This window comes from Adiantum capillus-veneris, chromosome 11, assembly GCF_014529385.1.
Source record: "Adiantum capillus-veneris isolate H3 chromosome 11, ASM1452938v2, whole genome shotgun sequence".
NCBI classification, from domain to species: domain Eukaryota; kingdom Viridiplantae; phylum Streptophyta; class Polypodiopsida; order Polypodiales; family Pteridaceae; genus Adiantum; species Adiantum capillus-veneris.
The window spans coordinates 158,753,682-158,897,860 of NC_140941.1; the positions used below are offsets into that span (position 1 = coordinate 158,753,682).

General features: G+C 41.9%; 1 protein-coding gene across 1 annotated transcript; it reads right to left on the reverse strand.

Moving 5' to 3' along the window:
- Window positions 1-19,636: 19,636 nt before the first annotated feature.
- Window positions 19,637-72,875, reverse strand: LOC147448302 (phosphatidate phosphatase PAH1-like). Its single transcript, XM_086524154.1, has 10 exons — window positions 70,639-72,875; window positions 70,477-70,550; window positions 66,981-67,065; window positions 59,569-59,655; window positions 59,418-59,490; window positions 59,052-59,095; window positions 58,847-58,975; window positions 58,661-58,759; window positions 20,141-20,217; window positions 19,637-20,052 (listed from the first exon to the last, which is right to left on the reverse strand). The coding sequence occupies exons 1-10, from the start codon at window positions 72,304-72,306 to the stop codon at window positions 20,016-20,018; spliced, it is 2,373 nt and encodes a 790-aa protein (XP_086380280.1). The 5' UTR covers window positions 72,307-72,875; the 3' UTR covers window positions 19,637-20,015.
- Between the last annotated feature and the right edge of the window lie 71,304 nt (window positions 72,876-144,179).

Consider the following 144,179-nt stretch of genomic DNA (forward strand, 5'->3'; position numbering starts at 1 on the left):
CCTAGGTATGAAAGCATTGACTGAGATTGTACATCGGTATCATCTTTTCATCCAAACATAGTCTCCAAGTTGCCAATATTGTTGGCCGTAGAAGTCCTATCAAAATTCCTAGGTGTTGTCTACCACTCAAGATCCTCAAGATGCACCTCCTTTGTAGACCCTACGTGATGCAAAGTACTTGGTACACTTTGTCCATTGGCCTTGACCTATTCCCCCTAAATGAAAGAAAAGGTGACATACTCTTAGCATGGCACACTTAAATGTACTAAAGAACGCCATGATTTCTTCTTCCAAGGGGTAAAAATTTAGCAAACCTCAACACAAGGAATTAGGAGGCATGAAGAGACTTTTGACTTAAAACTACATGGGTGTCAAACCATGTCTTTACTTATTTGGTTTTCATAGCAATACCGTTTGCACTTGCAATGATAACTACATTTTCCACGTCAAGAAAAAGTCCATGATTCACAACACCTTTAAGTTACCAAATGACCTTGGTTGTTACTTGAGCATCCTTTAAGGGTGACTATCCAAACACATCCAGACCTATGAGACGCAAAGAGGTTAGCTCATTATTTAAACGTGAAGGCTTCAAAGATCAAACCTTCAAGCAAAAATCAAGAATGTATTTTGATATGCTAGTAACATAGGGCTTTTACCCATCTATCCTTAATGTACCATGTAAGATTACAAATGTTAAGAGTGACATTCTAAAAATGAATGAAAAAAGGTGACTGAAGAACAACTTCTCACCTCATAGCTAGCACCCTCTAATAGATTCTTTAGTCTCTCAACATGGCCAACTAAGTGTGCCCTAGATCATCTATGAGCTAAAATCACAAGGGTAGGTTTTCACTATCAAGATGCCACATTATAAATAAATATACATTATGATATTATCGTTTTCCCATCCCTAATTATGATGAACTTTGCTGATGTTGCTTCAGCTATTTGTTTAGCGGCGGAAATCCTTTAATCAAAATAAAAACTATTGAAATGGATGTAAATATGATCAGTTGATGTCATGCATGATGCCAGATGAGATGCCTACACTAGCTCGATATAATAGGCCTCTTTGTATACACTTTTGCCTAATTAATCAATCAATCAAGTTTGTGTTTAGACTCTACTCCATATCATTTGTGTACTCAAGTGCTATTTACTATTCCCCCACTATGAATGTCTCTCTAATTGTGCGCGTTTATCGCACATGTCAAAGCAAGGGACTTGCCATACACTGTGTGTGAGCCACAAATGGTTGCAAGCACACAACCAGACTAGCAAGCTCAAGAGAGCAAGGATGTGTCACTCACCGCCCTATGCTTGCCTTCGTGGAGGATTCCTCGTCGCGAAGAAGAGGGAGCTACCGCCGTGCCGCGCTCAACCCGCCTTGTCGCCGTCGTGCCGTCAGAATGCTCAATCACACTCTCTCTCTCTCTCTCTCTCTCTCTCTCTCTCTCTCTCTCTCTCTCTCACGCATACACACACACACACACACACAAGGAGATGAAGATGGAGATGGAGCAAGAGCACTCTTCAATTGCAAAAATGAGAGAATGAGTGATTTTTAAGTTTAGGTGACTTTTATATGAGCTCGCCCATTCACATTTGGGCGCCCATGCCTAGCCAACTAACCCTTGAATGTTCTAGTTAGAGTGCGCCACTCATCGGCAATCACTCTTAACCTTTTCCTATTGGATCGACAAGCCCGGCCCATGACTACTAGAAGTGGACGCCGATGGTTAACATGCCCCCGTTCTTGATGTAGATTCCGCCCTCTGAATATAACAGTGCTGCATCGGGATCCACGATAGGAGTACTTGTGTCAGAAGAAATAAAACATTGTGAAAGCTCAAAGGCAGCATGTGCAGGCGTGCAATAAGTGAGATGTATACATGATATTCTAGGAAATGCAAAAAAAAAAATCATGAATTGTAACATTGCCAACTAGAACAAGCGTAGTACAGGAATAAAATGCAATTGAGTTAAGGTCTATTAGGTCTCCCCAATCTCAGAAAAATAAAAATTCTCCTAAATCATATTAAGTGCATAAGTGAAGGGTGAGTTTAGGAAATGAAAAGATAGATGAAAGTGGAAAGTCAAAAGACGCATGAAGATAGAAAGTAAAAAGACCTTCGGTGTCCATATAAATAGGTGTTTCTCTTCTCCTTTATTTTCCCTTTAACGTTTTCTTCTCTTCAAAGTGTCCTCTCTCTCTCTCTCTCTCTCTCTCTCTCTCTCTCTCTCTCTCTCAATGTTGCATACGTCTTTTATAGCTAACACTATTGCAGATCTACGTGCTTTGTCGTTGCTCGTGGCTACGGGCTGTAGACTAGCGCAAAATGAATGCTACTTTCAAGATGAAATACTTGGGGCGTTCTCATCATTACTTGGACTTATAGTTTCAGTATTGTGATGGAGCTATTGTTTTGTGTCAAGCAAGATACATATAGAGATATTACTACGTAAGTTTGGACTTGAGGACTGCAAACTTATTGCTACTCCAATGAAAACTACAAGCTACAACTAATTAACTGAAATTACATTATGTCAAGGTTTTTAAAGGGATTTACAATATTGGGCTAAAAAATGGACTGCTCTATTTGGCTAAAAATGGACCATTGTGTTAGCTTGCTGCTAGCATTCCCCCCTCTCCCACTATGGGTCATTCACGACACAACATCATATTGTAAGGTAGTGCTTTGGCTTGGGGGATGCGTGTTATTTCTTGAGGGCTTCATAGTAATTTATCTTGAGCTTTTTGTCACTTTCTATAAGGAACTACATGTCTATTGGCATCTTGAGCTCCATGGTTGAGGATCCAACAAATCTTACTCGTAGATTTTTGATGATGATGCCAAAGATATTTGTTTGGAATATAAAGAAGCCGATGTAGAAAGCTTCTTCAAAGGTCTACATATAATAAGATGAAAAAAATAACACCCTTGTATAGATCTTGTAGAGAATTTCATCTATTGGATGATTTGAGAGGTCATAGCAAGGCCCTTGGTTTCCTTTTAGGAACGACATCCATGGTGCATCTATTTGCTCAACTTGATTTAATGTCTACATTCTTGTAAGAATCATCATGGCTATCTGGATGAACATTATGCATGCCAAGTCTGGGATTCTCTTGAAGACTTTGATTTCATCGTCAATGTCTACAATGGGTAGTCTTCAATCGCCTTCCCTTTAGATGGAGAAAGTCTAGGATAGTCTAGCCAAGTAGGATGTTTATTAGGTGATGGCTACCCCAAATCCTCACTCGAAGCACTATGCAGATGGTGGGATCCTTTTTTATCTCTTGTGGAGCTTGTGTGTATAGTATTATATACCTAGGATGCCTTTTTAACTAATACCTTCTCCAGGCCTAATTTGGCTCTATATTATCTACTGCTTGGTCCTTGAAAAATCTTTCTTTAACTTTGAGGACTACATACTTTACCAAAGTGGATAAGGAAGTGATTGTTGATGCTATGTGATTTCCTAGGAGGTAAGCTGAGAAACATTCTCTAAGTGTGGGACAGGCTCCTACTAGGCCATTGCTCCTTTCCAAATGTCCTCTATCTCTTTTTCAACATTTACCTTTAAAGATTTATCGGCCTCTCCAGTAAAATTGTCTACTCGCCATGTATCTTCCTCCAGCTCTACTGGTGCTATCTCAGGGAGAAAGGTGGTCCCTTCAATCTCCTCCATGCATTGCAAGAATTGCAAGGCTTCAAATTCCTTAGTGATTGGCCCAATGGTGTCTTCTTCTTGACTATTTGTTTTCCCTTTAACTGCAGTTGAACCGTCGGTAGGTCTTCTTGAAGCTTGGAAACCTGTTTTTAATATTATTCTTCCTTGGGCATAAAACTGAGTGACAATTCTCTTCTTTACATTTGCTCAAGCTTTAATTCTATCTCTAGATCTTTGCTTTAATTCTCCATAGCTCGGTAAGCTCGGTCAAACCTTGAAGAGTGAGGACAGTTAGATTTGTCTAAGAGCTCTTTTTGTTCCTTTAGTCTTGCTTCTTCTTGAGTCACCTGGATGTTGGCAGCATCCAACTGCCAACAGTTGGATTTGTCCTTAGCTTGTCTAAGAGATCTTTTTGGTCCTTTAGTCTTGCTTCGTCTTGAGTCACCTGGATGTTGGCAGCATCCAACTGCCAGCATCCACCTGCATTTGTAGCCATAGAGCATGTGCATTAGTGTCTAGGACTATTTTGTTTAACTCTTGGATCTTTTTATTTTGGTCCTCACGTGCTGATGCTAGCTTCTCTACAAGTATGGTCATATCCGTGAGCTCAGTCACCCTTCCGAGTAGGCTTGCTTCACGCTCTGCACTCCCTTCCTGCGACCTTCTCTCTTAGTTGGCATTGTTTGGAACTTTGATCCTTTGGTAGGCAACCCTGTTGTGCTCAAGATCAACTTGATGGCAGCCGGCTACCTTCCTTTTCCTCCTTGTTTCCGGTTGGTTGGCCGCACTAGCTCAATGTGCTAGATCTATCTAGAAAGGCCTAGCAAACCTTCTTGTAAATCTCTTTTGGGATTTTTATAACAACAATTTGTTATGTTGACTCTAAAGGAGGTTGAACAAACAAACTACTAGGGGTACTTGATCCAAGAAATGATCATGGGTATGAGACCTGAAATAGAATAAAACTTGGGACCAATCGAGAGAGCATTTGGAAGTATGGCCAACCAATAGGGTAGTATTGCGCCTGAGGCAGCCACCTCAACGATGAGAATTGGGGGAAACCATTGCTAATCAAAGAAGAACGGGTGACACCAGGATAAAAAGAGATCACACGAGTCACACCTACCAAGAAATTGGTGTGAAGGCTGAGTTGGAGAGACACCGGCCAACAGAGCGTGTGTTCATAGTGAACAAGGCACATATACACATATGAAAAAAGGGCATTCAATCATGGATCAACCTCTCGTAGAGACAAACAATCGTAAAGAGATGCAAATATTATCTAAAAAATGAAAAAGTTCTAAATTGATGACTCGGCCGAACCATTCTATAAAACCAACATTTATGGCAACAAAGATGACTAGAGAAGAGACCAAGGGATAAAACCAAGTACAACACAATGCATCAACACATAAGGATCAACCCAACCTAAATTCCCAATCCCAAGAAGAAGAATGTGGACAACATTTGTAGCATGTAAAGATAAAATTCAAGCAGTTTTGAACTATCCAATGCTGGCAGGCCCTACATCCCATGTACATCCATCAAAAACATATATGCTATAGACTATGAGGGCTACACACATTGTTGAACAATGTTCTAGACTTAGTATATTAGATGCTCAGCAAAATAGTCAAAATGTTGATCACTCCTATTATAATATTCCATGATTTCAAAGCTGTTGGACAAATATTCATAGAAGGAAGCAAGGGACTCTGCTAGGTTCTGAAGAACACTCCCTCAAAGAACATATTAACGGGTTTATACACCAAGCTCATGTTCATACATTCCACTACATACAGACCTTTGAAGAATGTGTCATGACATGCTTCATCGAGATGTAATCTTCAATCTTCAGCCCTCTTATCAAGGATCGTCCTGCTAGACACATGGCATATCAAAATGTTGACATGTATAATCCCTATAATATATTGCCCACATAGCTGAAGGTGGAGCCAAAGCTGCCAAATACAACCAATCAATTCCAAAACTTGACCAATCCAAGTACTACAAATGAACAATGTCAAGAATGACAATCATTTAGGATGGGGGAGATTTTGCAGATGCCATGACAAAAACCCCTTTGAGCCAAAATTTCTCTTGTAGTTACTATATTATGTAAAGATATTGAGCGCTCTTTGACCAAGTTCTAAGTTCTAAATCCTTCACTCATTTTTGTAATTGTACAATACCACGAGAACTAGATTTTGGTGCCATATTTTAGAATCCTTAGGTATAAAGTTACTTTTAATGAGATTAGAGAAGACTTTTGGGTAAGTGTGTACGAGAGAAGCTACAAACACACATAGCTATTTTGTAAACACGACAACTTTTTATTTGGGAATCCAAATCAATTTTTGACAAGTGAATTTTGTTTCTTTCCTCTTGCTTTGTCTAATGAATGTAGTCATTCTTAGTCCAATCAAATTTTGTGTCTATGCTATGTGATCTTAAATTTTCTATTTGATGGTATTTTCAAGAGACCAATTTCTTGATACAAGACTATCCTCAGGCCTTAGGAGATGCTATTTGACCACTTCTGATCGTGTTTAGATGACCTTTTTAGAATAATGAGTTGCGATTCATGTACCTTTAGCATATGAGAATTAATGGTCCGAATAGATTCTATTAGTCCTTGCTTATAGTCTCCTAGAGTTTTGAAGTGTTTTGACATGTCTAGCTAAGAAACCATTAAGCACTTGGTAGAAGCGAGGATTGAGAGTTTACTTGTTGATAGGCTAAGTTAATTTCAAGAGCTAAAACACCCGAGCTAGGAGTAACAAGCTTCAAAACAATCATGTTTAAGAGATTTATATCTCCCTTAGAAATATGTATGTGAAGTGAAAAATGAATTCAAATGAGCCAATAGGTCCTTCCAGCTTTGGAAAAATCAAAATTTCCTTTATTACTTGAGGAGATTCTAAGGCCGCTACGAATTTGAAGTTGTAAATCCAACCAATAGATGTTGAATGGAAATTGTGGGGCATTGGCATCGGGCAAAAACTGTGGATAGTGATCATGTGTTCAAGCTCCATCGAGAGTTGTACATACACAACAAAGTTGTATTACACTGGGACACTAACAAAGGCTATGGTTGATAATGAGGCTAGCCACTATGGTCAAGGAGGATTGTAGTACAAGGTGGTTGCTAATAATGTGCACAAAGGGTTGGTCGGAAGACAAGCACAAGCCCTTCTTCAAAGTAGAGAAAAAAGTGATTGATAAAAATGGTAGTTAAGGAAGCCTTGAATCATTGGGATTTTTGGCTTGAAGGATGAGGCATGTGGTTGCGTCAAAGAATTTTCATATCTAGTAGTGTGTAAAGTGATGTCTCTAGTCACTTTTGAATTTCATTTGTGTGCATAGCTCTTCAAAATTTCCTTTATTACTTGAGTCTGCGCTTAACAAGATAGAGAATCTTCAAACAAATTAGCAATTAGGATGTGAGCAACAAGGCTTTTTCATGATAGAGGCTATGGGTATCGTTGTGTAGGTTGTGAGCAAAGACTATGGGAAACTTTGAAGCATTTTATTTTATTTAAAGCCTTTAAGCATACCATCTTATTTGTGAAGCAATATTTCTATTATGCACAATGTAGTGAATATGTAAATGTAAACAAATCCATTTTGAATCAAAATATATGTATGCTCAACCACTTGCTACTCTATATTCTTTGACCATACCAAATAAAACTTTTAATTGTGAAGCAATATTTCTATTATGCACAATGTAACGAATATGTAAACAAATCCGGTTTGAATCAAAATATATGTATGCTCAACCATTTGTTACTCTAAATTCTTTGACCAACCAAATAAATTTTTTGCATTTTTTGACCATACCAAATGTAGGTCATAGGTTTTTATGATACACATAAGTTACTATCCAATAACTCATGCCAGATTGTTTGACCATACAATTTAAATGTTCTAAATTATTTGCCCACATCATCTCCATTTTGTGGACTCCTATGACAAGTATAGGCTACTATCTAATCAATCATGCCAAATATAAGAACACACACATAAACTTAGATTGGAAAACATCACCAAAGTGAATAAAACTTTTGACAAGTACAAAATCACAAGTTAGTTGACATAGCAAATAAAATTATTGAGATACCACAATATAGTATGTCAAGTTTTAGCACCAACCATAATGTCTAGCATTGGAAGTAATCCCAAATCAAACCATAATGATAAATACAAAGTCTTAGTTCTTAAAAACTATCATCACTTGTTTTATCATCATTGACTTGCAATGTCATCAACAAATATTGATTCCCGTCTTCTTCTTTGTACCAAAGGCTTGTTAAAATGAGCACCCCTACTACTCATAAACCATGCCACATATTCAACATAACACAATGAAGACCTATTTATAAGGTTGTATCTTAGCTATGTAACAAAGCACTAAAGAAAACATGGAGAGGAGTTGAAATAGCACTTACCAATCTGTGGGAGCCTAAAAGTCAAAAGTCCCAATTTCCTCATCCTCCATTGCTGAATATGAAGAGGAAGCTTCCACCTCAACAAAGTAAGAGGCTATCAACGGACAAAGATGCATATCAACAATAGAATGATCTTGCTCAATTGCAAGACACCACCTCCCTGTATGTAGACAAGCCCTCAAAATTGGCCATGCCCTTGCTCCAAGATCTAGTACTCTACTATTTGTAGCAATAAGGAATTGAACAACATGAGCATAAATCAACGACTCTTTTCAATTCCCCCTCTCCACAACTCCCACTGGATCCTACCTATTTGGAGCATTGTGATGAAGAAAATGTTTGAGGATGTAAGAGTCCAAATAAAGCTGAAGCTCTTTCCCTATGGCATTGCCATCTTCAAGATGGAGCATTGGTTTACAGCTGCCTTGAAGATTGGCGTCGAGGTTAAGTAGCATCCTTGTTTTCCCTAAATACAGTTCATGCTTTAGCAATGGCAATGGAAACATATCATGGCCAAAATTCTTTACTTACTCTTTTGGTTTGATGATTTGAATGGTTTGATGATTTGAATGGTTTGATGATTTGAAGGGCCACTAAAGCAAAGGTCTTCAATTCCCACTTCATCTACATTTTAGCTAAACCTTTGAGCATCTCTTCAATCCTTTTTTCCATCTCTTGCTTGGAGTTTACAAGTGTACCCTAAAATTCAGGCTTTAAAGGTGGCTCCATTCCAAAAGTATTGGGCAAATTATGTGCTACTTCTAGTTGTGTAGCTTGTAGCTCTAATGGTTAAGGAGTTGATCGATAATAATTGTTGTGGTAGTGTTTCTAGGGAATACCTATTCTTTTCTTCTCTTTAGATCTCAAGGATTCACCTTTTGTTGGCAGCTTTAGGGCCTCTGCTACTATGTCCTTTGTGATGCTGACCTCTATAACTTGGCCAATGGAGTCAGTAATCCATACTGTGCCATCCTCTTGGATTGAGTTGAGTAGCTCATATGCTCTTTGTAGGTCCACGCCACAAGGTTCCATTTGATAGAATGGTAGTAGGCCCCACTTTGTGTGTGATTCTCTAACTTTTTGAGTCTAAGCTATGTCATAAATTTCTTTTGGAAGTAGTTGTAGTTCCATTGTGTGGTTGTTTGCACTTCTTAATATGCCATGAAATATGACCACATTGTGCTTTTCCAAGTGTGCTTCTTCATCATATGTCTTTTTGGCTACCCTTATGGATTTTTCTTTCGGTTGATAGGGCAAAAGTTCCTGTAGTTTTTCCTTCATGGTCTTTTTCTTTGCCGTGGTTGACAAGCTTTGCATTGACCTTGGAGCGAACACACAAGATCTAGCAAATTAGGTACATTTCAGAGTGGAAATATTTGTGCAGCTTCATACCTGAAATTGCCAATTTTTGTTATGATGCTTAAAGAATATAACCAAAGCCATGGAAACATGATGCAACCAAAAAAATGATGTAAACATGATGCGACTCAAAAAATGTCAATTTGGACAAAAAAATTATAAGCATGATAATAAGTGTGCTTATTATCTAGGACTAGATTATCTACTTTAGCTATTGTCGACATAGTAACTAGATCCTTTGATCATCTACTAGGAATCATCTCAAATGAGAACATATATACATCTGGCAAATCATCAACACCCTTGGGAAGTTCCCCCGAGGTGATCCTCGATAAGTGGCTTGCTCCCTAATGTGTGGTGCCCTTTTCAAAAACCCTCATAGAGTCAAACTCCAGTAAGATGATGAACCATCTTACAATTATTCTCGTATTACATGGTTTGTTGACAAGATAAAGTAGTGCTTGGTGGTCTACAAAGGAGACAAACTTATTTGTCAATAAATAATGCCTAAATTTCTTGACAGCATAAACCATTCCAGGTCCTTCTCTTTTTGTCATGGTGCTATTATTTTTTGACGTCTTCAATTGCATACTAGCATATGAGATGGGAAAATCCATGGTTTCCTCTCTTGGTTTTGCTAATATGCTACCAATAGTAAAATTTGAAGCATCAACATGCACATGAAAATTTTATTTCAATATGGAGTCTTCAAGATAGGTGATGAAGACAAAGCTTGCTTGAGCTTTTGAAATGAGTCTTCGCACTTGCGAGTCCATACAAATTGAGTGATGAGGCCATAAATGGGTTTAGCAATTACAACATACATGTAGATAAATCTTTGATAATATCCCATAATGTCCGATGAATGATTGAACTTCCCTAATATTAATCGGTTTAGGCATTTTAGGCATCACTTCCACCTTTTCCATATCTGTAGGATTTCAATTTTTGAAAACAATAGGTCCAAGAATTTTGCCTTGTCTAACCACGAATACACATTTCTCAGGATTTAAATATGTCACACTCTTGTCCTCCCAACAGTAGACTCTTAGTCTCGAGTTATCAGTCGGTATAAACTTAGAGGTTTGACATCAACCTGATAGTGATGGTCCCTCTTTGGTGGTCATGTCTGGAATCAAGGTATCAACTTCTAGTCCCCATTTGTCCACGGTGCCTGGATTTATGAGCTTTAAGTATTTCACTCCATTTTGGTCCATGTAGAATGTTTTCTGCTTGTTGGCTCTAATTCCCTTTTTGAATTCAATAGTATGGTCGTCAACTCTAACCACATACTCCTCATTAGGATTTAGATAAATCTGAGTCCCATGCTTGTTGGTCTTAATATATGCTTGAACCTAAGCGAGTTTTGAATACCCAAATGATTGGAAAAGGAAGAAATATATGAAATAGAGTCTAAGTAAGTGTTTGCTTTAACTATGGTCTCTAGCACTCTCCTCTGTTGACACTTCCCTCTTGGTTTCTCTATTTAAACCCTGATTTGCTAGTACACGACGTGATCTAAGGTACATAAAGACCAATAATGCCCAATAAACTTGAATGCTTGGCCTTTAAAATCAATATCAACCTATTTCAATTGTCGCTTTTCCAAACTAGCTCTCAACTCAAGCTTGATCTCGATCAATCTTGTAAAGTCAACAATATACAAGTCAATCTATTAGTTGCAAGTATGTACAATGACTTCTGGAGAAAATTTTCATTATCAAATTTACAAAAGTAGCCAAAGGACCAATCTGCAACCTTCAATTCCTAAAAAATTAGTTTTAAGTAGCAAACAATGTCCCAACAACTCCAAACTTTTCAAGCTATTTGTATTACAGATCTTCTACCCTTGGCAATTAAAAAATATCAAAATTAAGCTATGTGGCTAGCAGGAGATAATAAGAACAATGATTATATGGTGGCTAAGAAAAGCATCACTTTTCACTCTTGTGGATTTCCACTGGTTAAGGGTGTGTTCATTAAGCTTTGATTTAATTTTTACATATCCATGTCAAAGCTTTTCCAAATCACTTGAATTTTGACACATGCACTCTGTTACTACCCTAGGTCAAAGGTCAAATCACCTCTAAATTTATTTCAAAAAGTTGAATTTTCAGGGCAACAAATAATAAGTGTGCTTATAATCTCTTAGCTTAAACTGAAGGAATTTTTTCACTTTTTTGACTTGCATTGGATGTTCACACTAAAAACAAGCTACTTGGTAAGTTTCATGGAGTTTGCTTTTGTTTTTAAGTTTCAAAGTCCAATATAGTACCTGTTATTGGTCTTCAGTGAAATCTACGCCTAAGTGATACTTCACAGCTCGAATTGACTTCAAACCTAAATGAGAGGCTCAGTATACTATGTTCTAGCCTATGGTATTGCCAAATGATAAAAATTTTGCATTTTTAGGTCAGAAGATAATAAGTAAACGCGCTTATTGTCTCGGTACTTAGATTTGAAAGTTTTTCAACTTTTTGCAACTTACACAGCTAGTAAAAGGTATTTTAACATTTATCAAGAGACTTCGTCCAATTTGGAACAATTTTGGGTATATTTACCTTCCCAGACTTGTTGATCAAAGGTGAAAGTAGATTCAGCTTGAATTTCTCACACGAGTGAACTCAAAACTCCCATAGCCTTTACAAAAGTGTTTACACTTCACCTAAACAAGATGTTCTTGAGCTAAAAGCCCAATATCAAACCTCACCAAAAAAAAAAGTATTATTATCTACAGACCTGGAGTTGCACTTTTTTGGAATTTTGATACCATTCAGGTCTTGTACGGGAGATTGCAAGTACTTTTGACCATAAAAATTCAAATTTGCATGCATTTATCACATATTTATCACAAAAGAGATAATAATCTCTTTTTTTTCCAAACTTTAAAACTTTTCTCAAACATTGGTTTTGACTTATCAATGAGTTTTCATAAATTTTCCAATACCTATCCTTGATCAAAAATGTTGTTTTGTGTTCTTTTGAGCTTACCTTAGAATCCAGATTGTGAAAACTTTGAAATTTCCAAGTCACATGGTGAGATAAAGCGAAAATCCACCTTGGTTTCTACTTAACCTACTTCCGTCAAATCAATAAGAAGGTAGCAAAAAGTATTCACAAACACTAGTTTTTATTGGTTTTTCTTATGAAATGACTGTCGACTTTTGGACTCTGACATAACCTAATTTTTCAACCAATCAAAAACAACCTAACCTATGTCTGAAAGATCCTCGGCAAGTACGACTGCTCCTAAGACACCTCTACCCAATTAAAGTCGACACACCTCAATCATGCAGTCTCTAAAAAATGACATTTTATTCTAGGTGAACCTAAACTAAGTGTTGGACAATAATATCTGAGTGTTAAGGTTTTCTCTACTTTAGGTCACCTCGTTCCCGGCAATGGTGCCAAATGTAAGTTTTGGGGATGCTAAGCCTCACTCTATCTTATTGTAAAAATAGCGAGAACCACAAATATAAATATCGTACGATGGGACGGAGTTGACACGACTAGTGCATGGTAGTTAGAAGAGGTTTCCAGGCTCTTGGAAAACACACTCAATTCTTATATGCTCAATGCTACACTCAACTGTATGTCAAACAACAAAAACTAGTCGTAACATCTGCAAGAAAATCGTAACGATTCACCAAGCAAACGATGTCCAGATGTTACCAAACTTATAGGCCGTGTAGAAAAAGCCTAAACACACATTCCTAAGGTCTCAAATCCACATTTCAACCACTTTAGAAAACACTTATTATCTACATCGTTGTTTTGACCTGGTCCATTTTGGCTCTCAATGCACTCTATAGCTTAACAATGCTTCCCTAATACCTCTCTTGTGCATAAAATGCCATTTGACTACTTAAAAGTTGAGTTATAATCAAATCGAGAAGAGGATTAGCTACAAAAAAAAAACTTTAGAATCATCGCAAGAAACTTACAATGTCGTGTAGAGCTTTCACCTGTGAACACAATGGAACAAACGTCGCTCCAAACAGACAATCCGCGAGGGAGTTATGAGCAAAAGAAGATTGCAAGAGAGTACATAGAACTTAGAGACTGTACGTGCTTATTATCCAAAAACTTGTGTTTTTTACAGAGGTTTGCTTTTATATTTTAGCCAAGGTTTTAAAGTGTCAAAATAGACTCAATTCTGGGTACGAAGGGACTCGAGATAACATACGGGTGATTACAAGTTGGAAGCTCACATAAATAATGAAGAGAATTACAATATAGAGTTCAAAAATGGACTTTTGTGTGTAATGCATCCTCGTGAAAGAACAAGAAAACAAAGTGTGAAAATTCAAGAAAGCTTTATATGGATTGAAACAGTCTCCTTGTGCTTGGTATGAGAAAGCTCACACTCATTCGGTTAAGAAATTTTTTTGTAATAGTCCAACTAAATGCACTTTGTGTGTCAATCATGGGGGTGATTTATACCTCATCATCGTTTTGTATGTAGATGAGTTACCGATTACTCGTCTGAATAAGACAGACATTGCTGAATTGAAGGCCAAATTGAATGTTGATTTCAAGATGAAATACTTAGGGCTTTTTCATCCTTACTGTCATAAAATCTAATATCTACCTATTCCAAAAAGACTTTCTCATATTGAATTGATCATTTAATATTGGGGAGATGAATGGGAGCAAGAGGTAGAATATAGACATGTGCATATAATGGAGCTTAGAAGACCTTCGAGTTAGCTTCATTAAAGAACTCCAAAGGTTAGTATTAAAAGTCCTTAGACCTAGGACCTTAAGCAAGCTGGGACTGACCTTGAGGTGGGAACCCTACCCAAGCTTGAGGTGCTTGCTGACTAAGGTGCTTAAGGTGTTTATGGGAACCTTGCCCAAGCTTGAGGTGCTTGTCACGCTTAGATGACTAAGGTGCTTGAAGTGTTTAATTCAAACATGATCTTTTAAGAAGCATAAAAGACACATGTCAAGACCCTTCCCATTTTTCCCTCATGATGTGCTTGAATCCTATTATATAGGATTTAAAGGGATTCAATGAGAATTTAGATGCATTTAAATAAATAATTAAGCTCTTTCTCTCAAAGAGGACACGTGTCCAAATGCTATAATTAAATAATACAAAAGAGAGAGGGGTGGACCAAGCATGAAAGGGGGGCAGATTTGGACATCCTTATTCTCATTGACACACGCGCGCGCACACACACACACACACACACACACACTTTGATAGTTTGAAGCAAATAACTCCATCTCCTTCTCCCAGCTTGAGAAGTTGAGAGCTTACACCAACAACTCTTGGCTATGGAATGCAAATCCAACCAAGAGCCAAGCTTCAATGGCATACTCATCTTCTCTACCATCTATACTACTATGCTAAGCTAAGCTACAAGAGCAATCTATGGTGAGGAAGGTACTTCTTTCTCGTATATTACTTCTTCTTCCTCTTCCCTACCCTCATTCTTTGCTAGCTCTCTCCAACTTTGAAGGTGTTTGAGGCCTTGGGACTGAAATCGGGGACAAGTTAATGCTTTCATTAAGTTGATTAAGGGCATAATTTTGATGCATGAATCTTTCCATCTTCATTGCATTGATTAGATCTTAAGGAATACAAAGCTTGTATTGTACCAAGTCTCTCATTATGGGAGAATCTATAATACAAAAGCCTTTCGGAAGGGGGACCGGCTCCAAGTAAATCTGATCCTCAAATGTTGTCTTCTCTAATTCTCTCTCTTGCAAAGTATTGTTCATGCCAAGCTAATTAGGTATAATGAATATGTTGCTATCTATCATCAAGTCTTCTGCTCTTGAAGAATTCTCTTGAAAATGATTATTGTAGTTATTTTAATTCCGCTACTTTCCATGTTACAAGTCCAATTCCGTTACACTTATTTGGACTTACAATTTAAGTAGTGTGATTACTCGACATTGTTGAATTGGAGGCCGAATTGAATGCTACTTTCAAGATAAAATACTTAGGGATTTTCATCCTTACTGGACATACAATTTAAGCATTTGATGGAGGTATTGTTTTGTGTGAAGTAAGATACATAGAGATATTACTATGTAAGTTTGGACTTGAGGACTACAAACTTATTGCTACTCCAATGGAAACATGTTTGAAATTGAATCTTCAAGATGCTGGATCTCTTTATCAAAATACTATTGAATGCCTTATTTATATATGCAATATTAGCCCAGATATGTAGTTTACAGTCTCACAAGAGGTCAATAGATTTATATAAGCATAGCCCAAGTTGTAAGCATTAACATGCTATTAAAAGGATCTCTCACTAGTTGAGTGGCACTTAACATCTTGGGGGTTTTTTTTTCAAGGGGAGATCATTGCCACCAAATTTGCATGCTTTTTCGAACTCAAATTGGTATGGTTGTTATGATGCACGCGTGTCAAGAAGTGGTTTCTTTTTCATGCTCGACTCTTCTTGTATATCATGGTTGAGTAAGAAGCAACCTACTATAGCAACTTCTAGTTGTGAGGCTGAGGCAATCTTCATAGCTATATTTGAATGTGTATGGCTCAAACACCTTATGGCTGATTAGGGTGTTGGATAGGACATTGTCAACATCATCTACACGAATAGTTAGAGCAAATTGGCAGTTGCGAGGAACTCAATTTTTCATGCTCGCACAAAGCACATTGAGTTTGATTATCAATATGTCAAGGAAAGACTCTTAGCTAGAGAGATCAACGTGGCTCATGTACCAACATAGGACAACCTTGCAAATTTGTTCACAAAGGCATTGGCTCATGAGAAGTTCGAAGCTTTGGGCTTGCTTCTCGTTGTGGATTGATCACCATGTCACTTCTCTACACACAGTGCCAGCTCTTGTTCACCGCATCACTCCCACAGGGGATTTGTTACCATACATGTGGTAGCAATGTGTGAGAACACTCTTAGGACCGTCGGGGCACTTCTTTTCTCACCAAGAGGTTTTTTTCTCCAGTGCATTGTATATACGCCCATTACTCTAGGTCTATCTTATCTTTCTATTCGTGCATTGAGCATTATATTCTCAGTTGTGTCTCTTGAGACTTTTTATCTTCTGCAAGCTGTGTGTACATCCCTCCAACCCTATTTCCAACATCGCTAAGTTGATTCCATTATGGAGAACTTAGCCTCCACAATCCTATGTATACTCAAGCTTCTCTTTGTTGCAAAGAACTCTAAGAGAATGAATAATGAAAAGCCTTTCAAGGGAGAGTCAGCCTTATAAAATCCGCTCTTCATCTCATGTTAATAATTTTCTTCTTAATTACTGCTATTTTGAATATGCTTGTGGAAATGGTACTTGGTTATGCACCAAAAAAATGTAGCATATGCTAAAGTGAGTTTATGCCTAAAGCAAGCTAAAGTTAATTAAGGTTTCACATTGTACTTTCCTAAGATATGAGCAATATGAAAATGATTTTGAGTAACAAAATTAGCCGCAACATTTGTTTGTAGGTTTAGTGTATTGAACATTTGGAGGTCAATAAGTGATTCTTCCAAGCTATATAAATAATAATAATTGTAAAAACTAATGTCTCTAGTGTTCTTTCTTTGAGATATACACAGTTGCTTTCATAAAGAATAGCATGTCCTCCTTCTAAAGGACCATTCCACACACATCATGATGGACCTCAAATGGTTTGGAGCATTATTATACATTGAAGAAAATTGTCTACCTGCATATATTATGCCATCAAGTTTAATTTTCATATAATATCATATTCATTATATATGAAAAACCAGTATTCATATAAAAACAATGGCTCTCACCAGCAAAGGTTATAAAGGATTTTGATATTGAAAAGAACCGGAAACAGCGATTGATAGTCCTCAAAATGCACATATTGTGAAATAAAGCAAGTGGAGAAGAGGTCGGGAAGAGAAGAAAAGCAACGACTGGCATTACTATTTTTGGAGCACATAGAATCTCTCTAGAACCCTCTTCACCTCCATAAAAAACTCTCAACATCTTTTCGCTCATTGGTTCATTGTAGATATACAACAAGCCTTCTGATGAGGCCACAAGTGCTAATTTTATCTTCATGGATACGCAACTATGCTATCTACCTTGGAATTAATTATACAAAGCACTTTGCCATGCTCCGACAATTAGTTGCACCAAGAGTAATAGCAAGACCTACCACAAACTTCTTTCCAAAAAATTCTAGAACCTCAAAGTAGGATGTGCCCCGACAATTCTGGGAAATTCCAAATCCATCAATTTCTGTAGAAGGTTTAGCATTAGAAATCCATAAACCTCACACAAACATGTTTCCACTAAAGATTTCTTGCCTCTATAGATGAGGCAATGTCACTAAGTCTCTCAAAGAGCTCTTTGACTGCTACATCGGATTTAGAGAGTCCCTAATGCGTTAGGGGGGGAAATTCTCTCTCTCTCTCTCTCTCTCTCTCTCTCTCTCTCTCTCTCTCTCTCTCTCTCTCTCTCTGCACACATACATGGACAATACTCTGTCTTCCTAGCTCTCACACACACACTCACCGAAATCTTCAATCAATCTCTCACCCTCCTGTTTGCAAGAATACTGCAACGCTCCCCTTCTCTCTCTTTTGCACTACAATAGAATTCTCTCTCCCTCACTGCTGCTCATATAAACATAGATACATTCACTAGCATACACACACACAGAAAATGGAGCAAACAAGTAGGAAACACACACAAACATGCTCGCCCTCTGCAATCGACAAGATCTCTGTTCCAGTGCTTGCAGCTTCATGTATAACTTATTTCTATCATCACTAATGTGTTTGGTGACCATTAGTATTCATCATATAATTTGTTTGCAAATAGTGGTTGGCTTTCTCCTCTTTTTTTCTCGATTTTGAAACAAATAAAAAGAATCAATTTTTCTTTTTTGTCCATTTCCTTCTGCACCTTGCTGGTCTGTGTTTGTGAACCCCTCTCATAATTGCAAGCTGAAACTTTTCTAACCTTAAGAAGGTATATACAACGGAACACTCTTCACCCTCTTCAATGTTATCATACATGACCAATTTTCCAAACATGGTTAGTGCTAAAGGTCCACAAGTCTGTTTTTTTTGTTATCGCTGTAGCTTTCCAAGAAAGAAAATTCATGAAATAGTTACCCAACCCTGACTAACTTGTGATGCACGCATACGTAAAATCCAATTTTGTAACCATTGATAGGTATGCCAAATGGTGAGCAGATTTCTTATTTTTTGTTTTGGTGTTATATCATCATCAAATATGCTCAAATTGCACATGTATCTTTTTCATTCTAAGAGTAGGCAATTAGAAGAGCACAAAGTGCTCACATGCAATACAAGGTATAACATAATGTACACTATCGTGTCATTACAGTTGAACCAACCAAGGGTCGAGCCCATAACCTTGAGATAAGTATATCCCCTCTTGTACCCACTTGGACAAACCCTAGATGGCTTGTGCATACATGCCCCAACTATAGCCTCGAACTAAAGTCAAAACTAAAGTCAAATCTTACCCACCATTGTAGAAATCAAATTGACATAACAATCTAAAAAAGCCAATTCCCACCAGAGAGAATAATTGTCCAAAACACACGACATTAAAGCAGAACACGGACATTTGTCCTAACAAGCCCAAATCTCTCAAAGCTTACTCTCTCTCTCTCTCTCTCTCTCTCTCTCTCTCTCTCTCTCTCTCTCTCTCACACACACACACACACACACACACACACGCACACACACGCTCGCGCACGCGCACACAAACCAAACGTGGTCAAACTTCACCAATCGACTTAATAACTCAAGGAACAAGTGTACAAACTATAAATGAAAACAGGTTTGGTGTACATGGATCATGATCCATCGTTTTTGGATCAATTAACTTTTGAAAGTTAGGTTTGACTCAACATGCTTAGTAGACTACTCGGCCATGATCCTTTTTGAGTGTGGACCCCTAGTTTGGATTACAAGTGAGATTTTCTAAATCTCAAAGCTTTAAGTCAAGATTTGACTTTGGCTGGGGTTTTAGCTTCCAAACATGACACTCTAGATCATAAATTCTGTGGTCACATTTAGCGAAGGCTTAGGAACATGAATCACAATCCATCATTAGTCGAGAGAGAGAGAGAGAGAGAGAGAGAGAGAGAGAGAGAGAGAGAGAGAGAGTTTTATTGTCGCAGGAACAATCCCAAGAGAACTCAAAGACCTATCCTATTATTATACAATAACTGTCCTTTTGACTTCCCAAGGACAAGAGCTATCGAATGATGATAGCTATCAAATGACATGCTCAGCATAGCATTACAAGCCAGCCCCTCTCGTCTTAACATTTTCTTTCCCAAAGAGGCCCACCAAAACCTCTTCAAGTATATATATTCACAAAGTGTACAATTCATCTCTCAATTCTTTACAAAATGGACCCAACCCCTTGGGGGCAGGCAAAAAATGGCCATTCTAATGATTAGGCTAGAAATCAAGTAGCACAAGGGTGATTATTCCTGCCTGCCAGTTACAAGCAATGCTTCCTCTCCCTCTTCAATTAAGTCTTCAAAGGAAAATCTCATACTGTACACTACTTTTTAGAACTAGTGCTCTTTTTGACCTTTGTGCTGCACATTAGAGAAGGAATCCAGAGAAATAAGTTGCGATTCTCGTCAAACGCTTGTCAATCTTAAACTGTACCAACTATATATATACCTTTTAGTATTTGAGCTGATCTCATCACCTATATCAGGAAGGGGAAGCTTCCAGAAATTCCAGGAATTGAAATCCTCCTGCCATATCACAATGCAATAAGTGTTTCTTATTAGGACCCTCACACTGTGTAATTGCCCATGAACTTCAAATCTCAGTCAGCATCTTTCGCACAATAAAAATCTGTTATAGTACCTTTGACATAAATAGCCATCGAGCATACCAACCTTTAATTAAGGGTTTAGACAGAATCTAACCATCACCACAACAGTGAGATAAGAGCAGCAGAAAGTTCCTACTCTTAGGCACCCCTCTAATCTTAAGGATTCCATAAGACCGGATACACATTTGGTGTTGTTTATGTGCAATGATCTACTCTGATTATTACTTGAAGACTGCCAGATATGGCTTTCATGGGACAAGTCGCCAATGCAGGCATGCCCTTCAAAAGCATATTTTTACCTCCAATAGAACGAGTGTGCCTGAAAAATTTTGAAAATATGTTTTTTACTGCCGACTTGCTCAACATGTAACCCTCTGTCGCTGAGATGGAGACAGCATTCTACCAAATGTCACCCATGAAAGAGTGCATAATACAAGTTTCTCACCCGCCATAAAAAGCGGAAGTTCAAGAAGGCCTAGGAGCTAAAGTTGTTCCACCTAGTCATGAGTCATGATTCACCTCTGGTATGCCCCCAATTACGAAGCCTCGCCCATCCATGCCCATTGAGGTATAGTCACAAGGAACAGGAAAGGGGAATGGCGAACGGGAACGGGGGATGGCATGAATTGCCATTGCCTGTGACTATATAGTCACATGGAATGAGGATTGGAACGGGAATTGTGAATGGGGAACGGGTACAGCAGACCCAAAAATGGCCATTCCCTGTGACTATGCATTGAGGACCCAGTGCCCACACAGATGGCATGACTATGCACAGAGATTCTGTAAGGTACCTGCGCAGTCAACAATACCAGAGCCTTCCGATCCACGTCCAACCACATCTACCTTCTTCATAGAAACGATGGTGGGGAGAGCTATTCACCACATGCCACATGGCTGTGCCATGGACCATACAGGCATGCAGCACTAATCCTAATCTACACTATGACTAGGCTACCAATCTTGAGTCTATCTTGCTCCAACATGGCCAATTAATACATCTATGGATTGATTAGAGCATTTGGACGGACTTTAGTCCAGTAACATTGTGGTGTCAATTTTCACTTTCTTTGCATTATCTCCATCCTCTAGCTAATGGTCATCTATAACCGGCATGTACATCGTAGAGGGCAGTACTAATTCAATTACCTGTTAACTTTACACAGAGCTGTCACAAATTGCTGACGTGTCAAGCCACTGAAGAACGGAGCCGACTTGCAGATCTCGGCCGAGGGGCCTAAACCCTAAGAAGAAGAAGAAGTCCTACCAACTTATGGGACCCCGTCCGATGGGGCCCAAGTGACAAAGGCAATAGAAATTAAGCAAGCCCACACACACACACAAACGCGCTAACAACTGTTGACGTGGCAGCAGTCTGTACGGATTTCCACAATCTGCGTTGACATGCTGATGTGGCAGTATGTACAAAATTCCGCGTTTCCCAATGACTGCTGACGTGGCAGCCTATATGGATTTCCGCAAAACGCGCTGGCAGCTTTTTGGGTGTAGCGCTTTTGGACTAGATGCTTTTGAGTTTACTGTTTTTCATGTAACTGCTTTTGAGGCCAAGGGCCTTTAAATATGTGAAGAGGGCTCATTCTCTGGCATGCTTTAGTGTGAAGGTGCAGGGATTGGAGTATCAGCATTGTACTTAGTTGAAGCAATATAAAGAAATACCGAAAGGGGCGCCAACGTTTGGGGTCAATACTCTCTTGGTGGCATTCCGCCACACCGTGTCGAGTGTGCTCTCTCTTTCAGTTTCGGTTGTTATTGAAGTGCTAAAAGTGTGTTAAGTCTGTTCTTTTCTATTGGCATATAGTGCCCGTCTTGTGACGGTGGTAAGAGCATCAGGCGTGTTCTTTTCTGAAAGCATACCGGTCCTACAAAAGGGCAGACAAAAACCGGCGCTTCCAAAGGCTACTGCAATTTTACTTGAAGAATCTTCGTGCTCCAACCCCGGACTTATTAGCCTAGTAGCCACTCCCACCCTTACTTCATCACGCATCAGGCGCGCTTCCGTCTTCACCGCTGTCTTGCAGGGGCATAAGCCATAAAGAACCCAAGACATGGCGTTCATGGATTCGGCAAAATATTTGCAGTTTCTTCTTGACCAGCTTCAAGACATTCTTTCGCGGCATCCTCAGCAGAATCTTTTGATGCTGCAAAGCTTTCAACAATTTTTGAATTACATGTTACCCCCTCTGATGCCCCGGGTGCCATCCGTTCCGATCGGGGGTCTTTCAGGAATATGGTGCAGCCATCTGACCTAATCCAGTGCAACCGCCTTTGCCACCGTCGTTGCCCCCACCTACCCCACCAGGTTACAATGATTGGAGCCCATATGGATACCCTTATTATCCGTACCCGGGATACGTGCCTAACCAACCCAAAGATTTCAAGGATGGCGGCACGACAGTCAAATTTTTCACTTTTTCTGGGGTGAAAGATCGGAAGAAAGCATTGCAGTTCCTACAGCAATTTGACAACATTTATGCTTTGGGGAGCTATACAGAAGAATCCAAGATTTCTCGAGCAGCGGGATTTCTTAAAGATAACGCTATGCAGTGGTGAAGTTCAATCGCGACACCACCGCATGCTCCAAGGACCTCGCAAGCTTTCAAGGCAATTTTTGCACGCAGTTACACGACTTCTCTCTTTGAAGTTCGGATTTTCGCAGAGGGGGCCAACTTGAAAATGCTTGCCATCGAAACCATGGATGACTATAACCAAAGGTTTCTCGACGTGTACCTTCCGGTGTCCTTCTTTAGGTTCATTCCCTTGGAGGCCCAATGCGAGCGATACACCATTGGACTACCATCACCATTGCAAGAATATTGTCTCTCCAAGCAAGTCTCCACCATGCAAGAGCTTATGGACCATGCCACGGTCGGCTACAAACTGATGAAGGGAAAGTTGGAGTTTACCACAAAAGAACCTCAGTCCACTAACCACAACTCTCGACAACAACGAACAAATTCTCGGGAGTCTCGTGACACCCAACCTCAAAGGCCTCATCCGACACAGTGTCGACGAGAAACCCTTTTACAAGAAATGTTTTCAAACAGGGCATACATTTACTGCATGTCCTGAACGGGCCGCGACCTCTTCAGAGCAACCTTCTGCTCCCACGACAGAACGATCCTCAGGGCCACCTCCAGCCAAGAGAGCTAGACCCGCTATTGGACTAGTCCCTGATATCTATGGCATACACATTGAAAGTACAAATGAATTGTGTCGAGTATATGACAAAGTCAACGACTTGAAAGCCCTTATTTTCTTTGACCCCGGAGCTACAGAGAACTTCATCCATCCAGAAATCTTGAAGCAGATGCACTTTGATTATGATGCAAAGGGTGGAGAAATTGAAGCTTACCTAGCCACGGGGCAAACTTAGAAAGTGGTACCGCTCATTGGTGCTCTTCCAATGACTATCCAAGATTATCATGGAAAAGCCAATTCCACATTATCAAGTTGGGCAATTGCAACGTTCTCTTGGGCATGCCCTAGCACGAAAAGAATGATGCAACTCTCCAGGTTCGGAACCGAACCATCACCATGATGCTGAAGGGCTAGCCAGTCGTCCTCAAAGTTCGGTTGTCCAAAACCCTCTATGAATTCTCTAGTTGTTTTTATAGTTAGATACTTTTGAACACAGTTTGAGAAAGTATTGTTTGAAATGGATGTTATTTGTTTTAAACCTGTCTTGGTGCCGATTTGAAATGTTTGACTCTGGTTTTTAATACTGATTCGGAACCGAACCATCACCATGATGCTGAAGGGCTAGCCAGTCGTCCTCAAAGTTCGGTTGTCCAAAACCCTGAATGAATTCTCTAGTTGTTTTTATAGTTAGATACTTTTGAACACAGTTTGAGAAAGTATTGTTTGAAATGGATGTTATTTGTTTTAAACCTGTCTTGGTGCCGATTTGAAATGTTTGACTCTGGTTTTTAATACTGGTTTCATTGATTGGTGATTTACCCCCGGGAGTAGTAGTGAGAAATGATGTTTTGATATTTGTTTGAACCTCTGAACGACGCAGACGGGATGTCTGGGGAGCATTTGATTGTATACTTGAACCTCCAAGCGACGCATGCTGCGGTCTGGGAGTGTTTGGTTGTACTAGTCCTCTAAACTCATGGCCCGGACCTTTTAGGTTATATGCGGGGGGGGGGGGGGGGGGGGGGTCGTTGGGTAGCTTCATACCGCAGACCGTCTATATCAGGAGAGTGCTCAACGACGTTGTTCCTTGTGTCTTGTAGCATGCATATATGAGCATTTGTGTTGCATTGTGATGTGCCAATCACTGAATATTCCTTATTGGATGAGATACTTTCGGGAAGTCTATGACCCACGATTTTAAGAGTTCCGATCTAGAATGAGACTCCTTATTGGATGAGATTCTTCTGGGAAGCCAACGACCCAGGAAATCAAGAGCTCCGATTTGGAATGAGAAACTGATTGTCCCTCGGATTGTCCCTTGCAATGACTCTCAGAAATTTTTGAGCTAACTTGAGTTCTTTGCAGATATGTTGTAATCACGGACAATTACTTTCTTTTCAAGAAGGGGGGATGTCACAAATTGATGGCGTGTCAAGCCACTGAAGAACGGAGCCGACTTGCAGATCCCAGGCGAGGGGCCTAAACCCTAAGAAGAAGAAGCAGAAGAAGAAGAAGAAGAAGACCTACCAGCTGATGGGACCCCGTCCAATGGGGCCCAAGTGACATAAAGGCACTATTAAGCAAGCCCACACACGCACATACGCGCTATCAATTGATGACATGGCAACAGCTTGTACACATTTCCGCAATCTGCGTTGACATGCTGACGTGGCAATATGTATGGAATTCCACCTTTCTCGCTGACTGCTGACGTGGCAACCTGTACAGATTTCCGCAAAACGCGCTGTCAGCTTTCTAGGTGCAACGCTTTTGGATCAAATGCTTTTGCGTTTACTGCTTTTCATGTGACTGCTTTTGAGGCTAAGGGCCTTTAAATATGTGCAAAGGCTCATTCTCTGGTATGCTTCATTGTGAAAGTGCAGGGATTGGAGTACCAACATTGTACTCAATTAAAGCAATATAAAAAAATACCGAAAGGGGCCCCAACGTTTGGGGCCAATACTCTCTGGGGCGGAATTCCGCCACTCCATGTCGTGTATGCTCTCTCTCTTTCAATTTCAGTTGTTATTGAAGTGCTAAAAGTTTGTTCAATCTGTTCTTTTCTATTGGCACGTGGTGCCCATCTTGTGACACAGAGCACTAAGAAGAAAAGAGAACACAGAGGCATCCAACGACTAGAATGTCATTGCGCATACGAAGACCAATGTAACAGACTTGGACACTCCAAGTCAAGAATCTACCACGACAGCACCAAATAACCACTTCAAAACAGTTCACAGTTCACAATTTATTCGACACTGGCCCGGTGGAGTTCCATGCCTAGAGATATTGGCCCCAAAGACCGGCCCCCCCCTTTCGGTATTTCTTTTTGTATTAATCTGAGTTCAAAGTACAAGAGTGTGGGCAGGCGCTCACACTCAGACTCTACGTCCAGATGCTCTGAGTTGTGAGTGGCCTACCCACTAATTTAAAGAGTACAAGGGATGCCAAAAGCAGAGCCCCAAAAGCTTCCCAAAAACTGAAAATCAAAAGCTTTCATAAATAAAGCAGAGGGAATTTCTCTCTCTCAAGCTCTTATGCTTTAATAAAATAAAGTAACCTTCAAAAAGCTTCAGCCACGAATGTGTAGCCAAAACTGAGATTTACGTAGCCAAAAGCAAACTGCCGCACGCTGTCAGCATTCCGCAATATGCGCCGCAAATTTTGAATATGCCACGTCAACAGTTAGTCCGTACGCAAGCCATGTCAGCATCAAGCCACGTCAACGTTTTGCCAAGCTCTCCGCAGGCTGTTTTTCAGCAGCAGGCAGCCATGTCATCCATTTCTGCATCCTTTGCCAGAGGGTGTGTGTGTACCGAGCAACCACGTCACAGAGTTGTGACATACCCCCCTCTTGAAAGCATTGTAATCACCCTCAATTACGCCTGCAAAACAGACATAAGCCATAAATTGTCTTAGCAGACACTGACTGTTAGTACCAACGCACTAGGAACACACATCTAGCACATGTATCAATCGGCAATCACATCACACGACATCACAAGACATCACATGACATTCAACATTCATTCAGATCTTAGACCATGATTTATCGGCGATGCAGTTAGTAATCGCATCTAGATCCACTCAGGAACCTCATAGATGCCCAGTAGACTAACCCCTATTGCAAACATGTCTATTCGAGATCATTCACACCAGTCATTTCGTCTATCAGTTCCTGCACTTAAAAACAAGTCAAGAACAAATCAGTTTCATATTCAGGAATTCCATTTCATAAAGTCATACAGTAGAATATTGTCAGCTCTCAGTATCCAATGAAGCTCAAAGAGACATCAATGACTCTAGTATTCTAAAAATCAAGGCATCTGTTGACAAAGGAGCGGAGTAACTCCCCTCTTGTGCAACCCACTGCACTAGATCTCCAGCCAAGCTGAATTCGGGGTTCCATTTGGAGTAGACTATGCTAAACCAAAAGCTTCAAGGTAAAGGTTCACAATCTGAGGAGTATCTACTAGGTCCTCCTTCTCCATCCACTTCGCATCCAATGCAGGATAGAACTTGAATTTAACCAAGAACCGCCTTCTTACTTTACCCTTATTCTTTGTGTCCTTATGTGCCAAAATCTGTTCAGGAACAAGGATCTCCTCGTTTTCTTCCACTTTGAATTGCTCATCGGGCTCCCCATCTTCGGGCACATCACCTTAAAAAGGTTTCAAGAGTCACATGAAATGCATTGTGAATCCTCCAAGTCGGAAGGAGACATCATTGATCTTTTCGGAGATCTGGAAAGGTCCGTAGTATCTCATACTAAGCTTTGAAAAAAGCCTCTCCTTTCCCTTCTTCTTTCTCAAGCGTGCCTTCTCAAAACGTAAGAGCGTCCAATCATCCTCCTTCAATTCCAAATCGCGACGATAGCAATCCGCTGCCTTTTTCTATCTTTCCTAAGATTTCTGCAAAGCCTTGCGGACCTTGGCAAAAGCCGTGTCTAAGTCGCGCGTGTACTCGTCGGCTCCAAAAAATTTATCTTTCGTGCTTAAGAAGGGTGGAACCTTCACAGCACCTTTAATAATCTCAAATGGCGGCTTCCCCGTCGAAGAATGTATCGTGTTATTGTAGGCAAATTCCACCAAAGGTAGATACTTTTCCCATTGAGTCTTCTGATCCGAGGTATAAGACTTCAATAAATCTAAAACCACTGAATTGGCAATCTCAGATTGCCCGTCAGTCTGCCGGTGGAAAGACGTCGAGAACTGCAACCGCGTGCCAATGTTCTCCCAAATTGCCTTCCAAAACAAACTCGTAAATCCGGGGTCCTTGTTGGAGACAATTGTCTCGAGCATGCCATGTAATCTGAAGATCTGGGCCACAAACAGTCTCGCTAAGTGATCCGGCTTAACTATTCTCTTCACTGGAATGAAATGAGCCTGCTTGCTAAATCTGTCAATAACAATCCAGATACCATCGTGACCACTCTGTGTCTCGGGAGATCAAAATGAAATCCATTGGAATACTTTCCCAGAGGCGGGTGGGTATGGGCAAAGGCTGTAACAATCCCTAAGCTTTATGCATGTCAAACTTGACCTTCTGCCATACCAAGCAACTGCGCACAAACTCGTCCACATCCTTCTTGAGTCTCGGCCAAAAGAAGTATCTCTCTACCTCTTTCATGGTGGTAGCAATGCCGCGTAAAAGGCGGACAATGGCATTCAGTCATAACCTTTTCCCTCAATGGTTGTGTAACGCACAACATGGTTTTTCTCATTAAGTAGCCATCCCAAATGGAATATCCAGCTACTGTCTCCCCATCCCGTATCCGTGTGAAAACGCCTGCAAAATCCGTATCCGTGGCGTAATGATCGACCATATTTTCAAAGCTCCTATGATGTATCGCGGAAATAGCCAGAACCAACTGCTTCCGAGACAATGCATCTGCCACCAAATTCTTCTGTCCCCGAACATGGACAATCTGGAAGTGAAACTGTGACAAGATGTTCGCCCACTGCAGCTGCTTTTCCAATAGCTGCTTCTGTGACAAGTAGCGTAAACTCTGATGGTCTGTAAAGACAGTAAAAAATCCGCTCCGAGTAGGTAGTGCCACCACTGAGTAAGAGCATGGATAACCGCCAAAAGCTCTCTCTCATAAATCTGTGTTGTCAATTCCTGCCTTGAGAACAATCGGCTCTCGTAAGCGATGACATGGCCTTCTTGCATTAAGACCGCACTCAGACTACGACCACAAGCATCACAATATACTTTGAATGACTTCTGCAAGTCCAGCAAAGTCAAAACTGGTCCCGTAGTCAATTTCTCTTTCAAAGTCTGAAAGGCAGTCACCTCTGTGGGTCTCCACGAGAAAGGGACTCCTTTTTGTGTCCAGATATGCAAAGGGGGGGCAACCTCTGCAAACTTTCGAATAAACCGTCAATAGTATGAACACAATCCCAAGAAGCTTCTAACTTCATGGACATTCTTCAAATCGGGCCAATCATGGATAGTCTCTATCTTGGCCGGATCCATCTGCACTCCTGCCTGCTGCACTCCTGCCTGCTGGCACAATGTGTCTCAAAAAGTGTATCTTTGGTAGGAAAAATTCACTTTTCTTTGCAAAAATCACTAACTTGTGATCTTGTAATGCCAGAAAGACTTGAAGCAGATGGTCTCTATGTTCTGCCTCATCCTTGGAGAAAACAATGATATCATCAAAGAAAGTGCCAACAAATAGCATGTACTCTCGAAAAATCTTGTCCATCATCCGATTAAATGTCGCAGGAGCATTGGTTAAGCCAAAAGGCATCACCAAAAACTGAAATAACCCAAAAGTCGTCCAAAAGGATGTCTTGTAGTCGTCTCCGGCGCGATTCGGATCTGATGATATCCACTCTTCAAATCAATCCTGCTAAAACACGAGGATCCCTGTAATCTGTCGAGTATATCATCGATCCTAGGAATCGAAAATCTGTTCTTCATGGTGATTTTGTTGGGAGCTCTATAATCGATGCACATTCTCCAAGATCCGTCTTTCTTCAAAACCAACAACACTGGAGAGCAATACGGTGAAGTACTAGGCTGGACAAGACCCTTTTCCAAGAGGTCTTTCACTTGGTTCATAATCTCTTCCTTTTGTGCTCGGCTCACGCGGTAAGGTGGCCGGTTCGATGGTGTGCTTCCAGGTATCATATCAATAGTATGATCTTCAGGACGAGCAAGTGGTAACTCGCCTGGCAAGCCCTCTGAGAAGCAATCAGCATGAGAGTGGAGAAAATCTTGGCGTTCTTTATCAAGTTCAAACATATTTATCCTATCCTCATCACTCAACTCTTTCATAAAGATCGAGTAAACAAACAGACTGGATTTCATTAACTTTGAAATGGCCGAAGCCGATACAATAGGGTCAGACTCGCCCTTAAGTTTAATATCGAGTAAAATGCTTCTGCCCTTCTCTGTGGTCAATGTCGCTTTCCTCGCCCAATAGTCGACCACGGCGTTGTTCTTGTGGTATTAGGGAATTCCCAAGAGAACATCACAACCTTCCAAAGGCATTATGTAAAAGTCCTCATGCCCCAAATACCCCTGACAATGCAACCGAAGTTTGCCAATGACAGGTGTAATGGCTACGTCCCTGCCGGGTGCCGCTAGAACTGCCTCCGCAAGTGGTCCCATCCGATCGGGAGTGATCTCGAGCCGCGCCGCCAATTCCGGTAAAATGAAGTTGGCCTTGGCTCCTCCATCAAAGAAGATCAGGGCTTCTTGGTCTTTCACTTTGCCCCAAGCTCGGCAAAGTTCTGTACTCTCGTCCAACGTGCTGGGATCGGTACCCACGCAATCTGGAACCAGTCCTGTTTTCATCTTGCCTTTTCTTCCACGTTCCTCAGCTGCTCTCGAACTCTCAGGCTTTTCGTCGTCCTTGTCATTTTTTTCTTTCTGTGCCTTTTTAGGGCACTTCGCGGAGATATGTCCAGTTCCCCGCATCCAAAGCACTTCCCTTCCTTGATGAAGCGAGCTCTCTCCTGAGGAGTAAGCTTGGGTCGTGCATCCTTGTTTTAGGGATTGCTCTTTCTCTTTCTACTTTCATTTGTCGAAGTTTGTTCGGCTCTTTGTGTCATGATCTCATCGGTGGGGTAGGTTAGACTGCCAGAGTGAATGGCAAAACCCCATTTCGCATGACTCATCGACTCCTGAATAGAAGCTGACTTCTGTTCCAAGCAGAGATCTCGGATCTCTGTAGGAAGACCCAAGGTAAACCGCTCAATTTGTTCCTTGAACGAGATCTTCTTGAATGAAGAGGCGGGTAGAAAAGAGCTCCAGAATCTCTCGCAATAAGCGTCCACTGTATCCTTCTTGGTCATTTGAAGATGGTTCCAAGCAATTCGTATATCACGTTCATACTCTCGAGTCAGCCAAGAAGAAATAAAAAGCCTCTTGAATTTCAGCCATTTAACTGACGCAGTCTTGTTTAATAGAAGCGTGGACCACCAAGTTCGAGCATTCCCCTTATAGTAAGAGGCAGCTCTCTGAGTGCTCTAAGTAACGTCCTCCCGCGGAAGCGATGTCAAACTGCTATACAAAAGACAAAGCCGAAGCATCTCTACAACCAGAAAACGTGTCAAATTTAATTGATTGTCCACCTTCCTTAAACTCTCAAGCTTTCTTGCTTTTGTTTTCCAGAAAGTCATACTAGTTGGCTTTGTATAAATTCTTCTTCTTTGCATAAAAGTTGTTGTTATCGGAGTCCGAACTAGACGAGTCCTCTGTAGAACTATCAACCACGGGGCGAGATTTAGACTTCTTTGCCTTTTTCTTGCCCTTTCTGAAGCGTTGCTTTTTGCTTCGCTTTTTGCCTTTTCTGTCTTTTTTGCTCGAGTCAGATGAGCTAGAAGAACTGTCAGAAGAAGAAGGACAAGAAGAAGAACTGGGTACTCCTTCAAATCGAACACGCTTCTTCTCCTTCTTTGCCTTTTCAAAAGTAGACTGATGACCCAAGTAACCCAGGAAGTCAGTGCTTTTCTTTTGCTTTTTGTCGTGCTTTTTGACTTTGTTTTGCACGTCAAAAAGCTGAGCAATTCGTGCATCAACCTCGTCTAATTCTTCCTCTATATACCTCTTGGGAGTAGGAGGTTTCTTAAGAGCGGGTTTTCGGGGTGGTTTTATGGTTTTCTCCACTACGTGTGCACCTCCTCGAAAGAAGTCTCGCTCATATGTTTTGAAAATTTTGGGTTGCATCGTCGATCAATTGACAACGCTCTATCTCCTGACGCTCCACCTGAGTAGGCCGAGGCGGGCCATACTCCTTGCCTGAATCTTCGTTGTAATCCCTTCCCGCATCTCCGGATGCCGAGGAAGTCAATTGATCTTTGCCTGAAGCCATAGGTGCCGCGGAAAAAAAAATTTGGGATCGGATTTCCCGTAGAAGAGAAATCGGCCGTGCTCTGATACCACTATAACAGACTTGGACACTCCAAGTCAAGAATCTACCGCGACAGAACCAAATAACCACTTCAAAACAGTTCACAGCTCACAATTTATTCGACACTGGCCCGGCGGAGTTCCGTGCCAAGTCATGTCTCTTCACCAAGAGGTGTGTCTTTTCATTTGTGTCTCTTCGTCTCCTATATAAGGAGCCCTTGTATCACACTTTCAATCAATCAAACACAGAGTCTTCTGAGTCTTGTTTCTGAGTTCAATTCAAGTTTTTTAAGTCTTAATCATGAGTTTAAGTACTTAATAAAGGATTAGTACCTAGAATCCTCACAGTGGTATCAGAGCAAAAAAATTTCCCAAGACCCTACGGTTGTGAGCCTCTCACCCTTGACGCTACACTCTACCCCTCTCCCGGTGTTGTATGGAATCCGAAGAATGGTGGCCTACACACACATCTCAACACGAGGTAACTTAACACTAGAATGGTAACAGGACACTTTTATGTCCTTGGACACTTTTGTGTCCTGTTAAGTGACCATTTTGCTTGAATTATTTGAAGAGTATGAAAATGATTTTCTAGGTGCTATATATCCACAAAGTTTCCTTATGAGCTGAAAAAAACTTAGCATTTTTTTTCGAGTATCGATCTCATCGTTAACCTTACTCTTGCACAACATTTTTTAACCTAAACTGTGTGAAAAAACGGGTCCTGTTTTTGGCTTTTTTTCAATTTTTGGCAACTATACCACTCTAAACTTCATGTTTGTGATGTTTAGATGGCTAGAGGTTAGGCCTTCATAGTTCTCAACATGTTTTGATGCTTGTAAGGAGAGCTAAGTGTTAAAATTGAAAGTTATGACCAATTTACAAGAATTGCATAATCCTGTTTTTTTGGCCAAAATTAGCACTTTTATGATTTTTTTGGTGGCTTTCTTGATATCCAAATTCAATTTTGATTGTGTCAGTGTAATGTATAATATAAATCTAATCTTCCTTGAGTTTTGGGGGACCTAATATGCTATATAGCATAGTATATGATGATGGTTGAGTTATTTGATTGCTAAAGAATACGATACATTTTAGAGTAGCAAGTATAACTTTCTCAATATTGCTAGTTTATTAGGCCAATTGTGTGTATTTTGTAGGTAGTAACCATATCTAATCATAGACTCCAAACTTGGCTGGATATTGAGTAGTTTCTATGGGTTTCTAGAGGTCATAATGCTAAACCCAGTTTTTGCATGTTTACTGTATTTAGCACTTTATCATTGCCCCCAAGGTTCCAATTGTAATAGATCCATTATCATTTTGACATGCTCCATGGCTACTTTTGAATCCAAAGGCCCAAAGGGAACTAAGAAAACATGTATATAGTATCTGTATTGAGCGTGACTATAGAAACTTTGATGATAGGTCCGCAAAATGGCAATAATGCAACTTTTTTGTACCTATTTTTTTTGCACAAAAAAAAATTAGTGAGGTAAAAGCAACCATATATTTTGGTCACCAACCCATTGAAGTTAACGGGGCATTTTATCTCATGTCCTACAAAAATCCCCACTCTTATTTATATGCAATCAACCGTAAGAAATTGTTGTTTTGGGGAAAATGCACTGGTCCATCAACTTTGGAGGCTTGTAGTGACCAAGGGATGAGAAAAATTACAAGTTTCTCATTTTTTCCATATGTAGTAGTTATTGAACTATAAGCTCATGAAAGGATTTTTCAAAATGAGTGGATCTACTATGGTTTTGTAATTTTTTCCCAAAACCCTAAAAGGACACTTTTATGTCCTGTTAGGTTACCATTCTAGTGTTAATTTACTTCTATTCTCGTATAATACATACTACAACACACCAGAGACAGTAGCATGGCTATGTGACTCTTCGCTCTACGGGTGCGACTCTTCACCCATCGGTTGCAGCTCTTCGCCGAAAGGATGTGTGTTTACATCTAAAGTCGTGTCTCTTCACCAAGAGATGTGTCTTTTCATTTGTCTCTTCGTCTCCTATATAAGGAGCCCTTGTATCACACTTTCAATCAATCAAACACAGAGTCTTCTGAGTCTTGTTCCTGAATTCAATTCAAGTTTCTTAAGTCTTTATCATAAGTTTAAGTACTTAATAAAGGATTAGTACCTAGAATCCTCACAGTGGTATCCCCGCAAAAATTTTTCACGGGACCCTACGGTTGTGAGCCTCTCACCCTTGACGCTACACTCTATCCCTCTTCGGGCGTTGTATGGAATCCGAAGAACGGTGGACAACGCATACATCTCGACATGAGGTAACTTAATTTACTTATGTTCTTGTATAATACATACTACAACACACCAGAGACATCAGCATGGCTATGTGTACCCGTACAAGTCGTGCTCGTGGTGATGCATGGGTTAATGCGAAACAGTGTGCCCTTTCAACCGCCAGTGTGTACCTCTTCAGTTGAGTACCCCTCCGTGTGAGAAGCGGAAATTTTGAAACGCTGGCTAAGTGCACCCCTTCGCTGGAGCCTTCTCGCGTCACATCCTCTCCCAAGCGCCACATGCTCCAAGCGATAATTCACCAAGCGACAGCTGAACTTTTTACGCAAGGCAATTTTTTACGCTAGGCAAATTTTTACGCTAGCAGCCATTCACTTTTACGTACAAAAAAACGGCCTCAATTTACCTGTTTTAAGTGGCCGCCCAAAGCTCCAATTTTTTAACCCAAGTGTGAAGCCCCTTTTGATTACACCTCTTGGCCTCTTCTAATCATACGTATAATCATACCCAGCGTTCAAAATGCCAATCAGCCAGCGACACATTCAACCAGCGCCACCCTCTACTCTATGTTTATGCGCTAGCTCTGGGGGTATTTTGCGTGCGCGGGATTCTTCACCGTCATGGCCGACGATGCCTTCGACGTTCCAATCCCCTTTCTCTCGTACATAGACGAGATTCTAGACGAAGTCTTGCCAGAACGCGAAGTCATTGTTATTTCCAATACTCCGGAACCCGACATTATTATCATCCTAGATTCGCCGGAGCCAGACCCTGTTCCCGTGAACGCTCCAGTTCCCGAAAGCACTCCCGTTCCAGTAGAGATACTAGCTCCAGTACCCCAGGTTGTACAGGCTCCACAAGAATACTTGCTATACATTACCCACCCCCACTCGACACAGTTCCCAACTTGAGTGGTGTGGCATATTGTTCTGATGTGCGAACCCCGGTATCTTCAGCACTACGAGTACTTCCTTGGTCGAAACCCTCATCTCGCCTACTCACTGACAGAGTGCAGAGTAGACGTGATCGACAATATTATTTCACTCCAACCGCCGGTGCGTGTTCACAGCGAGATTCTCATTCCAGATTATACACCATTGACGCCCGCTCAAGAGGAAACACCTCCAGTGGACGAGATCGAGGATCTCGAGGATTTCGACCTGGATCTAGATTTCATAGCAGAGTTCGGCGAATCTTCGGTAGCGGTTTCTCCTATCTACATGCCCCATACTTCTCCAGCTTCTCCTCGGTATTCTCTCTCAGGCAGAACCATGTCGACATCCCAAGCAGAAGAAGATGGCCAGCAGGCGCAGATGCTTGCTCTTCTCAAGGAACAAATGGAAGCGTTACAACAGACTTTTACAACAAGCCTTGCTTTCCTCAACCCTCGTTTGGAGCAGATGCAACAGACACATGCTTCTTCTCGAGCAAACCCTTCTGCTGCTTCATCCTCTTCTTCAGAAGCTTCAGTGGACGCACACGAAGACGAACCAGATCCTACAACAGAGGTAGACAATAATAAATTACAGCTTCTTTATAAAAAAAAATTAATTCCGCACAGAAAAAGAAGCTCGATGTTAAGCTGTCAGAACCATACAATGGTCGCCGCAACAAGCGCGTGCTAGACCAATGGATATTTACGATGGAGATCTACCTGTCCAATATAGACTTGGTGGAAAGTAAGAAAGTTGCATTGGCCAGTCCATTATTAAAAGATTCACCGTTCCTGTGGTGGCAACGTAGAGTTGCTGACGGTAAACACACCCCTTCATGGGACAAATTCCGGTGCTCCATTCGCAAAGCATTTGAACCTGCGAATGCGGACTTTCATGCCCGGTCTGCTCTCCGCCGCTTGAACCAAACAGGTTCCTTGGCCACATATATCATAGAGTTCCAAAGGCTAACTCTGGAGATAGAGACCCTCAGTTCATCGGATAAACTACACAGTTTTATCGACGGACTAGAACCCAACCTGAAGGATGATGTGCAAAAGTTTAACCCAACTACACTAGATGCTGCCATTGCTTATGTCGAACGGCTTGGAGACAATTGCCGTCCAACACGGACCTCATTTATGGGCAATCAGCCTTCAACCAGTGGCCGCTTTTCTCAACGTGGTCGCACAAGCAACTTTAATCCTAATCGGCGCTCACTACAACAGCCTCAGTCTTTTGGACAACAATTTTCTAGACAGCAGTCTTTTCGGCCTCGGTTCTCTGGCCAAGCAGCAGCTTCATATAACGGTTCCTCTTCCAGCAACAACAATCGGAATCGAGGACAATTTCGGTCCGACCACTGATATAACGGTCGTCATAATGGTTCAATAGAGCAACAAGCCTCTTCCTCGGCTCCCTCCACCTCTCAGCCCAACCGCACAAGATTGTGCACAATTTGTAGTGGTCCACACAGGTGGTATGAATGTTCAAAGCGTCCAAGCCTTCAAATATACGGCAAAATTCAAATATGGAGTCATGTACAGATTCAGAACACTGTCCACCTCCTATAAAGAACAAAGGCAAACAGGCAGTTCGTGCGATTCGAGTATCCAAAGTGGTTAGCGCCTTAATGCTAAATGCCCACAATCGCACCTCAGTTCCTATTGATCTTTCCAACCAGGTTCTCAGTCTTCTTGGTTTCATTGGTCAATATCCAATCAATGTGCCCGTGGATAGTGGATGTTCCACAAATTTTGTCAGCACTTCCTTAGTGAGCAAGCTTCACCTACCAACCCAACAGAGTTTGGAAGCTTTTCAAGTGGAACTTGCAGATGGTTCATTTTTGAACTGCAACAGGAAACTTCAACAGTTACAATTTCAAATTCAGGATTACCAAGATCAGCTAAGCTTTGCAGTAACGCCCTTATCACACTACGACATGATTCTTGGTCAACCTTGATTGTACCAGTATGATCCTGTCATCAGCTTCAGAGATCATTCCATTCGGCTTTATCATGATCATCGAGAAGTGGAACTCCGTGGTCTTTTTAATGCAAAGCCTATCACCTTGGTCTCAGCTTTACAAGTTAAGCGTTTGGTTCACAAGCGTGATTGTGCAACAGCCTTGGTTATGTTGCAAGAAAAAGAAGCAAAAACGGAAGAGACATCAAAATCCTCAACATCACCTCTTACTTGCAATAACCCTTCTTTAAACCATTCATGGACTTATTTTCTGATGAGCTCCCAACTACATTACCTCCTCCTCGTCTTGTGGATCATACCATTGATTTGATTCCCGGTCAACCTCCTCCACTTTAAGCTCCTTATCGCATTACATATTCAGAATCTCAAGAAATTCAGCGACAATTGGAAGATTTATTGGATAAAGGTTATATCCGTCCAAGCAAAAGTCCTTTTGGCGCTCTAGTCTTATTGGTGAAAAAGAAGGATGGCTCCATGCGTCTTTGCATTGATTATCGTGATCTCAATAAGCCGACGATAAAAAACAGATTTCCTTTACCTCGCATCGATGAACTCTTTGATCAACTATTGGGTTCAAGGGTCTATTCCAAGATCGATCTGAAGTCGGGTTATCACCAGATTCGCATTAGGAACAGCTTTTCGGACAAAGTATGGCCATTATGAATTTCTGGTCATTCCTTTTGGGTTAACCAATGCCCCAGCAACCTTTATGACCTTGATGAATAAAATTTTTGGCCCTTATTTGGTTAAATTTGTGATCGTGTACCTCGACGACATCCTTATCTTCAGTAAAACCATGGCAGATCACAAAGAACACTTGCAGATTGTTTTTGAAACATTACGTACAAATGTGTTGTACATCTTTACAAGAAGAAAAGCGAGCAAAGATCACATGGAATACCTTGGACATGTGATTTCTGCTACAAGGATTGATGTGGATCCAAAGAAGCTTAAGGTCATTGTTGACTGGCCTTTACCTCTCACTATTACAGATGTGCGATCTTTCTTGGGTCTTGCTAATTTTTATCACACCAAAGTTCATAAGTTCTCAGATATTGCTTCTCCTCTGACAGAATTGACAAAGAAGGATAAGCTACATTGGACTCTTGAAGCAGATAAGTCTTTCAATGATCTTAAGCATGCTTTGACGACAACTCCTGTCTTAGCAATTGCAGATCCTACTCAACCATTTGATGTGATGATCGATGCTTCTGATCAAGCATCAAGTGGCGTTCTCATGCAAAATGATCGTGTCATTGCTTTTGACAGTCGAAAATTTTCAGCAATTCAAATACGATACCAAGTATATGATAAGGAATTTTTGGCTATCGTACATGCTTATCGCACTTGGAAACATTACCTTCTTGGCGCAGATTCAATGGTTAAAATAGATCATCAGTCTTTGACGTATATTTTACTCAACTAGTGATGAATCCTCGTCAAGGAAGATGGGTTGAATTTTTGGCAAATTTTCACATAGTGATTCAGTATATGCCTGGTCTACAAAATGTGGTAGCATATGCTTTGAGCCGCATACCTCAAGCAACAAATTTTGCCATAACAAATGTGCAGATGGAAATTCTTGCGTGTTTCAAGAATGCGTATTTGACAAATAAAGACTTTGGAGATGTTTTTCGAGCCCTCAAATCTCTAAGTCCCACTCCTTCAGAGATGAATATGTTTGCAGCATATACAATTTGTGGATGAGTTACTCTACTATAAGGATCGTATTTTGTGTTCCACACAAAGGAACTTTGAGGAAGATCTTGATATAGAAACATCATGAAGTACCTTTTGCTGCACATCCTGGACTTAACAACACATATCGGCTTTTGTCAGCAACATATTTTTGGCTGCAGATGTTATCAAGTTTGTGAAAGCTTGTCAGTCATGTCAGATCATGAAAGCTTCTTGACAGTTACCACAAGGTTTACTTCAACCTTTACCCGTGCCTAATGAAAGATAGGAAAGTATCAACATGGTTTTTATTACCACTTTGCCTCGCTCACCTACAGGCAATGCTCAAATTCTTGTGGTAGTTGATCGATTTTCCAAAATGGCGCATTTTATCCCTTGCAAGAAAACAGTTTCTGCTCCGAATGTTGCAACATTGTTCGTACAACATATTTTCAGATTGCATGGATTACCAAAATCCATCATATCCGATAGAGATCCGAAGTTTATAGGACATTTCTGAACCTCTTTATTCAAATCTCTTAGCACCAACCTATTGTTCAGTTCAGCTTACCATCCTCAAATAGATGGGAAAACAGAAAGAATAACCAAATTCTGGAAGAAATGATTCGACATTACAATCAGACTCGATTAGCATCTTGGGAGGATTATTTGCCACTCATGGACTTTGCTTATAATAATTCTCCTCATTCGGTAACTCAAATGACACCATTTCAAGCAGCGTATGACATACTCCTCTTGTGCCTACGAACTTTGTTCTTCAACACAAAGTAGCGTTAGCAGATCAATTGGTTCAAGAAATGCAAGATGTCCTTCTATAGATTCGAGATAAATTGGTTCATGTTCAACAAAGTTATCAGAAGCAGGCAAATAAGCATCGTCGTTATGCAGAATTTAAAGAAGGTGACTTGGTTTTATTGTATGTAGCACCTCATCGCTACAAAGCAGTGAAGTCAATCTTCCCAAAATTGCACCCTCGCTTCTATGGACCTTTCAAGATCATCAATAAGAATTCAGTCAGCTACCTTGAGGCCATCTTTGGCAGTTTGTCTTCTCTCTTCTTTCAAAATTTTCCACCTTGCATCTAGTTGAGAGTCATCAAAATTTGAGGAGGAGGAAACTTGGTGTGCCTCAATGAATTTCTTTTGCTTTTAAACTTATTTGCAAGCCATTTCTCCTAGCCTCTCAGCTTCTTCCATTGATATTTGCACTTGCATCCTTGGAATGTGCTCCTCTTGCTGCAAAATTTTACTGATAAGAGGAATCTCTATTTATTCTTCTTCTTTTGTTGTTTAGTACTCAGAAGGGATATCTTCTTTCCTCTTGGTCTCCTCTTGGAGATCTTGTTCAGACTCCATTGCTTTGCTATTTGTGGTGGGCACTCCTAAACTTGATCCGCATGTCTCTCTCTTTGTTGGTGTTGTTGAAGTACTCCCCATGGATGGGCTTCTCAGATGCTTGGATCACAGGGGTGTCAGCTTTGTACAGACAGGCTCACAGTCAGGTGCTTTTGGCAGGAGGTAGAGGTGAGCGCTTCATGCTCACATGATCGGTCAGACAGGGTTGTCCTCTTGCCCCCTTTCTCTTTCTGTTCTATACGGAGGCGATGAGCAGATTTTTGGTGTCACAGCAGGTTGGTCTGAGGGGCTTAGCACTCCCTATACGGGGAGATGAGCTTCTAGACGCTGAGTTTGCCGACGACTCAGCCTTGTACTTAAGAGGGCCAGGAGGCCAATCTACACAGATGTGAGCAGGCTTTGGAGACCTTCTGCTGTGCATCGGGCGCACTGATCAACTGGAGAAAGACAGTGGCTTTCTCGGTTGGCAGTGCTCCTGTGCCAGATTGGATGCCAGGAGAGGGTTTCAGGTGGATTCCCCCAGGGACTGCAGTTCGGTACTTGGGTTGTCAGGTTGGTTTCGACTTGTCCCCCGAGCAACAGATTACTCCTCTTCTCTTGTCAATCAGGAGAAAGCTGTTACATTGGAGCTCAACACGACTTTCGCTGGCTGGTAGAGTAGCAGTTTCCAACCAGGTGGTGTTGGCGACTATGTGGTACATCACTTCTTGCTGGATCTTCTCGAGTTCGTGTATCAGCCAGGTAGAGAGGCTGATCAGGAACTTCCTTTGGTCAGGTCGTGACATTCAGATTGCTCGAGCCAAGGTGGCTTGGTCGGTCATCACACTTCCTTGTTCTCAGGGAGGGCTTGGGATCATTGATCCAGCACAGCAGAGCAAAGCCCTTCTTGGGAAGTTCGTCGTCAGAGGACTTCTTCCAGGCGAGGAGCCCTGGAAGGAGTTCTTGCTGCAGAGGCTTCGTGCCAGGGTGCCTCAGTCAGGAGGCCCTTGGCAACCTTTGACCAGATGGATCTTTACAGAGTTGCGCCGAGTTGGTTTGAGCAGGAGACTGGAGGACCGCTTCCCTGTGAGTTTGCTTCGATCTTGGGAGCTCTTACGGCGTGGCCTAGAGCAAAGACAGCCGACGTGCACGGAGGAGCGCCTACGACAGCCCCTCGTCTGGAACCCCATGGTTAGCAGTCAGAGAGGACACTTGGTTGGGAGTCGACCTCATGTTTCTTGGGGTCCCATGGCAACAGGTCCAACGCGCTCTCTAGGTGTCTGGCTAGAGTTCACAGGTTTGTCAGAGGAGGCACGGTTTCCAGCTACAAGGCATGAGAGGGGTGCAGAGCATGTGTCAAGACATCTCAGAGTCAGTTCCAGCCGAGTGGCTCACGTCTCTCGAGCCAGTAGCACCCCGGTGGATGGGAGCCTTCACACGACTGGAGGTTCTCATTTCAGACAGGGCCTGCTCAGAGACTGTCCCAGCCTTGTTCTTCGAGCTTCAGGGTGGGGGACGATTACAGCGAGTTGCAGTAGAGGCCCCGCAGGTAGCAGAGTGCTGTTTCCAGAGGATCCGAGTTGTGAGCATCTGTGGGAGAACTTGCGTCATAGACCCTGACCCAGCAGCTCTTGAGACTAGACATTGGAGGCTATGGACTTGGGAGTGTTGTCCACTGGCACGAGTGCAGTGGGATCCTAGTGAGTGGCTATGGAGGGACCCCTTCTCTTCTGCAGACCGCCCAGGAGTCCCCTTCTTTCAGTACATTGTTCGGCTTGGACGTCATATACTTGCAGCACAGAGAGAGGCCTGCCCCGCTGCAGCACGTCATTGGCAGGAGGAGGGCCTCACAGTCGAGTTCTTGGCAGCCTTTTGGCAGAGGCTGTGGGACTCCAGACAGCTGAGGCGCGTCACTTTGTTTCAGTGGCTGGTTGCACACAGAGCCACAGCAGTAGGGAGCTGGCTTGTGCATAGTGGTCTCTCGGCCGCATGTGCAGCCTGTGACCAGTTGGTAGAGAGTCAGTGTCATTGTCTTTGGGACTGTCCCTCGGCCCAGCACGTGTGGCTACGAGTTCTTCGGCTGATGCCTGCCCTCTCCACGGCTTGACAGTACACTTGGGGGGTAGCGGCTTGGTCCACCCTCACGGGCCCGGCACTTCAGTTTGAGCTATCTTCCACCAACAGGATGATAGTGATGCAGGGGGGGCGACCTACACTCCAACCTGCTACAGAGCTTACTCCACAGGAGTGGTGCAGTGAGAGAGAGGAGTGTTGGGAGCTCATCAGCGGCCTGACACTTTGGTTCATCTGGCGGGCCCGTTGTTTCCGCATCTTTGAGGCTCGCCCTGTGCCACCAGCAGAGACTCTTCGTGACTTTTGGCTAGAGCTGATCCATACTCTCAGAGGACAGCTTGAGGGACTACAGGGTAGCTTCGACCGCATGCGGGAGCGCTGCGAGGCTTTCCTTCGACTCTAGCGCCCTAGGCCTTTCTACACCATAGTCCAAGGGGTGCTCAGATGGCACTACTGTCCACCTGTGTGGCTCTTCCCTCCTCCCATCTCTTGATTTAGCCTCATTTTATATATGCTATTTTTTCATTGGGAGAGTCTCCCCATCATGCTTGTTGTAGCCCTTTCTTGCAGAGGTGGATGTAGTCCTATGGGCAGTTTTCATTAACTAATAGAAGGATGTTTTTCTCGGAAAAAAAAAAAGTACTCCCCATGGCTTTTACACTATGCTTTGACTTGTGTAGAAGGTCCAATTGGGACTGTGCTTCTAGAAGGTCATCAATCATTCCCAAAGCCTGATAAGCTATGCGTGTCAACATGGGTCCCCTATTAAGTTTAATGGCCATGTGGCCGACCGCTCATCACTAACTGCTACTAACCTTAAGTGTACAGCTATACACTTGTGTGAGCCACTAACACTAAGTGCAATGTGTATTGTGCCTTAGTGCATAAGATAGATAAGAAAGAAAGGGGGCACACAGTACGTGTTGGCTCTCCCCCTCCAACCTGTGTGTGTGGCTATGGTGGTGAGTGTCAGAGTGTGTGTGTGCGTATTCCTCTTCCACTGTGCTCCCGACTCCTCCCCTTCATCTAATATCAAAGCTATCTCATTCTTTAAATCATTTCTACGCGCGTGCACTTTCAAGAGTGAAAACAAGGTTCCGATTTCGACATCGGCAAATTCAGTTTTTTGAGAGCGTTTCCAGCAAATGTCTGGCAGTTTTACCCCCCTTTTGGAGCCATTGAAGCCATCAAAAACCTCATTTGAGCTACAATTCACGAGCTGAAATTTTAGCCCTCTTTTGGTAGTTTTTGTTGTAGAGCTTCCATAGCCATTATAGGTACCATTGTTGCAGTCTCTTCCATCTACAAGAGTCCACGGCTCATTCGGGAGTGTGTAGCCTCTTTCAAAGTGGCCTCATACACACACATAGAGTGGAAGTTTGACGGCATTGTCTTCTTCAACTACAGGTCCAAATACAGGTACATGTACGCGGCTTGGTTAGCTTTTTTGTGTTTCTCAGCCTCGATTTTGGCTTCGGCTACGGCATTGGCATCGACTTACAGGCTATAGGTTTTAGTGCTTGCAATATCCTGGTTCCAGTGGGAGAAGTATTTTATGCATACATGCATATGTTAGCACTTTTGACAGTGTTTGAGCTCTTTTGAGAGCGGTTTGACTCCCCGCAAGGATATTTCTTTGCATGCACATGCTTTTGGTGCATGTTTGAGAGTCATGACAAACTTGTACATCTTTGTGGATACTGCCATTGTACGCTTTTCTGGAGCCATCTTTTGGCTAGTACGGCAGTCTCACTCATTTCTAAGACTTGGTCCGGATGATAGCCATTTTTGAGACTTGGCTATACGTTTTGCTGCATAACCTACGTTGTTGAGGGTTGATAGCATGAGGTTTTCATTGAGCTGGGGTATTCTCAAATGTGGAGATACCTTCAGTGATACAGGTAGCTAGAGCATCCCTTATGAGGCCTCACCATAGGACATGTATAGAGTGGTATAGGTGCTTTTGACGTCGAGTTTGTGGTCTGAGTGACATTCTTGGTCATTTTGTCTCGTATTTTGGTCGACATAGTCCCAAATACAAAGGAGACTGCCAAAATTTTCCCATAATCTTTTGGTAGTTTTGTCACCATGTCTAATAGTAAAGACCGTGACATTTATGACATAAAGAAGCTTGATGGCACTAATTTTCAGCTTTGGAAGAACCAAATGCATGATGTGCTTGTCCAAAAGAAGTAAAAGTTGCCTATTGCCTATGCGGCTAGATATGAAGATATGCACATGACTTAGTTTCAGTGGGAGGATCTTGATGAGCTATGAAAGTCTATGATTAGACTTCACCTTGGTGAGTTGGTCTACAAGTTGGAACTTCCGCCTTCATGGGAAAAAATTCATCCGACTTTTCACATTTCTTGGCTCAAACAGTATATTCAAGGAGATTCGCCTGTTGCAGACTTATCATCCTATGTGCCAGAAATTGAAGATGAACACGTTATTCTTGTCCCAGAAAAGATTCTCAACGTTTGTCAAAAAGAAACAAGACAAAAAATCATAATTGAGTCTCTTGTTAAGTGGATGGACTTGGATGAGTCAGATTCTACTTTGGCAAACGGATGAAGAAATGCAACAATACCCTCACCTCCTTCAGAATTCTTCGACAAGCAGCAGACTTTCATTTGACACACGGGTTTTATTTAAAGAGGGAGGGAATGTCACATTTGTAACTTAGTTACATTACATACTTACTCATTGATGCAGATATGCGAATTGCCATGTCAAGCAGAACCCCTATGCTTGGATGGTCACACCCCTTCGCCCAAAAGACGTGCCTCTTCACCAAAAGCCACACTCCTTCGACAACTGGTCACACCCATTTGCTCTACGGGTGCGACTCTTCACCCAATGGTTGCAGCTCTTCGCCGAAAGGATGTGTCTTTACATCTAAAGTCATGTCTCTTCACCAAGAGATGTCTCTTTTCATTTGTCTCTGTCTCCTATATAAGGAGCCCTTGTATCACACTTTCAATCAATCAAACACAGAGTCTTCTGAGTCTTGTTTCTGAGTTCAGTTCAAGTTTCTTAAGTCTTAATCATGAGTTTTAAGTACTTAATAAAGGATTAGTACCTAAAATCCTCACACTTTATCTTCTTCCTAACAAGAATGAAATGGGCTTGCTTACTGAACCTACAAATGATAGTCCAAATCCCATCATTGCCTACTTGGGTTCTTGGAAGATCAAAGATAAACTCCATCGCTATGCTCTCTCATGGCCTATCAAGGATCGGTAATGGCTGCAACAATCCCGGTTGCTTTTGCCTATCAAATTAGACTTTTTGGCATACCAAAGATCAAAGATAAACTCCATCGCTATGCTTTCCCATGGCCTATCAGGGGTCGGTAATGGCTGCAACAATCCCGGTTGCTTTTGCCTGTCAAATTTGACTTTTTGGCATACCAAGCATGATCTCACAAATGTGTTAACGTCTTGACGTAAAGCTGGCCGATAGAAGAATGCCTCAACCCCTTTCACTGTGGCATCAATTCCACGAAGCCCAGTATATGGTGAAGCATGACTTTCCAATGTCTTGACGTAAAGCTGGCCGATAGAAGAATGCCTCAACCCCTTTCACTGTGGCATCAATTCCACGAAGCCCAGCATATGGTGAAGCATGACTTTCCATCAAAACCTTTGGGCGTAACTATTTAGTGACGCATAACTTTCCATGCAGCATGAGAAAGTCATTCTTAAGCATATAGTGCTCATGATGTTGCCCATCAACAAGGTGATCATAGATCCTTGCAGAATCTGAATCTTCAACATATTGTGTCTTCATTTCATCTAGTTCACAATGATACGGAATTGACACTGCTGAAACTTGGGGCTTTTGTGACAACGCATCAGCCACCACGTTCTTTTCCCTTCCACATGCAAAATCTCAAAATGGAAATTTGACAAGATGTTTGCCCATCGCAGGTGTTTGTGCGAGAAAGTATCGCAAGGTTTGATGATCTGTTTGGACAACAAAATCAGCCCCTAGCAGATAGTGTTTCCAAAGAGTGAGCGCGTGAATTACTGCCAGAAATTCTTTCTCATAAACTTGCAAGTTCCTTTCGGTCTGCAAAAGAATTCTGCTCTCATATTCGACTACTCAGCCATTCTCCATTAGAACTGCACCAAAGGTGTGGCTACATGCATCATACTGAACCACAAAAGGTTTCGAAAGATCTGGCAAAATGATTACCTGATCTAAAAAAAGCTTTTCTTTCAAGTGTTTGAAGGCTAGAATTTCCTTGGGTGTCCACTTGAAAGTAATTGCTTTCCCTTGTACTGCATGGAGTGGAGAAGCAATCTCAACAAAATTTCGGATGAACCTTTGTAGTAGGAACATAAGCCTAGAAAGCTTTGAATGTCATATACGGATTTATAAGTCTGGCCATGACCTAATTGCTTCCCCTTAGGCAGGATCCATGAGTACCCTATCCTTTGAAACAATGTGCCCAAGGAAGAATTCACTCTTTTTCGCATTAATGAGTAGCTTGTTCCTGCTTAGCTCATTGAAAACTGCGGTCAAGTGATCCCTATGCTCCTCTTCAGACTTAAAGTAGACAATCATGTCATCAAAGCAAGTACCCACGAAGTTTCTACGTGGTCTAAATACATTGTCCATCATTCTATTGAACGTGGCACGTGTCACAAAGTGATGACGTGGCAGACAGCAGAAACCCTAATTTCTGGCTGAAACCCCAAAATTCCTGCAAACCCTAAAATCTGCCAGAAACCCTAATTTACAGCAAACCCTAATTTCAGGCTGAAACCCTAATTCAGCAAACCCTAATTCTGCCGGGGGTACCACGTGGCAGCAGCAGTACGGATTTCCGCGTTTTCCGGCGGAATTTGCGCTGGCAGCTTTTCTTGCTTTTTCTACGCAAATAGCAAGAGAAAGAGAGAGAAGAAGTCTTTTGCTTTTCTTTGGGACTCTCAGAGAGAGAGAGAGAGAGAGAGAGAGAGCAGATGCTTTTGGCTTTCAGAGATTTTGATTTTGAAGCTTTTGGGGCTCTGCTTTTGGGCATCCCTTGTAACCTTTAAATAAGTGGTGAGGGCTTCACTTCTCAGAGCATCTGGACGCAGAGTCTCAGAGCATCTGGACGCAGAGTCTGAGAGTGAAACCCTAGCCGCTCGCTTGTACTTTGATCTGATTAATATAAAAAGAAATACCGAAAGGGGCGCCAATCTTTGGGGCCAATATCTCTAGGCACGGAACTCCGCCGGGCCAGTGCAAATCTATTGTGATCTGTGAATTGTTTTGAAGTGGTTATTTGGTGCTGTCGCGGTTGATTCTTGACTTGGAGTGTCCAAGTCTGTTACAGTGGTATCAGAGCACGGCCGATTTCTCTTCTACAGGAAATCGGATCCCCTTTTTTTTTTTTCCGCGGCACCTATGGCTTCAGGCAATAATGAGTCGACTCCCTCTGCAAAAAGAGATTATCAGTCAGGTCAACGAGCTTTTAGAGAAGGGGCTGATTCAGCCCAGTTCATCCCCTTTTTGTTCGCCTGTACTCTTAGTGCAGAAGAAGGATGGTTCATGGCGTATGTGCATTGACTATCGCGCCTTGAATAAGAATACCATCAAGAACAGGTTCCCCATACCGAGGATAGATGACATTCTTGATCGGCTTGAGGGAGCGTCATTGTTTACAAAAATAGACCTAAAGAGTGGGTACCATCAGATACGCATTAGGCCAGAAGATGTCCATAAGACTGCGTTCACGACAACATTTGGTCTCTATGAGTTTCTTGTCATGCCATTTGGTCTCACAAATGCTCCTGCCACGTTTAATAGAATGATGGACAGAATTTTTAGAACACATAGAAACTTTGTGGATACCTTCTTTGACGACATGATTGTCTATTCGAAGTCTGAAGAGCATAGGGATCACTTGACTGCAGTTTTCAATGAGTTACGTAAGAACAGTCTACTCATTAATGCGAAGAAGAGTGAACTCTTTTTGCAAGAGATTCACTTCCTTGGGCACATTGTTCCAAAGGATGGGGTACGCATGGATCCCGCTAAAGTGGAAGCAATTAGATCATGGCCAAACTTGAAGTCCTTACATGACATCCGAAGCTTTCTAGGCTTATGTTCCTACTACAGGAGGTTCATCCGAAATTTTGTTGAGATTGCTTCTCCACTCCATGCACTACAAGGAAAAGGAGTTACTTTCAAGTGGACAGCCAAGGAAATTTTAGCGTTCAAACACTTGAAAGAGAAGCTGACTTCAAATCCGGTAATCATTTTGCCAGATCTTTCGAAATCTTTTGTGGTTCAGTGTGATGCGTGTGGCCATAGTCTTGGTGCAGTTCTAATGCAGAATGGCCAAGTAGTCGCATATGAGAGCAGAATTCTTTTGAAGACTGAAAGGAACTTGCAAGTCTATGAGAAAGAATTGCTGGCAGTAATTCATGCTCTCACTAGTTGGAAACACTATCTGCTAGGGGCTGATTTTGTTGTCCAAACGGATCATCAAACCTTGCGATATTTTCTCACACAGACGAAGCTGTCTGAGAAGCACATGCGATGGGCAAACATCTTGTCAATGTTCCATTTTCAGATTGTGCATGTGCAAGGGAAAAAGAACGTGGTGGCTGATGCGTTGTCACGAAAACCCCAAATTTCAGCAGTGTCAATTTCGTACCATTGTGAACTAGACGAAATGAAGACACAATATGCTGAAGATTCAGATTTTGCAAGGATCTATGACCAGCTTGTTGATGGGTAACATCATGAGCACTATATGCTTAAGAATGACTTTCTCATGATGCATGGAAAGTTATGCGTTACTAAACAGTTACGGCCAAAGATTTTGATGGAAAGTCATGCTCCACCTTATGCTGGGCATCGTGGAATTGATGCGACGGTGAAAGGGATTAAGGCATTCTTCTATTGGCCAGCTTTGAGTCAAGATGTTGACACATTTGTAAGATCATGCTTAGTATGCCAAAAAGTCAAACTTGACAGACAAAAGCAACCGGGATTCTTGCAGCTATTGCCGATCCCAGATAGGCCATGGGAAAGCATAGCAATGGATTTTATCTTTGATCTTCCAAGGACGCAAACAGGCAATGATGGGATTTGGACTATCATTTGCAGGTTCAGTACGCAGGCCCATTTCATTCTTGTGAGGAAGAAGATAAAGCCAGAACACATGGTCAAGATATTCATGAGCAATATCTTTAAATATCACGGGATGCCTCAGTCAATTGTCAGTGACAGGGATCCACGTATGACGAGTCTTTTTTGGAAGGCATTGTTTGAGAACATGGGCACTACGCTAAAGTTCTCTTCTTCGTTTCATCCGCAAACTGATGGACAGTCAGAAGAGGCAAATTCTACTGTTCTGGACCTGCTCAAATGTTATGTGTCAGAGCACAAGGAAACTTGGGAACACCATCTTCCATATGCTTACAATAACACTGTGCATACGTCAACAGGTAAGGCACCATTTGAGATAGTGGAAGGAGGGAAGAAAATCCCGCCCAGTTTGCAGACTAAGGACAAGATTTTTGAGGCAGACAAGTATGTACAAGATATGGATGAAACATACAGGAAGATAAAGATTGCTCTTGAGAAGACTCAAGCTAAGCAAAAGAAAGCTGATGATCGTCACCGTCGTGAACTTGTATTTTCACTTGGTGATTGGGTGCTTTTGCGCTTTGAAAAGGCCAGGTTAAGGAAAAGGGAAGGCAAGGAACGCTTCTTTCCTAAGCTCAGTATGCGATATTATGGTCCTTTTCAGATTTCAGAAAAGATCAGTGATGTAGCTTACAGGTTAAAGCTACCAGAAGGCTGGAAAATACATAACGCTTTTCATGTCAGCCTTCTAAGACCCTTTGTTGGTAATGTGCCAGAGAATATGCTTGATGAGGAACAACCCGAAGTGGAAGAATTGGATGAGATCCTTGTTCCTGAACAGATATTGGCATGCTTGATATATGTGTCGTAGCCAGGTTGGTGGGATTGTTTAATCGTCCAATGCTACATTTCCAGAAGCATGTATATCTTGGATTCCCATCATAGAATATGTGTGATATCAACAGATACCGCATGTATTATTGGCATGCAAGCGAGGTCGCTTGCAGTATTTCAAGGGTGGGGTGTGTCACCAGGAGGTGTATTTTTCCTGTTGCCTTCCGTAAATAAGTACTAGATATTTTTATTTATTTTTATTTTTACTTGTTTTCCCCGGAACCCTTGAAAAGGTGCAAGTGGACATTGCACGGCCAGTGTGAAACGGCTACGGCCGAATAGGTTTCTCACAGCGGGAGTCTGGGTCGGTCAGTATGGGACTGGTCGGGCCAGTTAGCATGGAATTCTGATGAGTATGGAAGCCTGTGTGCCAAATGAAGTCTAGGCCACTCGGAAAGTCACTTATAACTTTATAAGTCAGTGGGAACTAGGGAATTAACTCAAAAGGGGCAAACTGGACACATGGCGGCTCCTGGTGCAGTTTTCCACTTCCATCAGCAAGAGGGGGCGCCCAATTTGAGAGAGAGAGGCTGATTTGACTCATAAGTGACCTACAATGTGTGTGTGAGTAGTGGGTGCAGGTCTACATCTTTAATGGAAAGCTTGCCTTCTCCTCTGTCTCATGTAGCGCGATGACTTGCTCTCGTGCATCTCTCTCTCCCCTTTGGCACATATGGTAATGCCCCACTAGTTGGGCTACTCAGATGAACATGTACAGTTCTGGGGGTTTATGCGTGTTTGCCAAGGCAAGAGCCTTCTGAACAGGAACCGGATTAGCTAATTGCTAATCCCCCACAGCTATGCACAGTTCCATCGCGAAAGATTGTGATTTTGGAGAGTTTCCTCGCGTGAAAACTCGTCCAATTCATAGGGGAACTCTCCCATTGTATGCGGGAGCCCTTGGGACACGCGTAGGCATGTTCGCTTCGCTAAAAACGATCCGAAACAGCGAATTACTGCCTGCTGTGTTTTTCTGCAGGTTTAGGGTTTTGCACCTAAACTGCAAGGGAACACCGGGGGAGCCTCGTGAGAGCCTTGGGATGCGTGTACAAGCTTTTGGGCACCCGGCAGTGAAAAACAGGGAATTACAGCCCGCTGAATTTCTGTGACAGCTCACCAGAAAGCTTCCAGATAGCGAGGGAATCCGTCCTAGACAGGTGCTTTTGACCTACAGGGGTTTCTGCGCCGTTATGCTGCCAAAATCAGGTCAAAAACCTGCGTTTTCAGCCCTCGCCAGGTTTGGACAGCTTTGTGAAAGCTTGTGCGAAGTGGTCGGATCGTCTACCTTAATTTGAATAAAGAAATACCTTAAGGGGCGCCAGTCTTTGGGGCCTACAGGGTGTCGGTCTCGTGTGCGCAATGACATTCTAGTCGCTGGACACAACTGTGTTCTCTTCCCTTCTCAGTGCTCTGTGTAAAGTTAACAGGTAATTGAAATAGTACCGCCCTCTACGTTGGATAGGCCGGTTATAGTTCACCTTGGGTCTACCTACAGAGATCCGAGATCACTGCTTGGAACAGAAGTCAGCTTCTATTTAGGAGTTGATGAGTCATGCGAAGCGGGGCTTTGCCATTCACTCTGGCAGTCTGACCTACCCCACAGATGAGGCCATCACACAACGAGCCGAACAGACTTCTGGGAATGAAAGTAGAAAGACAAAGAGCAACCCAGAGAAAAAGGATGCAGGACCCAAGCTTACTCCTAAGGAGAGAGCTCGCTTCATCAAAGAGAGGAAGTGCTTTGGATGCGAGGAACATGGACATATCTCCGCGAAGTGCCCTAAAAAGGCACAGAAAGAACAGAATGATAAAGACAACGACAGGCCTGAGAGTTCGAGAGCAACTGAGGAACGTGGTAGAAAAGGCAGATAGAAAAGCAGAACTGGTACCACATGGCGTGGGACCTGCACCGAATCTAATGAATGAAAGTACAAACTTTGCCGCTTTTGGGACAAAGTGAAGGATCAGGAAGCTCTTTTGAAGGAGCCAAGGCCAACTTCTTTTCACTTGGAATTGTCGGCTCGAATTGGAATTACGCCCAACAGACTGACGCCACAGACGGAGGTAGTTCGACTGGCACCCGGATGGGATGTTGCCATTACACCGAGCATTGGCAAACTTCGTTTGCAATGACAGGGGTGTTCAGGGCACGCGAGTGAGGTTCTACTCAGGATCCCTTGGTACCACAAGAACTACGCCGTGGTTGACTACCGGGCCGAGAAAGCGACTTTGACAAATGAAGGGCTTAGAGATTGTACTTGATGAACTTCAGTTTCTTACTCATTCTTTTGGGAGAGAACTGAACGATGGATAAAGGTTGAATATGTTTTGACCTGACCAAAAGAACACCAAGATTTTTCTCCACACTCATGCCGATTGCTTTTTAGAGGGCCTGAAGATCAAACCATTGATCTGATACCTGGAAGCACGCCACCGAACCAGCCACCTTACCGTGTGAGCCGAGTACAGAATGAAAAGATTATGAACCCAGTGAAAGACCTCTTGGAAAAGGGTCTTGTCCAGCATAGTACTTCACCGTATTGCTCTCCACTGTTGTTGGATTTGAAGAAAGACGGATCTTGGAGAATGTGCATCGATTATAGAGCTCTCAACAAAATCACCATCAAGAACAGATTTCCGATTCCTTGGATCGATGATATACTCGACAAGTTACAGGGGATCCTCGTGCTTTAGCACGATTGACTTGAAGAGTGGATATCATCAGATCGGGATAGCATCAAGAGACGTCTACAAGACAGCTTTTCGGACGACTTTTGGGTCATTTGAGTTTTTGGTGATGCCTTTTGGCTTAACCAATGCTCCTGCGACATTTAACCAAATGATGGACAAGATTTTTCGAGAGTACAAGCTATTTGTTGGCACTTTCTTTGACGACATCATTGTTTTCTCCAAGAATGAGGCAGAACACAGAGATCATCTGCTTCAGGTCTTTCAGGCATTACGAGATCACAAGTTGGTGATTAATGCAAAGAAAAGTGATTTTTTCCTACCAGAGATACACTTTCTGGGACACATTGTGTCAACAGCAGGAGTGCAAATGGATCCAGCTAAGATAGAGACTATCCGTGATTGGCCCGACTTGAGGAATGTCCATGAAGTTAGAAGCTTCTTGGGACTGTGTTCGTACTACAGGCGGTTCATACGAAGTTTGCAGAGGTTGCTTCCCCTTTGCATATCTTGACACAGAAAGGAGTACCTTTCTCGTGGGGACCCACAAAGGTGACTGCCTTTCAGACATTGAAACAAAAATTGACTACGGGACCAATTTTGACTTTGCCGGACTTGCAGAAGTCATTTGAAGTATATTGTGATGCTTGTGGTCGTAGTCTGGGTGCGGTCTTGATGCAAGAAGGCCATGTCATAGCTTACAAGAGCCGTATGTTCTCTAGGCCGGAAATGACAGCACAGATCTATGAGAAAGAGCTTTTGGTGGTTATCCATGCTCTTACTCAGTGGCGGCGTTACCTACTCGGAGCGGACTTTACTGTCTTTACAGACCATCAGAGTTTACGCTACTTCTTGTCACAGAAGCAGCTTTCGGAAAAGAAGACGCGGTGGGCGAACATCTTGTCACAGTTTCACTTCCAAATTGTCCACGTGCAATGACAGAAGAATGTGGTGGCAGATGCTTTGTCTCGGAAGCCGTTGGTTCTGGCTATTTCCGCGATACATCAAGGGAGCTTCAAGGATATGGTCGGTCAGTATGCCACAGATACAGATTTTGCAGATATTTTTCACACGGATATGGGATGGGGAGACAGTAGCTGGATACTCCCTTTGGGAAGGCTACTTGATGAAAAAGACTATGTTGTGCATTACACAACCGTTGAAGACAAAGGTTATGACTGAATGCCACTGTCCACCTTTTACGGGTCACCGCGGCATTGCTACCACCATGAAGGGGTAGAGAGATACTTCTTTTGGCCGAGACTCAAAAAGGATGTGGAAGAGTTTGTGCGCAGTATGCCAGTAGGTCAAGTTTGACAGGTATAAGGCACAGGAATTGTTACATCCTTTACCCATACCCACCCGCCCCTGGGAAAATATTGAAATGGATTTCATTTTTGATCTCCCGAGAACACAGAATGACCACGATGATTTTCCGATTACATGGCACATCTGACACGATTGTCTCAGACAGAGACCCCAGATTTATGAGTTTGTTTTGGAAGGCAATTTGGGAGAACATTGGCACGCAGTTGCAGTTCTTGTCATCGTTCCACTTGTAGACTGACGGGCAATCTGAGATTGCCAATTCAGTGGTTTTAGATTTATTGAAGTCTTGTATCTCGGATTAGAGACCCCAGATTTATGAGTTTATTCGGAAGGCAATTTGGGAGAACATTGGTACACAGTTGCAGTTCTCGTCATCGTTCCACTTGCAGACTAACGGGCAATCTGAGATTGCCAATTCAATGGTTTTAGATTTATTGAAGTCTTGTATCTCGGATCAGAAGACTCAATGGGAAAAGAACTTACCTTTGGTGGAATTTGCCTACAATAACACGATACACTCTTCAACGGGGAAGACGCCATTTCAGATTGTTGAAAGTGCTGCGAAGGTTCCATCCTTCCTGAGCACGAAAGATTAGATATTTGAAGCGGATGAATATTCGCGAGATTTGGATACGGCTTTTGCCAAGGTTCGCGAGACTTCGCAGAAGTCTCAAGAACGATTCAGCAGAAACCCTAATTTCTGGCTGAAACCCTAAAAATCCTGCAAACCCTAAAATCTGCCAGAAACCCTAATTTGCAGCAAACCCTAATTTCAGGCTGAAACCCTAATTCTGCCGGGGGTGCCACGTGGCAGCAGCAGCACAGATTTCCGCGTTTTCCGGCGGAATTTGCGTTGGCGGCTTTTCTTGCTTTTTCTACGCAAATAGCAAGAGAAAGAGAGAGAGAAAAAGTCTTTTGCTTTTCTTTGGGACTCTCAAAAAGAGAGAGAAAGAGCAGATGCTTTTGGCTTTCAGAGCTTTTGATTTTGAAGCTTTTGGGGCTCTGGTTTTGGGCATCCCTTGTAACCTTTAAATAAGTGGCGAGGGCTTCACTTCTCAGAGCATCTGGACGCAGAGTCTGAGAGTGAAACCCTAGCCACTCTCTTGTACTTTGATCTGATTAATATAAAAAGAAATACCGAAAGGGCGCTAGTCTTTGGGGCCAATATCTCTATAGGCACGGAACTCCGCCGGGCCAGTGCAAATCTATTGTGATCTGTGAATTGTTTTGACGTGGTTATTTGGTGTTGTCGCGGTTGATTCTTGACTTGGAGTGTCCAAGTCTAGCATGACAAGAAACTCATAGAGACCAAACGTTGTCATGAACGCAGTCTTATCGACATCTTCTAGCCTAATGCGTATCTAGTGGTACCCACTCTTTAGATCTAACCTGGTAAACAGTGACGCTCCCTCAAGCCGATCAAGGATGTCATCTATCCTTGGTATGGGAAACTATTCTTGATGGTATTCTTATTCAAGGCGCGATAGTCAATGCACATGCGCCATGAACCATCCTTCTCCTACACTAGGCGTACAGGCGAACAAAAAGGGGATGAACTGGATTGAATCAGCCCCTTCTCTAAGGGCTCATTGACCTGACTCATAATCTCTTTTTGCTAGGCTGCACTAACCCTGTACAGTGGTCTAATCGATGGACTAGAACTGGCACAAGATCTACGATATGATCCTCAGGTCTCTCAGGAGGTAACTCCCCTGGCAAAGAGTCTGAAAAACAATCATTGAAACCACTCAGAAAAGTTGACCTATCTTTATCTAAGGTAGACAAATTAGATACAGCTTCACGTACGTCTTTTACAAAGATCAAGTACACAGAAAGATGATTTTTTATTGCATATGAAATAGAAAAAGCAGAAACAACTGGAACAAACTCGCCTTTAAGCTTTACATCAAGGACATGAGTCTTTTCTCTATGTACAAGGGTAATCTTTTTGTTGTAAGTACCCACCATAGCATGCAACCTGTAACATCATGGGATACCCAATAACACATCACAACCCTCAAGTGGCATAATATGAAATTCTTCCGCATCCACATAACTCTTGAACGTGCACATAAAGTTTCCCCAAAATGGGAGTAACATGCTCTGAATGACCTCGGCATGCCAAACCCGCTTCACCTGTCATACCCATCTCCTCTCCACGAATGCCCAACTTTGATGCCAATTCTAGTGATATGAAATTTGCAGGGCTCCTAGATCAAAGAAAACCAATATTGTCTAGTCTTTAACTTTGCCCCAAGCTTTGCACAATTCCGTGGCATCTATGTTTAGCTGGTCACCAACCAAATCTAGGACAAGTCTTGCACTCGGCTTTGGCTTCTTTCCTTTATGCTCTGATTTGTCATCCTTATCCTGTGACTATTTGCCATAAAAATGTCTTTTATGTCCTTAGTCCTCGCCCAGAAGAAGATTTAGACTGCTTCTTAGACGTGTCAATTTCATCAGTGGAGGGTTTCTTTGGGGGAGGCACAGAAGGCTTTGCTGTAGCATTGCCTTTGGTTGAAAACTGTTTGCCCTGGGACCCTCTCTTGTTGCTATTAAATCCGTCGGAATCTCCTTTCGTCGACACTCGCATTCTCAGTCACATGACAGTAGTCTTCATGCGGTAGTCCCGCAATTCGCAATAGTACTTCTCAATCTGTTTTGACAATGGCACAAACCTATAAGAGGTTACTAGCAACAGTGCGGCCCAGAACTATTTATTGTACTCTTCAAGATTCGCACAGTGTTTAGCATTCAACTCGTTCCATTCTGTCATCACATCCACTTCAAAAGCATTTGTAAGCCATGCAAATGCAAAAAGCAATTTGGATTGGACCCACGTTGCAGGGGCTTGACCCTGATTCAACAATGCAGTCCACCATTGAAGGGCATTCCCTTTCAAGAAAGTGGTAGCCTTGCGTTCTTCGAAGAATCTGTGAAGTTCCCTCCAGCATAAGCTGCATCAAACTGCTGTGTGAAGGTCAAAGCTTTCAGTTGATCTTCAGTTCCTCTAAAAGTTTCGCACTTTACTCCTTGCCCACCTTCCTTGTAATCCTTGGGCTGATTCAAATGAGTCACAGTATCATAAACGGGTGCCCACAAGAGTGGTGCTCCACGATTGTCCAAATCCAACACTCGCATCATCTGTTTTACCTGTCATCTGCATTTTGGGCATATGGCTGCGAAAACACTGCACCCACTACTCACACACACACTGTCAATGCACAATGAATAAAATCAGCCTCATCTCTCACTTTTGGGCACCCCCAGCTGGGATGGACTTAGTGTTGACCTGCAAATTGCTCTCCTACTGTCAAGTGTCCAGTTTGCCCCTTTGGTTTAATTCCCTAATTCCCATCAACTTATAAAGTTGTAAGTGACTTGCCGAGTGGCCCAAATTCTCTTATGGCGCACACAGCCTTCCATACTCATCAGAGTTCAGTGCTAACTGGCCCGACCAGTCCCAAACTAATCGACCTAGACTCCCGATGTGAGAAACCTGTTCGGTTGCAGACGTTTCACACTGGCCATGCAATGTCCACTTGCACCTTTTCAAGGGTTCCGGGGAAAACAAGTAAAAATAAAATAAATAAAAATATGTACTACATATTTAAAGAAGGCAACAGCAAAAATACACCTCCTAGTGACATCATCCTCTATCAAATAATCATTAGCACACACTAATAGCATGCGCCAAAGCTCTCCTACAATTCAAGTCCCTAAGCACCCCTTTAGGATTCCATTTGGTATTCCAATTATGCTGTAGGGAGTTCAACCCTTTTGAATACTACTTATAGGGTGTGTGCATGGTCAACGGGGCAGTCATGGATAGACTTAAAATCAGTGAGTAAATTGCAGTAAATCAGGTTCCACAAATTTTTTACTCTCACACTGCCCTATGTGATTGCTACCTTGGATTATGCACTCTTCTTCTACAAGGCTTGCACAGCTATATGGGTTTACAGATGCAGATAGAGCAATCTACCAGCCGGTTTATGCTTTGACTTGGGAGTGCTACTATCCCATGGAGCTCAGCACGTGGTTCGCCTGGATGATTCATCATCTGCATTCATCACTGGCACACGCAGATACGAGGATCATCGCCAATGGTGTTACACTCCCATGCATGAGCACTATTCAACAACAGTCTCTGTGCCGAATTTCTGTTACGGCTCCAAAGATGCAAGAAATTCTGACTATCGAAGGATTATTCTAACAATTGTGGCCACTACATTGTAAGGACTAACAATCTACATAGAGATGTGATTGACTCATTCTCGCCCAGCCTTATTACGACTTTGCATTTTGCTCCTGCACTTTCCCTCTTTCTTTCCCAAACTACCTCGTCTCTGGGTCCTCACCGGATAACATCCACTCCTGATTATAATAGCCTTCTTGGAAAGTATTTTTCCACTTTTGGAGCTTCGTGCTAGTCACTTTCTAATTCAACTTTTGGACCTTGAATGATGTATATACTATGAAGTAATCCTCCCCCTTCAAAATGCCATTGTTTAAATGTTGTTTGGTAAGGACAGTGACCTGTTCAGATGAATACACTGGTGGAAACATATCATCAACCAAAGCATGAATGCTTGTATACGACTTCACATCAACATGATGATTCACCATGACTTCTCCCTGCTTGGACAAAGTTAAACACAGAAGCCATAAGCACAAGATCGAGTACTTCAAAGAAAAAATGCTTAAGCATTGAATCAGGCATGCCTTTGGATTGATTATGAAAATTTTTCCCTTTGGAATGCCAACTTTTAAGTAGCTTATTTCATCTGTATCACGATTGCCAAATCCAGCATAAAATGGATTGATGTCATTTGGAAATAGCCTCTTGATCCCCTGACCAAAGACAAGACATCAGACAAACTTGAAGGAAAATATAATACCTATTCAGCAAAAAAGATTAACAGAATACCTCTAAACAAGAAATCTTGAATTCGTGAGGTGCTCTTCTTACAACTGCACAAAAAAATGATGCTGCTTAGCTTGGGATTTGATTTGCCCATTACAATGCACATAGTAATACCATGGTTTCACAAGCTGATATTGTTGCACCATTGTGAAGATGAACAAATGTAAAAACTACCCTGTCTAGTAACTAATATTCATGCAAACAATAGCAATCCCATCAATACGCCAGTCAGTATGACATGATGCATGGGTTCCAAAAACCAAAACAAAAATTGCCCGTCAAAGCACCCAACAACACACAGTTTGCGAAAAACGTGCACATCTCCAGATGTATAAAACGAGCAGATGTTAAAAGTGTCTTTCTTGTTACCTTCCCGGTACAGTGAAGGAATCAAACCATCTGGAGATATAAATACTGGCCCTTCTGGAAGTGTTTCACCATCCTTTAAGGACAAAATCATGGCGTTAATCCCTGAATGATGAGATGTGAAAATACAGTCATATAATGGACATTAAAGTACCTGTTTCAAATTTATGAGAAATTGCCGGGTAAGATATGCTTGAGAAATGGCTCGGGCACTTAGAAACAAAACCTCATAGCCATTTTCCTGAATCAAAAGAAAGATAAGAAGATAAGGGCTTTGCAAATGATAGTGACCAAGACACAAACTGGTGTAATTGAGACTTGATAATACGAATTATTATTTCAAGACTATTAGTACCTTTCTTAAAAGCTGCACGTGCACCACAAACAGTGGATTCCATGGGATTCAGTCAGGGGGCTTCACTAAGGTCTGTCAAACAAGGCAGAGCAAAAACCTCTATCCATATCTGCTGCTCCTGAGCTCTAGAGAGAGAGAAGGGCAAGCAAGCACAAGCATGGTTGTTATCAAAGAGTATCTTGGCTTCTATCTAGTTTATTTAATATAATTTTTGTTTTCTTTCTTTTCCCAAAAAGCTCTTGAAAAGGACAAGTGGACAAGGGCTAGAGGTCCCAGGACAACGCATGGCCAGTGTGACACAAGGGAGCGCCAATGGGCATGAGTATGGACCATGGCTTGTGTTTGAGGCATGCAGCACCACACTCCAAGGTATGTGCATCAGTTTATGAGGCATGGTCAACATTTTGAAATCTGGACAATGTCAATTATAAGGCTATGTGTGAAATGAACAATGAGAGAACATTATTTGTCACGAACATTTAAGGTTCATTGGCTTAGGAGTTAAAGGCCTTATCTAAGTGGAAATTGACCACGTGTCACATGTAAATGGCCCCGTGAACATGCTACTAGTACGTCTTAAAAGCCGAGGTTTGTCTCTTGGGTCTAAGGGATTAGTACCAATAATTTTGTGAGCCTGTTCACAGGACCTACATGTCCACACAAGTCCATTAGATTAGGTTTGGTCAGTCAGAATCCCCTTTGTGTGAATGGTCATGATTGTGTTTCCAGGGTGTTGTTACGATTCATGGGCTGCTGGCGGGCATCACACAACACCCACATGTAGCCTAGGAAAATTGCAACGTCCTGGTCGAGTTTCCAAATCGAATGAAGCACTAGGTTGGGAGATATAGGCCTCACAGTACCCTCAAACTATCTCTGTGCACAGGTGCACACTTTTAGGGAAAAATAAGCAACCATGAACAAAGAGGTTTTGTTACCCACAAACAAGGGAGGTTTTGTGACACGCAAACTTTTGAGGAAAAGTCAGCCATCTCAAACCTCGAGGGCACTACTTAAAAAATTGAGGTTTGCTTTCTCACCCGCAAGCTGCTTGATGACTTACAAAACTCGAGCTCCAAAAACCACTATAAAAGGAGCCCCACCTGCTCTCATTTGCACATGCACATCAGGGAATTTCTTGGCATTTTCATCCCTGCCCATCTCTGGCATTTCCTAGAATCGCCCTCCCTCTCTACATAAACCCTACAGTCTCTCCTCATCCCATTTCTTGGCTCAAGAAGACACTCCTTTTTCTGCCTTGTTTGTTGCGCATACTCGCAGTCATTACCTGCTGCATTTTCAGCCCTTTGACGTGCAGCCAAATCTGCGTTTTTGTAGCCAGCATACAGCCATAGATACTGCTCTTGCATGCTCTCAAATCATGTGTGCAATGATCTTCCCAGTGAAGGCCATACACAGCCCACTTCTAATCAAGTAATATTGGGGCATCAAATCAGCGTTTCCATGGCCGAAATCTCCCTAGGGTCCAGTCAGTCCATCCATTGAAGTATATCATCAGCTTCCAGGCATTGCCGTGTATCATCTGCTCTATGTTACATATATTCAATGGAAAGAAAATACCACTCCGGTAACAAGGTTGAGCCCTTTAGAGGGTTAGTTAAGACCCCATACCACGGACAGAGAGAATTTCACTTTGCCGAGAGCGAGCCAGAACACCTCCAACCTACTTGAGCCAGACATAGGCTGAGGCCGCTGAAACCGGCCTGTTCAATCCAAAAAGGGCGGTAGACTTTACTTCAAACCTTGATTTAGCTTTCACCCATTATTAGTCGTCTATTATACCTGCGCTATAGTGACACAAGAGAGGGGAATGGGATACAGATGCTAGAATGCACCTGTATGAGAAGACCGACACCAGATTGGCCCCTAACTTAGGCACCCCTTTCGGTATTTCTTTATTGTTGAAAAGAGGGAATAAACGTTGTGGTTCTTTCCAAGCTGCCCCGCACAACCTTGGCTGAATTTTGACTCTTCTGGCCTGATTTTGGCAGCATAACTGTACTAGAACCCTTTACGGTCAATATTCCCACACATTGAATGACTTTCCCGACGCAAAATGGGCACTTTGCAAAACCTGGCGAGAATCTGCAGCACGCTGAATTCTCTGTTTTCAGCCCTAAAAATGCGCCAGATCGCCTGGACCGCTAGGTGCACTTTCCTCATGCAACAAGCATTTTCCCGTTTCGGGGTTGCCGCCTAAAAATCTCCCAACTGGTTGCCCAGTTGACTTCACGGCAAAGTAAGAAAATGTTCTCCTTGTCATTCCGGAGGTAATGACGCAAACACATTTTCAGGTCCCAAAATAGCAATTCCCTAAATTTTAGGAGATGCTGCCATTGTATCTTTCTAGGTCATCCGACCCCCTTTGTACACTGCGGCCACATCCGGAACTGAAATGTAGACTTTGTAGCAAAGGATTCCACTTTGGCTAGTCAATGACCCCACTTGGCTAACCATAGTCCTTGTCCAACCTTAGTGCTCTCTTGCCCTCAGGCCTGGACTCCCTCTGGACAGTTCCACACTAGCTATGCAATGCAGGGCAGTTAGATTTCCCAAGAGGTGTTTCCAAAAAGTGAAAGTAAATAGATAATAAGAAAGAAATCAACAAAAAGGATAGATAGTAGTCACACGCTGGTGACAGCCGCTTCGTCTCCCTCCACGAACCCGAGCTCTAAAAGGATCTCAACTACCAGTAGGTGGTAGGGTATCAACACCAACCATATCAATTTAGGCACCATGCCTCTTTGATGCTTAACATTGAGTGTGTAGGCAAAGCCAAGGCAAGCTCACCAATGCATTAGCCGTATAGGTCGTTTAACCCCCAACGCACTAGCCGTGTAGATGAACCCAACAAAAAGAAAACCTAGGCAACACCCCAGATCCAGCAAAGCCTCAGGTCATTGAACCTTTTGTCTAAGGCTAAAGAGATGTAGGTGATAGGTGTGCCTTCTTCTTCTTCTTCTCCCCCCCCCCCCCCCAAGAGACGGACTATGTTTATACAGAGGAGATCTATGGTCGTCTATGTACAGCAGCCAGGCCAGGACTCTCGGTGGAGGAGATCACCACTCTACTGATTGAGACATTGCATGATGCAACAGCAAAGGCATATCCACACACTCAACCTGACCAGAGACAACGTTCTAGGAGCATGCCTCAGAACAGTTGGTATGACGAGGAGTGTAGAGAGATGAGAATACAGCTTCAGGGAGATCTTCTCCTAGGGGTCATCAATCATAGACAGTCTTGGATGGCCTTCCGACGCCTTGTGCGATGGAAGAAGCGAGCGTTGGTAGCTCAGATGGAGCGAGACTTATACCACATGTTCTTGAGCAGAGACTCAGGAGAGGCATGGCGTCTTCCAAGAGCACTCCCCTCCGCCAATTATTACTTGTGGGGTCAGTAATATCATAGTTACCCGGAACGCGGAACGGGAACGGCGACGGGATCCCCGCGGAACGGGGGAACGGCTAGGGGTTCGGAACGGGAACGGCGCGGAACGGGAGGTATCAAAAACACCCAAATAGTGCATTTTTTAGCTCCTTGTGTTTAAATACAAGGAGTATTAGAGTGCTTTGACTCTAATACTCACAAAAAACTCGTTTTGAAGACCATTCAATCTTGCTATGACTAGATGATGTGAGAGAGAGAGAGAGAGAGAGACTTGAGAGAGTGAGAGGGAGAGGGAGAGATTTGAGAGAGTGGGAGGGAGAGGAAGAGAGCTTGAAGGCTTAAAGCCTTGAGCCTTGAGAGAGTGAGTCTTGAGAGGGAGAGATCTTGAGAGTGTGAGAGGGAGAGAGCTTGAGCCTTGAGGATTAGCTTGTGGAGAGAAAGGGGGAGGAGGGTGCATTTTATGAGTCCTTGAGGCCTTGCACACTTCAAAAAGAAGCCCAAACATTTACTTCAATTTTTTCAATTTTTGCCAAACTTGTTTGTAGCCGTTGGCCGTTCCAGGGGCATTCCGGAACGTTCCGGAACGGTCGTTCCGGTTTGCACTGGCCACCCGGAACGTCAAACGTTTCGGGACGTTTCGGAACGTTCGGGAAGGAAACTGCCCCCCCGGAACGCCGGAACGAGGGCTAGGGGGCGTTCCCCGATAACTTAATTGTTGCTCAAGGATAGATGTATACAACCGTGCCAATGTGTGTGCATCACCTGCCTTGAAGATAGGCACAATAGTAGACAGTCTCCAAGTCTCAGGTAGACCCTCACACATGACATGATTGAACATAACTGCAAGGACCTCTGCTAGCATATCTCTAGCATGTATAAAGTGTTTTGCCACTAGACCATCGTGATCATATGCCCTCCTGGTTCTCATCTTGTCAATGGCCGTCCTTACCATCTCAGTGGTAAAGAAGGTACTCGTAGATGGGTATGCAACATCCTTATATACGGTCCCTTGACAGACACCCCTTCCAAATCTTCCTGAGCCATGCCCATCTACGAGTACCTTCTTTACCACTGAGATGGTAAGGACGGCCATTGACAAGATGAGAACCAGGAGGGCATATGATCACGATGGTCTAGTGGCAAAACACTTTATACATGCTAGAGATATGCTAGCAGAGGTCCTTGCAGTTATGTTCAATCATGTCATGTGTGAGGGTCTACCTGAGACTTGGAGACTGTCTACTATTGTGCCTATCTTCAAGGCAGGTGATGCACACACATTGGCACGGTTGTATACATCTATCCTTGAGCAACAATTAAGCAAATGGCCAGAGTTCAGGGCATACGGACAGTAGGACAGGCCGGTTTCAAGAGAGGCTTCTCCACTCTTGACCATATTCTGACACTCAGAGCCATCACTGAGGAGGGTCGGGCACATGGGAGACGGATTCATTGTAGCTTTGTGGATTTCCGCAAAGCATTTGACACGGTGCCCAGAGCCAAGACATGGATTCTATTGTTGTTATATGATGATGATTTTGTATTGATCTCTGACTCACCAAAGGGTATGCAACGACATTCGAATGCACTACATAGCTTTGCGGGGGATAGTAGATTGTTTGTGAACCTTGGTAAAACCAAGGTCATGGTGTTTAACACCACACCGCAGTGGATCAGGAGATCAACACCTACATTCACTTATAGCCAGGAGACTGTGGAGTACACAGATACATACACTTATCTTGGGGTAGTCTTCACCACGCCAAAGGTTTTCTTTGAAGAGAGCAGCAAAGACTAAAGTGTAGTACGTCCCCATGTGATTTTCTCCTCTTTGCTCATCAAAAAGTAACCGAATTGGGGGCTACTTTTCTACTGCATTTTTAAAATTTGGTGGGCATGACCCACGACTATACACAACGAGGCCTTACGTTGGTATACCACGAGATCTCCAATGAGAGTGACGAGGAGTTGCTAAGTGACAGCTCACCAATTCTCTGAGGAGATTGCCAGGACTCTTTAGCGAACCTCCAAATCAATCTCTAACTTGGCGAATCTCCAACGTAGTAATTTGCAAACTCGCTGCGAAACTACAAGAAGATATTTTTTCTCAACCAACACACAACCCTGCTTCAATCTTCACCTAGAAGGAAAACAATGCACAAAGATCAAGAGCAAATGATAGAAAATGGGAAACCGGACCGGACGGCCGGGGGGGGGGGGGGGGGGGGGGAGAGATGAAATGAAATGATATATTAACGCCTTCAAGAGGCCAAGATGACCTATGAGACCAAACCATTACAAACTGGTGAATCTGATACCATGTCTGGGTACAAAAAATAAAAATGAAACTAGAAGTACTACTAGCTGGAATTGTGTGGGGTTTCAGTGATCATTGAATCCATCCTCATCTGCACTCTGGATGTCGAGACAGTATGGCTTGAGTCCTCTACCGTAGTCTCCATTGATGTTGTGAAGCTCCTCTCCTCAGTCGAGGGCGTCTCAATCTCCCTAACTCCAATGCTCGGTCAATGAGAATACTGCGAGGGGTGAGTCTGGGCTGAGCTTTGCAGTGGTGGCTACTCCTCTATTTGTCTAGTGTCTGGTGTGAAGAAATAAGTAATCTGTCTTTGGAATTGTCTTTCTCCAGATCTCTTCAGTAGGTCCTCATGATTCTGGAGAAGGTCTAAAACCTTCTCTGAATAGACAATGGAAGCGACCCCGTATCTCGTAAAAAAATGTGCACTGACATATATAATGCATCTCCGTCTCTGGCTCTATGTGGCATAGGCTGCATGTCATGTTGGCTGCTGATATCCCTCTGAATCTACCAATCTCAATCTCGAGCTGGTGCGAAGATGTGTGTGTGTGTGTGTGTGTGTGTGTGTGTGTGTGTGTGTGTGTGTGTGTGTGTGTGTGAGAGAGAGTGAGAGAAAGAGAGAGAGAGATTCTATTAATGACTATGAAAGGCCATGTTGGCCTATGAGACAAAGTGAATACGATGAATGTCCATGTCCCTGTAGTATCATGCATGAACTAAAAAGAAAAAGTGGTGAATGACAGAACTAAACAAAACTGAATGATGGGGCATATACAACTCTGTTGTACTTAGCTAAAACTATGGATTTATAAAGACTCCCAAAATGCATCCTAACCCTAGCATGCTATTGGTGTACAATATGATCTCTCTTGAGGATATGCTACATTGCTAGGGTTAATGATAAAATACATGGGAGAGGAATAGATGATCAATGCAAGTAGAACTGAGAAAGGGGTCCAGCGACACCTTTCCTCTCGCTGTGCTGTGTATCGGTATAAATCTCCGCTGCCCGCCAACGTCGACACCATGAGCCACGCAAGCATAGTCTCCGTCGGGCCGAGCCTCCGATGCTCCTATCAAGGTGAAACCTCGTGTAGGCCTCACTCTCGCTGGCCATGACTCAGGCAGATCAACTCTGCACACTGTCTACTGTGTCTGTCTAACTCTACACTACTAGGGTGCTCCTCCATATTAGCTATAAGACTCTCTCAATGCCTGTGCATCTCTAGGAAGAAGAGGCCAAGGCATCGCTGATCCTCAAAGCTCAGATCGGTCCAAAGCCCTCCTTGAGCGGAGTGATATCTCCCTCTGATCTCATAGTATACTGGACATCAAAATATCAAAGAGAGAGGCCAACAAAGTATCAAACAAGTACCAGATCATTATGCAAGACAAGCTTCAGTAATGAATACCAGTAACTCTTTTGAAAATACCCACAATTTGATAACATACAAACATTGCTTTCCGCAAAAGAAAGACTAACCTTAATTGAAGAAAACAGGCGTGTTACTCCAGATTGACTCCAATCTCTCCCAACAAGAGGCATAAATTGACCCAGAACATCTGACCTAAACATTTTGAGAAGAAACATATGAACAACTACTTAAAACATAGTGTGATCAAGAAGCTGGGCATATGAGAATACTATTGCTATTGTGTTTCACGTAATACTTGAGCTTACATACTTGCCTACTCAAACTAATTCTTGGCACAACTACTGTATATATGTATCTTCTTAAAGCCAAAAAAGAAACTAAAAGAGCGGCTAAACACGTGGAAAAAAGAAGACAAATGACACGCAAATCTTGTTTGTTTTTTAACGTACTTTGTCCAGACATCAAAATGATGAGGGTATTGCACAATTCTTTTTGAGGTTTTTACCCTTCTTAAGGTAGGTTCCCACCCTGCTTTTAGCATCCTCATCTCTAACTAAATCTTCCAATCAGCTTTCTCCTTTGGTCAGAGCGTTCTAGGTGAAAAGTGGTACCCCCCTTGAAGCCCCTTCGTCTGCTTCACCATTAGCTGATGGGCTATGATACACTCATCTTAGGCACTTCCATTCCATCCTCTTCCCCAACTTGTTCTGAATTTTTTTTTTCATTATCATAGTTTTCCCATACGTCAGACTTGGATGGGTATGAAAATACCGAATAAGTATGATCAGACCCCCAAGTATTCCATAGGTCGGAATCCATACAACACACTAATACAGTCCACATATGACACTTAAACAATACAAAAGAGCACAAAACCATAGCATGCAATGAAACACCAGTAGAATCAAGCCAAAATCCTGGCAGAGTATAGGCTACAAATTCCAAAACACAAGTAGAGGGGGGAGGCTAGCTGGGAAAGTCCGAAAAACCAATCATTTGTCAATCGGGTCGGACGCATCCAAGAGTATGGTTCCCCAATCGGACGTGTCCCGAAAACACTATGGCCCTTATCCCCAGCTTCCATGTTGACTTGATCAATGCAACATCCACTATGGTCATCTTCACTTGGTGTTGAACGGTTCAACGGTTCTTGGCTAGACGGCGTGACGCTCATTTTGGTTCTTCAGATTTAAATAGACTCCAACATTTTCCTATGCAACTTCTCAGCATCTGTTGTTTTTTTGTTTGTTTGTTTTTTTTTTTTTTTTTTTTGGGGGGGGGGGGGGGGGGGGTGGGTTTAGAGCTTTACATTCACCTTCCAAATGCTTTCATTCCTACTTACAGCTTTCCTCACGTGCACCCAAGCCCTTAGTTGTGGTTTGGCCACCCTTTCACCCTCCCGGTGGGATTCTAGGCACATGTAGGGTTTGCACCATGCATTTTGCCCATTTTTTGCCAAGGTCCACCCTCTGGTGGGGATTCTAGGCAAATATAGGGTTTGCACCATGCATTTTGCCCATTTTTTTCCGGGGTTCACTCTCTCGCCATCTTGTATCATTTAGCCTTTAGTGATTGAGTTGTCTACTTCACCTCTCTCCCTCTCGTGTTTTGCCATGTTCCCACGTTCATGTCTCTCTTCCATTGTACACTTTGACAGGTGTTAATCCACTTCACAGTGCAACCTCCACTATGGTGATCTTCACTTGGTGTTGAACGGTTCAACATTTCTTGGCTTGGCACTCAATTTGGTTCTCCAAATTTGTCAAGACTCCAATATTTTCCTACGCATCTTCTCAACATTTGTTGTTGAATGGGGGTGTGAGCTTCACATTCACCTTCCAAATGTTTTCACTCTACTTACAGTTTTTCTCACATGCACTCAGGCCCTTGGTTGTGGGTTAGTCACCCTTCCACCCTCTTGGAGGGGATTCTAGAAACATATAGGGTTTGAACCATGCATTTTGCCCATTTTTGGCCAAGATCCACTCTTTGGTCATCTTGTATCACTTGGCCTCTTGCGTTATTGAGTTGTTGGCTTCACCTCTCTCCCTCTCTCGTGTTTTTCCATGTTCTCACATTTGCCCCTCTTCGGCCGCACACTCTTAACAAGTGTTAAGACACTTCCACAAGGTGTTCGACAACACCAGCATGTGGCATAAGGTAGGACAAGGTCGTAGTCCAACTCCCGCGTCAGATGGATCACTAGTTGAAAAATATTGTCTATAGCAAACAATCCTGCCCTCCATGAGAGACTCCCTAACCACCTTCAGCAGCTCTCCGTAGTTTAAGTGGCCTTGCGTGCCATAATGAAGAAAACCCTGCTCCATGAGAAAGAAGGGGAGTGAGCTTGAAGAGAGATCTTTTTTGCTCACCACGTGTAAAAAGAGATCCTATAGAGTTGAATCGGAGATAGTAACCTTACCCCGGCCAAAGAGTATCTATGCTTCTTAGGATCCGGGTTAGCCGTAGATGAATGCCATGTTTGGGACATAAACCGCCTCCATTACTACTCTATTTTGAAAAGAGAGCCTTTTCGCTCACCACATGCAAGAACAAAACCTGTTGAGCTGAATCAGAGATAGTAACCTGAGGTCTGAAGTAGCTTGCCTAGGTAACATATGTTGGGTGTGAGTTCAAACTTGAAGAAAGAGGTTCTAGTTTGTAGTATGTACAATCCATTCATCCTTGTACCTCCTCTAACTTCAAGACGAGAAATCTTATCTCAAAACGACATCATTTACTCGTCAAATACCACCACCATGCCACCACCATGCCGAGTCTGCAAAGTTCACGCATTGACAAGATGTGATACCCAAGACAAGGCACATATAGAACATGGGAGACAAACATTTGCTCTACCATCTGGAATATCAAATGCAATGCACAAAAGAGACTTTTGGTTTTTGAACTATTCGACTAAACATCTGAATCCTTCCCATAATTATGTTCTGGAAATTGGTTGAGGCATTCTCAAAGCAACTCCTTAGATCTAATTGGTAGCATAGTCAGCTGCCACTAACATCAACCTCCTACTTCTCACCTTGGCCTTGAGCTTTGCTGGACTAAATAACTCTCATTTCCAATTCCTAAAAGGCTTCAAGGGTGAGTCATGTCACTAGATGCTAAAACTTGCAATTTGAAATGTGGGCATATGTACAAGTGTGTGTGAGCTAGGAATATGCATTGATGAAAAGTAAATGATATTTTTTGCAATACAAACTATCCAGGCAAGCTTAGTGCAAAGAGCAAGGACACATTGTCTTCAACAAAAATGCTAGTTTCAACCATACAAAGTTCAAACTATATATGTAAGCAAGCGCACAAGATTATATTATCCTCGGCATTCATAACAGAAAGGGAATGCCAATTTATTTTAACCTAACGATCAAGCACACCCACAAGCTATATCTTTAACTTGCAAGGTTTCCTATTTCATTCGCAAACTCCATACAGTAGAATTCAATTGCTGACATTCATAGTGCAGGTTGATGCACAATCACAAATGAGAGAAATCACTTTGCTTGTCATTCACGACCTCCATACGAAATTGATTTCTCGACATTCACAGTGCAGGTTTACAGTATCAAACATGACAAAACCTACTTTGTTATTGTTCCATCAACATCAGAAATCACAATCCTGGTATTCCATTTCCATAGGTAGATATTTGCATCCACCTGCATAAAATTCAAGCTAAAATTAGTTTCGATTCCTGCACTAACAGACAAAAAAAAAAAACGAAAAGTCGCATTATGTCACAAGGACCTGTGTTCTACCAAGAACCCTAGGGAAGGTAAAGGTCACTTTGTTTGGTCCATCTTTTAGTTTCAAAGATTCAATTTGAGCCGAGGTTGGAACATAACTGCGCAGCTTTGGTTTCTGTGTCCACTGATAATAACCATTCTTTCTTAAAATCTCCTCTGTTAGAGGACTTCCAACAGCTATATTAGTGGCTGCAAGCAATGCTTGCTGTTTGGCCGCAGCATCAGATACAGGAGCCTTTTCACCTCTCGATCTTCTAAGTGAAAGGGGCCACATTGTCCACCTAGAGGGAGGCGGGACTACAGAAATTGTTGGAATTTCTGCAGCTTTGCTTACTTCTGTAGGTGGACCCTCATCCACCCTGCACACTACATCCTTCTTTGACATGGCACCATCAGCACTGCCTTCCTCATTATCATTTTGACTTAGCATGCTATCTTCCATGACTGCAATTGCTGCACTACTAATTGTGTCATCCACCAGAGCATCTGATACCCAAACAGATGAGTCAGATGGCCCAGAGCTCCCTGAAGCTGGAGCAGCTGATTCCAAACTCTGGCCATCAATGCGTACACCTAAAATAGAATCTGTTTCAAGTGCGTTACTGAGTTCTCTTTCTTCCTCAGCTGTTACAATCTTATAATCATTCCATACAACCTCATCCATGGCTTTAACATCAGAAGCTTCAAGGTCACTTATTAAGCTTGTATCTTTGTCACCTGATTCAAAACTGGGTGACTCCTGCAAACCAAACCAATCTTCTGTTATTACAGTATTCAACTTACAAAGCATTGCGTCATCCATTCCTGATGCACTTGCACTTTCATATGAAACCTCATCTAGCGGGTGCGGGCGACCCTCATCCTGGCTACTTTGCACACCTGATCCAACATCTGATGACCAAAATTGTTGCTCTTCAACAGGCTCCTGCTCTGAAAATATACTATCAGCCTCTGCTAATATTAGATTTTCACCGCTTACATTTATAACCACAGGTTTTACTTCTGCATCAATATCTGACGGTTTGAATTTGCTTTCCCTTGCGGAAAAAGGGTCCATTCCATTTGTCTCTGTTGAGCTGCTAGAATCTCTACTACAACCTGCATCGTTAATTACATCTCCTGCATTGTTTTCAGCCTGCAGATCAACTGGCTGATTGGATAACCAGCCTGATGACTCATCTGGTTGGTTTCTTGATTCAGCTATCTGTATAGGACCTTGAAAATCCGCGTTATCTTGCCATCTTGTATTCTCATCAGCTATCTTTTCTTCAGTAGAAGAAGGTTTGGACTCCACTTGGGAATCCCCCTTCATTGTTCCACTAACTGAGCTGCCAGACTCGTTGAGCTTCCCTACCTCATCCATACCCGAGGATGATGTGCTCGGTAAGGCCAGTACTGCATCTTCCACTTCCTTCTCAAAATAAGCTTCCCCTTTGCTATTGAGAAGCATGTAAAAATCAGCCTGAATTCCATTGACAGAGATGTCCACTATCTTTTCTCTTCTTGTCAACACGCCTTGAAAATCACCACACTTCACATACCAAGGTGAGCTTTTATAGGTTCCATCTTCTTGCCTCACCACAATAATGTCTACGGCTCCCTGAAAAGGGCCAGCCACAGCATAGACACCCTGAGAAAAGTAGCTGCCCAACATACCAAACGCATACATCTCGACACCACATGAAGCTCACCTGGATACTCTCATCAAGTGGCACTAACACAAAGGATGGTGGGTCTGAATGAATGAATCACCGCCAAAAACTATCAACAAAAATTTGACAGTCTACGATGACACCCAGTGAAATCTACGTCATCAAAGGCACCAAGCCTGCTTCTGAGCCAACGTAAAATGTGCTCGTGTAAAGATGAGCACCTTGCACAGTTTAAGAACCAATGGCTGCTTCCTTCAGTAGGGTTACCCCAAGACGCATCGAACAATGGCACCCCAGAGGACCGGAAATGATAGAAGGGAATTCTTCATGCAACGATGAAGATCGACCGTGAAGAGCAGAATCAAGCGCAAGGGAAGTTCAAAATGGACGAGAATGGCGGTGATGAGCAATATTTACAAACACACGGGTCGGTGCTAACCTGCACGACTAAAAAGGGGTAAAAAATTTTAACTGTAGTCGCGATGGCGATGGCGATGGGGTCGACGACGGAGACCTGCAACACGAGCGAAGGCAAACAATCACCAAATTTTTCTGCAATTCCGTAGCCTAAACATAAAACCCTGCGGCTGCGTCAGCAGCCCGTGCCACATCATCAGAGCTCTCCAAGCTTGAAGCCACGTATACGAGCTCCATGAAAACGTGGATCTTGATTCTTATTCCTCCACGTTAAGCATTTATGACCCGACTCAGAGCATCATGACTCACCAGGAGCAAGCGCCACACCACAAGAAAGAGAGACACAAACAACTAGGTGTGCACACGAAGTGCTATTGTAGTGTGCTCACTACAAGACACTTAGAGAGAGAGACTGGACCAAACTAAGCTTGCCCCTTGCATCGGAGAGCAGCTCCTTATATTAACTTGAGAGGTAGTTACAATCATAACATGTCCGACCACACTAGGTGGCCGGACTCTACTTGCACGACCACACACCACACCTCCCCCCTTAGGGAGAAAAAAGATGGACATCTTTTTTACAATTTGGGCTAAGAATGGACTCGACAGGAAGGGATCAACTCCAACGCCTCATCCGGGGGGAGTGATCATACAACGGCTTCGGGGCTAAGGGACTGAACTTGGGGGCTAGACTCGTCATCATGCCGAAATCAAGGCATGGAACTCATACATCTCGCTCATGCAAACATTAGGTCGCTATCCCAATGAAATGGACAAGACGAGGAAGGCCTCACTAAGGATTTGACAAGAAAATCTCTCGACATAGGCAATGCACTAGGTCGCTATCCCAACACAAATGGCTAAGCGAGGAACAAAAACAATGAGGGCTATGGCTAACGGCATGAACATGATCTTTTTAGTGACGTACATCCCTCCCAAAAGGGGCTTGGTGTGAGGATATCGTTTATTCAACAAAAAACTAGCTTGCAAAATGAGCGAAAGATGAAAGGACTATCACTAAACACATAATGAAAGCTTGAGCTTCACGATTGTAGCACTGCTTCATGATCGGCAAGACTAGAAGGTTGGGCACCTCTGCAACAAAGTTGCAGCAACTCCTTTTCGAGTCTCCTTCTTTGTTCGAATTGGTTTGTTTCTTCACTTCGAGGTTTGTCGCCCTCTAGCACTATTCTCGAGATCCTCCTAATCTGTGGACTTGAGGCTGCATGTGGAAGAGGAATATGCAAAAAACAGTCTTGAAAATCCATTAGCATCATATTCACATCTTTGCACAGGGCCAGGCGCAACTCTCCTTTAGCAGACCTCAAAGGAGGGCGATCCTTCTCTGGCTGCTTTGCAGCTTTGCTTGTCCCTTGTTGCGTACCTTCTTCAGAGGCGGCTTTGCTTTCCAATACCTGGGTTTCTTGTAGCTTTTTCTGAGACGGAGGTGGAGCTTCCATATAAGCATTGGTCGGGGTCCCCTCCACCACATCAGGTTCCTGAGTTAAACTCTCTATCTCAGAGCTCGATTCGGTTTCATACTTTGACTCTACATCAGAATCAAAAGTTTGGACCTTCTGAGGATGAGAGGGGTCGATGGGCTTTTTAGTATCAACCTCCATTGTATCGTCCTCTTCATCTGGTTCAGAAGAGGAATCGTCTTCAGCAGAAGCTTTTGGAGCTGCAGACAGGAGGGGGCCATCACCAAAAAACCTGGAGCCTGAGAGAGGCAGTACATCCATGCGCCCATATTCCTGGCTAACAGCCTACTTGACATGGCCACCAAGAATTTTAACAATGAGCTGCAGGCCATAGCAGATGCCAAGGATTGCAATAATGTGATGCATGGCGGTGTACTCGAAAAAGGAGGGGGGCAGAGAAGGGGAGTTGGGCTCGTGGACAGAGTGCGGGCCTCCGGAGAGAATGACGAGAGAGGGGGCGTACGAAGTGATGGTGTAGAGAGAATGTCCGTCGCCAGGATTGCTTTGACATAGAGCGAAGAAGCAGGAAGAATGAATAAACCAAAGGAGGCAACGCTTTCCCATCATGGCCGTGCTTTTCAAACTAACACCGACAGCGTATGTCAGGGAGCTCGTGCCGAGCACAGCTATGGCGACCTCTGTGCCATAAAGCAGTGAAGAAAGTGGCGCCTTTCATGAGCTGTAGGCAGCGATAGACTCTCTCTCTCTCTCTCCTCTACCCAGTGTCAAGCAGCATTGCCATCGCTGTCGTAGCTATTCCCCAAGAAAATCAATTTTCTAACTAACCCGTGCCCGCCGCCTCCACCAATGTAGTGTGCTCACTACAAGACACTTAGAGAGAGAGACTGGACCAAACTAAGCTTGCCCCTTGCATCGGAGAGCAGCTCCTTATATCAACTTGAGAGGTAGTTACAACCATAACATGTCCGACCACACTAGGTGGCCGGACTCTACTTGCACGACCACACACCACACTATGAGTTGGGAAATAATAATTGATGGAAAATTTTCAATATTTGCAAGGAGAGAACAGGACTAAAGGAGGGGTTGGGGAGGGGGACTAGAGAGAGAGAGAGAATCCTATTCCAACATTCATATATACTACTAAATCTAATAATGCATGCCTAGAGAAGAGCCAGATGCAAAAGAAGGTAGAAAAAATTTGGTATCTAAACAAGTGCATGTGTGTGATTACTATCTTGCATATTAGGAAATAGTACAATGAGTTTGTGGTAAGTGAGTGAGAGAAAGAGTTTGTCAAGAGATCAATGAAGTCTTCAAAGAAAAGAGAAAAGAAGGAAACATATGTTCTTTCAATGACAAGGTACTTAGCCAACGATTGCAAGATGCCTCACATGGACCTAATTCTTCTTCACAGTTGTACGTACTCTTCTTACAAATAGACAACAAAAGCATGAATTAGTCGCACATTCTCAGCACATGGTTAATTACACTATTTAGTATTTGTCACATGTGTGCACGTTTTATGTTACAAGTGAGGATGAGTCAAACATACCGCACATGCAATCCCTAGGACGAGTGTGTTGGGGGATGGGGGAGATGATATTATCCTCCTTTATTAATGTGATCATGGAAAGATTTCGAAAAGATGCAACTTCTTTCCATTTAGCACAAGGGATTCTTAGTGCTACGAGCAAGTTTTGAGCTTCCAATGTTGAAAGCGATAATATCAAACATGCTTAAAAGAAAATTAGACTTACATTTGAACATCAATCTGATTATGATTTGTGGGTTTGCTCATATGTTTCAAACCGCTTGTGTTTCACTACAAAACCATCACGTTGGTTTTCGAAACTGTATATCTCACAATCTCTTTGTGTCAATGAGAATGTCCTCTTTATCAAGAAAAATCGAACGATTAGATCCAAATACTATTTTGATACTATTGAGAAAATGGATGGAGTGAGTATTGTAACTTCACGATCCAGATAAAGAAGAAAAGTTTGGACAGAGTGTAGGGAGCATATTTCTTACAAAAGTCAAATTCTAGCAGGTAAAAGTTACACTATAAGGCTGCACAATTTTGATACAACCAAGGCTCCCTTCAAAAGGCTCATAAGTGTGTTTTTCAACTCTCAATATGAACATATCTAACGTGGAGGCTAAAGTATTGGGATTGTCAAGGGAGGGCCAAAAGTGCCTATGTACCCAAATTTGGACACTAATTAACTTACTTATATGTAGTTTGCTTTGGGTGAATTGGTGATTGCACAAGCAATGGCCAATTTCTAAGAAGGTGACAAAGAAAATCCTTTTGAGAAGTGAACTTGATGCAAATTTGGAAAATATTCTTATTAGGACGTATAGATTCAGTATCGGTCTACTTCCCATCAATTTGTGTGCTTTGTAGATGCTTTGTTTCCCTATTGATAAATCATCATGGCATTTTTCTTGATCTTGCAACTGATCACTCCTCTTGTGGCCAACAACTATATAAAGTATTATTAAGCCATCTTCAACATTGGTTTAGAAATATCGCACAGCCAAGGGTAAAGCTTCCAAGCAAAGGTTGATTTTTTTTATACATGAAAACAATTTCTAAACTATTAAGGCGTGTGGTCAGATAGGCCAATGTGGGAACCCTCTTGTATATGCCAGAATCAGGTTAGTTGTCTATAGCTCCTCAATATAAGGAGGTGTCCTCTCGTGCTAAGGATACACTCAGTTTAATCCAGTGTTCTCATATGTAACTGCACGACAAATTAGTGGAGTTGATGAGCATTTCTTGCAGGAGAATATAGTTATCCTCTTGTGCTAAGGATACACTCAGTTTGATCCAGTCTTCTCATCTATAAATACACGTTAAATTGGTGGAGTTGATGAGCATTTCTGCATAAGGACTTAATTATCCTAGGTTCTTGGACGTACTTTCCAACTATGGTGTTTTCTTGGGCGTACTTTCCAGCTATGGTGTTTTCTTGAGGATTCCGTTATCCTAGGTTCTTAGGCGTACTTTCCAACCATGGTGTTTTCTTAAGATGTCAGATAGAGAGAGAGAGAGAGAGAGAGAGAGAGAGAGAGAGAGAGAGAGAGTTTGTAATGGAATAAGACTATGACATGGATGGTAGCGGAATTTAAATAACCATAGTGAACATTTTGTTTAAGAGGGTTCTTAAGGAGCATAAAAAGAGTCCTTGATTAAAAGTAGCAAATGAACATTACACCTAATTAGCTTGGCATGAACAATACTTGTAAAACAGAGAGAGAAAGAATTAGAGAAATTGACAATAGTTAAGGACCGGATTTACTGGGAGCCCGGTCCCCCCTCAAAAAGGCTTTTGTATTTAGATTGTCCCATGTAGAGAGACTTGGTAGAATACAATATTTGTGTTCCTTGAGGCCTCGTTGGTGCAATGAACACGGAAAGCTTCATGCACCAAGACTATGCCCTTAACTATCTTACCAAAGCATTAATTTGTCCCCGGCTTTAGTCCCAAGAACTCAAACACCTTCGAAGGTGGAGAGAGCTAGCAGGGAATGAGGGTAGGGAAGAGCAAGAAGAAGTAACATACGAGAAAGACATAGACTCCTCACTTGATATTACTCTTGTTGTTTAGCATAGCATAATAACATAGTAATGGAGATGAAGGAGATGGCAAGCATGCACTTTGGAGCATGGCTCTTGGTTGGATTTTCGTTCCATAGCCAAGAGTTGTTGGTGTAGGCTCTCAGCTTCTCAAGCTTGAAGAAGGAGATGGTGTTCTTGCACAACACACTATGAGAATGAGTGTGTGAGAGAGAGAATGAGAGAGGGTATATGGGCAAGCACACCCCCCTCTTGCTTGGGTCGACCCCCTCTTCTAGCTCTTCCTTGATGGTGATTGGACCTCCTCAAGCCTGGCCAATCACATGCTTTGTGCATACCAAGCAACAAGGGTAGCATTACGATATGTCCTTCATACCCCTTTGAGAGAGAGGGATTGAATAATGCTTAAACAATTAATTAAATAAACTAAATTCTCATTGGACCCCTTTAGAGGTCAACCAATAGGCTTTAGGCACTACATGAGGGAAGCATGTGTAGGTGCTTGACATGTGTCCTTGTTGCCTCTTAGGTCTTGGGGTTGCCTTGAGTGAGTGTGTGTGTTCTCTCTCATGCCGCTAGCTTTAGGCCTCATCCCCCTTCTTGTAGGGATCATGTTGACTTTGGAACACCTCATCCCTTGAGCACCTTAGTCATGCAGCTCCTCAAGCACCTTAATCATCAAGCATGACAAGCACTTCAAGCACCTTAGTTAGCAAGCACGACAAGCACCTCAAGCTTGGGTCGGGTTCCCACCTCAAGCTCCTAGCTTGCCTAAGGTCCTAGGTCTAAGGACTTTTAACACTAACCTTTGGACGTCTTTAATGAAGCTAACCCTAAATTCTTTCAAGCTCCATTAGCTAGCATTGCTCTTTGACATACCATCTCTCATTTGGACCATTGACTTTGGTCCCGTGCTGAGATAAATCCATAAGCACATGTTTGTATTCTAACTCTTGTTCCCGTTTATTCTCCCACATCAAATGATCAATTTAATGTGAGAAAATCATTTAGGCTAGTTAGATATTAGATTTTATGACATTACCTCTCTCTTGAAATCACAGTCGTCCTCAACTATGAGGTAGAGGGATAAAGCCTTAATCATTAGTCTATGTTTCTTAGCGGGTAGAGGATCCCTTTTTACCCTACGACATCATTTTAGAATGGATGACTAATCCATTTGGTCCTTGGGATACTTAGTTGCCGCAAGCATGTCTTCTCTTGAGTCCATTTCATTCTCCCAAAGTAGAGTGACAATTTCTACTTGGTGTTTGAGAGACGTTGTCATCACAAACATGATTCTAAGCATGCATACTACTTAAATTTGTGCACAATAAAAACTCCCATGGTGAATTACGGATTGGTAATGGCTGGAGAAATCCAGGTTGCTTCCCTCTATCATACTTGGTCTTTTGGCATACCACACATTTTGAAACATACTCCTGTATGTCCGCTTTCATGGTGGGCCAATAAAAATACATACTCCTCGAAGAGTAGGTTGAATCCCTCTATGCCCCGCATAGGGAGAAGCATGGGATTCATACATCACTTTCTCACGAAGGGAGCGAGTAACACATAGCCTATTGCCATGGAGAAGATAACCATCCTGCAAGGTGAATGGTTCCTCTTTCTTCCCTAAGGCAAAGGTTGACATTATGTCTTTAAAATTAAGGTCAGTAGCGTACTCATTTATCATGGAAGATAGATCATTATGAGTTTCTATAGACACCGCATTTGCCCTCGATCGTCGTGATAGTGCATCGGTCACTTAATTATGCTTAACAGCAATATGGGCAATATGAAAATTGAATTGCGAAAGAAAATTTGCCCACCTCATTTGTTTGTCGCAGAGTTTGGTTTGCGTCATGAAGTACTTGAGACTTTGGTGGTCCATTCGTAAGATGAATGGAGTCCCCAATAGATAGTGCTTCTAAGTGTCAAGGGCATGTAGGATAGCTAGTAGCTCATTAGCATCTATATACATTATATTTTCCATGTAGGTGAAGTAGAATCTCCTTTCAAGGACTTCATGTTGGTAGCCATGCGGTGGAACCATGGTGCCCCTAGGATGACATCTTCATGTTGGAGAGGAGATATGAAAACGTCTTCTTTGTCGACGTAGCTTTGGACATGAAGCCTCGACTTCCCAATCAAGGGAGTAACGAAGGCTTGCTGCCCCTTGAAAGCCCCATCGGCAGTTACATTATCTCCCATCTTGAAAGCTTGTATGCCCAGCTTTGTGGCCAACTCCGTTGATATGAAGTTGTGAGTAGAGTCGGGATCAAATAGGATGAAGGCATCATGCTCCCTCACCTTCCCCCAAGCATATGAAAGGGATGATCCTTTGCAACGAGAATCCTCTTTTGGAGCTTCGATCATGGAAGCTCTAGGAGTTTCATTATAGGCATTTCTTTTGGGGCAAGAATGATAGCCAAGTCCTTGCTCCCCACACTTGAAGCATTTGTGATCTTTGCAAAAGGCCTCTAGCTCTTCAAGAGAGAGTTTGTTTTTACCTTTGTAAACTGCTTTCTCCTTGGTCTTGTTATTGTTGTTGGAATTGCCTTAGGAAGAACTTTGAGCATTGTTCTTCCCCTTTGCATCCTTTCGATCTTTATTTTCCATGGGCTTGGCATTTCTTTTAGCCCCTTGTTGGAAATTGATACGAGATGCAACCATAGTGTGGTGGATGACTTTGGTGTGATAGAACTAGGCCGTTGTGAGTAGACATACTAGATCATTTCTTCATGTCATCCCGCACAAAATTGTTGCTTTTGCTTGGCAAAGTCTATCTTCTAAAAGACTGTAGCTTTGAGATGTAAATCCCAAAACTTGTCTACATGTTTGTGGATAGACTTGTGGGAGAGTAGCTTCAAGCTTCTCCATTCAATAAGCACTTTGTCCTTGGCATTGCTTGCAAGGAATTGCTTCATTATGGAAACTCGTAGAGTTTTCCATGTCCTTGGGGCTTCACCATTTCCGCGGAGACTAGCCCACCATTGACGAGCAGATTTTTGAAAGTGCATAGCTATATGGCATAGCTTGGAGGACTCTGTGAATCCTTCATCTCCAAAGGCCACAGCGAATTGCTAAATGAAGGCCAATACTTTGTCAGTAGCACCAAAGGTGCCATCATAGGTGAGAAAAGAGATACTCTTTCCTTCCTCTTTGAACTTCTTAGCCTTTTGAGACCTTTTCCAAGTAGGGTAGGATTTGCGATGTCCTCTCCTCTTGTATTCTCTAAGAGAATAACCGCTGCTTTCGTCAGAAGAGGAGGAAAGTGAAGAAGAAATAGAAAATGGTCACCTCTTTCTTGCCTTTTTCTTCCTTTGTTCCCACTGTTTCCTTTCGGAGCGACGTAGAGAAGGACTGTATGATGATCTTTTCCTCTTGGGAGGAGTTGGGGATCGTTGACACCGCCGTCTTTGTGGAGCCGTATCTTCAAAGGAATTCACTTCTTTCTTTTTCATTGGATTCGTCCTCTTCTCTTCTCGGAGAGAGTCTTGTTTTGAAAGTCTCAACAAGAGGCTTCCTAAGATCTCTCTCTTCTTGGAGAGGTAGGGAAATCCCATAAACACGAAGTCGTTGGGTAACTTTGGCTTGCAAGGCAAGGTTGCCCATAGATTGTTGCAACCTAGTAACAAGATAATCCACAAACATTGGGGCATCATCAGTAGCACCTTCATGTTCAAAATCAAAGTTGTCAATATTCATTCTACTCTCTTGATTATTGTTAGCCATGCTAATTAAACTTATGTATATGCTACTTTGTGCTTTGGTACCCTCAAAAACCTTAGTTACTACTCTTTTTACCTTTGAAAATTAGCTCGTAAGAAACCTCACCCGTGGTTTAGAGAATGTTGATTGCAAAGAGTAGCAGAGAGGGTCTAACATTGCTCGGTTGATTATGGTTCCTGTTGAGCTTGCTAGTAGCACAATAATGGTTAAGCCAAAGGCAAGCCCCAAGAGACTCCGTTATTAAGTCTATAGTTCCCAATGGTGTACCTCGAACTAAATTCTTTTCAACCAAGATAATAGATCCCTGTCCCACTTACCCTCTCTCACTTACTCTCTTGCAATGAACAGGTCCAACCTTTTTATGAACAACTTAAGGGCCTCTCTTCTTAAACAAGAAAAGAGAAACCAATGGCTCTGATACCAATGTAATGGAATATGACTACGACATGGATAGTAGCCAAATTTAAATAACCACAATGAACATCTCCTTTAAGAGGGTTCTTTAAGGAGCATAAGAAGAGTACTTAATTAAAAGCAGCAAAATGAACATTACATCGAATTACCTTGGCATGAACAATACTTGTAAAAGAGATAGAGAAAGGATTAGAGAAATTGACAACATTTGAGGACCGGATTTACTTGAAGCCGGTCTTCCCTCAAAAAGGCTTTTGTATTATACATTCTCTCATGTAGAGAGACTTGGTAGAATACAAGATTTGTGTTTCTTGAGACCTCGTTGGTGCAATGAATATGGAAAGATTCATGCACCAAGACTATGCCCTTAACTATCTTACCAAAGCATTAACTTTTCCCCGACCTCAGTCCCAAGACCTCAAACACCTTCGAAGGTGGCAGGGAATGAGGGTAGGGAAGAGGAAGAAGAAGTGACATATGAGAAAGACATGACTCCTCACTTGATATTACTCTTGCTGCTTAGCATAGCATAGTAATGGAGATGAAGGAGATGGCAAGCACGACAATGCAGATCAGGCTAAGACTTGATATTACTCTTGCTGCTTAGCATAGCATTCCATAGCCAATAGTTGTTGGTGTAGGCTCTCAGCTTCTCAAGCTTGGAGAAGGAGATGGTGTTCTTGCACAACACACTATGAGAATGAGTGTGTGAGAGAGAGAATGAGAGAGGGTATGTGGGCAAGCACACCCCTTCCTTGCTTGGGCCGACCCCCTCTTCTAGCTCTTCCTTGATGGTGATTTGATATCCTCAAGCCTTGGCCAATAACATGCTTTGCGCATATCAAGCAACAAGGGTAGCATTGGGACAAGTGTCCTTCATACCCTTTGAGAGATAGGGCTTGAGTAATGCTTAAACCATTAATTAATTAAACTAAATTCTCTTTGGACCCTTTAGAGGTCAACCAATAGGATTTAGGCACTACATGAGGGAAGCATGTGTAGTGCTTGACATGTGTCATTGTTGCCTCTTAGGTCTTGGCCTTGCCTTGAGTGAACGTGTGTGTGTTCTTTCTCATGCCCCTAGCTTTAGGGCTCACCCCCCTTCTTGTAGGGATCATGTTGACTTTGGAACACCTCACCCCTTGAGCACCTTAGTCATGAAGCCCCTCAAGCACCTTAATCATCAAGCATGACAAGCACCTTAGTCAACAAGCACGACAAGCACCTCGAGCACCGTAGTCAGCAAGCATGACAAGCACCTTAGCCAGCAAGCACGACAAGCACCTCAAGCTTGGGCCGGGTTCCCACCTCAAGCTTAGCCCTAGCTTGCCTAAGGTCCTAGGTCTAAGGACTTTTAACACGAACCTTTGGAGGTCTTTAACGAAGCTAACCCTAAGGTATTTCAAGCTCCATTAGCTAGCATTTCTCTTTGACATACCATCTCTCATTTCGACCCATTGACTTTGGTCCCGTGCTGAGATACATCCATAAGCACATGTCTATATTCTAACTCTTGTTTTCGTTTATTCTCCCACATTAAATGATCAGTTTAATATGAGAAAATCATTTGGGTTAGTTAGATATTAGATTTTATGACAGACTTCACAGGTCGAGCTTGATCATAGGCATGTTGCAGCACCTTGCTAATGTCATGATCTACATGTAGCCATCTTATTTGCTCCCACCATCATGCTCAGCCTGATCTATTCTAGCTCCTATCCATCTTGCTTTAACTCTTGTGTCCACTCTTCTCGTTCTCTGCCCCCTTTCTCCTTTGTACCCTAATTGTTGCTCGGCTACATATTTCACTAATTGCCTGACAAACCTACCCATCATGTCCCCTCTACAACTGCAACCACTTTCTTTGCTCGATTTTTCTTTGTGATGCTCGACAAACCTACCCATCATGTCCCCTCTACAACTGCAACCACTTTCTTTGCTCGATTTTTCTTTGTGTCCCCTGGCCTACTTGGGTCGCTTTTATTTACCAATAAGTTATCCCTTGCAATCCTCTCTTCTATAATAACCCACATATGTAGGAGATCTCAAACATGAAGAGAGATCAACTCTAAAAGAATACCAGAACAACGGGCAAGTGCATGTCCCCAAGATGCAAAGCAAGGAATACTTGGAGATCAACAGATTGTAAACATGGGTTGATCTTGAGGCAAGTGCAACAAGTAAGCAGCTCTAGCAAGAAAGGAATCAGATCAGGCTAGCAAGATAGGTTTTAGAATGTCTAAGAGATTCACAAGCGCACCTAGGTCATCACCATCTCATGGCTCTCCTTCTCTCAAACCAAATCAATGATCATACCAACAAAGCTTCCACACAACGCATGTTTGTAACACCTTCACGTCCCAAAAACAAAGAGATCAACATAGTTTCCCACTTCTTGGCTTGTCAAGATTTTCAGGATTGTTTTTTGAAAATACCTTTATCACATTCAGGTTCTCGAGTAGTGGGTATCTCAGCTCCCACGTCAACCACTAAATCATTTTCCGCCTTTATAGCTTTCATGTTGCTCGTCAACAATGAAAATGGATCTACACCCTTGTGCTTGGTTCAAATGGAAGCACTATGTAGACATATTTTGTATGCACTATTTTTCATCTCCTAATAATTTCAAGTTCGTGACAAAGTTGTTGTCTATAACAGCTGTCAATGCAGGTATTAAAGATGATAGCAAGTCACCAACCTACCCCAACGTGTTGTTTGCCATTCTGATTTTGGTAGTTGAGATATACTGCATCATAAGCGTCCATGTGGTCGATCAAGAAGGTTCATGTCGACCTGGACACTATCCCCCAGACAGGACAACCACTTAAAATCTTGTTCATGTCTTACCCAGAAATCTCCATCAATATTTCAACATGTAGGAAAGAAGCCCTTCTCATCGGCTAAGAGTGCTACAAAGGTATTTATCCTATGATTATTGTTTGTTTCCTTGTTGGCAAAGGGAGTTACTACAGCCAAGCTACAAAGGTTCCTTTGCTCACATAATTTTTTAGTGGCTACTACAAATTCTGTGTGTCCTTTGTACTTTTAGCTAGTTAATTTTAGATCTTGAAAACTTTTAGCTGTCCATTTTTAAGTGCGGCATTCTATTTCCTAGAATTGATATTTGCTCAATAAAGTACCAACACACCAAACTCCTTTTATGGAGGGATTTATGCCACAAACAGATCGCATCCATGTTGTCGTTATGATGTGGCCCTTACAATTGTACCTCACCTTGTCTATCCACTTTGGGATAGTGACCTAGAGTGAATGCATAATCAGGATGTGTGCCATGCCATGACGTGATGCGCACAAGTGGATATAGCCACCCAACTTTGTGGCATCCAAGTTTGGCATGATGATGTTGTCGAGTCCAATCCCTAGGTCCATCCTCAAAGTCGAATCTCAGATATTGTAACATCACTCCCCCCCCACAGAGGTGTTGGAGTTGATCCCTTCAATAGTATCTAGCCCATGCTCAATCCAAAATTTGTAAGAAGATGTGCATATTTCTCTTTCTAAGGGGGGAGGTGTGGTGTGCGACCAGATTGGCCAAGGTGGGAACCCTCTTGTACATACCAAGATTAGGTCAATTGGTTGTAGCTCCTCAATATAAGGACGGTTCCTCTCCTACTAGGGATACACTCAATTTGGTCCAACCTTCTTCATCTGTAATTGCAAGTTACACAATGTGTTGGGGTAAAGGTGACGTGCCTTTGCCCAAGGTCAGACATCCGGTGTTCGGCCGCTCATTTACCACAACTTCCTTATTCATGTACCTATATACTGAATAAGGAGATCCTCACTTTGAGACCTGCTCCACCCATATAGTGTTGGTCTTCTCCTCTTCCCTCTCCCACACCATGCACACACACGCATCCGTGCACTCATCAATTGGTATCGGAGTTGTGGTCTTCCGACCCCCTTTCCAAGACGCGTGTGCAATGACTTCTTGGTGATCTAAGGCTCAAGTCTTCAGTGCAAGAAGAGAGGATGCATGGAAGATCTGAGCACGCGCGACTTCTTGGTGAGCTAAGGCTCAAGTCTTGGGTGCAAGAAGAGAGGATGCATGGAAGATCTGAGAGCTTGAAAGAGCCTGAGAAGCCGGTAACTTCACCAACGAGCAGCGTGTGAAGGTCTCGATTAACTGAGACGACGTCAATTAACAGGAGTTGCTAAAGACCAAAGTCTTATGAATGTACATCGAAGATGAATATGAAGAAGCGGTGAAGATTGGAGTTACACACTTTTCACATTTCCCAAAATGGCCATGTATTGTATTTTTTTGATTTATTTACCCATTGTGATAATTGTAATGTGTTACGGGCTCAATGAGAGCTCCAAGATGTAAAGAATAGGTCAGTTGGTGTGCTTAGGTTGCATATATAGTAAATTGTGAAGCCTCAAAGGTCTTGGGTGCCCGAACATTACACATTTTAAACCTTAGCTAAGGTATAAAAGCCATTTTTTGTAACTTTGGACCTAAGTTTTGGATAATGAAAGTGAGCGTAAGCTGTAGTACAGTCTTGTGAGCTCTTTGTCGTTTCAATATTTTGTGTCACTCTCGTTTGGTGTTGCATTCCAAATCCGAGCATACCAATGCTCACTCTTGAAACAACAAAAACCCAAAGCATTCACTTGAATTTCCATTACTTCCTCTAGTTTTGGTTAGGGTAACACATTTTTTTACTTTATCAATGATTGAGATGTGCTTGAGAGTAGAGATACTCGGTAAGGACCTCGGGAGCTTTAAATAGTAGGACGACTAGGTATAGGATCCTTGAGAGTGGCTGATGGTTGATAAGGGTGTTACCTAGATAAAAAGTAGGGATTTGAGACTAAAAGTTGCATTTTCCACTTTTTGTACTCTTTTTTATGTCCAATAGGAGTAGGGTAACTAGAAAACCATCAGGAGTGCATCTGGTCAAAGGTGCATTGAAGAAAACAAAAAAAAAAGTTAGATTTATCTTAGGCGCGCTTAAGATAGACACGGGGTTCTGGGACTGAAACTGAGAAATTGAACTTGCAAGGCGGTAGACCAACTTGTTTAGACCATCCCCATTGATTTTGGAAACATTTGGATAATTGAAAGGCTTGGTCAAGTCTAAAATTGGAAAAAATCGCAAACTTCAGAGAAAATCAACAAGGAAAAGTCAAATCAGGCTAAAATTTGAAACCGGGGTGTGGATAAATCCTAAAAGTTGTGGGAAAATCAATCTGTGAAGGAAAAAATAAAAAAGGTCAAAATCTTATAGAGTTTTATCTTAGGCGCGTCGAAGATAGAAATCTCTTCAGAGAGTGTATTTTGCCAAAATTTCAACTCATAGGGTCTATTTAGACCATAATATAGCTCCTAAGCAAGTTTCATCAAATTTGGACCTGTGCAATGGTAAAAACACCGAGAAAATTGAAAACTTTGACTACGGGATCGAAAAGGGTGACAAAACATTGGTAAACTATCCAAACTTTATGAAACTCAATGAACAAGCTTGAAATCACATATAAAAACCTAGATAAGTCACATTGATCAAAAGTATGTTGAAACATATAAATTTTCACTAGAGAGTAATTTTCTTAATTTGACACCAGGATTACATGTAAAAACCCAAGAACATCACCTTGGGAAAAAATCTCTTAAAATAGTGAGAATTTATCTTATGCACGCTGAAGATAAGTTTTTCACTAGGAAGGTGATTTTTTAATTTTGACACCAAGTTAACTTTATCTTATCATAGGAACCCCATTCAAGTACTAAAGTTCAATTTTGGAGAATTTTATCTTAGACGCACATAAGATAAATTCATTCTCTACCAGGAGGGTGATTTTTTATTATTTTGACACTAAGGGTTAGCTTTGTCTTATCACAAGAACCCTATTCAAGTGGTCAAAGTTCAATTTTGGAGAATTTTATCTTAAGCGCACATAAGATAAATTCTCTACTAGATAGGTGATTTTGGCAAAATTGTCATTGACATAGCTTCCATTGAACATTATAGAGATCTTGAGCAAGTTTGAACAACTTTGAAGCTGTGTAAAGACTTGAAACACCAAAAGAGATGAAACCTTCAAGACGGGACAAACAGGGATAGTAAACCACTCACATATAGTTCAAACTTTGTGAAACTCAGTGGAGAGACTTGAAACTACATGTAAAAACCTAGGAACATCACCTTGGGCAAAATCCTCTTGAAATAGTGAAATTTTATCTTTGGCGCTCCAAAGGTAGCTTGTTATCACCAAGGGTACATGTGTTGCATATCAAGCTATTTAGAGCCATAGTTTTTCATCATCTCAAAGGGCTGCAATCAATTCTAATGCATTTGATCTAGAGTTGCCCAAATCTTGTGTGTCTATAAAGTATCCAACTACCATAATTGCTTGGTCACAAGCAATTCTTTCAACCTAAGAAGAAGGAATTTTACCATAGTTATAGGCCGACACAACATGGACTCGAGTCGAGCCGAGAGTTCAAGTGTATCAGAGCTAGTCAATGACAGTAGCAAAGACATAAATGCAATAGAGCAAGTTTTACAGGTCTATGGCTACAATGGAGATAAGGTTTTGTATACAGATTTAGAAGGCCATAGGTATCTTATGAGCAGCAAAAGTAGTACCGGAGCCATGATCCTATTGATCATAGTGAAGCCAAATCTAGAAAACTCCCAGATGTTCACATACTTTAGTGGAGCCAAGTATTGCAAGCTCAAAGATGAGGTGCAGATAGATGTGCAAAAATTGATCCAAGTGGTTATCCAGACATCTTCACAAGTCAACAAACCATATAGGCAATCAGGGTCATTGTACATGGACTATAATGGTTGAATCTACAATCGAGAGCTGGAAATGGAAGATCCAACATATCAACCAATAGGAGCCAATTTGATTGGAGAACCAAGCCAAAGACAGTATAAAAGTCAAGATGGAGCAGTCTACAGCTTAATGCTTAGTGTTATGAAAGAAGATGCTGACATTTTGGTCAACACAGAAGCAAAAACTTCTCAGCAAGAGCTAGAGATGGATGAATCAATTAAAATAATACCGATCATGGTGTATTGCTCAGATTGTGGACAAAAAGGTGGACATTTTCCAAAGGATTGTCTGAGAAATCCAGCCATTGGGACACGGCAATTGCAAAGCAAATCATGGAGCAAACTGAAAATACGGATTGCAATGTAAGTGCATCTAACTCGTCATTTTTGGTGCAATCAGATGATTTTGCATTACCATTAGAAGCACCAGTAAAAGCACAACAAGTTTAAAATCATCATAAAGATGCAAAGCTTAAAATTAATTCTTTGAATAACAAATTTCTGCGTGAATTTGGTCAAAGTGTCCAATTATCACCAAAGGTTGAAAAGAGTGTTAGGTTTGCAAGTGTTTCTGCATCCACATTCACTAGTATGCAATCATTCAGTTCTCCAAATTATATCAGGTGACGTACTACTTCCTTTTATCTATGCTTTCCATTGTTACATGTTTGCATCTTGTCATTTGAGTTTCTAACAATGCAAAAAATTTATGAAGTTGTGACATTGCCAATTTAGATGCTATAATTTTTTCAAATTTCTAGTACCTTGTTCTTCTCTTTGAATTTGGTCTATTAGTTGGCTTTAAGTAGGTATCAGGACCTTAGGCTAAACTAGGCCACTTAATTGCTGACTTTAATTCCTAAATAGTCTATTAATTGTAGTAACTTCAGTAATGTTTTAGGCTATGAGGATCTAGTTCTCTCTAACTTATTCCACCTAAGTGTGACTTGTGTTCTGGAAGTCCACATGTTAAGCTAGTATTTGAGACCTTGAGTCTCCCGGCTAGTTTATGCTCAAGCTGGTATTTGAGACATTGAGTCCCCCAACTACTTGTAGCAACTATGACAACAACGAAAAAGAAAAAAAGAAAAAAAAAAAAGAGAAAAGAGAAAGCAAATAGCACAAACTTCCTTGTATTTTATGTTGATCACACTTAAGTGGGAGGTTGTTGGGGTATAGGCGCGCGCACTTTCAAGAGTGCAAACAAGGTTTTGACTTCGGCATCGAAAAATTTAGCTTTTCGAGAGTGTTTCCAGTAGGCGTCCTGGCGTTTTATCCCCCTTTCGAAGCCATTCGAGCCATCAAAAACTTCATTCGAGCTACGGTTGAGGAGCTGCATTTTTCAGCCCTCTTTTGGCAGTTTATGCTGCGTTTTTGTGTCAAAACGGAGGTTTTTTGGCATAGCTTTCACACCCGGATTCGAATACATGTGATCCAGGAGTCTACCTTGGGGTTTTGGCACGCTCCGGACGCGCTCGTCATATCAGAATTTTAAAATTCTGAACGCTGAATTTTCTGCTGCAGCAGTTGTTTATTGTGTGTCGAGGATTCCACACATGGTTTGCTCTCAGATGTGAGAGTGATATTTGCTGCAAGTTTCCTCACAGGTGGGAGGATACAATGTATGCCTTATGTGGTTTGATGCTCAGGGAGACTACTGTGATTGCATTTTGAGCTCGACAATGTATGCCTCGAGCATGTTTTTTGGCAGTCTCAGGTAGAGAAGATATTTGTGTACTAGATTTGCAGGTGTTTGCAATGATGTATGCAAAGTATGGAGATTGGTGCATGCATTTGGAGTGCGGTTTGATGCGCTTTGGTTGCTCATGGTTTTGAGCGTGCAGTCAGTTTGGTTACTGGTTTTGTGGCCGTTTTACTGATGAAACTCTGGCGAAATTTTCCCAAGAGTTTTATGCGCATCATTTATGCGATCTAGGTAGAGATTGCGGGTTGCACTCAGCATTTGCCTACAGTGTTCTCTGCAGGTGGGAGATTTGTGCGTGTGTATGCATCGATACCGCACATTGTGGGCTTGGTGATTTGCTCACGGGTTTGACAGGCGTACAACTATCTTGGCACACTCACAGGAGTGAGTATTGTGATGTATGCTTGTGTGGCTATGAGCTAGGTAGCCGGATTCGAGCACTAATGGCTTGAGGTTTTTCAGCAGGTTTCAACTACATGTTTACAAGTTTACAGGCAGGTTTGAGGGTTTATTTGGGCGCTGAATTTTCAGCCATTGTTTCCTCTTTGCAGGTGTCCATGTATGGCTCAGTTGTAGGCTGATTTGGGACACATTTGTGACTTGTTTATGCAGCTGTTTAAGAGCTGAATTTTGGGGCTGATTTGCAGCCATATCTTACAGCCATATTTGCAGACTTTTGTTGATGCGATTCGAGCCAGTTTAGGGCTGATTTGGTTGACATTTGCTACTCATTGTTGGTTGCTCTTTTGCGAGCATTATGGCTGATTTTTCATTTGACTTCCAACGTTATGGTCTGACACAGTTTGATGGTGTAGATTTTGTTGCTTGGAAGGAACATATGCTTGTTGCATTGGCGAATTTGGGGCAGGATAAACCCTTGTGTGGTTTATCGGCGAAGCCCAAGTCTATGCGTGATGATGATTGGCAGGACCTTGATGAGTTAGCAATGTCTACGATTCGTTTGCATCTGGTTGAGTCTGTTGACTGGCAGGTCTCGAGGGAGACTACAACTCATGCTTTATGGCAGAGTTTACATGCTATGTACGCGACATCCATGTCTACAGGGGAGTCTAGTCCCACTTCTATGTCCATGGGAGAGATTGATCCCACACGCAAGTCTCGACGGCATAGAGACTTGACATGTTGGCATTGTGGACATAGAGGGCACATTAGGCGTCGATGTTTCAGGCGTTTGAGACAACGGAGGCGACAGATGCGTGATGCAGATTTGGGCATGACAGATGCTAGTGAGATCAGTACGGTGGTTACTGAGTATGCTTGTGACGGCGATGTCACATTTACATCTAGCTTGTCTTCAGATGATCTTATGTCTACGGATTGCATATCGGATTGCACATTGTCTTCATATTGGTTACTAGATTCAGATGCTACTTTCCATGTCACGTTGCATCGTGAGTGGTTTAGCACGTTTTCTAGTGGGAGACTTGGTTGTGTGCACATGGCTGATGGTGTTGTTTATGACATTGAGGGTACAGGAGACGTATGTTTGTCCTTGCCCAGTGGTATGAGATTTACTCTGTGTCATGTGCGTTATGTGCCACATCTGAGACGGGATTTGATCTCAGTCAGACAGTTACTGGATAGTGGATGTCAGATTTTGCTACGAGAGCAAGATTTTGTGATGCATTTGGGTTCGCTAGTGATTGCGAGAGGTGCCAGGAGTGGTACAGGTTACCCATTGCATGTGGATCACGGGAGAGACGGTGTTGTCTCTGTGATCACGCAGTCAGGTAGAGAGCGAGAGAGCAGGTGAGTCTCTTTTGCTTGTGGGTTGCAGGATGCTTTGCATGGAGTGCAGAGTAGTGAGCTCGTTGTGCACACAGTTGGGGCACGACTTGAGCAGTCACACAGAGAGGTGACAGAGTCAGACATGCATGCTTTGCTAGTGACTGAGCAAAGCAGAGAGTCAGTTGTGCGAGATACTTCTATGCAGGATAGACAGGTAGAGCGGTCTTGCTCTAGTGAGTCACGACAGGAGGACGTTGTGCAAGAGTCTATGCATACGGATTTAGAGCATGAGAGCTCTAGTGAGTCACAACAGATTGAGTGGTCATGTTTGCAGTGGATGATTGCAGAGGAGACTGAGATGTCAGCGATTATGCAGTCATTCCTTTCTATGCTCGACAGTGAGCATGGGGATATAGTTGTGCAGGATATGTCTTCCAGTAGACATCTAGAGCAGTTGGTTTGCTCTGAGGTTGCACGACAGGTTGATGCGTCTTTTGCGGACAGTCAGGAGATGCATGTGGCTGACACGCCTCGTCAGTCAGAGATGCCTATTTCCAGGGATATATATGTTGATGCATGCTCCGTAGAGCTAGCAGGGCCCGCTAGCATTGCATCGGCATTCGGTGGTCTCATGTATGAGATGCTGATCTTGAGACCGGATATCGCAGCTGCAATGGGAGCATTTGCAGTTGGGGTTGTCAGTCGTTTGTTGACTGATGATGGCATAGTGCACGAGGGAGATATGCAGGTATTGCGTACATACTTGCAGTACGTGTGCGGTACGTCTGGTGGTGTATGGACTTACACGGGAGCAAGACAGTCGGATGCACACGATCACAGTCAGCCAGTGGGCATCGGTTGAGAGCGGTTTTCTCTCGCCTTTTGTAGTCTTTAGACTAGGCTCCCTTGCTTAAAGGCACAGTCGCCTTTAAGTGGGAGGTTGTTGGGGTATAGGCGCTTGTGCCTTGCCCGGCCGCCCAGAGTCTGGGCGCCCACTGACTTGTATACCTTATACATAGCATAAGTGTATAGGGGGCTGCTCACTCTTTGAGTCTCCCCACCCATATCTGTGTGTCGTGTGTCTCCTTCTCTCTCTCTCACTCTCTGTCTGTGGTGCTCCCCGATCCCCTTCAGTATAAATGACAAGATCACTACTCTTTAGACCTCGACGAGCATTCCTACGGTTAACTACTCTTTACTTGACATTTTTTAATTAATGTTGGTCAATTTGTACTTACTTTAGCTCTAGCTCTTGTGTACTTCTCTTAGAGTCAACATAAAAATTAAAAGGTATTACTAATGGATTCAAAAAAATTAAAAGGTATTTCTAATTCAAAGATTCCTTCAACAATGCCTCTTATCCAGTCAAGGGAGTGGGAAAGATCATGCTAATTGTTGCGAATTGCAATTATTTGACACTTGTTGATGCACTTTATGCACCAAGGATTAAAGAAAACCTTTTTTCTTAGTCTTGTTGTCAAATTTGTAAATGATAGATGTACAGTTTATGATCTCAATCCTATTGATGAAATTGTTGCATCTGGCATTTTGTGCCTTGGGATTTATTAGCTCACTTTGTATGGAAATTGTGGGTAGAATTTTGCAAATGCATTTGTGGATTTAAAGGCTGCTTTAGATGCAAAACTTTGGCATGCACACCTTGGGCATCTGAACTTTGCCAGTTTGATGCGTTTGCAAAAATTTGATATGGTTGCTTCTTTGCAACCTCTTGAAGCACCTTCTTAGAATGTTTGTGAAGGTTGAAGATATAGCATTCAAAGTTTCCAAAGGATGGTTTAATGTGAGGACTACATGTAGGTTACAACTTATGCATGATCAAGCTCGCTACGCATTGCAGCATATCACTACCTAGCTCGCAAGGGCTATACGCTTCTGTGGTGAATGATTATTATCGGTGTGCCTTTAATGGTGTAAAAGCAAGATATCAAGCACTAGCCAATAACAATTATAATTGTTTTGGTTTCTTCCCCTTTTGGCATAGGGCAGGTTTCCATCAATTCTAACCCTTTTGTGATTTGTTCGGGGTTGATGTGTCCAAGCCCTCCTACGTAGAGACGGACTTGGGGGCAAAATGGCCAACTAATGACCCTCCGATCAATCATATAGAAAAAGGCCCAGAAGATGTAACATCGCAACACCGTGGAATGATCGACAATGAGTGCAGCTAAAATAGCACTATCGCAAAGAGTATGAAGAACTTAGAGTGCACAAAACACAAATTGAAAAAGAGCTTGCTTGTATCCTAAGCACACTATCCTCAAACAACAAGGTTGTTGGAGGACTCAGTGGCACCAACCTTTTCCACGAAATCTATCAAGGGAAACATAGCCTTCCAAGCTCTCAAAAAGGCACTCTCGATAAGAGTGGAAACTGAAGATACTCTCACCATGGCTATCCCTCCTACCCTAATCAAGAGATAGCTCACCAAGTTAGCTAGCTCTACATTAGTATTTGGGTTTATGGACATGGTGCTTGCAAAATCCAAATTGATAAATCGGCTTTATAGCCCGAATATCCTTAATCAGAATGGATCAATGGTGTTTGCCCAATACCTTCCGAAAGGTTTTTTCTCAATCCAATGTAATGATGTAGTAGTGGTAGAAAAGTTTTTGACTAAAAGACCACTTTTCTTTAACTGCTCACTAGTGTGTGTGCTCCCCTTGGATCCCTCCTTTGAATCCACTAACACCTTCAAGGATATGTGTCTAGTTTGGGTGGAGTTCATCAGCCTCTCGTTGTAGCTGAGGGATAACTTGAAAGACTTGGCCACCTCATTGGGAACCCCGTTGTTTGTGTCATCTATCATATGAGTAGCTACCGCAATGAATAAGTTTTACATTTGGTGGTATCTCAAAAAGCCCCAACCCAAGAATCTTGTAGTAAATGTGGGGGGGAGTGGCTTGAAGGTCATCCCTAGAAACTTTGGCACCTTCTTTGGTGCATGGTTCAAGTGAAACAAATTTGGGCAGTTTTCAAGAGGTTGACCTATCTTACTACAAGCATGGTAGCATGCCATTAGATGGGGAAAGAGACGAGCTAGCAGCACCTTGGACAGCTACCAAAACTTGGATTTCACCTCAACCTCAAAAGGACAATGAACAATCAAGAAAAGATGGGTAGCTCAATAATAACATGAAAACCCTTGAGAAATTAGAGAGGTCCTTGCAAGCCTAACATAGCAGTGGCTCCCCCGCCTTTTGATTCTTGTTTGCCACCCAACAAAAAACATGTACCCTCTTGATTCTGACGATTGTGCTCTCACCCACCTTTAGGAATAAGGAAAAAGGATGGCAATATGTCTAAGACATATCTTTCAAGTGATTCAAATCCCAAGCTAGGGCAATTGAACAATAGAAAGAACTCCCATCGGGGATTCCCAAAACCCCCTTTCTAGACGACATCCTTTTTGATGTGCTATGGGATACCAATCCCGAGAACCTCATAAGAACAAAGTTGGCAAGCTCCCAAATTGAGGAAAATGCCAATGGATGAGGACAATAGGAAAGATAATATGGAGGAAGAGTTCCTTGAGGTGGAGGATTTTGTACCCCTATCCCAATGATGGAATATATTGTTATCCAATCATGGAATGTGAAGGGATCAAAAACCTAGAAGAAGAATTCCCTCTTCTGGGAGGAAATTAGGAAAGGAAATTTAATTGTTGGGCCATCTAGGAGCATCAACTAAATGCTCTCAGCAAAAGAAAGCAAGCAATGTGCAAGAAGTTGGTATTCTATTGAGAGAATATTGACAGGTCTTTTCTTCTTACTAGCTCCAAAATTCTTCTCTAGTGCGCAGCTGATGGAGTTTCACAATCATTAGTGAAATGTAAATAATTGTCATGTAGTGTAGTGATTATGATTCCTAATGCTTCCTTGTCTATGGTCTCGTTTTATGCACTCATAGCCCATGTCTGTACGTTTTCTCCATCACTAGATAAGGGGTCACTAATTATCACCTTAACTATTCCCCATAACCCCTTTTTTTATTAAGTACCCTTTTAACTTGGTCTACCAATTGTGAAAGCAATCCCCATTAAATTTAATAATCCCTTTCTCTTCCATTGTGCAAGATTAGATGGGTCTTAGTGTTTGAAGACTCTCCAATCACCAACGTCTTCCTCTTTGACAAGAGCACAATAACTCTCAAGTTGTAAGTTGCAAGTAATTGTTGTGCATGGATGGAATTCTTTGATACAAAATGGGGAAGAAAGATAGAGAGACATAGAGAGAATATCCCTTTTGGTGTGAAGCGCCTCTTCACCTACGATGAATCCACTCTTCACAACAAGTTGCTTTGAACCCTTTTTGTGACTTTCTTTGTTTCTTCAATTCTTTGCGTGCTATGGGATTTTTCCCTTAATAGAGTTGCTCTCTGTTTTTCTTCTCTGCATGAGAATCTCTCTTATCGGAGGGGGTTTCCTTTGACGTCCTGGGCCATGGGGAAAGCCTTTTGTTTGAGCACTCTTTTGTAAAAGGGGTGCTCCTAGGAGTGGCCCTTGGTGGACTTGAAATGAGTGTGAAGTCCATTGGAGACTTTTTCACGTTTGGTTTGAAGCCAAAAAAAGGTGTAGGTATGTGTAGCACTGCTAGTGTGCCTGCTTGGCATGGTGAGCTTGTTTGCATTCAAGTTGGAGTCTGCTCACGAGGCCCACACTAAAATAGTACAATGGGCACAATTTAAACTATCCCGGATGTGCTCAAAATAGTCACCTCCCCCTAGCTACGAGCCTAAGTGGCTTTGTGTGCTTTGAGAACCAATCAAGTAAGTATTGACCTTGCATAGTTTGTAGAACCAAGAGCTTTTCACAAGGTTTGGATACAAGGATTGAGGGGGTGAACGATGCCCATTTTGAGACTTCTATAGCTCAATGAAAAGGCTATCCTACAAAGTTTTCCACACATAGATGAGCTTCTCAAATGTGTGCTTGAAGGTAGAGAAATTAGGGCTTAAAAGAGAGAAAACAAGGGAAAAACTAAGAGAAAGTGCATTAGTGGCAATGCAAATGAGATTTTAATATAATCAAGAATTAGATTTAATATTAGGCAATAGAGTAACGGTTGAAGGGTTGAGCCCAAAAACATGCTCACATCAAAGAGAAATACTAATCTTGATCAAGGAAATCTAAGCTAATGATATAGTGAGATTAGGAGGTACTAATGTCTATTAAGCCTTGATACCATATGTGAGATTTAGGGAGGGTAGATTAGAGAGCCATTCATAGTGTTGGCATAGTAAATAACACTTTAGTACACAAATGACATAGACTAGAGTCTAAACACAAACTTGATTGATTGATTGATTAAGCAAAAGTGCGTACAAATAGGCTCATTATATAGAGCTAGTGTAGGCATCTCATATGGCATCATGCATGACATCACATAAAGGCCTCCAATCATCGCGATCAACTTACAAAATCATGGGTTACCTTTCAAGGCACTTTAAGAGCCTTCAAACTCTAGGCGAGTCCACACACCCTCTAGTATTGACTTCCATGGGTAACCACACACCTTAGGTGACTTTCCCACATGCTACCACAAGGTTCTATGCAACCTATGTATCCTACCATACAAGAGGTGTTACGCACAAGCATAGGCTAAAGCCCATAACCCTAACAACCCTCCCCTTGGGGTTCAAACTATGAAAATTGACATATCTAACACACTCCAATCTAATAGCAAAAGAACATCTCCAATCCAAGAGACAAACCATCTCTAATCCAAGAGACATTACACACCTCTTCTTGAATAGATGTATAAATATTGAGACCGAGATAATTTAAGATATCTCCAAAATAAATACATAAGAGGTAAAGGCAAAAAAAAAAAGCTAGAGAATGTCATCATAGTTGTAGTCACAAGAAACAAGAAGGTTGTGAAGAGTGTGTGTGCGTGGATGCACAGTGTGGATGCGGTGTGGTGTGTGCGTGTGAGAAGGGGAGAGGGAGAGATTAGATGTTGTGTGGGTGGAGTAGGGCTCAAAGTGAGATATTCCTTATTGTTGTATATATGTACACATAATAGGGTGAGTAGTATGCGGGCGCCCATCGCCTGGGGGCGGTCAGGCAAGGCACATAGGTGAATGTGCTGATAAGTGGGTCCTACTAGCCAAACTGCTAGTATGTACAAGAAAACAGGTGAGAGCCTCTCTCAACCTACACCCACTGGCTCGCTCAATCAATCTACATGTAGTCGTATCGGCTCTAGTGATAGTGAGCATGCGTATCCATGCTAGAGCCTGTCTATAAATCCTGTAGACAACTTTGTTTGGTTAGCAAAACTCCACTATGCATCATGCTAGTGTCAATCACTGTACGACTAACAATCCCTACTGCAAATGCTTCCACTACAGTTGCTAGGTCGGGCCTCGACACTAGTAGGTTGTACATGAGATGCACAAACACTAACAAAATATGCGCAAACTTGGTTGTACTCACCTCCCTTGGGATATCTTCATGTACTGCATCATCAAGACTACTCATCGTGTATGGATGTGTCAACGCCAACACTAGGATGGCTATGCCCCTCTCACCCATAGGCAGAATTGTGCATCCTGGCACCAACTCATAAGCCTCTAGCATGAGCATATCAAGTAACTCCATGTCTGTCATCTCTGCCTATGACTCTAGGGAGAATACCCACTCTACCTCTACCTGCACAGAGTTTGACAACACCTGTTGTGTCTCACTAGATCACTATTGTTGTATCTCTATCTCTACAGGGTCTACTGGCATGTCCTGCACAGCTATAGGCTCTGTCTTGTGAGCATGGTGGAGCTCACCCACAAAAGGAGACACGTCTCATCTCTTGCTCAAAGCATGCCAGCAACAAAACCAAGACCACGCCGTCTTGAACCTCAGATACATGTACATGATATACCAAGCCACTACGGGCTCCTCTTGAAACCACTAATGAACCGCAATGCATTTGGAAAGTCTGCTCTCTAAGCAGTGTCTGACACCCAAAATCTACTAATTGTCTCTTAGCTGAGGAACATAGCACATATAACATAGCGTATATGGTGCACCACTGGGCAATGACAAGCAAACATCTCCTACACCTGCAATGTCAAACACCGAACCATCAGCCAAGTGTAGAAAACCAAAGCTTCCACTAGAGAAGGTACTAAACCACTCACAATGCGGTGTGACATGGAAAATTGCATCCTCATCTAGCAACCAACGTGGAGAAGTGTCACCTCTTAAAGACATGTAAGTAGGAGGACGCTAAAGGCAAACGTGACATCACCATCACTGGCATATGAAGCCACCACTCTAGCATGTGTCAAAACCTCATTTGCATCTCGCAAGCATCTCCGGTGTTGTCTCATACGTTTGAAACAACGGCACCTAATGTGTCTTGTGTGACCATAATGCCAACATCGCATGTATCATCAACTACAAGACTTTCATCTCTCACGAGTCACTGTAGACTCTCATGAGTCATCACCGTAGACTCTAAATTGTCACACATATCTGCAACCAGAAGTGAATGTCAAGAAACTCCACAGCCAAAACCCTGGCAAATTGGCTTGTACCTATCCAAAAACGCTGCAAAAAACCTGTGAAACCTATGACTGGCAAAGTTTGTAGTCACACAAGCATATGCAATCCTCACTCCTGCAAGAGTGGGTACAAGAACACTAAAATGTGTCCAAGATGACCAAAACTATCAAAGTGGGAGTAAAATTCGACCACTAAACCATCAGAGAGTAAAAATGCACATAAAATATGGCGAGAAAACCTAGGAGAAATCTAGCAGAGTCTCCCTTGTAAAGTGAGCAAAACCTCAAGTACAATCTCTACCATAAACCAATCCAAACTGGCAACAGAGTGGGAGATAACTCGACCACTACCAATCATGAAAAACACGATCAAACGAATCAAAAATGATGCTCACATATGCATAAAATCAGCTCCACAATTTTCTATATTTGCAAGCATACAATCTATGACAAATAGCTTAACTCAGCGTAAAGCACATAACCATATACGCAAGTACTGAGAAAACTAGCTCAAAATGCATCCCACAAGAGAAAGTGCGTGCAAAAATTTGCAAAAAAAATCTATGAAACTTGTGACTGGCAAATTCTGTAGCCACACAAGCATATGCAATCCTCACTCCTACGAGAGTGGATACAAGAACAATAAATTGTGTCCAAGCTGACAAAACCTGTCAAAGTGGGAGTGAAACTCAACCACTAAACCATCAGAGAGCAAAATTGCAGATACACATGAAACATGGTGAGAATCTAGGATAAATTTGATAGATTTTCCCTTTTGAACTAAGTCAAAACTCAAAAAATCTCACCAATACTGCATAAAGCATAGACAGACACTCAGTGTCTCAGTAACAGATCCACAAATGGTATACATGCACAGCCAAAACCCTGGCAAACTGGCTCACTCTTGAACGAGTGGCTCTATGGACTTGTACCTATCCAAAAACGTTGCAAACCTATGAACCTGCTACCTGTGAGCCATAAGATGTATCCGCATGTGCATACATGGCATAAGTTGCACAAAACCATGCAAAAACCACTCTCTAAAATGTCCCACATAGTCATACATAGTCTTCACTGCAAGAAAAGTGCAAAGTACGAGCAAATTTGTCATCTGGCACACTATCGGAAACCAAAACACAAAAGCACAATCAACCAATTGCATGTGGTCAAAATTTCCATCCGAGAGCCGCATTCATGGGGAAAGCTGCTTCGGAATGGTCCGTTGGAGCCCTTATGCGTCTGTGTGTGCCATCAAAGCTAGAAATTGGGAAATCATTGAAGCCAAAATGCCATCGCGGGGGGGAGGGGTCGCCTAGGAGACGCTGCGGATCTGAGCCGCTCTGGATGAGGGCTAGAGGAGAGTTGATGCCACTCTCGCTCCTTTGTCTCCTGCCAAGTAGAAGCCAAGATGCCAAGGATGCACAGGAAAATTGTCAGAGCCAAAGCACTTTGGATACACGTGCGGTGCAGTGTGTGCATGCAAGAAGGGGAGAGGGAGAGAGTAGACATTGTGTGGGTGGAGTAGGGCTCAAAGTGAGCTACTTCTTATTGGTGTATATACGTACATACAATAAGGTGAGCAATGGGCGAGCGCCCATAGCCTAGGCGGTCATGTAAGACATAGACGCCTTTACCCCAACAGGCTGTTGCCTTCTTCATCTTCATCTTTGTCTTCATCTAGACAGATTGAGATTATGGGCCTTGAATTATTGCTCATGGTACCTTCATCTTTCTTGAAGCACTTGGAATGAGGATGGCCCTTCTTCCCACAAATTTTGCAAGCCTTTGATGCTAGGAAATCTTTGGCTTTGTGCCCTTCTTTGCCACACTTGAAACAAGTTTTATTGCTTGAGCTAACTGCAAAAGCTTCTCCCCTGAAGTAGAATTCTTCCCCTACTTCTTCTCCTCAGATAGTATAGAGGTGATCACATCTTGAAAGTTTGGTGTTGGATCCTTCTCTTCAATGATCATTACTATCTGGTAAAAGCTAGATGGCAAGGCTCCTAGAAGAATTGCAATTTTGTTCTCCTCTTCTACTGCACTGCTCGCATAGGCCAGCTGTGTGGTCATGCTTTTAAGGTGATTAGCCAAGCCTACAATATCTTTGTCACATTGCATTTTGAATTTGTAGAGATACTTCTTTAAGCTCTCTTTTCTTCTTTTTGGCTCCAAAATTCTTCTCTAGTGCCTCCCATGTGATTGATGAGGTTTCACAATCCTCGATGAAATGTACATAATTATCATGTAGTGCAATTGATCATGAGTTCTTATGCCTGCTCAGCTATGAATTGGTTCTATGCGCTCATAGCCGGTGTCTATATGTGTGCTTCAGCATTAGATGAGTGGTCACTAATTGTTGACTTGACTATTCCGCACCATAATCCCTTTTTTATTAAGTCAAAGCACAAGTGGCTTTATGTGCTTTGAGAGCCAATTAAGTAAGTATTGACCTTGCATAGTCTATAGATTTGAGAGCTTTTAAAAAGGTTTGGCTACAAGGATTGAGGGGGTGAATGATGCCCATTCTCCGAGTTCTTTAGCTCAATGAAAAGGCTATGCTGCGCAAGTTTTCCACACATAGATGGGCTTCTCAAATGTGTGCTTGAAGGCGGGGAAGTTAGGGCTTAAATGCGAGAAAAAAATGGAAAAACTAAGAGGAAATGCACTAATTACAATGCAAATGAGATCTTAATAACAACTGCTAATCAAGAATATATTTCATACTAGCCAATAGTGTAGTGGTTGAAGGGGAAGAGCCCAACAACATGCTCACGTTAGCAAGAGAAATATTAATCTTGATAAGGAAATCTAAGCTAATGATCTAGTAAGATTAGGATGTACTAATCTCTATAAGGCTTTGATATCATATGTGAGGTCAAGGGAAGGTAGATTAGTGTTAACCACCGGCATCTACTTCTAGTAGTCATGGGCTGGGCTTGTTGGTCCAATAGGAAAAGGGTAAGAGTGATCACCGATGAGATGCACACTCTAACTGGAACATTCAAGGGTTAGTTGGCTTCACATGGGCACCCAAGTGGGAATGGGTGAGCTCATATAAAAGTCCTTTAAACCTAAAAATCACTCATTCTCTCATTTATGCAATTGAAGAGTGCTCTTGCTCCATCTCCATCTTCTTCTTCATCTCCTTATGTGTGTGTGTATGCGTGAGAGAGAGAGAGAGAGAGAGAGAGAGAGAGAGAGAGAGAGAGAGAGAGAGAGAGAGAGAGAGAGAGAGAGAGAGAGAGAGAGAGAGAGAGAGAGAGAGAGTGATCGAGCATCGTGATGGCACGGCGGCGACGAGGCGGTTGAGCACGACACGGCGGTAGCTCCCTCTTCTTCACGGCGAGGAATCCTCCACAAAGGCAAGCGTAGGGCGGTGAGTGACACACCCTTCCACAAGCCCAAGCACCGAACGCTATGCTGTAAAGCACACCACGACCCCTTGAGCGATACACTCGTTTTGAGCTATCGCACTCTCTAATCCAAAAACTGATCGTAAAAAGACATTAAAAAACATCAAAAAACGAGTGATAACGGGGTGCAAAACGCCCAAAAAATCAAGCGGTTTACCTTTGAGGGTATTCGTCGACGCTTGTAGGGTGCCAAAGGCACATGCATCTATGCTCTGGTCGTGTACTAGAGACCAAGAAACTAGAGAGCACTTTGACTTACGTGGGTTCTCAATACCCACCTACCTTAGGTTCCGGGCCCTCGGCGGGGATCCAAGGTGGTACAACCCAAGACCCAAACATAGCGGCTAGTGACTCTTTATCTGACTACGATATTATGGAAGGGAATCCTACACCAAAACTCGAGCAAGTAAATGAAAACGTACTTGTCTGGGACCCACAGCCTGGATCTAGTGTGTTTAGTCACTTTATAGAAACTTTTAGTTGAGCTACTCGCTCTGAACCTGCGGCTAGTGAAGTTAACGAAGGTGAGGGAGAGGTAGATTCGCCTTTGGTATCTCAGGGGGAGCCTATACTCCCAAGAGTGTCCACATCAATATCTTGCCCCTTGCTTTCATGGAAAACCCTGCAAAGCAATCACCCCCTGAAGTTCTACTACCCGATGGTAGGAGTCTTGCGGAGGTGCAAGAAGTTGAGCACTATATGCAAGCGGCTAGGGAGAGGGAAATGGAGAGTTTCCTAGAACAACGCCGAGCCATGAAGGGAAAGACCCCTGGGACAACAGGCATGGCAATTGAGCAATTGAGTGCTCCTGAGTTAGTAGACAATGTGAGTCAAACTGTGGGGAACAACAATGCTTCCACCTCAAGGAAAACCTCTAGTACGCTGGGCCTAGAAGGGTTATTTCTCAACAAAAATTGGGAATATGACCTACAAACTGAAACCTTGACTGACTTGTACATGGGTTACACATACCATATAGGTTGGTTAGAAGTTGTACAATCTACTTCTAACGCCACAAGTCTAGAGGAGTGGCAACAGATGGTCTGCAATGTCATCCATAGCATCATCCAATCGGAGAGGCAAAGAGGGATTAACATTCCTTCAGCGGGCCTTATGAGATTCTTGGATACGGGCAAGTCCAGACAACCAGCACTATCACAGATGGAAACTCCTTTAGTGAGTCCAATGGACCCTTCATAAATTGTGTCGTCTAGAGTTTTGGTACAATTTGAACCCACACGTAGTAGTTTTACTTTTCCAAATCTAGCTCATCTGTCTCTCAGAGACACTACGGCTACGATACCTACTCCGGTGATGAGTACAAAAAGTACACCTTGGACCTTGTTTGTTAGCATTACACCGCTACCTAGTAGCACAATACCCCCAACAATACCTACAGGTGTGCATCAAGCCTATGTACCTATTGCACCTCATGCCCAGGTAGCTCCCACACCCCCAATTATGCCAAGGGCTTACACTCCACGATGGCATTATCCGAGCTCTTATTCAAGTGGGGCCATACCATCTAGCAATAACATGTCGTATCCAGCACCGGCTATGCCTAGGGCCACACCTATGAATTTTGGACCACCACATGGTACACCACCATAAGAGGCATGGGACCCGAGGGTCGCACTTATGCCAAGGCCAAGGCCAACTCCCATCCCACATGTAGTTCCAGGAGTGCCTGCACGTGCAACCACTATACCTGCTTATTTAGAAGATTTGGTAGCATTTTCTCAAACCATCGATTGATCTATTGCTAAGAATATGCGTAACATGCCTGGTAGAGAGCCTAGAAGTAAGGCAGTACAAATAGCCAAGCTTACACAAAAATTTAGTGGAGACGGGGATGTGAGAAAGCATATCAAAGTGTTTGAACAAATATGCGATTCTCTAGGAGAACACAATAACCTGCATAAAAGTAATGCTTTAAACCTAACCTCCAGTGGGAAGGCTGGGATTGGTATAGAACTCTAAGGGTGGAAGAAAAAACAATTTACCCTACTCTTAGGAGACTGTTCTTGAAAGAATACATACGAGAGAGTGTGCTTTGGGGTGTAGCATCTCAGCTTCAGAAAACCCAACGAGAGGAAGGAGAGTCGGTGGGAGACTTTATTAGTCGCTTGAAGCATTTGAATTCTCATTGGAATCCAAATGAGCGCTTCAATAATAATCAATTGCTTGATAGATTCATTAGGGGATTACGACATGAGGATATCTACAATGGCCTAGTCATTAGAGATATCACCACTTGGGAAGTAGTCACCACCAATGCGATCCAACTGGAGGATAATTTAATGATTCAAGGAGAAAGAGTGTCTGTTGAGCCTAAATCTACTAACTTGCAAGCATCGAGGTATCAGCTAGTGACCCTAAATCCTATTGCTAAGGAGCCAAAGATATCTGAAATGAATTTAGCAGATCTCACCAAGGCCATTCAAGAGAGTCTTAGAGACAACTGTGCTCTGCAAAACAATCATACATATCCAAGAAGGGAGCAACAATGGTGCTCAGTATGCTATGGTCCACATAGTACCAGTGAATGCCGTACTTTTAGAGTAAAATTCAATGGGAATTGCAATGCCTATGGGAGGTATAGTCATCAAGCTAAGGATTGCATCGTATTTAAGCGCATGATGGCCAATAGATCAACCTTAGCATGGGCAGACACACCTCAAGTGCCTGCATTGATGCCGGCCCCACCTCTTGAACAAACGTCACAACACATGGTCCCTAGGGCCCAAAATGTTGTTCAAACAACTCCCTTACCACCTCCAGTGCTAGGAACGCAACCACCACATCCGAGAATCACGTATGTGAATCAAGTGGATTGTGAGTCATCTATTGCTTATTTGGAAGGTTGTGAGGAAGATATAGACCCTAATATTTCCTATGGGATTGATGTGCTTGAAGAAAGTCCACAATACTACATGGAAGACTATTGGGGACAAGTCAAACATGTCTATGGAGTAGCTGCTCTTGCTGCAAGAGGCCAAAATACCAATTACACTGCCAAGAGACCACCTCTTCAATGCTATGAGTGTGGAGGTCCACACTCATAGCCAAAATATCAATTACACTACCAAGAGACCACCTCTTCAATGCTATGAGTGTGGAGGTCCACATCGTGTAGCCAAGTGTCCTATTAGGCTACAAAAGAACGCCACACTAATGCAAACCAATCAAGTGAGCACGTCTATAGTGTTGATACTCATGTGTAACCAATGTGGCATAGATCATTTGATTGCCAATGTCCAAATAATCCAAATGCACCAAAGATCATGCCATTAAACTTGATTGAGGTTACCGAGGAGCCATCACAAAGTACACATGTGGTACTAGTAAATGTACTCACACGATCGATGCTCCAAAAACAAAATTATATTATTGAAGAAAGAGACACGACATCAATTGCCCAGTCTCAGAAGAAGAAGAAAACACGAAGCAAGAGATCACAAAAAGAAATGAAGTCAGACCCTAGTTCAAAGACCAACATAGGGACTGGTGATGACCACGTATATATAATGACACTGAAGAGGATTCTGATTCAGGTGAAACCCTGGAGACCAAAACGACCACTAGGAAAGAAACCAACAAGGAAGATTGTGATGAGACACAATGGCTAGGACCCAAGAAGAAGATAGGAACTTGCCCAAACCCTACAGAGGAGATCGAGCGAGTCAAGCAATTAAGAAGTTTGGTAGAAGGTACCCAAAGGGATCTAGAGCTAGCACCTAGGTAGATCCAGATTATAAACATAGTGTTCCCTACGCAATAACAACCTCACCAAGTCCATAGACCCTTAGCCATACCTAGTGGCATCCAAGAAGAAAATGACTTAAAGTCATGGGAAAGTGGGAGTACTCACTTCTTGTTGGAAAGAATGTTTATAGAGGGACTACCTGACCCTATAAAAGAAAGGAGATCCCATCTTCCCCACGTCAAGGGACTGAAGCCCAAAAGGTGCCGTTAAATATTGCCAAATTGATAGATTTCATGGCTTCAGAAGTTAGAACCACTATCATGTCCAAACTATATGGAGACCCTCAGCTATTCTTAGCTCTTCAAGATTTCCTCAATGGAGAACTGAAGGTCGGGCTACCACAATTTGCACAGATGGATGGAGCTACGGAGATGCTAATAGAGGAAGAATACTTAGATCCACAACCCAACCTAGATGAGAACCCTTTTGTAGAAATACCTATTAAGAAGTTGGGACAATACTTTGAGGGTGATGAATCCAATGCAACCATATCAATCACTACCAAGGGACTAATTGTGAAGGGAATCCTTGATGGTGGCGCTAGGGTTAGCATTGTGACTAAAAATTGATGGGAAACTATAGGAAGACCTCACCTTGGGACCACAACCATAGTAGTAAAGATGGCCAACGGGTCTATTGTTAAACCTATTGGGATGTTAGAAGATCTCAAGATCAATGTCTTTGGACATAAAATAAGAAATACCTTCATTGTTATGGATTTCTCCAAGCACATTATGGCATCTGAGATGATCTTAGGACGTCCTTCCATGAGGGAAGAAAAAATGGTGCATGACTGGTCTAAAAACCATGTCTACTTGTAGTTCCAGGACTCTATTATTCAAGTAGATCTTGTAACTGGTCGAGCACATCCTCTAGGAAACAGGTTTATAATTGATCATAGATTTGGCCCCATTGCAGTATTGTTACACATGTAAAGTGGGCACTGATGTTGGGGAAGATTCTCCTTATATGGGTGTACTACCTGGGATGACTGATTCGGACAATGTGGATTGGGTCCACTTAGCAGCAACCATAGACACTTGGGGAAACAGGGGGGACGGCCTGGGTAACACCTGAGGGGGATGAAATGCCACCACTCGTACCCTTAAATATGCTAGAGGCAATGCATATAGCTTTTGATGACCTACAAGATGAAGGTTTAACTGGCATTGGCATTGGAACCAGTAGCGTCTCACAAGACTATAGCCTACACGATTTGGGGTCAAAATCATCAATTGAAATTGACTTTGAGGATGAAGAATTTGAGTTAAATCTTAGTGCAAATGTGGGGACAAACCATTCAAGGCCCAGTGGTACCCTAGATGACAATCTATCCAAGGGAGTAGAAGACACAAGTAGTGATTCATCTAGTGAATCTTCACTAGAGATCGGTCGTAATAAAAAATTAGACAAGAAGAGTAAGAGATATAAGAGGCAACGATATGGAGCAAATGTCTGTGCTAGAATAAATGAAAAGAAATCTATCGTAGAATGGCTTAATTATATAGGGGCATGTGATGCTCATCAGAAGTTGGTAGATAACTGGGGTGGATACCTTCAAAGTGTTATGTGGTGTAATCCACAACCCATTGACATCACACAGGTAGAGGTACAGAGAAGCCAAAGTTTAGCCGTACCGTAAGGAGACAACATAATAAAGAGTTAGCAAAACAACAAAAGAAAGCAGCCAAAGAATAGGCAGAGCTTAAAAATATCCAAGCAAGAGTTGAGGCTCAAGAAAGACAACAGCGTCTTAGTCGCCAACAAGAGGCTAATCTGGGAATCACGAAAGCATTTTTTGAAGACACTGATGATGATTCATTGGAATCTGATCCACCTCTATGATATCCAATTGACCTAAATAGCCTCTATGGGAGAGTACTATATAACGCATTATTGGATACAGGAGCTCAACATAATTTGCTATCCTATGGAGTTTGGTGTCAACTAGGAAAACCACCCCTATCCACAAGCACCATCCAAGTAAGGGTGTCAATAAGAAGAAGACCACTGTTTTGGAATCCTACACACTCATGTTATTTATGACAATCGAGTCGTGGTTCAAAGCTTTTTGGTCATGCATGTTGGTACTATGGAGGGTAATATAAACCTGGGGTGCAAATGGATGTCTGTAGTCAAAAGTAATATCAATTGGGAGATCGGGAGTATCACGACGTAGAAACCAACTCATGACCCTACGGCTCAAGGAATAACACCTGAAATCTCACCTCTTCATAACACAAAAAACCACAAAATATTGCCAATCCAAAGAATCACAACATCCTTGGTAGTAGCACAACCTTCTAAAGCTTCAACTTCCATGGCTACGATAGACAATGCTACATCAAAGGCTCCATGTGATCTGACCAAGGGTACATATCAATGGGTCCCTAAGGTATCGTTATCGGACCCCCCTATGGTTCAAGTTAATTAACAAAGGAAACCTCGAAGGAAGGCGTCCACTCACGTAAGAAGGTGAAAACCAAATCATGTTGGATTCCTAAACAACTATTAGAAGCCCAAGGCTACTATGATGGAAATGATCGAATTTGGGTACCTGAACGTAAATAGTGTCCTTCCCTATCCACTAAGAAACCTTGTGAGTCAAACCTTGTGATTCCAAAGCCGATGGAGGACCGTGGCAAGGGAAAGATCACAGAATGTTGCACATCTATTCCAGAGCGAGTTTGGGTTCCAAGGCAAAACCAATCTACTTGGCTTAGCTCAAGAAAGGGGGAGTTCCATGAAGCTTCTAGCTCCTCATGTAATGCATCCATAGAGGTAAAAGCTTCTACACAACCTCCACCTACCATAGGCAGCTTCCATGAAGCTACAAAAGATTCGACACCTCCCATTGTTCAATTATTACCTGATGCACTACTTCAAGTTTGTTCATGGGAGAGTACCTTACCACTCTTGCAACTCGATGAGGCATCCAAGGTAATAGAGAACTATTGGCTAAAATCCTCACCTAGTACCAATTGGAATAAGTGGTTCCAAAAGGTGATGACATCCTTTTAAAGTATGTTGGGGGGAGTCTTCATTCACGTCATCTTATTGAATTATTTCCCTCTTACCCTTCTTTCGCTAACCCTTGAGTTTTTTGATTTAGGGATTGTATATGTATAGATATATAGTAATTAAACACCCTAGTTTAACACAAAAATAAATTAAAAAATATATAGTAAAGAGCAAGAGCAATTAGCAAACGAGTGTGGACAATACTAGTCAAAATCATTGACCCAGACCTACACATGTCACATCAGGTACACTGAAATAGAAACCTATGTCATCAAACACCTAGCCATACTCTATATGTGTTCATAGATATGGCTGATTCTTACGAATATTCTTTTTACCTGTCCCAAGTAATGCATTTATGTTATCCTCGTATTTCCTTTGGATGGGATTTGGTTGAAACACTCGCTTGTGAGAGAAATGTTGAGGAGTTAGAGTGGCTGGTCTGCCTCTTGACTACGGTGGATCTCTATTCTATCTAGGAAGTTCGGCCAATTGCTCAAGTTTACCCTTTTTCCTAGGCTGAGTACGCATGCCTCGTGACATTCCTAATAATATTCTACAAGGAAGAGGACAAGGACGAAATTGGTGATTGGACAGACGAGACACACGGCCTTATCGAAGAGGATTACACCTACCTTGATGATGAGGATGGCGGTTTAGCCTTAGAGCTACCGGCAAAGCTCTCCAACCTCCACTTACTTTGATCCTCATCACTCGAATGATGGAGGGTAGGTAGGGTTAGTACAATAGGAGTGTTTCTGTTTTAGAGTTTAGTGATTAGCAAAGTTCTTTCTTCCCACTGATGTGCCTCTGGAAGGTGGATGTTTGGTGGCGACTAATTGTGCAGTTTGTGACTACATAAGGATGCCTTCGAAGGACAACGACAATGGATGTTTACATGTTAAGGAACACATCAAAGTGAATGCTGTTAGCATTGTATGGTACACATAATTTATATGAACACTATGTGGACACAGAAGGGAAACTGTACAAAAAGGATCGTCCAATTTTTGAAAGGCCTACATACCAGCTCATAAAATTATGACCAGTGATAGATCTCGAAGGATGGTTTATTTCAGAGGAAAGAATCTATTATAGTGGAAACTCTCTAGAGATGAATGACATTGCCCGAGTGAACCCAGAAATATGTTCAGAGCCCAACTCTCCTCCATAAAAAATCGAGCCTCGACGTTGTGACCAAATGAGCATATACTTTGACCAGAATAGCCGTAGATATAGACGAGAGTTTAAAATCTATGATGCCTTGGGTCCTGAAACCACAAAAGCTCATACTATAGGAGACCCATGGGATAGAGAATATGAGGGCAAAGATAATGCTATCTACAACTTAACTTGGGGAATCATATGTCACGCTTCACAAAGATGCATAAGAAACTATGCCGAAGGTTTACATACATACATACATATTTTATATATATATATATATATATATATATATATATATATATATATATATATATATATGTGTGTGTGTGTGTGTGTGTGTGTGTGTGTGTATGTATGTATGTATATATATGTGTATGTATTTATGTATGAATGAATGATAGCTGCCAAACATCAATAATACTACCCACAATGTGCCTTCACAACTCAAAAGGTGAGATCAAACCAAGGTCTTGAGCCTAGCCCGTGGAGAAAGTTTTAGTGATCACCCTAAGAAGGGGGGAGTTGCAAATCCATCTAGATGAGATCTTGTACCGAGAACCGCAATAGTAATTGGAAGCCCTAGAGCCTCTAGTCACTAGACCTCTTCAAATCAAAAGCCATTAAAAAACCATATGGTTGTTGGAAGTTCCCAGTTGACCCAGATTTTATCAGAATCTGCAAATAAATGCTTATATGAAGATAATCAGGGACAAAAGTTTCAGTTGACTTCCTCTAAGACAAAGTCAAAAGCCAATGAATCCAATAGTGTTCAAGCAATTGCATAATACCAAGCTCACACATGCATATCGAGATGCAAATGGCAAAGAATACCAGCAAGTTCATGACCTTGTACAAGCCCTACGGATGCTAAACCCGAAGTTAAAGATTATCTCCAGATGATGTAAACCCTCAAATTGCCAGAACAGGTGACAGAAAAGTCAAAATCAAAGGAAGCTAAATCTCAAAAGGCTACACAAAGGTCACCATCAAAATCTCATTCAAAGAGACAGATTTGCATGGATCTCTTAAGATCAAAGGTTAGTCAAATGTAGACAGACAATGCTCAACAATTGTAAGAAAAAAATGCAATATTACATCAAAACAAGCCAACATCAATTGAAGCAGGTGGTCAAAGCAAAGACTATGCAAAAAATGTTCAACCCAAGGACAAAACCATAGCAAAATTAGTCAATTTAGAAAGAAATCCTGAGAAGATCAAGTGCAACATTATTAGTGAAAATGAAGAAAAGATGTAAAGTGAAGTAAAGCTAGATTTTTAGCTAGACAAGAACCTCATGTCATTTTGTACTTGGAAAAAATGTGGCCAGCCATAGTTGAAAGATGCTCCTGAAATTTGTTAGCATATCAGGAAACAAACGAGCAGAAGGCTAGGGAATCATTTCCACCACCATTCAAGTAGGTTCACAAACCATCATAACCCAATTTCATGTGATCGCAACAAAAGATATAACGGATAACATCATATAGGGAATGTCAATGGCTGTATAGATATATAGTAATTAAACACCCTAGTTTAACACAAAAATAAATTAAAAAATATATAGTAAAGAGCAAGAGCAATTAGCAAACGAGTGTGGACAATACTAGTCAAAATCATTGACCCAGACCTACACATGTCACATCAGGTACACTGAAATAGAAACCTATGTCATCAAACACCTAGCCATACTCTATATGTGTTCATAGATATGGCTGATTCTTACGAATATTCTTTTTACCTGTCCCAAGTAATGCATTTATGTTATCCTCGTATTTCCTTTGGATGGGATTTGGTTGAAACACTCGCTTGTGAGAGAAATGTTGAGGAGTTAGAGTGGCTGGTCTGCCTCTTGACTACGGTGGATCTCTATTCTATCTAGGAAGTTCGGCCAATTGCTCAAGTTTACCCTTTTTCCTAGGCTGAGTACGCATGCCTCGTGACATTCCTAATAATATTCTACAAGGAAGAGGACAAGGACGAAATTGGTGATTGGACAGACGAGACACACGGCCTTATCGAAGAGGATTACACCTACCTTGATGATGAGGATGGCGGTTTAGCCTTAGAGCTACCGGCAAAGCTCTCCAACCTCCACTTACTTTGATCCTCATCACTCGAATGATGGAGGGTAGGTAGGGTTAGTACAATAGGAGTGTTTCTGTTTTAGAGTTTAGTGATTAGCAAAGTTCTTTCTTCCCACTGATGTGCCTCTGGAAGGTGGATGTTTGGTGGCGACTAATTGTGCAGTTTGTGACTACATAAGGATGCCTTCGAAGGACAACGACAATGGATGTTTACATGTTAAGGAACACATCAAAGTGAATGCTGTTAGCATTGTATGGTACACATAATTTATATGAACACTATGTGGACACAGAAGGGAAACTGTACAAAAAGGATCGTCCAATTTTTGAAAGGCCTACATACCAGCTCATAAAATTATGACCAGTGATAGATCTCGAAGGATGGTTTATTTCAGAGGAAAGAATCTATTATAGTGGAAACTCTCTAGAGATGAATGACATTGCCCGAGTGAACCCAGAAATATGTTCAGAGCCCAACTCTCCTCCATAAAAAATCGAGCCTCGACGTTGTGACCAAATGAGCATATACTTTGACCAGAATAGCCGTAGATATAGACGAGAGTTTAAAATCTATGATGCCTTGGGTCCTGAAACCACAAAAGCTCATACTATAGGAGACCCATGGGATAGAGAATATGAGGGCAAAGATAATGCTATCTACAACTTAACTTGGGGAATCATATGTCACGCTTCACAAAGATGCATAAGAAACTATGCCGAAGGTTTACATACATACATACATACATACATATTTTATATATATATATATATATATATATATATATGTGTGTGTGTGTGTGTGTGTGTGTGTGTGTGTGTGTATGTATGTATGTATATATATGTGTATGTATTTATGTATGAATGAATGATAGCTGCCAAACATCAATAATACTACCCACAATGTGCCTTCACAATCTCAAAAGGTGAGATCAAACCAAGGTCTTGAGCCTAGCCCGTGGAGAAAGTTTTAGTGATCACCCTAAGAAGGGGGGAGTTGCAAATCCATCTAGATGAGATCTTGTACCGAGAACCGCAATAGTAATTGGAAGCCCTAGAGCCTCTAGTCACTAGACCTCTTCAAATCAAAAGCCATTAAAAAACCATATGGTTGTTGGAAGTTCCCAGTTGACCCAGATTTTATCAGAATCTGCAAATAAATGCTTATATGAAGATAATCAGGGACAAAAGTTTCAGTTGACTTCCTCTAAGACAAAGTCAAAAGCCAATGAATCCAATAGTGTTCAAGCAATTGCATAATACCAAGCTCACACATGCATATCGAGATGCAAATGGCAAAGAATACCAGCAAGTTCATGACCTTGTACAAGCCCTACGGATGCTAAACCCGAAGTTAAAGATTATCTCCAGATGATGTAAACCCTCAAATTGCCAGAACAGGTGACAGAAAAGTCAAAATCAAAGGAAGCTAAATCTCAAAAGGCTACACAAAGGTCACCATCAAAATCTCATTCAAAGAGACAGATTTGCATGGATCTCTTAAGATCAAAGGTTAGTCAAATGTAGACAGACAATGCTCAACAATTGTAAGAAAAAAATGCAATATTACATCAAAACAAGCCAACATCAGTTGAAGCAGGTGGTCAAAGCAAAGACTATGCAAAAAATGTTCAACCCAAGGACAAAACCATAGCAAAATTAGTCAATTTAGAAAGAAATCCTGAGAAGATCAAGTGCAACATTATTAGTGAAAATGAAGAAAAGATGTAAAGTGAAGTAAAGCTAGATTTTTAGCTAGACAAGAACCTCATGTCATTTTGTACTTGGAAAAAATGTGGCCAGCCATAGTTGAAAGATGCTCCTGAAATTTGTTAGCATATCAGGAAACAAACGAGCAGAAGGCTAGGGAATCATTTCCACCACCATTCAAGTAGGTTCACAAACCATCATAACCCAATTTCATGTGATCGCAACAAAAGATATAACGGATAACATCATATAGGGAATGTCAATGGCTGTATAGATATATAGTAATTAAACACCCTAGTTTAACACAAAAATAAATTAAAAAATATATAGTAAAGAGCAAGAGCAATTAGCAAACGAGTGTGGACAATACTAGTCAAAATCATTGACCCATACCTACACATGTCACATCAGGTACACTGAAATAGAAACCTATGTCATCAAACACCTAGCCATACTCTATATGTGTTCATAGATATGGCTGATTCTTACGAATATTCTTTTTACCTGTCCCAAGTAATGCATTTATGTTATCCTCGTATTTCCTTTGGATGGGATTTGGTTGAAACACTCGCTTGTGAGAGAAATGTTGAGGAGTTAGAGTGGCTGGTCTGCCTCTTGACTACGGTGGATCTCTATTCTATCTAGGAAGTTCGGCCAATTGCTCAAGTTTACCCTTTTTCCTAAGCTGAGTACGCATGCCTCGTGACATTCCTAATAATATTCTACAAGGAAGAGGACAAGGACGAAATTGGTGATTGGACAGACGAGACACACGGCCTTATCGAAGAGGATTACACCTACCTTGATGATGAGGATGGCGGTTTAGCCTTAGAGCTACCGGCAAAGCTCTCCAACCTCCACTTACTTTGATCCTCATCACTCGAATGATGGAGGGTAGGTAGGGTTAGTACAATAGGAGTGTTTCTGTTTTAGAGTTTAGTGATTAGCAAAGTTCTTTCTTCCCACTGATGTGCCTCTGGAAGGTGGATGTTTGGTGGCGACTAATTGTGCAGTTTGTGACTACATAAGGATGCCTTCGAAGGACAACGACAATGGATGTTTACATGTTAAGGAACACATCAAAGTGAATGCTGTTAGCATTGTATGGTACACATAATTTATATGAACACTATGTGGACACAGAAGGGAAACTGTACAAAAAGGATCGTCCAATTTTTGAAAGGCCTACATACCAGCTCATAAAATTATGACCAGTGATAGATCTCGAAGGATGGTTTATTTCAGAGGAAAGAATCTATTATAGTGGAAACTCTCTAGAGATGAATGACATTGCCCGAGTGAACCCAGAAATATGTTCAGAGCCCAACTCTCCTCCATAAAAAATCGAGCCTCGACGTTGTGACCAAATGAGCATATACTTTGACCAGAATAGCCGTAGATATAGACGAGAGTTTAAAATCTATGATGCCTTGGGTCCTGAAACCACAAAAGCTCATACTATAGGAGACCCATGGGATAGAGAATATGAGGGCAAAGATAATGCTATCTACAACTTAACTTGGGGAATCATATGTCACGCTTCACAAAGATGCATAAGAAACTATGCCGAAGGTTTACATACATACATACATACATACATATTATATATATATATATATATATATATATATATATGTGTGTGTGTGTGTGTGTGTGTGTGTGTGTGTGTGTATGTATGTATGTATATATATGTGTATGTATTTATGTATGAATGAATGATAGCTGCCAAACATCAATAATACTACCCACAATGTGCCTTCACAATCTCAAAAGGTGAGATCAAACCAAGGTCTTGAGCCTAGCCCGTGGAGAAAGTTTTAGTGATCACCCTAAGAAGGGGGGAGTTGCAAATCCATCTAGATGAGATCTTGTACCGAGAACCGCAATAGTAATTGGAAGCCCTAGAGCCTCTAGTCACTAGACCTCTTCAAATCAAAAGCCATTAAAAAACCATATGGTTGTTGGAAGTTCCCAGTTGACCCAGATTTTATCAGAATCTGCAAATAAATGCTTATATGAAGATAATCAGGGACAAAAGTTTCAGTTGACTTCCTCTAAGACAAAGTCAAAAGCCAATGAATCCAATAGTGTTCAAGCAATTGCATAATACCAAGCTCACACATGCATATCGAGATGCAAATGGCAAAGAATACCAGCAAGTTCATGACCTTGTACAAGCCCTACGGATGCTAAACCCGAAGTTAAAGATTATCTCCAGATGATGTAAACCCTCAAATTGCCAGAACAGGTGACAGAAAAGTCAAAATCAAAGGAAGCTAAATCTCAAAAGGCTACACAAAGGTCACCATCAAAATCTCATTCAAAGAGACAGATTTGCATGGATCTCTTAAGATCAAAGGTTAGTCAAATGTAGACAGACAATGCTCAACAATTGTAAGAAAAAAATGCAATATTACATCAAAACAAGCCAACATCAGTTGAAGCAGGTGGTCAAAGCAAAGACTATGCAAAAAATGTTCAACCCAAGGACAAAACCATAGCAAAATTAGTCAATTTAGAAAGAAATCCTGAGAAGATCAAGTGCAACATTATTAGTGAAAATGAAGAAAAGATGTAAAGTGAAGTAAAGCTAGATTTTTAGCTAGACAAGAACCTCATGTCATTTTGTACTTGGAAAAAATGTGGCCAGCCATAGTTGAAAGATGCTCCTGAAATTTGTTAGCATATCAGGAAACAAACGAGCAGAAGGCTAGGGAATCATTTCCACCACCATTCAAGTAGGTTCACAAACCATCATAACCCAATTTCATGTGATCGCAACAAAAGATATAACGGATAACATCATATAGGGAATGTCAATGGCCCAAAAGTTTCTCGAGATACGGAGTTCAAACATAATGCAGTCTTCAAAGACAACCAAAAATGAAGACCAAGAATGGTCACCCGCAGACAATGGCACAAATTCCTTGAGTAAAACTCAAACGAAAACCAATGCAAAGTAGAGTTTATTGAAGATGAACTTAAAGCATATCAAGCAATTAGAAGGGTAGTTCAAATAGAACAAAGAGAAACCACAAAAGGTAGCAATCAAAAAGAGCCACCAAGGCCAGAAGTAAAGAAGAACAAGGTTGTTGACAACCAATAAGCAATAGGAAGTCCCTAGGCCAATTACTCATTCTCAATTGAATCAAGTGATGTAAGCCATATTGAGAAACAACGTCTCAAATCACCTTCTAGAGAGACTAGGCTGGCTCAAGATGACACCATGGCAAAAGCAGGACATAAATCTTCAATAGAACTGCCAATGAGAATTTCTACAGTCTTGAGTAGTGCAAATGGAGCAAGTGTCAGATGCAATGCTCAATTGGATAAGGAAGCAAAGTGCAATATGGTTTGCAGATTGCATCCGAAGGACCCCCAAACCACACCAAGCAAACATGACAGCAAATCCATGCAAGGTAAGGCTACAAAATAAAAAGATATAGTTGTTATTCTTAGCATCCAAAATCATGAAGAGCAGGTAAAGTTTCAAATAAAGAATTCAAAGGACATGCTTATAGATGTCATCATTGGACATCAGTGGTTAGACCAACAAAAGGCCCATAGAGAAGATACAGTGCTATTGCTCTACTTTCCACATGGTAGCAAGCAACAGATACATGTACCATTAATGCTAAATTTGGAGTTGAAAATGTCACAAGAATCAAAGAAAAATTTTGTGGAGAAAGGTAAAGCTAAAGTGGACCTTCCACCGAATAGCACAAAAGGTGTGACACATATGCCTCTACAACCAAGACCCCTCATGGATCAGCTTCTTCAAGCAAGCCAGGCTTTCAAAACTTCAAGTCAGTCTTGCTAACCCAACTGAAACCTCTAGGGAGACACCCAAAAAAACAAAGATATTTCAGTCCAAGTACTCAAGAAAGAAAAAGAAAGTTGTTTGTTCCGAGCAGTTTAGTAAAAGTGAGTGATCCAGTGTGGATTAAAGACGAAAGATCAACATGAAAAGACAAACTGAAACCCAACTGAAACCTCTAGGGAGACACCCAGAAAAACAAAGATATTTCAGCCCAAGTACTCAAGAAAGAAAAAGAAAGTTGTTTGTTCCGAGCAGTTTAGTAAAAGTGAGTGATCCAGTGTGGATTAAAGACGAAAGATCAACACGAAAAGACAAACACATAGGATGGATAGCATCATAATGGAGCTTAAAAGAAGAGGAGTACTATAGAGATAATAGATAGATATGGGTACCAAAACCACAGGTTAGAGCATATGAAATGACATCAAGACCCTCCCAAGAAAGAAGGCTCACTAGGTACCAACCTCAACAATATCCTAGGATACCTAAGAAGTAGTTCTACAACATAATAACATTGAATGCTGCTAAAGCCTACCACAATTCTCAAGGAGGTATAGAACAAAGACGAACTTCAAGGAATCTTTCTCTTGAACAAAGGTTCTACACACGCAATACAAAGATTTGGCAACCAACAAACTGCCAGTCAACTGCAACTACAACAAAACTGCATGAAGATCTCAAAAGCTCAACAAGACCTAGAGCTAAGCAAAGTCAACAAAGGAGTTACAAAGGTCATCAAGAGATTTGGATTCCTTAGTCTTCCAATGCTCCAAGTCAAAATCCAGATGCCAACATCCAACAGAGGCCTACAAGAGCCTCAAAGGCTCCTTACAACAGGCCTAATTGGAGAATTAAACAGACAATGGAGTCTTCACAGTCAAAGAAGGACCAAAACAACCAACAAAGCTACAGATTCCAAGATGAAATAGGCATGGCAAAAGAAACCTTCAATGCCAACTTGGTTCTTCAATAATACTCTCTTTGAGGATTCAAGCTTACTTTTACTAGAAGAAATGTTTGTAGTAAGCTCAAAAATGTGAAAAGCCAAGTCGCTAGGGTGCAAAAAAACACTCGTTGGCATAGTCAGAGTCAGGCTGCTGAGCCAAAAAATGAGCAAAGCATTAGTCCCAAAGCTTCAAGTCTTAATAAACTTTGTGCTACAAGTCGTAGTTATTAGGCTTACGCTCAAGCTCAAAGAGTTGAGCATATCTAAGTCGTGTCACTCATGCTGGATTAGATGAGCATAAGAGTCAAAGTCTATTAACTTAATCATGGATGTAGAGTTCAACACTCACGAACAATGCACACTAAGATGAGAGCACAAATCCTTAACAACGGAAATCCTAAAGTGGTGCCAGCCTGTAAAGCCATGTCATATGATGTCATAGCTACACCTTCTTTTTGAAGAACCCCTCAAAAATCCTTCTTGCACAACATATTGTTGACCATGCATTTCTATGTATGCATACAGGATGTCCCACCATTGGACATATGCATTAGACACTCTTTTTGCTTCCACCTATGCACCTTACGTGGACCACAACAGCCAAACAAATGTTTCATCATGCCACCCACATATTTTCTACCCCTTTATTTCCACATCCATTTAAAAAAATCCCTTCAGTAATCTATTAATATTTCCCATGCTAATAAGTACTCCAATAATGTGTGTATCCCAAACACACTTTTTTCCCACTGGATTTTTTCCCTTTGGTCATCCAGGTATTAGACCCTAATTTAGATCTTCATCATTCTACTTCTCTTGTACATACTCTTAATAAATAAACAACAACCTCGCCATTATGTTCTTACAATGGACAAATGTGACATCATCTCTTATATTAGAGACAAATTCAAACCAATGAAGATACTACGACGGAATGAACCTCACCAACAAATTCAATGACAAATGAAGACAATCAGCCCATCAACAACCAATCAAAAACCTTGCACAACCTCCACGGGCTCTTCTCAATAGTGCCTGAGGATGGACACTAAAATTGGAAGGGGGGAATGTTAACTGAGCTGATGTCAGTTAACAGGAGCCCATAAAGAGCAAAGCCTTATGAATGCACATTGAAGATGAATATGAAGAAGCAGTGAAGATTGGAGTTACACACTTTTCACATTTTCCCAAAATGGCCATGTATTGTTATTTCTCAATTTATTTCTCCATTGTGATAGTTGTAATGTGTTACAGGTTCAATGAGAGCTTCAAGCTGTAAAGAATAGGTCAGTTGGTGTGCCTAGGTTGCAGATATAGTAAGTTGTGGAGCCTCAAAGGTCTTGGGTGTCTGGACATTACACATTTTAAACCTTGGCTAAGGTATTAAATCCATTTTTTGTAACTATGGACCTAAGTTTTGGATAATGAAAGTAAGCGTATGCTGCAGTACAGTCCTGTGAGCTCTCTGCTATTTCAATCTTTTGTGTCTCCCTCGTGTGGTGTTGCATTGCAAATCCGAGCATACCAATGTGCTCGCAGGTGAAAGCTCTCTCTTTCTACGTAAGTTTCTTGCAATGAAGTTGTGTTTTTAGGCGTGCCCATCTACGAGCTAATTTCAATCTCTACGCACAATACACACATCTAAATTGGTTTTTGACGATAGGAATAGATAGAGAATGTCCTAAGGAAGCTATATAGAGTTCAAAGTCAGAAATCGACTAACCTAAAATAGATTGTTGATCTTAGGCACGATTTTGTTTGAGAGTCAGAAATGACATTTGAGCACATGACAGTGTTGAGCATACTCTGCACATTCTAGATAGTAAGATTCGTCGCACTTGGAGCACTATTGCTACATGAAATCAAGGTATTTGTCTTTGGTAAACATGTTGTTTATCTTAGCTGCGATTTTGCCAAAGTGTCAAAAATGACTTTTGAGCACAGAAGGATGTTGAGGATACTCTGCACATGCTAGGAATTAAGTTTCATTGCATTCGGAGCACCATACCTATACAAATTCATCCGATCAAGCTTGCGGTAAGGAAAGTGGCTTTTGGTGTCTGGCACACACCTGAGGCTGATCTAGGTGAGAGCACACTAGACTTGGGTTTTTTGAGAGATTAGCTATCTCTTGTAGCCTCCATGCAATAGGTGGGTCAGCTATGTCCCACGGATTAACATTTTATGTCTGTGGTTCTCGCTTTGCTAGCATCGATATGGTGAGGCTTGGCAGCTAGTCGACAGTCTCCAAAGTTGGAGCCCCAATGGAATGTTGGGAGAATTGAGCATCTACAGGAAATCGAGTAGCAGGTTGCAGAATCAAGCAAGTGTAGCAATAAATTTTATTTAGAACTTAGGGGAATCATGAAATCAAAGGCAATGTGACGTCTTCGAGGCCGCAAATCACACAAAAGATTTGGATCCATAGCAAGAAAAGCTAAGGTGATTAGGGGCAGGTCAAGCATGTGACAATAGAAAAGTAAGCAAGTGAAGTCAAAGATCTGCATAATTGAGGCAGGCATGCACTTAGGAGCTCGAGCCAGCTGGTAGAACTCAATGTTGCAGTTTTGAAAATTGAGCAGCGAGTAGAGAAATTTTGGGGGAAGTTGAAACCAGTGAGCAAGATCGAGTAGCTTTTGGAAAGGTTGTGTGGTTGTGTGTGTGTGTGTGTGTACACACACTCACACACACACACACACACACACACACACACACACACACACACACACACACACACACAATGCAATATAGATTTGGGATTTGCAGACAATGTTGAAAACACTGGCATGTTTCTAAAATTTAACGAGCAACCATTGCAGAGCAAATCAAGTAGCATTTTCTTTTAGGGAGCGCTAGAAACTTTCAGGCACCGGTTATTTAAAAAAAAAAGATCTAACGTAAAATCTTAAAATCTTGGGGAGCATCTTCATTGCAAGGGTGTGGTGGTGTGTACACACACACACACACACACACACACACACACACACACACACACACACACACACAAAGCTGTCACTGGACAAAAAAGCTTAGCTGATGATTATTTCAGGAGCCTTGCATCTACATCTCTATTATGCCGCTCATTACATGATCACACAAACAGCTATCACAGTAGAAGCAAGTATTTGGCCTCTCAGCCAAAGTCACGATACGAGTCGCCAAGGCTACCCCAAACTCCCGAGTGTGATGAGTACAGTTAAAATATCCTCGTAGCTGATGACCATAACTACGGTATGTTAGGCACACATTGCCATAACAAACAACCAATGCAGTTAACATACAGTACATATAAACCAGGAAGCAGGAAACTGCATACTTCAAACACCATACTGCAAAGGAAACAGGTACATAACATCATAGATAAAGGGAAAATAGTGTGCCATTCATCATCATCATTCAGTAATACAGAAGAAAGCACAGAACTAATGGAGGAGAGAGCCAACTGCATCAACAGGCATAGACATAACTGCTTCTCGTCCTGAGAATTCACGAGACACACAACTAACTTCCCCAAAATATAAAATACCCATGTTCACTTATCCCTAAGGTTCAAAGATAAAGGTTTTAGTTATAGTTCAAAAATAATAGCCTGACTGCCCTGAAAGCCCTGATAAATCAGGCACTAACACCTGGTGGGCAAGGTTTCTCAAACCTTGTGAGAACCCATCCCTTGATCAGCAATTGCATCCTCCAGGTTGTCTTTAGCTTCACTTCCCTGTAAAACTGTTGCTGCAGTCACAACTTCTTTGTCAAGCCCTTCACAATTTTCCTCCACTTGAACTGTAACTGCTTCCTTAATACTCTCTGTCTCCTGAGAAAGAATCTCAGCCACAATGTTCTGAACTGAAGCTTTTAAGCTATGCTCTTCTCCTGCAAGCTCCAAATCCTTCACTTCAACAACTTTATCTTTCCTTGCAATTACTGCTCCCCCTGAATCTTCGGGAACAAGCTCCTGAATGGTAGCTGCATCCTTAATCCCTGCACACATGTCAGAATCTTTAGTAATAATCACCTGGTCAGGTTGATTTGCTCCTTGCTGCTGCAACTTTTCCTTCAAAGTCTCCAACTGCTGTGTTAGGTCAGTACATTGTTGTTTAAGCTCAGAATTTTGCTTCTCCATTAACACATTCTCCTCCTTCATTTCCTCTTCTGCAAACATCTGATATGGTTTACTCACCACATCATACACCATGACTTTCATTTTCTCCAAAACTCCCTTCATGTAGTCCATCACTTCAGTCTTCATTTTCTCCACAACTGTTGAATTGAGATACCTTCTACAAAGTAGAAAAATCTCCTCTTCTTCAAGTGATTTCAGGTCTTTAGGCCCATTTTCATATTCAAGTGAATATCCAAATTCAGTAGTAGGGTTAGGTTTAGGTTCAGGTTTTCCTTCAAGAAGAATGAAGAAAGATTCAAGGTAGGATGCAAACTTTGCAACCATTAGACACTGTCTCTTGAACACATCCAATATCTCTGCATGTAGATGAAACACTCGAAGACCTGATTTAGACTCCGCATGCCAAATCAATTGATTTCCCTGAAAATCTTGATTCAAGAAAAATCAAAATTGATATGCTTCTTCATCAAACTGATCTGATTTAAGGCTTAAAAATAACAGATTGAACTCTCCTTTACGCATAAAAAACACCACCAAGATGGCTTCCTCACATCCCTTATCAAAAACATAAAGAAATCCACTTTGTAGTAGCTGCAAAACTGTCCAATCAGTGATATCTCCCTGAAACTGAAAACTTTTGACTTCTGCTCCTTGAAAAACTTCCCTTATTTTATCAAGCATGAAGATATAAAACCAATGAGATATAAAAATATCAACATCATCTCCTTCATTAACAACATCACATAGAAATGTAGAACCATCTTCAGGAAAATCCACTTCACCATCATCAAGAACTTCCAAAATACTTGCATAATCATCAGTCAAAACCATCTCCTCAGCATCAACAAAACCATTGACATCAGAAATTTGGTAAAAATCATCAAGAACATCATCAAGAAAGTGAACTTCCTTGAAAACAGATGAACTTCCAATATCCTTGACTGAATTTGTAAAAGAACCAACATCATACAGATCATTGATAACAACATCATCATTCAAGAAACCTTCTGTAACATCAAGATTTGAAGAAAACTCCACATTCTTGATTTGAGTAAGTTGAAGCTTCAAGTCCTCAATTTGATTATCCTTGTTCAAAACAGCTTTCTGAAGAGCATCATGAACTTCATAACAGTAAGAAATATGTAAGTCAACTTCAGTTTGAACCTGAGAAATCTCCGCCATCAATGATGTCTTCTCTTCTTGAAGTTGATTGATTTTGGAAAGCGCTTCATTTGCCGCAACCATACTTGAATGCCTCTCATTCTCTAGCTCTAATGAGAGATTATTGATCATCTTCACTTGAGAAAGAAAAAGAATTTGAAATTCAGCAAGTTCAGGTACATAACTTCTTTGCAAATCAAGAATCTGCGGATCAGGGACCTGAATTCTGAAACTCTGCAAATCAAGAACCTTTGGTATCAAAACTGGTAATTCAGGGATCTGAAATTGAAGATCCTTGTCTTCACAACCTGAATAATTCATATCCGCTTTCGGAAATTGGCTTTCAGTCTTCAAAACTCTAAAAAACTCTTCTCCATCAACACAAACACCTTCTCGACTGTCACCTGTCACATATTCCTCATCAAGATTCATCAAAAACTGATTCATCACATCATCCTCATCATTAGCACACATTATGTCTTTATCTATCTTCAGCTCTTCCATTGCATTACACTGAAATTTGATGTCTCCCTGAATTTCAACATCTTCAAGATTGATGTCAAATGTTGGTATATGGGTTTGTATGGGATATTGGTGGCTTCTCTCGCTCACTCCCACTTGTATTTCCTTCTTCTCAACCAATAATTCTTCTTTTGGGAAACTTTCCTTCTCTTCCTGCAAAGAGGTGAGTCTCTTCGATGTGAGGTTTGGGGATAGCTGGCAATCCTCTTGGCTCCTTTGGCTCATGAGTTGCTCCTGGCTTCCTCCTTCTTCCTTCATCATCTTTTGGACTATATCTCCCTTGCATTGAACAAACTCTCCTTCCTGAATCAACTTCTTCTCTTCAATAATCTGAGTATCTACAACTTTGATCCCATATTCAAGAACATCAAAATCAGGTTGAAAAACTTCAGGTACTGAAAAATCAGATTCAGGTTTTGAAACTTCAGGTTTTGAAACTGCAGGTGCCTGAAAAACTGTTGGTACTTCAACATTGTGCAAACCCTTCTCTTCTACCAGTGTTTTCCAGTTCACAAAATCCCGCAAATGGTCACTATCAGGGAACAGGTCGCCGCTGTGATTCATTCCTTAGCACCCATATGGTTTTAGGCAAAATTTGAACCAATTGCAGAGTCACCAAATGTTAGGCACACATTGCCATAACAAACAACCAATGCAGTTAACATACAGTACATATCAAACAGGAAGCAGGAAACTGCATACTTCAAACACCATACTGCAAAGGAAACAGGTACATAACATCATAGATAAAGGGAAAATAGTGTGCCATTCATCATCATCATTCAGTAATAGAGCAGAAAGCACATAACTAATGCAGGAGAGAGCCAACTGCATCAACAGGCATAGACATAACTGCTTCTCGTCCTAAGAATTCACGAGACACACAACTAACTTCCCCAAAATATAAAATACCCATGTTCACTTATCCCTAAGGTTCAAAGATAAAGGTTTTAGTTATAGTTCAAAAATAATAGCCTGACTGCCCTGAAAGCCGTGATAAATCAGGCACTAACATGGTATAGGAAAATCTTCTGAGGAGGTAGAAACTGGGCTAGCAGATATAGCCGATCTGAAAAACCAGGCTTTATTGAATGCTCGATATAATAATACTTTGGCCCTAGACCCATTGCTTCAATAAACATCGCCAATCGGATATTATTCTTGAAATGTTCACGACCCCAAAGTGTCACTCGTGTCACTCGCTCCTGATACGTCCACCACTTTGTTTGGGAAACAGAGGTTCCTAACTGCGGAAATAGATGAAGTTCATAACGGAGTAATGTTGCTTGATGTATAGATTCATTTGACATAAAGAGATGCGCAGTTGCTATGAAAAAAACCTGGTCATGACTGTAGGCCATAATACACCAAGGATGCAAAATAGTTGAAGAATGCCAAACTCTGGAAATGATACTCTGTACTTGGGGTTTTATATTTGACCAACCATCTTTAATAAAACAATTTTTTTTTCCTAAACCAAATTGGAAATAGGAAAGTGTGCCTAAAATTGTGTTTACTCTCACACTGTAAATTGTGCTCTTTTTTTTCACACTATAGGGAGTGCTGAAGCTTAGTATGGGGCATGGATAGCAGGTATAAATACCTACTGTGTATATATACTCGAGACCTGATACAACTTACTAGCTATGAGTCTATAGACCTGGGTGTGAATATGGGAATTATTGCTATTTAAGTTTACCTTGGGGTGATGTAGAATGTCTGACCGGGCTTTACATTTAACTTAAATAAAAAAGTTGAAGACCACTAACTCTCGAAATGATACTCGAGATTTGTTTTTTTATATAACCAACCATTTAGAATAAAACCAGTTTATTGACTCTTAAGACTTATTGTGATTTGGAAAGTTTACCCAAAATGTATCATACACTCACAGTGTAGAATGGTTTTTTACACTAGTGGAATGCTAAAAATTAAAGTCGGGCTAGGATAGCAGATAAAGATACCTATTGGGTTTTAAATATCTGACGACGAATACAATTTACTTGCTTCTAGTCAAAAAATCCGGGCTTTGACTATGGGAATTAATGCTATCTTAATTTACCATAGGTTGAGGTGGACTGCCCGACTTGGCTTCACATTTTCTGGTCACAGTACTAATCTTTAATTTTTTTAAGCGTGGCATGGGGTCCTTCTTGCCTCTACTGCACGCCATCGCTTAGGTTTTGAGGTATGGTCTGCGATGACTATCTTCCCCACCCTTTTTTCTTGAGCATAAGGTGCTGATATGGTGGAATCTTACCTGTTACCCTCCGGATCTTGGGATGTGAGAGATCCTGTGTATGTGCTTGTAATGACATCCTCGTTTGTGGGCTTAACTTGTCCAACTCAATGGTCACATCTGCTACAGAGGAGCATCAACTGTATAAATATGACTTCTAAGGTGAGTTATCATACTCACATAGCTGCGTGCTCTGTTATTGTATCTCTGCGTGTGTTAGTTCAAAACTGTGTGTATTTTATCTACAGGTTGCTGTGGCTCAACATGCCGAAAAAATCAGAGAAAGCCATTGTGGAGGCGTCGTCGTCTCCTAATCTACAGGTTAACAGAAATCTGTTTTTTTTTGAATCCTGAATTTTAAAAAAATGAGAAATCTTTTTTTGCTCTTAACGGAAAAAAACCAGTTAAATAGACTGTTTTTTCTATCTTTTAGCTTGCTCCGGAGATTGTTCTTAAAAGGTTTATGAGGAGAAAAGTATGTGGTAAAGTATGGTAACTTTTGACAAATTGGAATGGGTTTTGCTTTGACTAATGATGTATATTGCTATTTAAAGTATAGATAGACAGGCTCAGGAACATGGCTCTTCCTGGTTATGAAAAAAGCGCATAAAAAACGAGTAACTATTGTGTAATGTTTGATGGAAATAAATAAATCTGGTTGAAAAAAAAGGGGGCTGTTTAATTGGTTTTTTTGAGTAAAAATTTTCCTTTATAATTTCTTGAAAAAAAGGCAGATTGCCAGGTGTATTTCTTATCTTATGACTGCATGAAAATGAGGATGGTGGGGTATTTAAATGACATGGAGTGTATATACGGTTGACTCTGGTAATATTGTTACTCAATTGGGTAATGTACTCATGAAAGGTGTACTGCAGATCTGAAAATAACATGTCCTTCACAAAATAATGAGATGTATGTGAGTGGTTGGATAAGTTTGGTTACTTTGCTGAGGTAATTTTGGTAAAAGGACTTACCCGTAATTAAATCTGTTACTAATTTTGGGGCCTATTGTATTAAAACTACTTAGGATTATTTAGAGGTCATTCAAAACTGTTTTCTTTTGGAAATGGTGGCCTGGCATATGATATTACAGTAGGTCATGTAAGGCTTCGCATACCCAATTGTAGGAGTAAATAATGTTTTTTCAACTTAACTCGACCATTTTTTACAAGTAAGATTGATCTCTTTTACCAGTTTCCTATTGTACTGAATCGGCTAAAAGATTATTTTGTATATACTGAGTACTGGCTTCTGGTATGGTTCCCTATATGCTGACTGCACATACCGGACTAAGGTTGAATAAAAGCAAGTTTCTAATTTACTGTTTTTTTTTTGCATCATCATCATATGCTAGGAAGAGTAGTGGTAGGTTCTGATAAACCTATCACTAGTTCAATGTTTTGACAGATTTCTGATGGTTGAGGTTATGTTGAACCTTGGCTACTCAATTCAATTTGCTTACCATCTTCTGCTGGCTTCTTTTTCTCATTTAAAGTATATAGGCACTTGTCCTTACCTACCATCTTGCTAGTAGGTTTGATCTCGATACTATAGGGTAAATCATATAGTGACATTAAGCGGATCCTGGATGGTTACTCTGATGTTTTTTTTTTGTAAAACAGACGTTTTTATTTACTGATTTAACTAAAATGATACTCTGAATTTACTGATTACTTCGGAGTTATTGCCCTAGTTTCAGATATTTGATAGGAATGAATGCATTATATGGTACATGAGTATGGTATATAGTTCCCTCTATCTGGGCATGATCGGATATTTTTTTAAATTTTTTTTTCGGACCGAGTCTAAGTTGGCTCACTGTGACTAAGTAGTCCAATATATTGTAGATACATTTGTCAGCTGGCATGCGGCAATAGTAGGAGTGACATAATATAATAGTAAGGATTTTTGGGAATAATGATTATGAATTTTTTCTAAGAAAGGGGTATCTCAGTTAGGTAATAAGTGGTAAATACTAAAAGTTTTTTTGGGGATATCCCAGCCCGATTATAAACCTAGTTCCGAATAAAAGGTTCTATTACAAATGTTGTTGATATACAAGGAAGTGGGTAGTTTTGGTCTGGCTTGAGACTACTTCAAATGGAATATAAGTCACTCTTATCTAGTTAAGGATGAAGTTCTGGTAAAAATTTAATTTTCTCCTTAAACTCCTTTAAACCTTAAGATTGGTAAAAAAATGCTTTTTGAGAAAAAATAATCAGAATTTATGGCTGCTCTATGGGGTTGGGTATCGTCTGTATCAGATTGGCAAAAAAGCCAAGGACCATCGTTGTTTTAAAAAAAAAAACCTTTTTATCTAAAAGAACAACTTACAAGTTAAGAACTATGTTTTTTTTATGGTGACATGGATAACAACTGGGATGCCTAGCATCACCTGCGTACAGTCACGTGCTAACGAACTGTTTTCTTGTGGCTATGGGTGCAGGTGAGGGCTACCTTCCTTCATTAAAACGTCCAGTTCTTAACAAATGGTGGATCTCTTAGTGTGATGCAAAATTTCCCAGACTTTGGGTTTAAGGATTCTTGAGCTGTATTTTGTTATCTTCATTACCTTGTACAAAATTTATTTTCAACTACAAATAAATTATTGTGCAAATCCGCTGTACTTTTCTAGAATTGTTAGTCTGTGAACAGTTAGTGTTCGTTTGCGTATATATATATATATAGATTTAGAACCGCTACACACACAATAAACGCAAAAGAGAGATTGACTTGACAGTTTTTCTCTCTCAGACAATGACTCTAGAAACTTTGGCCTATTATAGTATAATGTTTATACTCTAATAGGCTGGGGTGCTATCACACAGTCTGACTGGTGAAAAGGTTGCTAGCACTACCATTCCACTTTATATTCATGTTTCTCACTTTACTTTAAATATACTATCATTTACATGATCTATTACTTCTGCTAACCAGGTCGTGGGAAAGCTCACTGCAAGAATGAAAGTCTGCTCTGACCCAGAAAAAAGAGCTCTGATTTCAGAGAAATTACGACTAGCTAAAGAAATAGAAAAGACCTTCCCTCGTATCTCACATAGGACTAGGCATTATCTTCATAGGGATGTTAAATTCAAAAAGATGTAACTCTTTGTATTAGATCTTCAAGTCTATACTCCTCTTCCTAGACTATGGAATTCTAACTAATGATAATCTTACAGATTGTTTCCCTTTCCCAAGGACTGGCTCTTCCTGTGGAACCCCTTTCTCTTGCCTCTCTTCTTGTACTAAAATGTATACAAGATAGAGAAGCTTCTGACCTAATTTATGATGCTTCGAAGGAGTCTAGTCTATCTCTTGTCCAGCTGATTTCATTTGACCTATGGGTTAAAGTACTAGCTCTCCTTGTAAAAAATAAATCTGATGGTATCAACCTTTTGATGGAATTTACTTCGAATCTGGCTGGACTTTCCAAAGCACATATTCAAGACTTAGCGTCTTTTTCTTCCAAAGGTTCTGAACTATCCAATCTTCTTAGAAAATTTTGTGGGCTTAGTTCCGATCTTTGTTGCTGCTCCCTCTACGCCTATTGTCCCTCCACCGAATAGCCTCTTCTGTAGAGATACAACTGCTTTAGAAGCAATAAAGGAATTTCAGAAAGACCTTTGTTCACTTAGTGAAGCTTCGCTTTTGGACATGGTACCGAAAGTCTCTAGGGCCTTTCCTTTTTTACCATCACGACAAGTTGAGGTAGAATCCTTGGGAGTAGAGCACAGACTGTGGATGTTTCTGAATAAAGGATTTCTTGCACCCATATCCATGGAAACCTTGGTCTTCCTTGCCAACTTGGCCCCTGCTACTATTGAGGAATGCAAACTTAAAGTTCTGAAAGGGATCCAGCTCTTGGACAAAGGGGATCTGATTAAAGCTCCTTTCAATATGAGTTTCCTTGATGATAAAAAATGTAGTTCAAATACAGGTTTATATGCAAGAACTAAAGGAGTGATGACCTTTAGTAAAAGCAATGCTGATTACTACACCGAGACAGTGTGGAATGTGTTCAGGCCTTACCTTAAGTGTGCTTGCAGATTCTTAGACCCCAAATCTTCTTGCGAGTCAAGGATAATTTGGTTTGACCATGCTTTTTGGTATGCCCTCAACAATCTGCCTAGTATCTTTCTTGATAAAGCAGAAGAATTTCACCTTTCCCTCTTTTGCTCTTGGCTTGGTGGACAAGCGAAGGATCTGGTCTTAGCTCAAATTGCCTTTATTCAGTATAGATCAATTATGCGTGACACACTTGAAGAGCTTGGATCTGATGGATGTGGGACTCTGCTAACCACTTATGGTGGCTTTAAAGGTATCAAAAGTATAGTTGGCCAAATTAAACCGAATATTGAAGAGGATGAATCTCAAGTTTCCAAACATCCTAATACTCTTGTCTCTCCGGCGGCGTCTTACACCTCTTTCTTAGCTCCCTCCTCGAGTGAATCTGTGTTTGGAAGAGGGAGAGGTAGAAGTTATGTGAGAGGTAGGGGAAGAAACCTACCAGTCAGAAACCTTTTGGATATGTAATGTCATAATAATCAATATCTAATTCTCCTAAATGATTTTCTCATATTAAACTGATCATTTAATGTGGGGAAGTGCCAAGGGAGAAAAAGCTAGAATATTGGTTAAGTTAGCAGACCGGCCACAGTAGGGATCCAAAGGAGGGAAAATAGGGATCCAAAGGGGGGGCCATCTGCAAAAGAGCCATGTGAAACAACGGGCTAAAAAGACCCTAAGGTTCAGCCCATTAAGACTTCCAAAATGCTAAGGTTCCAAAATTCAAAGGTTGTGTCCAAAGGTCAACCTTAGGGAAAATTGGATGCTTAGTGTGTGCCCAAAAAGTCTTTCTACATCCCTACATGGGAGGGGGCGAGCCCCAAAGCTAGGGGATGAGAGAGAAAGCCACACACACACACACAGGCTCCCTTTACACAAAGGGAATGAGGGACACATGTCAGCTCCCTAGGCCAGATGCCCACAAGGTATGCCCAATTCCTATTGGAAGACCCTTGAAGTGGACCAATGAGAATTAGGCTAGAGTAAATCTAGTTTAATTAATTTAAAAACATTTAATAAAAGAAACCAATAAGAATTAAGTGTCCTAGAAGACTATTGGGCAGTCTCCCAAGGGGTCCAATGAGCATTCAGGAGCCCCATGGCTTGCCTGATTCCTATTGGCCAGGAGGCAAAGGGGTCCAATGAGAGTTTAGTTTAATTATTTAATTATCTAAAGCTCTCACAAAAGGGGAAAGGGGGACACATGTCAGAAGGCTATCACTTATGCTGCTTAATCCCTATTGGCTTGACCTGGGGAGGTCCAATGAGGCAAAAGCCAGACTAACTTAGCAGCTAGGGCTCGCCCAAGAGAGAGAGGGGGCTGATTTTTGCTTGGCATTGACACACACACTCTCACACTTGACCATGTGTGAAGGGAAAATACTCTATCTCCTCCCAAGCTTTAATGGAGAGCTCATCACCTACTCCAAGCTTGTGAGATAGAAGCCTACATCAACACTCTCTTGGCATGTGGATGCAAATCCAACCAAGAGCCAAGCTTCAATGCATGCTCATCTTCTCTACCAAGCTAATTACTAAGCTAAGCTATGCTAATATGAGTGATTATGTGAGGAGATGTACTTCTTTCTCGTAAGATACTTCTTTTTCCTCTCAATCTACTCTCATACCCTGCTAGCTCTCACCATCTTCGAAGGTGTGTGAGGTCTTGGGTCTGAGAACGGGGATAATTCAAGTTGTGTTTGATTAAGTGTTTTGCTTGGTGTATGAAGCTTCCATCTTCATTGCACTAGCTCGTCTTGAAGGAACACAAAGAATTGTATTGTACAATGTCTCTCTTGATGGGAGAAACCATAATACAAAGCCTTTTGGAGGGGGGACCGGCTCCATGCAAATCCGGTCCTCAACTGTTGTCAATAGCTTAATTGCTCTCTCTTTTGAAAGTATTGTCGATGCTATCTAACTAGGTGTTATGCTTTTTGTTGCTCTCTCCACCCAAGCACTCTTGTAATTCTCATTAGGAATCAACTCTAATGAAATGCTCACTATGTTCATGCTAATTTCCGCTACACATAAGATTTTAGGCCATTAAATGTTACATTGGTATCAGAGCTCAAGGTTTCTCTTTTCTTGCTCAAGAAGGGAGGTCCTCAAGCTAGCTACAAATGGTTGGTATTATTAATTGCCTGTGAGTAAGTAGAATAGGGATTTTTCAGCCTTGCAGTGCGCCTGCCTTTGTGCAGTTAACGGGGCATCACCGTCGAGAGCTATGGTCTTAATAGTGGAGTCCTACGGGGCTTGCCTACGGCTTAACCACTATTGAGCTATTAGAAGCTTGACAGGAGCCGGTGCTGTTTTGGTGTCGAAAGACCCTCTCTTCTATTCCTTGCAATTAATGGTATTCGAGCCGCGGGTACAGTAGCTTGAGTGCTTTTTCTAAAGGGGTAAAGAGGAGTAGCAACTAGGGCTTGAAGTGCCAAAGTACACCTAAAAAGTTTACACCTAAAAGTTGTTAGAATGGCTGACAATATTAAAGAGAGTGAAATTAATGTTGATAACTTTGATTTTGCTCATGAGCAAGCTACTAATGATGCTTCAATGCTTGTTAATTATCTTGTTTCTAGGCTTCAACAAGCCATGGGCAATCCATCTCTCCAAAGTGAAGTGCAACGGCAGCTCCGTGCTCACGGGATTCTCCAAGCTCATCACCATGACGAGAGAACACCTAGGAAGCCTCCTTGTGAGACTACCAAAAGAGGTCTCTCTCCGATTCGGGAAGAAGAAGAGAATCCATATGAAGGGCTCAAGAACTTACTTCTTGATGATGCATCTCCTTCCCAAAGGAGAACTCAAGAGCCTCCACCGAAGGAACGAGAAAGAAGCGAGTCTCCCGCCACCTCGGCGGAGATGGCTCCACGAAGACGGCGGGCTAAACGCTCTCCATCACCACCAAAGCGGAGAAGACCATCACACTCTTCTCCACGCCATAATTCAAAGAGGGATGATAAAAAGCAAGAGAAGAAAAAGGCGAGAAAGAGGACACCCTCTTCTCCATCTTCTTTATCCTCTTCCTCTTATGAAAGCTATGGTGAAGAATAAAAGATCAAGACAAGAAAAAGGCGAGAAAGAGGTCACCCTCTTCTCCACCTTCTTCAAATTCTTCATCTTCTGAAGAAAGTGATGGTGGAACTTTTGAACCATCAAAAAGAAGAGGCCATAGGAAATCCTATGCCGCATGGAAGAGGTCGTCCAAGCTGAAGAAATTCAAAGAGGGAGGGAAGAGCATCTCTTTCCTTACCTATGATGGCACCTTCGGTGCTACAGACAAAGTTTTGGCCTTTATCCAGCAATTCGATGCGGCGTTTGGAGATGAGGGCTTCACGGAGTCCTCTAAGCTACGCCATGTAGCTATGCACTTTCAAAAGTCCGCCAGACAATGGTGGTCTAGCCTACGAGCCAACGGTGAAGCTCCACGAACATGGAAGGCTTTAAGAGCTTCCATTATGAAGCAGTTTTTGGCCACCGATGCCAAAGACAAAGTACTCACCGAATGGCGAAGCTTAAAGCTCTCTCCCAATGAATCCATCCACAAATATGTAGACAAGTTTTGGGACCTACAACTCAAAGCCACTGTCTTCAAAAAGTTGGATTTTGGAGAGCAAAAGCAACAATTTTGTGCGGGCTTAACCGAAGAAATGGCGGAGTATGTCAACTCCCAAAGGCCACGTACCATATCGGCGGTAATACACCATACTATGGTGGCCTCGCGAATCAATTTCCAAACGGGGGGTAAAAGAAATAATAAGCCCCCGGAAAACAAAGGTTCCAATGAGCCTAAGGGGAAGGACAATGTCCAAAAGTCTCCTAAGGGCAATTCCAACAAAGCTAAAGAGAAGGGAGTTTACAAAGGAAAGAATAAACTCTCTCCTGAAGAGCTTGAGCGTTATCGTAAAGATAACCGGTGTTTCAAGTGCGGCGAACAAGGGCATGCGTACCGCGCTTGTCCCCAAAAGAACAACCGCCAAGATCCTCCTAGAGCTTCTTTGGTTGAAATCCAAGAGGAGGAGATTCACCAAACTCACCACAAAGGATCTCCTCTATGCCATGCTTGGGGAAAGGTAAGAGAACATGATGATTTTATTCTCTTTGACCCTGGTTCTACTCACAATTTCATATCTATGGAGTTAGCCACCAAGCTAGGCATACAATCCTACGAGATGGGAGATATCCTACCCGCAGACAGTGCCTTCAAGGGGCAAGAAGCTTCAGTCACTCCCTTAATCGGGAAATTGAGGCTTCATGTCCAAGGCTATGTGGACAAAGAGGATTTCTTTATCTCTCCTCTCAAGCATGAGGATGTAATCCTAGGGGCACCATGGTTTGACCGTCTGGCTGCCCATGTTAAATTTCCTGAAAGGAGAATCTCCTTTAAGTTCAGGGAAAAGGACATGTATATAGATGCTAGGGAGATGGGTAACACCATCCCCATTGTACATACACCAGCTTTCAACAAGTCAATAAAGAGCTCTATTTCCGTGTACATGATTTTTGTTAAAGATTCTCAAAATGAACCTAATGCTTTAGCAAAAGAAAATAAAAGCAACCAAAAGGAATTAGAGTTATCCAATTTTCTCAAGGGGTTTCAAGATGTCTTTATTGACGACATCCCTTCTGAGCTACCTCCTAAACGAGGTAATGACGACCATGCAATTGAACTTCTTCCAGGAAGTTCACCGCCTAACAAACCTCCTTATAGAGTTTCTCAAGCTCAACAAGAGGAGATTATGCGGCAAGTGCATGAGTTAATTGAGAAGGGCATGGTTAGGCCTAGCTCATCTCCATTTTGCTCACCTGTGCTATTAGTGCAAAAGAAAGACGGCACATATCGTATGTGTGTCGACTATAGAGCACTAAATAGGATCACTATCAAGAATAGGTTTCCCGTTCCACGGGTAGAAGACCTATTTGATAAGCTACAAGGATCGACCTACTTCAGTAGGATTGACCTAAAAAGTGGCTATCATCAAATAAGGATAGTTGATCAAGACATTGTAAAGACCGCATTTCGTACTACATTTGGTCTTTACGAATACATTGTCATGCCTTTTGGCTTGACTAATGCACCAGCCACATTTAACCGCTTGATGGAGAAGCTGTTCAGACCTCATCGAACCTTCACTGGAGTGTTCTTTGATGATATTATCATCTACTCTAATTCATTAGAGGAACATAAGCAACACCTCCAGGTAATATTTCAAGTTTTAAGAGAGAATAAACTTTATGTTAATCGAAAGAAAAGTGAATTTTTCTTGCAAGAGATTCAATATTTAGGTCACATTATCTCTCAAGATGGAATCCAAATGGATCCATCCAAGTTAGAGGTAATAAAAGGATGGCCTAAACCAAGGAATCTTCATGAACTAAGAAGCTTTATAGGTATGTGTGCATACTATAGACGCTTCATAGAAAAGTTCTCACAAATTGCGGGACCATTACATGACCTAACAAAGAAAAATGTTAGGTATACGTGGTCTGCTAAGGAGAACAATGCTTTCGAAAAGCTTAAAGAAAAGCTTATCTCTCAACCTGTGCTTACACTACCGGATCTCTCAAAACCATTTGAGGTCCAATGTGATGCTTGTGGTGATTGCCTTGGGGCTGTTTTGCTCCAAGAAGGGCACGCCATAGGCTATGAGAGTCGAAGGCTCGACCCTGTTGAGCAAGCTCTAGGCATATACGAAAAAGAACTCCTTGCAGTTCTACATGCCTTAGACTCATGGAAGCACTATTTATTGGGGACTCCTTTCATTCTGCGAACGGATCACCAAAGTCTTAAGTACTTCATGACGCAGACCAAGCTCTCCGACAAACAAATGAGGTGGGCAAATTTCCTTTCGCAATTTCATTTTCATATTGCTCACATTGCTGGCAAGCATAATCAAGTAGCCGATGCACTCTCAAGACGACCGAGAGTGAATGCGGTTTCCATAGCAACTCACAATGATCTATCTTTAATGATAGATGAGTATGCTATTGATCCCGATTTTAGAGATGTGATTTCAGCCCTTGCCTTAGGGAAGAAAGAAGAACCATTTACTTTACAAGATGGCTATCTTCTCTATGGCAATAGACTATGCGTTACTAACTCACTACGTGAGAAAGTAATGTATGAATCTCATGCTCCCCCATATGCGGGGCATAGAGGGATTCAGTCTACCCTAAAGGGAATTGAAACATATTTCTATTGGCCTACCATGAAAGTGAACATACATGAGTATATTTCCAAATGTGTGGTATGTCAAAAGACAAAATTTGATAGAGGGAAGCAACTTGGATTGCTTCAACCCTTGCCAATCCCTAATTCACCATGGGAGAGCATATCCATGGATTTTATCTTTGGATTGCCTAAGTCTATCCATGGGAATACGGGAATATGGACGATAGTAGACAGGTTCAGTAAACAAGCTCATTTTATACCTGTCAAAAAGACTATCAAAGCCCATCAAATGGCAACCCTCTTCATTTCGCAAATTTTCAAGTACCATGGCTTGCCAATGTCCATAGTGTCGGATAGAGATCCTAGAATGACCAGTAATTTCTGGAAGGGTCTCTTTGAGAATTTAGGAACAAGGCTAAACTTCTCTTCGGCCTATCATCCACAAACTGATGGCCAAAGTGAAATAGCTAACCTAACTATTCTCGATCTACTAAAAGCCTATGTAACGGAAGTAGATCAAAGATCCCAATGGGAGAAGTACTTACCCTTAGTAGAGTATGCTTACAATAACACTGTACATACTTCTACAGGAAAAGCACCTTTCGAGGTAATTGAGGGAAGATCAAAAAGTCCCTTGCTACTTAAGGTACATGGGAAGATCTTCGCTGCAGATGAGTATAGCCGAGACCTACAAGAATCTTTCCAAAAGATTAAGGATGCTATCTCTATCTCACAGCAAAGGCAAAAGGCTGCTGCTGACAAGCACAGAAGAGCCCAAGCCTTTAAAGAAAACGATTGGGTCTTGTTAAAGTTTCCCAAGGCTCGATTAAGGCACACGACGGGCAAGAATCCTACGGGCCACCAAAAGTACTATGCTAAACTAGCAAAAAGGTACTATGGTCCCTTCCAGATTCTTAGGCCAATCAATGAGATGGCCTATCAACTTAAGTTGCCCAATCATTGGCTCATACACAATGCTTTTCATGTGAGCCTCTTAAAGCCTTACAAAGGAGAGCCACCTCAAGAACCAACTATTGAAGACCCACCGGAGATCGAAGACCACGAGGAGGTGCTGCAGCCCGAGTCCATTCTCCGACATGAAGACAAGGTATTAAGAGGCGGTAAGACTATCCGACGATATCTTATTAAGTTTAAGAATTATCCTTTTGAAGATGCTAGATGGATGCAAGGCATACAATTAAAGGATAACCTAAACCTTGTCAATGCTTACAATGCTTCCCAAGAGTAAGCAAATGTACAAAATGTTAAAAATGAACAAAAATTTTTGTCTTATAAGACTCTCTTTTTCTTTATTTGTGCACAAAAATGAAGTAGTATGCATGCTTAGATCAAGTTTGCGGAGACGACGTCTCCCGAACACCAAGTAGAGCTTGTCACTCTACTATGGAAGATTGATAGGACTAATGTGCAGACATGCTTGCGGCAGCCTCAGGCTCTCAAGCGCCAAATGGACTAGTCATCCATTATGGAATGATGTCGTAGGGTAACATAGGGATCCTCTACCCGCTAAGAAAAGGACTCATGCATATGCTTTATCTTCTCTACACCATAGTCGAGGACGACTATGATTTCAAGAGAGAGGTAATGTCATAATAATCAATATCTAATTCTCCTAAATGATTTTCTCATATTAAACTGATCATTTAATGTGGGGAAGTGCCAAGGGAGAAAAAGCTAGAATATTGGTTAAGTTAGCAGACCGGCCACAGTAGGGATCCAAAGGAGGGAAAATAGGGATCCAAAGGGGGGGCCATCTGCAAAAGAGCCATGTGAAACAACGGGCTAAAAAGACCCTAAGGTTCAGCCCATTAAGACTTCCAAAATGCTAAGGTTCCAAAATTCAAAGGTTGTGTCCAAAGGTCAACCTTAGGGAAAATTGGATGCTTAGTGTGTGCCCAAAAAGTCTTTCTACATCCCTACATGGGAGGGGGCGAGCCCCAAAGCTAGGGGATGAGAGAGAAAGCCACACACACACACACAGGCTCCCTTTACACAAAGGGAATGAGGGACACATGTCAGCTCCCTAGGCCAGATGCCCACAAGGTATGCCCAATTCCTATTGGAAGACCCTTGAAGTGGACCAATGAGAATTAGGCTAGAGTAAATCTAGTTTAATTAATTTAAAAACATTTAATAAAAGAAACCAATAAGAATTAAGTGTCCTAGAAGACTATTGGGCAGTCTCCCAAGGGGTCCAATGAGCATTCAGGAGCCCCATGGCTTGCCTGATTCCTATTGGCCAGGAGGCAAAGGGGTCCAATGAGAGTTTAGTTTAATTATTTAATTATCTAAAGCTCTCACAAAAGGGGAAAGGGGGACACATGTCAGAAGGCTATCACTTATGCTGCTTAATCCCTATTGGCTTGACCTGGGGAGGTCCAATGAGGCAAAAGCCAGACTAACTTAGCAGCTAGGGCTCGCCCAAGAGAGAGAGGGGGCTGATTTTTGCTTGGCATTGACACACACACTCTCACACTTGACCATGTGTGAAGGGAAAATACTCTATCTCCTCCCAAGCTTTAATGGAGAGCTCATCACCTACTCCAAGCTTGTGAGATAGAAGCCTACATCAACACTCTCTTGGCATGTGGATGCAAATCCAACCAAGAGCCAAGCTTCAATGCATGCTCATCTTCTCTACCAAGCTAATTACTAAGCTAAGGTATGCTAATATGAGTGATTATGTGAGGAGATGTACTTCTTTCTCGTAAGATACTTCTTTTTCCTCTCAATCTACTCTCATACCCTGCTAGCTCTCACCATCTTCGAAGGTGTGTGAGGTCTTGGGTCTGAGAACGGGGATAATTCAAGTTGTGTTTGATTAAGTGTTTTGCTTGGTGTATGAAGCTTCCATCTTCATTGCACTAGCTCGTCTTGAAGGAACACAAAGAATTGTATTGTACAATGTCTCTCTTGATGGGAGAAACCATAATACAAAGCCTTTTGGAGGGGGGACCGGCTCCATGCAAATCCGGTCCTCAACTGTTGTCAATAGCTTAATTGCTCTCTCTTTTGAAAGTATTGTCGATGCTATCTAACTAGGTGTTATGCTTTTTGTTGCTCTCTCCACCCAAGCACTCTTGTAATTCTCATTAGGAATCAACTCTAATGAAATGCTCACTATGTTCATGCTAATTTCCGCTACACATAAGATTTTAGGCCATTAAATGTTACATTGGTATCAGAGCTCAAGGTTTCTCTTTTCTTGCTCAAGAAGGGAGGTCCTCAAGCTAGCTACAAATGGTTGGTATTATTAATTGCCTGTGAGTAAGTAGAATAGGGATTTTTCAGCCTTGCAGTGCGCCTGCCTTTGTGCAGTTAACGGGGCATCACCGTCGAGAGCTATGGTCTTAATAGTGGAGTCCTACGGGGCTTGCCTACGGCTTAACCACTATTGAGCTATTAGAAGCTTGACAGGAGCCGGTGCTGTTTTGGTGTCGAAAGACCCTCTCTTCTATTCCTTGCAATTAATGGTATTCGAGCCGCGGGTACAGTAGCTTGAGTGCTTTTTCTAAAGGGGTAAAGAGGAGTAGCAACTAGGGCTTGAAGTGCCAAAGTACACCTAAAAAGTTTACACCTAAAAGTTGTTAGAATGGCTGACAATATTAAAGAGAGTGAAATTAATGTTGATAACTTTGATTTTGCTCATGAGCAAGCTACTAATGATGCTTCAATGCTTGTTAATTATCTTGTTTCTAGGCTTCAACAAGCCATGGGCAATCCATCTCTCCAAAGTGAAGTGCAACGGCAGCTCCGTGCTCACGGGATTCTCCAAGCTCATCACCATGACGAGAGAACACCTAGGAAGCCTCCTTGTGAGACTACCAAAAGAGGTCTCTCTCCGATTCGGGAAGAAGAAGAGAATCCATATGAAGGGCTCAAGAACTTACTTCTTGATGATGCATCTCCTTCCCAAAGGAGAACTCAAGAGCCTCCACCGAAGGAACGAGAAAGAAGCGAGTCTCCCGCCACCTCGGCGGAGATGGCTCCACGAAGACGGCGGGCTAAACGCTCTCCATCACCACCAAAGCGGAGAAGACCATCACACTCTTCTCCACGCCATAATTCAAAGAGGGATGATAAAAAGCAAGAGAAGAAAAAGGCGAGAAAGAGGACACCCTCTTCTCCATCTTCTTTATCCTCTTCCTCTTATGAAAGCTATGGTGAAGAATAAAAGATCAAGACAAGAAAAAGGCGAGAAAGAGGTCACCCTCTTCTCCACCTTCTTCAAATTCTTCATCTTCTGAAGAAAGTGATGGTGGAACTTTTGAACCATCAAAAAGAAGAGGCCATAGGAAATCCTATGCCGCATGGAAGAGGTCGTCCAAGCTGAAGAAATTCAAAGAGGGAGGGAAGAGCATCTCTTTCCTTACCTATGATGGCACCTTCGGTGCTACAGACAAAGTTTTGGCCTTTATCCAGCAATTCGATGCGGCGTTTGGAGATGAGGGCTTCACGGAGTCCTCTAAGCTACGCCATGTAGCTATGCACTTTCAAAAGTCCGCCAGACAATGGTGGTCTAGCCTACGAGCCAACGGTGAAGCTCCACGAACATGGAAGGCTTTAAGAGCTTCCATTATGAAGCAGTTTTTGGCCACCGATGCCAAAGACAAAGTACTCACCGAATGGCGAAGCTTAAAGCTCTCTCCCAATGAATCCATCCACAAATATGTAGACAAGTTTTGGGACCTACAACTCAAAGCCACTGTCTTCAAAAAGTTGGATTTTGGAGAGCAAAAGCAACAATTTTGTGCGGGCTTAACCGAAGAAATGGCGGAGTATGTCAACTCCCAAAGGCCACGTACCATATCGGCGGTAATACACCATACTATGGTGGCCTCGCGAATCAATTTCCAAACGGGGGGTAAAAGAAATAATAAGCCCCCGGAAAACAAAGGTTCCAATGAGCCTAAGGGGAAGGACAATGTCCAAAAGTCTCCTAAGGGCAATTCCAACAAAGCTAAAGAGAAGGGAGTTTACAAAGGAAAGAATAAACTCTCTCCTGAAGAGCTTGAGCGTTATCGTAAAGATAACCGGTGTTTCAAGTGCGGCGAACAAGGGCATGCGTACCGCGCTTGTCCCCAAAAGAACAACCGCCAAGATCCTCCTAGAGCTTCTTTGGTTGAAATCCAAGAGGAGGAGATTCACCAAACTCACCACAAAGGATCTCCTCTATGCCATGCTTGGGGAAAGGTAAGAGAACATGATGCTTTTATTCTCTTTGACCCTGGTTCTACTCACAATTTCATATCTATGGAGTTAGCCACCAAGCTAGGCATACAATCCTACGAGATGGGAGATATCCTACCCGCAGACAGTGCCTTCAAGGGGCAAGAAGCTTCAGTCACTCCCTTAATCGGGAAATTGAGGCTTCATGTCCAAGGCTATGTGGACAAAGAGGATTTCTTTATCTCTCCTCTCAAGCATGAGGATGTAATCCTAGGGGCACCATGGTTTGACCGTCTGGCTGCCCATGTTAAATTTCCTGAAAGGAGAATCTCCTTTAAGTTCAGGGAAAAGGACATGTATATAGATGCTAGGGAGATGGGTAACACCATCCCCATTGTACATACACCAGCTTTCAACAAGTCAATAAAGAGCTCTATTTCCGTGTACATGATTTTTGTTAAAGATTCTCAAAATGAACCTAATGCTTTAGCAAAAGAAAATAAAAGCAACCAAAAGGAATTAGAGTTATCCAATTTTCTCAAGGGGTTTCAAGATGTCTTTATTGACGACATCCCTTCTGAGCTACCTCCTAAACGAGGTAATGACGACCATGCAATTGAACTTCTTCCAGGAAGTTCACCGCCTAACAAACCTCCTTATAGAGTTTCTCAAGCTCAACAAGAGGAGATTATGCGGCAAGTGCATGAGTTAATTGAGAAGGGCATGGTTAGGCCTAGCTCATCTCCATTTTGCTCACCTGTGCTATTAGTGCAAAAGAAAGACGGCACATATCGTATGTGTGTCGACTATAGAGCACTAAATAGGATCACTATCAAGAATAGGTTTCCCGTTCCACGGGTAGAAGACCTATTTGATAAGCTACAAGGATCGACCTACTTCAGTAGGATTGACCTAAAAAGTGGCTATCATCAAATAAGGATAGTTGATCAAGACATTGTAAAGACCGCATTTCGTACTACATTTGGTCTTTACGAATACATTGTCATGCCTTTTGGCTTGACTAATGCACCAGCCACATTTAACCGCTTGATGGAGAAGCTGTTCAGACCTCATCGAACCTTCACTGGAGTGTTCTTTGATGATATTATCATCTA

Bases quoted from the DNA above. Each gene is read 5' to 3' on its own strand.
- LOC147448302 (XM_086524154.1), bottom strand. From the start codon at position 72,306: ATGTATGCGTTTGGTATGTTGGGCAGCTACTTTTCTCAGGGTGTCTAT. The intron at 59,491-59,568 runs GTACTTTAATGT...TTGTCCTTAAAG, and splicing joins TTCTCATAAATTTGAAACAG to GATGGTGAAACACTTCCAGA. The intron at 20,218-58,660 runs GTCACTGTCCTT...GTGATATGGCAG, and splicing joins CAGTGTATTCATCTGAACAG to GAGGATTTCAATTCCTGGAA.